At 43.0% G+C, this 116,929-nt stretch overlaps 5 protein-coding genes and 2 long non-coding RNA genes across 16 annotated transcripts; 3 read left to right on the forward strand and 4 right to left on the reverse strand.

Annotated features, from left to right (window-relative positions):
- Nucleotides 1-4,143: 4,143 nt before the first annotated feature.
- On the reverse strand, nt 4,144-15,259 carry tbrg1 (transforming growth factor beta regulator 1). 5 transcript variants are annotated; one of them, XM_028962950.1, is made up of 15 exons: nt 15,079-15,259; nt 14,648-14,848; nt 14,516-14,573; nt 13,993-14,075; nt 13,574-13,610; nt 12,941-13,003; nt 12,516-12,695; nt 11,416-11,486; nt 10,801-11,033; nt 9,189-9,328; nt 8,681-8,827; nt 7,352-7,449; nt 7,098-7,208; nt 5,332-5,477; nt 4,144-5,254 (listed from the first exon to the last, which is right to left on the reverse strand). In XM_028962950.1, exons 2-15 carry the CDS (start codon nt 14,773-14,775, stop codon nt 5,157-5,159), a joined length of 1,593 nt encoding a protein of 530 aa, XP_028818783.1. In that variant the 5' UTR covers nt 14,776-14,848; nt 15,079-15,259; the 3' UTR covers nt 4,144-5,156. The 5 variants fall into 5 exon arrangements, with proteins under 5 accessions (XP_028818783.1, XP_028818781.1, XP_028818782.1 ...); XM_028962948.1 differs by having other exon boundaries at nt 14,648-14,909; XM_028962949.1 differs by having other exon boundaries at nt 15,049-15,259.
- A 1,105-nt stretch (nt 15,260-16,364) lies between these two features.
- On the reverse strand, nt 16,365-51,230 carry LOC114769763 (galaxin). 3 transcript variants are annotated; one of them, XM_028963086.1, is made up of 8 exons: nt 51,106-51,230; nt 32,511-32,574; nt 29,135-29,206; nt 28,823-29,026; nt 21,995-22,066; nt 21,663-21,866; nt 18,384-18,428; nt 16,365-18,267 (listed from the first exon to the last, which is right to left on the reverse strand). In XM_028963086.1, exons 2-8 carry the CDS (start codon nt 32,551-32,553, stop codon nt 17,948-17,950), a joined length of 960 nt encoding a protein of 319 aa, XP_028818919.1. In that variant the 5' UTR covers nt 32,554-32,574; nt 51,106-51,230; the 3' UTR covers nt 16,365-17,947. The 3 variants fall into 3 exon arrangements, with proteins under 3 accessions (XP_028818919.1, XP_028818918.1, XP_028818917.1); XM_028963085.1 differs by lacking the exon at nt 51,106-51,230 and adding an exon at nt 33,398-33,540; XM_028963084.1 differs by lacking the exon at nt 51,106-51,230 and adding an exon at nt 33,335-33,540.
- An 8,250-nt stretch (nt 51,231-59,480) lies between these two features.
- Nucleotides 59,481-83,281, reverse strand: cfap45 (cilia and flagella associated protein 45). The gene is made up of 13 exons (XM_028961714.1): nt 82,911-83,281; nt 81,194-81,307; nt 65,866-66,108; nt 65,715-65,797; nt 64,961-65,105; nt 64,587-64,757; nt 64,023-64,201; nt 63,702-63,831; nt 62,383-62,529; nt 61,760-61,873; nt 61,264-61,457; nt 60,243-60,467; nt 59,481-60,168 (listed from the first exon to the last, which is right to left on the reverse strand). Exons 3-13 carry the CDS (start codon nt 65,977-65,979, stop codon nt 60,111-60,113), a joined length of 1,560 nt encoding a protein of 519 aa, XP_028817547.1. The 5' UTR covers nt 65,980-66,108; nt 81,194-81,307; nt 82,911-83,281; the 3' UTR covers nt 59,481-60,110.
- LOC114769036 (uncharacterized) lies at nt 66,640-85,786 on the forward strand. 3 transcript variants are annotated; one of them, XR_003743180.1, is made up of 6 exons: nt 66,640-66,843; nt 75,321-76,252; nt 76,359-76,548; nt 78,274-78,435; nt 81,206-81,346; nt 85,328-85,786. It is a non-coding gene; the product is annotated as an uncharacterized LOC114769036 (long non-coding RNA). The 3 variants fall into 3 exon arrangements; XR_003743181.1 differs by lacking the exon at nt 85,328-85,786 and having other exon boundaries at nt 75,321-75,511; nt 75,662-76,252; nt 81,206-82,032; XR_003743179.1 differs by lacking the exon at nt 85,328-85,786 and having other exon boundaries at nt 81,206-82,032.
- On the forward strand, nt 82,144-83,419 carry gemin7 (gem (nuclear organelle) associated protein 7). 2 transcript variants are annotated; one of them, XM_028961715.1, is made up of 2 exons: nt 82,144-82,807; nt 82,949-83,419. In XM_028961715.1, the coding sequence occupies exon 2, from the start codon at nt 82,962-82,964 to the stop codon at nt 83,301-83,303; it is 342 nt and encodes a 113-aa protein (XP_028817548.1). In that variant the 5' UTR covers nt 82,144-82,807; nt 82,949-82,961; the 3' UTR covers nt 83,304-83,419. The 2 variants fall into 2 exon arrangements, with proteins under 2 accessions (XP_028817548.1, XP_028817549.1); XM_028961716.1 differs by having other exon boundaries at nt 82,792-82,859.
- Nucleotides 84,905-85,465, reverse strand: LOC114769037 (uncharacterized). The gene is made up of 2 exons (XR_003743182.1): nt 85,321-85,465; nt 84,905-85,205 (listed from the first exon to the last, which is right to left on the reverse strand). It is a non-coding gene; the product is annotated as an uncharacterized LOC114769037 (long non-coding RNA).
- A 9,650-nt stretch (nt 85,787-95,436) lies between the features above and the next one.
- On the forward strand, nt 95,437-102,725 carry bmp16 (bone morphogenetic protein 16). Its single transcript, XM_028962007.1, has 3 exons — nt 95,437-95,634; nt 99,809-100,125; nt 100,557-102,725. The coding sequence occupies exons 2-3, from the start codon at nt 99,816-99,818 to the stop codon at nt 101,519-101,521; spliced, it is 1,275 nt and encodes a 424-aa protein (XP_028817840.1). The 5' UTR covers nt 95,437-95,634; nt 99,809-99,815; the 3' UTR covers nt 101,522-102,725.
- Nucleotides 102,726-116,929: the final 14,204 nt, after the last annotated feature.

The following is a 116,929-nucleotide window of genomic DNA, read 5'->3' on the forward strand; positions in this document are numbered from 1 at the left end:
CTTGACCTGTTAGATCAAAACATCCATGGCCTTATATGACAGATTTTTTCAAAGTTGCAGAAAACTTTCAAATGACTTTTGTGCCTGCCTCAGCCTCCGATTTTGTCTTGCAAGAATTCATCGTCTAATCTAAGGAAACACGCTGAGGTACGTTTCTATTTCTGATTGTTAGTTTCTCAACAAAGTTAGCTAGACAGGTTGGGAAAACAGCCCTAACCATAATGGCAGTAGCAGGCTAAAGCTATTTTAACCATTTCAATTCAATGGCTGCCAGTTGTTTCAGCGTATTTTATAATGTGGCATGTTTTTAGTGTTTAGCCACATCCTAAATGCTGAAGTATGATGCCAGCAGCTTAAAATGGTCATAGTTTGAGAAAAAATATTGGAAGCATGCCATTTCCATTCTGATGTTGCTTAGAAAATCTGCTTCAACAGCAAATATTATCATCATAGTGTACCATAATGCAGCTTTTACCTCTGGAACACTACTACACTAACACTACTACAGTCAGTGTTGGGGAGTAACAGAATACATGTACCGGCGTTACGCATTTAGAATACAAAACATGAGTAACTGTGTTTCGTTACAGTTACCGTTTAAATGAGTGATAATCAGAATACAGTTACTTTGTTGAAATAAATGGATTACACGGCGGTCTGATCCGCGCTGCCCCGGGACATGCGTGTCCAGAGCAAGCACACTTGTGTGTAATAGTGCGCGTAATAGTGCCAAACGTTTCCGCAAAATGTTCCATTTTCTCCAAGTACAGTATGAGTGCGAGGAATAATTAATTCATGCATTTTAAAGTCATCTCATTAAAGTCATTCAAAGCTTCAATTCTGTGTGCGTGTTTTTTTTTTTTTTTTACCGGTTGCTGTGACATGGAGAGTTTCACTCTCAAGTCAACAGGGAGCAGCAATGTGCTTTGGGCTGTAAAATGTGTTGCCAGATATGTGCCATCTGTCCAAGAGGCTCATCCCCTCAACACAGAGCCTTCTAATGATACCAGTACCACTGGACATGCCTCAGTGGTAAATGAGCCAGAAGATGATGACGACAGGTGTCCACATGTGACCTGTTCTACAGCAGAGGATGAGGAACAGAGGTATCTCCAAAATTCAGATAAGACATTGGCCTCATAAAAGGCATATCCAGTGATCAGAGCCCTCTTCTTAAAATTCTATACGACTCTGCCGTCAAGTCCTCCTGTCGAACGTCTCTTTAGCCACGGAGGACTTGTTTTCAGCCCACACTGTAACCGCATGACAGACAAACACTTTGAACAGGTGCTCTTGCTGCGTTACAACCGCCTTTACTGGACTGTAGACTAAGTGGAATAGATGTAGATAGGTTGCTGAAAATATATTGCTATTGTTCAATGATAGTTAGATTGTAACCTCATTCTTTTGTGAACTTAGTGTTTGTTTTTTGCAAGCATTAGAAAAGCAGCACCTCATATGTTTATGCCGATTGTTAGCCAATTATTGCATTTTTCGGGGGGGATTTAAGTTTTACAAACAAACAGTTCAGCACTGACACCTTAGATGGTTCACCTAGATGGTTGCATGCGTTTGTTAAATGGCCATGAAGTAATGTTGCTGGGTTGCATTAAATCATATATTGTCTTGTTTAAAATTATGGTGGCAAGGTGTAAAGTGCATTTTGTCATTGTCACATCAAGTTTGAATATCTGATTTGTATTGAAGGATCTTTAAATTATTTGTGGAAGAATAATATTGACAGTAAATGCCAAAAAAGTATATTTTTAATTTTTGAGAATTGTTTTACCTTTTTTGACCTAATCAGGAAGAGGGTCATTGAAAATGCAGATTTTTTTTCCTTGCACAGGGGTGGTAGTAGCCTAGTGGGTAACACACTCGCCTATGAACCAGAAGACGCAGGTTCGAATCCCCCTTACTACCATTGTGTCCCTGAGCAAGACACTTAACCCTAAGTTGCTCCAGGGGGACTGTCCCTATAACTACTGATTGTAAGTCACTCTGGATAAGGGCGTCTGATAAATGCTGTAAATGTAAATGTAAAATGTACTTTTTAACTAAGTGATGGAATATGTTGGTGACCATAACAGTAAGTACTTTTCAATGGCATATTTTATGTTTGTCTAATACTCTTCCACTTTTCAGCTTTATAAATAAAGAAATGGTTAAGCAAAAACAGGGCTTTTTTATTATCTGTGATTACTACATTCATGTAGTTGTAAAAAACAAGACAATATATTAAGTAATCCAAAGTATTCAGAATATGTTTGGAATACATTTACGTGGAATACATTTTAAAAGTAACCTTCCCAACACTGTCTACAGCAAATCAGTTTTTCCACATTTTATGTCACAGCCTTATTCTTAAGTGGATTAACCCTTTGAGGTTCACACCAAGAAAACTGCATTTAAAAAAAGTTCAGATTTATTTATTTCAAACATCTCCATAGTTTTTTAAACACAAGCCTCTACCAAACGGTTGAGATTTCCATTCATAGTAAAACTCTGAATACTAAAAATATGTTAAAAAACTTAATAAAACAGTTATAAACTTCTGTAACTTAGCAGCAGAATAGACTGAACAGGTACAAGAGAGTTGTAGTGCTACAGAACCAACTACATCTGCAATTTAGAGGCATTACCATTTCTGGTGATATGCAACAAAGCACTGCTGGTGGGCATTCAGACACAAACACTTTGCTCTTCTCACATTTCCACCTTGACACTCCCGTTGGACAGAGGTTACATCGGCCTTGGTTGTCAGAGTGAAGTGGCAGGTGTCCCAAGTTGTCATAACACACATCTTGTTGTGGATGTGAAGGTCTTTGGGTGTAGCGTCTCTGCTGAGGCAACACTTGAGGTGGAGAAGAAGATGATGGTCGACCAACCTTTGATACAAGCTTGTTCACCTGATTCAAACTGTTTGCAACTGCGAGATGAAACCTTTTGAGAGAGAGTGGTTTCTCATTCAGTGGAGCACAGTCCCTCTTGTGAACAAGCCAGGCATTTGAGATGCACAGGTCGAGGATGTAGCCAAACAGCGGAAAATACCATCGTCTTGTACATGTGGACCAGCATGTCTGATAGATCAATGCCTCCCATATGGTGATTGTAAGCTTGAATCAGTGATGGGCATGGGACATCGATCTTTGTGCTCCTCAGAATTCTATACACGACATCCCATAATGATAATTTTAGCAAATTTATTAAAAATTGTAAATTGTAATCCTTTGCCATGAAGCTCAAAATTGATCGTGGGTGCCTCCTATTTCCTCTGATCATCCTTGAGATGTTTCTGCAGCTTAATTTGAGTCAAGCTGTGAAAAAAAGTGTATTGGACCTGATTTGGAAGAACACTCACCTGTCCATATAATGTCCACAGTTGACAGTTCATGTCAGAGCACAAACCAAGTATGAAGTCAAATAAATTGTTTGTAGGCCTCAGAGATAGGATTGTCTAAAAGCATAGATCTGGGGAAGTTTACAAACATTTTTAAAGGGCCACAGTGGCTCCATCATTTGTGAGTGGAATTTCAAAACCACTAGAACTCTTCCTAGTTCTGGCCAGCCACCTAAACTGAGCGATCGGGGGAGAAGGGCTTTAGTCAGGGAGGTGACCAAGAACTTGATGGTTAGAGCTCCAGAGGTCCTCTGTGGACAGAGGAGAACCTTCTAGAAGGACAGCCATCTCTGCTGCAATCCACCAATCAGGCCTGTATGTTAAAAGACACATGGTAACTCACCTGGAGTTTGCCAAAAGTCACATGAAGGACTCTCAGACCATGAGAAAGAAAACTCATTTGTCTGAAAAGACAAAGATTGAATCAAAAGATTGAATGCCAGGCATCATGTTTGGAGGAAACCAGGCACCGCTTATCACCAGGCCAATACCATCCCTACAGCTGGCAGCATCATGCTGTGGGGATGTTTCTCAGCTGTAGGAACTGGGAGACTAGTCAGGATAGAGGAAAAGATGACTGCAGCAATGTACAGAGACATCCTGGATGAAAACCTGCTCCATAGCGCGCTTGACTGGGGCGACGCTAACGACCCTAAGCACACAGCCAAGATACCAAATAGACTTGAGGCTGTAATTGCTGCCAAACGTGCAAAAGTATTGAGCAAAGGCTGTGAATACTTACGTACATGTGTTATTTTTTACATTTATTTTAATGAATTTGCTAAAACCTGTAACATAAAATGTGGAAAAAGTGAACACTTCCTGATGCACTGTATATAATAAGCACTATATACATTTATACATGTTGTATTACACAACTTGTACAGTGTAGTTATTGAAATGTATTATGAATTGACCATCATTGTACACCTTTGAGCACCTAGGCAAATACATGCACACAGATAAGACAGGGCCTGTCCTTGAGGCATTCAGAAGTGTTTCCACTCTTTTATCAGTTAGTTGGCTTTACATGGATCCTGGGAGTGGACATAAATCTTAAGACACGTGTCTAAGACATTTTAATTAACCTTACATGCAGAAAGGGCGATAAGCGCCTAGGAGTCAACCTCAGTCAGACATTAAGTATATTGGGGGCCAGCTCAATGAGGGTTGGACTGATGATCTAGGACAAATCAATTGGTAGAGATATTGGGGGAATGCCCTCTGGAGGATGTTTCTGTGTTAATAGACGTTTTCAGGTCCATCAGGACGAGCGGGGCCAATGGGCCACGTTTTCAGACTTGGTCTTTTTTTTTTTTTCTGAAGAAAATTTTGACTTGGATTCTTCATGACAGTGTGTGTAGGAATTTGTAAGATTTGTTGTTCCAAAGAGCATGTCTTTTGATCCTGCACTCATGTTCCCATGATGCTGCAGAGCCTTAACACTGGGAAATGTGATATTATATCTGACAAGTGACTGATTAAAGTAATGCAGCAAAGGTAAGACTAATCTTACATTAACTATATACATTATATTTGCACTAATATACACAATTAATTCATACTTTAACAAGACATTTTACATCCAAGATTTTTTAAATGCACAATAACAGAGGACAGGCAATCATATCTAAACAATGGATATAATATTTCAGCAGCCAGTACAAGCATACACACCACTTCCTACACTTTTATGAATATTTTGTGATTGTGACTGTCTTGCCACCAAGACAGAGAGAAACTGAACCGAGAGAAACTACATGCTGAGGTGAGAGTTTGAAGTTGTTGCCAACTGAACAGCTGAACTGAGGTGGTGTTGGTGGGCTGAATTGGCTGGAGGAAGTGGGGGGCGGCCTACAGAACAAACACATTTATTATTATACATTTTGTCTAAAATATGTAATAGAATTCCTGTTAACTGCCTGCCTCACCTGAAACTTGGTCTGAAGACATGGCCTCTTTAAAACCCAGCTGCCGCTGAAAGGCTTCAAAGTTCACTGATGCATCATCTTCTGACAGAGTGTGGGACACCATTGCATCAGGTTGACGGCACACCTCAAATCGCACCCAGCGATAGCTGCAGAGATGGGCCAGAACAGGACATCTAGATTTACACACGTGCTTCATGAATGATTATTTAATAAGTCGGGTGTATATTAATTGATCACAATGAGAATTGCTTCACTTAAAAATATCAGAATTAGTATTTTTGCTGTGGCATATCTACAAAAATGCTATAACATCTACAATCAAGTCACATATTTGTGGATTGTCCTCTGTGGGTTGCACATACAGTGGCTACGGAAAGTATTCAGACCCTCTTAAATTTTTCACTCTTTGTTATTCTGCAGCCATTTGCTTAAATCATTAAGTTCATTTTTTTTCCTCATTAATGTACAAACAGCACCACATGTCGACAGAAAAACACAGAATTGTTGCCCTTTTTGGAGATTTATTAACAAAGAAAAATTGAAATATCACATGGTCCTAAGTATTCAGACCCTTTGCTCAGTATTTAGTAGATCTGTTCTTTTGATGTAATACAGCCAGGAGTCTCTTTACACCAAGATTTGGGGATTCTTTGAAATTCCTCCTTGCAGATCCTCTTCAGTTCTTGCAGGATGGAAGGTGAACGTTGGTGGACAGCCATTTTTAGGTCTCTACAGAGATGTTCAATTGGGTTTAAGTCAGGGTTCTGGTTGGGCCATTCAAGAACAGTCACAGAGTTGCTGTGAAGCCACTTCTTCAGTATTTTAGCTGTGTGCTTAACCACCATGCTTCACTGTTGGAACTGTATTGGACAGCTGATGCCTGGTTTTCTCCACACATACCGCTTATAACTTTATGGCCTTAATTCTATCTTGGTCTCATCAGAACAGAGAATCTTATTTCTCCACATCTTTGTGTCCTTAGGTGTTTTTAGCAAACTTTTCATCTGTCTTGCACTGAGGAGAGGCTTCCATCTGACCACTCTGCCATAAAGCCCAGACTGGTAGAGGACTGCAGTGATGGTTGACTTTCTACAACTTTCTGCCATCTCAAGAATGCATCTTCCATTTCAGGATTATGGAGGCAACTGTGCTCTTTTTGTAACCTTGGCCAGATCTGTGCTTTGCCACAATTCTGTCTCTTCAAGCAGTTCCTTTTATGTCTTGATTCTCATTTGCTCTGACCTGCACTCTGAGCTGTAAGGTCTTATATAGACATGGGTGTGGAATTTCCTAACCAAGTCCAGTCAGTATAACCAAACACAGCTGGACTCAAATGAAGGTGTAGAACCATCTCAAGGATGATCAGAAGAAACAGCACCTGAGTTAAATATATGAGTGTCACAAAAAAGGGTCTGAATACTTATACCATGTGATTTCAGTTTTTCTAATAAATGAATAAATCTCCAAAAATGTCCACAATTCTGTGTTTTTCTGTCAATATGTGGTGCTGTGTGTACATTAATGAGGAAAAAATGGTCTTAAATTATTTAAGGGGTTCTGAATAATTTCCACACCCATTGTAAATCCAATTAAATCGTTTTTCACACAACCACACTGAAATTACACCCTATCATTTTGGGCCAGCCACTGGAATAACACTCAGATTCTGGTATTGTACAAAACACACAGTATAGTACGTTTAGTATGTACATTCTCTAACAACAGAATCACCCAACCATTAAGGAAAGACACAGAAAACTGCCTACTTGCTGCACTTTCGAGCCCCAGGACAACTCTGGATCAGGTTTTGTATAGTGGGGTGAAAGAATCCAAAAAAATCTGCTCCTGAGGGTATAATGAGGGACTGTGGTTTACCACTGAAACAGAAGAAATTCACAGATTAAAAAAAATAAAAAGACAGATCTGGTATGTTCTTTGATTTGTATGTTCTGTTTATGAACATCTAAATTGTAATCACAGTACTCAAAAATATATGTGTCCTCCATGCTGTGGGTTATACCTCATAGCTGCAATTGCTGTCAGAAGGTTTGTGTGGCAGGCCATGGCAGAGGAACCTATAATGGCATTCTGGGGATCGTCTTCCGGAACAATCTCAAACTAAAGAAAAAAGAAACTGTAAGGTCACTCTGATAGCTATTTCTATATTTGACTCATTGAACTGAATGGAATGTATTATTAGAACTAAATGTACATTTGTGTGTTTGTATATATATAAAATTTAAAAAATAAATATTATTCATTTTTGAAAATAGGAACAAAACTTGATCAACAGGAGAGAATTTGGACAATTCTGTACGTGATGCAAGGGACATTTTGATAACACAAGTCACTTTATCCCCATAACTAGTGGTCAGAACTATGAACATGTATGTAGTATTTGTGCTTTACTACTGGGTAATTCAATATAAAGTTATGACAAAAGCCATACAAGCAGTTTGAAAACTTGCAATGTGATGCACGGGACACACAGGAAAACTAGTCTCACTATTATGATTGAAGGCTTGTCTTATTTTATTTATTGGGTTTTTAATGATATTGCGCAAGAGCTGCAACTGTCACTTTCGCAAGGAGCAGATATTTCTGCAGTAGGTAGGTACAGATATGGGCACAGATATATAAAAAGCTTGTGTATAACCTGTGTGTGGATCGATCCTAATTATCAATGCTGTCGATACCAAAGTTGGTATCAGTATTAAATTGATCACAATGGTAATTAATATTTTCACTCTTCTATTTCTGTACCATGTTGCAACTGAAAGCAAATGTGCCTCAGCATGGGATAGGCATCACACTGCGACTGCGCATTAATCTGAAAGAAATCTATGTAAAAACGCAGGACCACCAGGCTGCACCAACTGCTGTAGATCGCTCGCTGACCCCAAGGAGATGCATCACTACCGACTCAGGCATAAGATACATCCTATGTCGCACTGGCCGAGTGTCTTAAGAGAATGCCTGGCTCCACGAGTGCATACCAACTTTGAAAATGGGATAATTTCCAACTTTTTTTGCAGCTGTGCCCTTGTATTTTGTCGACTATCAGCCACACAAAAGTGTAAAATTATAGTATTACAAAAAAGAATGAAATAAAATGTTTAATGGATGTTTTATTAAAAATATATAATGAATTTATCAGAAGGGGTAAGAGTGTCTTCTGGGGTAAGAGTGTCTTCTGGTTCAGGACAAGTTTAGAGGGTAAGAAAATAAAAGCAAACTAAAAATGTTACAAACAAGCAGTTTGGAAAATATGTGAAAACCCCCTGAAACATCACTGTATTTGGATGAAGCAGTGGTACTGATGCATGGCGAGTCCGATGTGTGTGTTTACCTGAGGACCATCACCCCCATCTTTGATCTGGCATGTGTATAGGCACTGTTGATTAGGATTCTTCATACTAGCAAACACTCGTGTGCTGCAGAAGCCCACTGGGTATATAGCGGCCTCATCATGGAAGCGTGCTCGGTCCGTGATGATCTGACACAAAACAAAGGTTAGATTCCAAAGGCCCAGTGTGCTGCTTTCCTCCTGCTGCGTTCAGTACTAATCGAATGTAACCTAGCTGAACTAAATTCAGTAATAATCAAATGTAACCTAATGGCTGAACCAAGCGTTTATACAATGGCCTATGCTCCAGTTTGAGTGTGCAGACAGAACACCATTTAATTCTAATAAAAGGCTAAAAAAAGGTAAGAAAGAAAACATAAAAGTGTACAAATGAACTCTTTTTGCTAGGGGTGTGCAGAGTATTGCTGTTCAGCTTTCAGTTTTTTTTTTTTTTAATGTGTACTTAGCATTATCAGCATGATGAAATAAGCCAACGGGGAACAGTTCCAACCTCGCCTAAGCTGTAGACTGTCAGACCTCCCAACACAATGGGGAAGACGGGACGGCCAGAAGAATCCAGAGGTATGGGCTGAACCAGTTTCCGTGCTCCCCCCTCCGCAACCCTCCTTTTCTTAGACATTTTTCTGGGAACTATATGCAGTGTGGTTATAGTATCACAATCGTTGATCAATCATGAATCATCAAAACGATATATATAATTAAACATGGGTTTCCAGTAGCTGGAAATGTTGGTCAATGATGGAATATGTGCATACATGTAGAGAGGAGCTATCAGTTTCATCGGAATATGAATCTCCTACACTGTCTAGACTCCATCTTTATGGAGGGATTGTCTCTGGCTAGGATGAATCCATGTCAGAGTTTAGACCCACGCAAAGCACGCAAACAGCTGTATTAATAGTGCTACTTAATTTTAACACTTTAAATACCTTTAGATTAATGACAGTAAATAACATTGATAATTAACATTAATTAGCATGATTGGGTTATGATGGCCTAAAAAAAAAAGTGGACTCATAATCGGAAGGTTGAAGCTTTGAATCCTGAATGTTGGGAATGGGCGGGCCAGGTGGGCCATAGCATAACCCAGGTCTGTCACTTTAAAAGTTTCATTATTTATTACTTTCAATTATATTTATTGAAGTTCCAGTGGAGTTCAGACAATTTGATTTCAAAGAAGTGTAACTGGCTTGGAGTTACGTTGTGTTGTTTAAGTGTTCTCTTTTTTTTTTTTTTTTTTTCCCCCAGCAGTGTACTTCAAAACTTTACTAGAGTTTAGACCCACGCAAAGCACGCAAACAGCTGTATTAATAGTGCTACTTAATTTTAACACTTTAAATACCTTTAGATTAATGACAGTAAATAACATTGATAATTAACATTAATTAGCATGATTGGGTTATGATGGCCTAAAAAAAAAAGTGGACTCATAATCGGAAGGTTGAAGCTTTGAATCCTGAATGTTGGGAATGGGCGGGCCAGGTGGGCCATAGCATAACCCAGGTCTGTCACTTTAAAAGTTTCATTATTTATTACTTTCAATTATATTTATTGAAGTTCCAGTGGAGTTCAGACAATTTGATTTCAAAGAAGTGTAACTGGCTTGGAGTTACGTTGTGTTGTTTAAGTGTTCTCTTTTTTTTTTTTTTTTTTCCCCCAGCAGTGTACTTCAAAACTTTACTTTACTTTACATTGCAGACGCTTTTATCCAAAGCGACTTACAAGAGGAAGACACCAGCAATTCTCATTCGGTTTCTATAGATTGTGAGTTACAAAACTGAGAGCCCTGATAAGGCCTAACTTGCTAGACAATATATATATATATATATGTGTGTGTGTCATTCTCAAAACTTTTGACCACAATTGTACATAAAATGGGACAAAACTTCAGTCCAGTAGCTGGAAATGTTGGTCAATGATGGAATAACAGCATACATGTAGAGAGGAACAATCATTTCCAGTGCAGTACTGTGTTTGAGTGGAATGCAGACTTTGTTAACCCAAGTCTGTCACTTTAAAAGCTTCATTTATTATTTTGAATTCTTTTAAAAGAGCTGTTTTTCATGGAATGCTTGTTTTGTGTAGATGATTGTTTCACCGACCTTCTTCTTTTCCATTCTCTTTCCCACGCTCTTTCCGCTCTTTCTTGGGTTTCTTCGGCAGGTTGTCTTCAGTGGCTGAAGTCCCGGGTGCCTGGCTGTGGCCGCCAGTGACAGAGGGGGTGCCAGCAGAACTTGGATTAAAGACTGCAGGGTTGTGGGTATTGGTTGTAGGGGTGCTGAGCAGCTCCCCTTCTGATAAAGACTGATACTGCAGAAGCGACTTCAGCAAGAACCTGGACAAATGATGCAAATGTGTGTCCAATCAATCACATAATCAATCCATCATGGACAACTTTGAAGATATTGAAGACAAATCCAATATTATCTAAAAAAAAAAAAAAAAAAGAAAAGAAAAAAAAAAAAAAAACAGCAGCGCTTTTGATCTACTGTGATAGAATTAAAAGTTGCCAAAAAGCTAAATAAATTAACAAAACACATCTGTTCTCTATTCAGAAAAACACATTTGCCTAAACTTCCCAAAGGTGTATTATAAACCTAGAGTTAAAATGCAAAGAACAAAAACCCTCCAGAGGTTAGTTCGGTAAGCACATGAATGGTCTAACTTCCTCTTCCATCTACACAGCCTCATCCTGATACAGATCAAACAGCACTTACCTTCTCTCCTCTTTGGCTCGGACAAACTTTTCCTCGAGGTGGGCTATTTCATCACAAAGGGCTGCATTCTCCTATACGAATGAAGTGGATTGTTATACACCCCCCCAACACACCAAACAAGAAGAAGGGCCAATATGGGGCCAATTTGGGTGAATACGGGACTACAGGAGTGCCTGGGCTGCTTCCTGTATCAGCGCAGTAACGTATTTGCATTGTTTTTCTGTGTGGACATTTCGTAAAGGGTGCGTCTTTGTCACCAATCCTGTTCTTGGTTTGGACAGGATATCAAGATGCGGCCGAGGAACATCTTTGCAGATGATTGTCCTCATGGCCCCAACTGACAATCAGTGGGTATGCAAATGATTTTAGCCTGTTCAAATAAGAGTAGATTTAGCTATGGCATGAACACCATGCTTAAACCAGCCTTCTCACATGTACAGCATCCCCACCCAAACCCACTACTTACACCCAAAAATAACAAACAGTGACAATATAAACCAGTGTTCAACTGTGGTGGTAGTAGCCTAGTGGGTAACACACTCGCCTATGAACCGGAAGACCCAGGTTCAAATCCCACTTACTACCATTGTGTCCCTGAGCAAGACACTTAACCCCGAGTGTCTCCAGGGGGGGACTGTCCCTGTAACTACTGATTGTAAGTTGCTCTGGATAAGGTCACCTGATAAATTCTGTAATTGTAGTGTCAGTGAGCTGAGACGCTAGCATGGTAGTCTTGTGGGACCAAAAAGTCACAGGTTCAAACCCCACTTACTACCATGAGAAAGGGTATCCGTCCCTGTAACGACCAATTGTAAGGTGCTCTGGATAAAGGTGTCGGCTATGGAAAGCCATAAATGTACATATGCAAACAAAGGCACATGCCTTGCACCCTATTATCATTAGACGAAAAAAAAAAAATTTTATATCAAGCCAAAAAGTCACAGGCAGTCCAGGCAGCAAATCAGGTCCAAACCTTTTCACTACCTCCACCATGTTCTACAAATGAACACTTTAGATTGCTATAGTCCCTTATTTTTTTGCTATAGTCCCTTATTAAGTGTTTATCTGAACACAAAAAAAAAAAAAAAAAAAAAACTTACAAAGATCATGGTTCGCGCTGCCTTGCGTAGGCGCAGGTACTTGTGTCTGTACTTCTCATTCTGGTTCTTGCGGACATTTTTCCTGACTTTGCACCGTGACTCAGGTAGTCCAGATGATGAGGAGTTGGTTTTAGAGGAGTTTAATCCAGTCTGCAGAGATAGCCGTCTTTCATCATCTGTCTGGGAGACCAAGCAGAAGTATCATTTAAAAGTATCATTTTTTAAAAATCAGTAAAGCATCATGAAATGTACAAAACACAGGTCACTTGAACAAACAATGACAGTGACAATGTTTAGAATATGCAATAAATGTTGAAAGAAGTAAAAATAAAAAAAAAATGAACCAACTACTCTCTTTGGATAAGAAAATCTCTCTGAGCGCAATTCTGTGGTCCTGAATCATCCTGTAGGCAATCAAAACTTACCAATAGGGCAAAGACTCCATTTCTGTTCTCAATCCTCTTGAAGCGCCTGCTCCCTTTCTGAGTCTGTAACACAGTGGGAGACTGAAGCCCAGGCTCCGTGGTGCGGGTACATCATGCCAGCCTGAGGGATGCTGTAGCAGCATCTGGGGCACCTCAGCTCTAACTCTACAAGCTCTCCACAAACCCGCTCTGCTGTGATTTATACTTAAGGAAACAGTTCCAACTTCCAAGATGATGGTTATCTTCCTTTTTTTTTTTAGTGCTTCCCTATTTTTAAAACAGAACTATTCCATTTATGCACATTACCGGCATGTCATTTACTTGCATGGATCTGGTACAGATGTGCATTAAAGGCTATGAATGATCACTATGACTTGAATAAAAAAAAAAAAAAAAAAAAAAAGTCTGGGGAAAATATAAAACATTTCAACTGAATTGAACAAAGGTAATGAAATTGACAAAAAAACAAGACAGACACTGATATCATTAAAAAATGTAAACAAATAAATTAAACGACATTTTGTATGCAATTTCCCACTTGTGGGACTAATAAAGGATTAGCTCCAAAAACAGGCAAAAAGTATAAATAATGCACAGGAAACTGTACTACGTGTGTCCGTGTGCAGCCCTTACCTCACGATACATTACAGCTTCAAGGCTTGACTTTGCACTGTAAAAAACAAACTAATATTTATGCTGATTGATGTTACAATGACCACTTACCACCCACCACATGCATATACACACACAGTCAGACATTGGGGGTTGTGTGTGATTCCAGGGAACATGCTTAAAGTTGGCAGTGAGTTCTGTATTCGACAGACATTAATAGAACTTTGCTGGATTTTCTCTCACACATTAAACAAAAACTTCTCCACTTTCACAAGTGTGAACACACACACACACTTTTCAAAATAAAAGTTCCAAATGGAAAGACAGGGATTATTTAGAATTTGGTGCCGACCTGCTTGGGGTCAAACTACATGTGTAAAAAAATCATGCACTTAGGAAATATTGACTTCTTCACTTCTCTAGACGGTAAATTCACATACTTTGACTGCACTAATCCCCGGTCTATGATCCTCTGTTTAATCTCCTTGATGTGCATTGGCCTCCCAGCTTCTTCGAGTACAATCTTCAAACATAAAAAAACAAAAAAAAAAAAAAAACAAGTCAAAACAACTACAAATAGCAATAGCACTTTCAATCACTCTGGACTCAACCCCCCCCCCCAGAATTTATGCACAAACTCTTTACTTCTTTTTTTTTCTTTTTACTCTTGCACTTTTTCACTTTATACTTTGACTTCACTCATTTGGACACCTCCACCCTACCTGTTACACATATTTTATGTTAAAGACATAAAAGTAATATTTGGTTGTGTTTGCAATATTTGCATATTGGTTCATTGTATACTTGGTTGTATTTGCAATACTGTGGTCTGTAGCAGTCACTAAAGCATTTCACTGCATATCATACAGTTTATGACTATATATGTGACAAATAAAATTTGAATTTGAACAATACACAGAATCAAGTGCAATACTGCGGTACTACTATACTGTACAGCGTTACCTGAGCTGCATCCAGCCAGGTGAGGTTGGGTTTCTCTGCAACCTCACTGGGAGTTTCACTGGAAAAAAGGACAGGACCAGGATCAGAAGATCAACTTCAAGAAGAGCAGCTTCAGGATCCATTCCCTAATACCTTTCCAGAGTCTCGGAGGTCCCAGACAAGCTTGCCATGTTGTCCAGGGCCGGGAATAAGGAATAGCTGCTCTGTCCGTCTGGCTCCATCTCCGATTCGAAGTTGCGCAGAGCGTTCAGATGATCCATCGCGCTTTTCAGGGGGACTTCGGGGCGCAGCGCCGGTCAGGAAGGACTTGCGAGCCGACGCGCATCTGTCTTACTATCAAAATGCACACAGACGTCCAGGTCGTTTCCCGGTGCCTCGCGATGTTCTCCGTTAACTAGGCAGTAGGACATTTATGAAGAACTTTGAGCCAGCCGCGACGAAAAATAAATAAAGGAAATTCCGAACTTTTACAGACCCGCGTATGCACCCGATCAAGTATTTGTCAGTCTCACAATGACGAAAACATGTCCCACCTTATCACGAGGGACCTCAATAACGTGTACCTTGGCATAAGCGCCGCAGCCATCTTAATATTCCCTGGTGGTATTATTTATCAGCGAATACTGGTCACGCTCGGGAGTTTCAGCGATTTGTACGAATCCACCCACATTTACCACGCAGTTAATATATGTACATGTTCCAGATTAGCGGTAGCCTGCTGCTACTGCTTCTTCTTGCCTTGTGGGCAGGTGGAGGACACGGCGTGGGCGCGCATTAGCGCCACCTACTGTTGTGGAGCTGTGGGAATGTAGTATTACATTTTTTAAATAACTGGTCACTACGGAGGTAGTGACCAGTTTCAGGTAAAGCAAACATAACGTAAGGTGATGTACAATTTACAATTACTGCATATACCAGAATTACATATTCAGTCCTCGGTGCATTTTATAAATCAGGGTACAGGGACCTAGGGAGCCCTCTAGGAGTCATGTAGTAGGAAAGTATTTATGTTGAAAAGTGGTAGAAAAACAATTGTTGAGGTGGTAGACAAAAAATAAATAATGAAAAAGGTGGTGGAAAAAATGTAACAATACACCTGCTGGATGCGAAGCATGAGGAAGTAGACCTTATACTATACTGTATAATTAGGTCTGAGATGGGGCAGTGGTGATCTAGCGGTTAAGGAAGCGGCCCCGTAATCAGAAGGTTGCTGGTTCAAATCTTGATCCACCAAGGTGCCACTGAGATGCCACTGAGCAAAGCGCCGTCCCCACACACTGCTCCCTAGGCGCCTGTCATGGATGCCCACTGCTCACCCTGGGTGATTGGTTAAATGCAGAGGACAAATTTCACTGTGTGCACCGTGTGCTCTGCTGCTGTGTATCACATGTGACAATCACTTCACTTTAACTTAAAAAGGAGATGGTTTTGTTTCCCTACCACATTGCCTGTTTTTTTCTTCTACTACTTTTCAACCTAAATATTTTCATACTACATGACTCCTAGAGGGCTCCCTAGGTCCCTGTACCCTGATTTATAAAATGTACCGAGGACTGAATACGTAATTCTGGTATATGCAGTAATTGTAAATTGGACATAACCTTACATTAAGTTTGCTTTGCCTGAATCCTAGAAGCCTAAAACATCTTTTTTTTAGTACATGATCCCTAGACCTGAATTCTTGTAAACTTTGGCAACGTTACCTGACATTATAAAAATGTTGATATTTTTAAAATACAAAAATAATGCAGAAAAGTGCAACAAATTATTAAATAAAACAATGCATTTAATGTTTATTTACAGTACAGAGCCCCAGCAATTTGAAATGAATCCATTGACAGCCTGCACAACAATGCACAATATAAAAACATACAAATTTTCTTTCTAATCTTGCAATCACTTGGACTTTAACAGTAATAACCATTTTTTTTAAGAACAATCATAATTTAATAGAACATTTTAATAAAAGGCTTCCTGAGAAAATAGCTTTTACTTCTAGCTAATATAAAATTGAAGAAGTTCATATCTGACACATTTGTATCAAGTATGGACAGGGGATGTCTTCATTACGCTTATAATGGTGAGCTTCTGAGATAAATTATGAGAACAATAATAATAATAATACCAACAACAATAATAAAACAATCTAAATACATTCATTATTGAAGGGTAAACTATTGTCATATTTAGCCCCAGCATTTTAATATAAGAATAGACAAACATTTAAAAGGACCATTAAAAAAAAAAGATTCTAGGTAAGCCTGTCGAGAAATGCCATGGCACATTTTACATGCACCTTCCACATTTTAATTTAGATTTTTAGTTTTGGCTTCTTCACAGTGCCCCATGATGACTGGCCCATTTTTGCATATTAGTTTTGTTTAAATAATAAAATGATTTCAGGCTTGTCTTTTTGGTTAATTGCTCGCACCTGAGCTATTTTCATTGACCTTTCCTGACATGACCTGACCTCCAATCTCTCAAAGGTATCTCACCTGATCCTCATTTCACATTATATGGTCATTTAACAACACACTTCAAAGCCTTAAATGTGATACTAGTTCTAGCTGGCAGCATATTCTGTACCATTATCATTCCGTACAAGTGTGTGTGTGTGTGTGTGTGTGTGTGTGAACGGTGCTCTTCTTTTTCCTCTTTGTGAATGGGTGGGTTGATAGGAGCTTGTAACCTGAGCAACCTGCTGTCATTGTCTCCCTCCCTCCCATGGAAGTGACCTCACCAAAACCATACCCCAACAGCCACTCTTTATCAGCCATTGCTAGCACCCCAACTGGGAGGAGCACCCTGGTTTTACAGTATTAATAGTATTTTTTAATGAAAAAAAAAAAAAAAGATTTATATATAATTTGAGGGAGAGAGAATAGCATTTGGGTGACTAATTGAGCTTATAGTAGAGCAAGGCATCTTTCCAACCCTAAGAGAGAGATGGTTTCAGAAGTGTGGTGAGGTGAGACTGGATAGAGGGAGAGCAACAGGCAGAGAGACAGAGAAAGGTGGATACAGAGCAGCTGAAGTGTTTATTGAGCATGCTACAGAGGTAAAGAAGCAGAGTACAAGAGAAGAGAGAGAAAAAGAGAGAGAGAGAGAAAAAACCCACTAAATCCACAAACCTGCATAGAGATGGAATGGAAGAGAGGGGATGAGGAAGAACAAAAATAAACTGCACTATTGGCAGTGTGAAGTTTCCCATTTATCCAAGCCTTGCACCATCAGAAATCAAACACACTCATGTGCCCATATCTCTCCGCCACTTAGTTGGGAGCCTTGTATTGCCTAAAATTAATAAGGCTTCAGAGTTTTGAATGTTTAAATATATTCCTTAAGAGAACTGTTATTAAATACTTAAGTTAAAGCAAACTGTACTGTTTGTACTGTAAGCCACTGAATAAAAGTTGATTATATAATGCTTGGTTAATTTGGATCAATAGTGGCTGGGCGAAGAACTTGCTGAGTGTCATAAAATTTGGCAAACACGTCCCGGCAAAGAAACAGCACCGAGTAAACTGGTGAGGGCATGCTGCTGAGATCAGATATAAGCAGGAGATGACCGTTAGACATGGCCCAGAGGTAGGTCTGGTTCTGCTTCATCAGATGGAGGCTGCAGTTGCCCAGAGGCTGGTGAAAGTTAGGCTTGGGTATGATGGTCCATCCTTGAATCAGCAGGACACTCTTGATTTCCGCAGAGCACTGGCCCTGACTCTGAGACACATTAGCCACTGTTCCCAGGACCACTGAGCACACACACACACACAGTCATACTCATTAGCAACAATGTTTTTTGAAGTGTAACTGGTATATAATTTGACTAATTATGTGCCTACATTATTTAATAAATGTGTGGTTGTACCGTTTTTGTGGCATATTTTAGCAGTCAAGTTCTTCAAATGGAAACCTGGATGAAAAAAAAAAACAGATTTTAGTCAGATAATAATACATGTACAGCCAGACTGCCAGTTGTTCCTCTGAAACCAGTTATACACTGTCTGGCTCTTTCGACTTATGTCTGGAATTCCTGAAGACAATTACTTAAAGGAATTCCTTATGACTTATTAATCCCATAACCACAAAAACATCCTATTCTCACTGTACACGGTCAGGAAACAGACCCGCCAGCACCTGATCAGACAGCTCAGTGTTCCAGTGGCTACAGACATTTCTCCCATTAATCTCAATGTTGCGGTTTTAGGTTGTCAAAGGAAACAAATTACTCAATGACTGGGTATAGAAAAAAATAAAATCTGTCTAGTTTAGTGGATGGCGATACAGTGGATACAGCCTGTCCCCCACACCCCTATACAAGCTCCCACCACAGCAGCTGAGCCAAGCATCAGCAGCAAAAAAGGAGAGCAGAGTAATGTCACTATCTATTGTAGGGAACATAGCTGCATGGAGATAATGACACTGGACTTGGTTAGCATAGTTTCCAAGAATTAGTTTCCGGAATCCCACCTTTGGTCCTCTTCCCCATATTGAGCTACAATTAACAAAAATATAATGCTGTACATACACAAAAGACCCTCAAATGATACTCTCAAATACTGTTCACAAATCTGTAATAGTGAGTTCCCTGTTCACAGTTGTGGCATATCAAGGTGCTGAATAGACAGCATGAATATTGTGTGCTTTAGACTGGCCACAATAAATGGCCACTCTGAAATGTGCAGTTTGAACACACAGCACACTGCCACAGATGTCATACCTTTTGAGGGAGCGCGCAATTGCCATGCTGACTACCAGAACTGTTGCCCGTGAAATGGGCATTTCATTTCTCTAACATAAGACGTCTACAAAAGCGTTTCAGAGAATTTGCCAGTATATCCAAATGACAAAACTCTACATCCAATGTAGACCTAAAGATCTTCAAAAGCTAGACATCATGCCGAGATCCAAAGCAATTCAGAAACAAATGAGAATTTGGCATTTATCAGTCTGGAAAAGGTTCTAAACCTGTTTTGAAGCTTTGGGACTCCAGGGAACCACCGTGAGAGCCATTATCAGAATCAGAATCGTGTTTATTGGCCAAGAATGTGCAAGCACATACAAGGAATTAGATTCCGGTAGATGGTGTCTCTCAAGTACAGGGTAAAACAAACAGCAACATTGTGTAAGGATACAATGGCAACCATCTTCCTTCTTTTTTACCAAGTCAGCCGGCCCGGCCCACAGACTGCTCAATAATGCCTGCCTCTCTAACCAGAACCCATGTTTATGGGAGATGCCTCCCATTTGTACCTTCAGTTCCTGGCCTCCCCAGCAATGGCTCCAGTTCTCCGGTTACAGTTCGCAGGCGTGCCCCTGCCAGTCCTGGGGTTCCCGGTAGCAACCCCCCCCCAGGCAAATGTTATCTTACTGTGTACTTGTACAGTGACAGCATCTATCTATCCTTATTAGTCTAGCAAGGCTAAAAGTGAATGCAAATATTAACACTGTAATACTTTTTTATGTTTATGTATGCATCTGGTGCTTGCCCAGTCCTGTCTATCAGTTCCAAGCCTGAAAAGCGTTAATAGTTATTAAGACTGAATGTGTGTGAGTGTGAAAGAGAAGTCGTTATGTCGTTATGTTGAAGTCGTTATGTTCGGATGTTGTACTGTTAGATTTCTGAGTAATAAAATTCATAAAGGGTCATTTCATGCATAGTCTAAAAAAAACATTGTTTTGACTGATTAATAAACGCAAACCATATCGGGGACGCTTTTTTTAGTTGTTTATTATTACAACATTTAATTAAAAGAACTGCTTCCCTGTATGTTTAGCAAGGTTAACGAAAACGAACGATAAAACTAAAACTAGAATTGAAAAAGCATTTTCGTTAACTGAAATAAAGAGTTAAAAAAAAACCGAAAACTAACTGAAACTGTTTTGTGTGTATACAAAACGAACTTAAACAAACTAATATTATAGCAAAAACGTCTTTCGTTTTCGTCTTTGTAATAAATCTTTTGGGTTGAATTAAAATCTATTTACTTCACGCTGCCAGTTTTAAGCCAGGTTTTTGACCATTATGGTAACACGTGGTCTGTGACGTCACGTGTCCATAGTCTGTCCGTGACCCCGCCGGCTAGCGTGATGGCTGCAGCGAAAGTCGGAAGAAAGCGGAAGAAAGTCCTATTTGGGATTTCTTTGATTATGACAGTGGCAAAAATAAAAGTAAGTGCCTTGTTGTAGAAGCAGGTGATACAATATGTGGAATACTTCTCAAGGGGAAAAACCCCACAAATCTGAAAGTGCATTTGAAAAGCTCACACGAAAAGGCGAACCAAGAGTACCTGAACAAGCTAGCCTCTCGCCCACCCTCCCCCGCAAGAGAAGCGGTAGCCAGGCCAGGTAACATGGGAAAGGAACGTGATACTACAGCATCCATAATGGACCAAGTAGCTGCTGGCTAGTAAATACGCAGGAACACCACAAATGAGAAGAAGCATTGGTAAATATGTTTATTAAGACTGGAATGTCTACACGACTGTGTGACTCGATTACCTTCAAAAAGTTCACCACTTCACTCGAACCAAAATTCAAAACACCCGGAGCTGCAAGAGTCAATAACCTCATCGGAGCTAAGATGGATAAGGCTATTCTGGTGATTTTGATTCATGCACCTGACAAATATCCTAATTTACAAAAAAAAAACTAAAACTAACACTGTAACTAATAAAAACTAAACTAAAACTAAGCAATTTCAAAATATCAAAACTAATAAAAACTAGTAAATCTGCCTCTAAAAACTAATTAAAAATAACTGAATTTGAAAAAAAAAAATCTAAACGAAATAAAAACTAATGAAAAATCCAAAACTATTATAACTGTGATGTTTAGGCTACCTGAGGGTGACTCACCCAGTGTAGACTGTAACATTACGGCAAAAAGGGGTTACATACATGCATGTGCGTGCGTGAGCGTGCATGGGCGTGCATGTGTGGCGTATAGCCCTCCACATTTACAACTAGTAATGGCATATGCCCAGGAAGAGCCCTACTGATTACATTTATTCTTTTCTTACGGCTTAATGGCACGGGCAGGTTTACCTGACTGCACAGACAGATTCAGCTTTGGTCACTTTGAGTTCGTTCAGACATACTTATTCTTTTAATCCATGGCTATGGCAGTCAGTGTTAAAAGCACTCACCTTGAACCGTCAGGGCATCCTGCTTGCAGCAATCGCTGTCCAGTTCCCGGGGTTTGACTTCCAGACGGTCTCCAGAGCTGCAGCAACATTCGTGGATTCGATCATAGGAGGTGTTTCCACAACAAGCACCATTGTGCATCTTTTCCGATTTCACTTTATGCCCGTGCCTTCCACAGCATAGATGAGTAGTAGTGTTAATGACCACTGTGAACAAATTACGGCCAGCAATTAGCATAAAAAAGCATTATTAAAGCTTGTGAGTAGTCAAATTAAGCTGAATTAAAACTAATGAACAGAATGAAAACACAATGTATATGTGGATATTAACTTACCACCACCACAGCACTTGAGAACAGGGTCAGGGCCATCGTTGCAGCTCTTGCTAGATACTGGATATGTAGAGTCTGTTCAATAAACAACCATCAACCACAGAATTAAAACCACTCAAACATGAATGCAAATTAAATTGTTATATTTTCTGCTAAATCGTTACAGGTCAAGTTTATATTAGATATCTTTTGGCCATTTATTTGAATATGGAATATGTGTTTTTTGCCTGCTTGTGCTTTGCGAAAGTAAAAAGCAGCCCGTCCCTGACATCGGACTTGAGTTCGGATGTTGGAACTAGACCGTCCATGTCCTGCACCTGTACAATTTGCCAGTAAAGGATGATTTCAACTGCATTCCTGTCGTGTGATCCACAGCGGCGTCAGTACGTCCTTACGACTGCGCGGTAAGCCCAGTTAAAATCGGCCAAGCAGAAGCAGCAAGAGACACACGACAATATACAGACGCGATATAAAACGAGCTGGTGCTGGACACTCGTATCGAAACAACTCCACCAACGTTGTTCATTGGATTTTATTCAGCGCTTCGCGTTTCACTTGGGAGACTGAAATTGGCGAATCTGCTGCCGTTTACATCTGCAGGAAAACGAGGTAAAAGCCAAACACGTGCACGTGCAAGTCACCGGTTGCTCGGTAACGGCAGATCCACCCTCTCCTCCCCTCCGAACAGATAAAACATTAAAAAAATGTACTTATTATAAAATAGACTGTAATAAATGATATAGCAGCTTTAAATGACAACAAACCGCGTCCGTGCTGTGTATTGAGGTGAAAGCAGAGACCACAGCGTGACTTTCGCGCCTGTCGTGGCTCCCCACTGCTCACTAAGGGTGATGGTTAAAAGCAGAGGGCACATTTCATTGTGTCACCGTGTGCTGTGCTGTGTATCACAATGACAATCACTATACGTTAAAACCTGTGAAGCTGTGGATGCCGCCTGTGTTAATTGCTCATGTCTGTGTATGTGCCACGTTTTGTACATTTTTGTGGTGGTGCCGTGCCCAATTTTGTGTTGCTGTTTTGCGTCAGGTAGACACTCCCGATTCGGAAGTTGTCTTGTCACGCCCTCACAAGGGGAACAGTTTTAAATGTAGTGATGCATGTACTGATTGACAGATGTTAATTAGGACTATAAAATGTTAAAGGTGGTAAATAATGTTATAGGTACAGAGGGAGGCTGTTTTTCTTGTAATTTGGTGGGCTTCTAATGTTACGTCCTGGTCTAAGTCAGGAACGTGAACAATTAGAAAGAGGGAGGGGAAACGTCAAAACCGTTTGAACAAGGTCATTTTTAATAAAACGAAACAGTACAAGTCACGCCTTGAAACACAGTCAGGCCACGAAAAAGCACTGGGTAGACTACTGTAAACATGGCATCTGTCTGGCGGATTTTCCCATTCTCCCTTTCCTTCCCTCTCTCCTCTTTTCTCCTTAGCAACAGACCCCCACCATCTTTAACGGCCTCACTCCGACAGGGGCACAAATCAGAGTCAGGTCTGGGAGGAGTTCCATAAATTACAGGCTCCTCCTACAAAAAGGAAACCACAAACAGGACCGAGAACACAGACAAAACATCACATGACCACGGGACGTAACACCCCCACCACCAAGAATCAACATCCCATGTTGATTAACACCACTTTCAAACTCAAAAGGCCCGTGATATGGTGTCCGCTAAAACATTGTCCCTGTACTTAATCTCTAGGTTAAAACCTTGTAGTACCAAAGACCAGCACATAATAAGCTGGTTTGTGTTCTTCATACGGGCTAAAAACACCAGAGGATTGTGATCAGAAAAAACAAGGACAGGAAGTGTCGTGGACCCAACATACACCTCAAAGTGCTGCAGTGCTAAAATCAGGGCTAGAGCTTCTTTCTCTATAGTACTATAGTTCAATTGGTGCTTTAAGAACTTTTTAGAGAAAAATGAAACCGGATGATCAACCCCATACTCATCCTCCTGTAGAAGCACAGATCCTGCTCCAACAGCACTGGCATCCACGTCCAACTTAAAGGGGCGCTGGAAATCTGGGGCAGCGAGGACTGGAGAACTGCAAAGAAGAGACCTCACAGCCTTAAACGCACGTTGGCAGTCTGCAGACCAAACAAAGGATGCGCTGCCACGAAGCAGCTTGGTTAACAGGCAGACCACGTCAGAGAAGTTCTTACAAAACCCCTGATAAAATCCAGCCATCCCTAAAAACGTGGGGACAGGAAAAGACATCACTTTGGCCTCCAAAGGCCGAACTTGATCCTGACCTAATCGCTTTCCTGATCGCTTTCCCAAATTCACATTTTGCGAGGTTAAGGGTTAGTGACACTTGTTGAAGGCACTTAAAAACAGACTCTAGTGTCTCAAGGTGCTGGGTCCACGTGGCTGAGTAGATTATAATATCGTATAGATAAGCTTCACAGCAAGGGACTCCAGCAAGCACTTTACATATTAAGTGCTGGAAGGTAGTAGCGCATTGTGTAACCCAAATGGCATCACTGAGTTCTGCAGAAAGTAATCAGGTGAAACAAAAGCAGAGATCTCAGCAGCACGTGGAGTCAACGGAACCTGCCAATAACCCCGCAACAGGTCTAATTTCATGACAACTCTGGCAGAACCAACCTTGTCTACACAGTCTTCAACACCCGGTAATGGAAAAGAATCCGGTTTAGTGATCATATTATCCTTTCTGTAGTCAGTACAGAACCGAAAGGTCCTGTCTGGTTTAGGAACCAGTAGTCATGGACTACTCCATGCACTGCAACTCGGCAGAGCCAGCTTGTTCTCCAACAAGTACATCACTCCAGACTGCATCACTGCTCGCTTAGTTGGATTCAGCCGATACGGGTTCTGCCTGATGGGAGAATGACCACCAACGTCAACATCATGTTGCATGACATACGTACCTACAGGATGTCAGAGAACAAAGCAGCATGTAACTGAATTAACCTACTAACTTGTCTACAGTCTGCTGCAGGCAAATGAGACAAATAAGCTTCTAAATCCTGCAGAATTGTACTATTCTGCAGCCGGGGTGAAGCTACAGGGACATCACGCAAATACAGTCCATCCTCAGCCAGAGAGTAAGTAACAGGGACAGAAACTGATGCTGCAGCGATAACAGGTTTTCCAAGCAGTAAGCACGAAGCATGGTTTTCAGAGTTTGGTGAAACCTCTCTAGCGCCCCCTGTGACTGAGGGTGATAGGCACTACTTTACTTTACTTTACTTTATTTAGCAGACGCTTTTATCCAAAGCGACTTACAAGAGGAAGACACCAGCAATTCTCGTTCGATTTCTATAGAATATTGAGTTTACAGACTAAGAGCCCTGATAAGGCTCAGACTTGTCAGTGAAGAGCATGCTCAGAGATTGTTAGGTGCTAGACGAAGAAAAATTATTCCATTAAAACTGGTACAGGGTAAAGTGGCGCCGGTGGTATTGTCAGGGTCTGTCAGCCAACTGACAGACACGGCATGAACGAACGTGCTTTGCTCCATCTGCTTTTAAACCAGGCCAAAAGAAGTACCGCAGAATCCAATTGTAGGTTTTCATTACTCCCAGGTGACCCGCAAAGACATTATCGTACCCCAATGTTAAAACCTGCGACCTGAATTTAAGCAGAACCACTAGTTGGAAAAGAGAATTCCAAACGAAATCCTCAGCGATCGGAGGAGTCCACTTCCTCATCAAAACTCCATCTTCCCAGAAATATGCCACGACTTCCTCGTTAGATCCTCCTTACGAACAACCACAGAACGACACTTAACCAGGGTCAAATATTTCTTTACTGACTGTCAGCAACAGCGTCACCTGTCACGGGGCTCTGAGGTGGCTGTGCTGCGGACAAAAATGCTAAACCCAGCGCAGAAATAAAAGTGCCTAATCAATATCACTTCTCATATGCGACCGAGCTCGCATATGAGAAGTGTTGCAAACTGTTGCAAACTCAGCATCCATGTCGACCGGACTGGGTCACTCGGTGGAAGTGTCTATCACTAGAAGTACTATAAGTACCCCCCCCTTCACGATGCCCAACTCAATCCCCTGCACTAAAATATTAAACCCAAAGAATGAATCCCCAGAGAACAGTAAAAGACCCTCTGAAATGAAAGACATGGCTGCTCCGGTACCACGTAAAATGCGGACTGGGGTCTCATCTCCGCCCTCCGGTGAGAGAGACGGTACCTCGTAACACGAACGGTTCAAAAGACGCATCTAAGTTAGAAGGCGAGTTCACAGCACAAATAAAACCAACCCCTTTTGATGCAGGTCCTCTTTGCGCATTTTTCTTTTCTAATGTTGGACAATCTGCGATGAAATGGCCAGTCTCATGGCAGTAAAAACACGCCCGAGATCCTCGCGGCGCAGTTGGTGGAGATCTGGAAAATATTCTGCCGCCCCACACACCTTCTCCACAGCCCTTTTTCTGTGATTGTGAAAACACGATTTTATGTGTAAGCGACTACTCGTCCGCACACACAGCAGCCTGTGCTAACGTGGAAACCTTCTGGTCGTTTAAATGGGTTGCCACTGCTTCAGGAATACAATTCTTATATTCCTCAAGTAACATCAACTCCCGCAGCTGATCCCATGTGGTTACCTTACTGGACGCACACCATCAGTCAAATAAAGTTTCTTTTTCTCTGGTGAATTCCACAAATGTAAGCTGATCGGTTTTTCTACATTTTCTGAACTTTTGCCTGTACACTTCAGGCACGAGGGTGAAGAATGTGCATATTTAGAATACGTTTCAATTCTAGTTAGTGTCGACGTTCCCGTTCTTCCCCTTCCCACATTTTAAGCTGGAGATCATGTTCCAACTTCTTCATCTGGAGCTGATGTTCCAGCTCCCGTTCACAAAGCGCCCAAACTTCCCGTTCTGCACGTAATTTGGCACCGTCAAGCTGCATTTGTTTCTCCTGCAGTGACATTTCCTTTAACTGCATCTCGGTCTCTACACTGCCAGCACTGTACACTGTAATGATTCCTCCACTGGAGGGGGGCTACTAGGCTTACAACTGGATCCAATGACACCCTACTGTACCAGTCCAATTTTTACAGCTTTTAACACTGTATCTATTAACCGTTTATCCCCACCAGTTAATGAAATTTGGTACAATTCCGACACCCCCACTAACTGGTCATTGGAAAAACTGTCCAATAATTCGTATGACAGACTCTTGGAAAACCCCAGGAATTCTGAAGCCATGTTGATCAACTTAGTCGTAACGTCAACTTAAGTGAGGATGACATGGATTTTCGTTGGGTGGTCGGTGCCGGGATGGCTCTGCGCAGCGCACGTGTCCGAGATCGTCGCGACGTCCGTGAAGACCCACGTGACTTCCGAGGGTACGAGGTCGTCATGGACTACGACGAGGATGACGCCGGTTGGGCGGTCGGTGCCGGGATGGCTCTGCCCATCGTGCACATCCAGGATTGTCACAAGGTCAGTGGAGACCCACGTCAATCTCAGAGGTGCGACAACAGTGAGGAGGAAGACGGCAATGTAGGGGTAAGCTGGTGGAACAGGGCGACGGGAGGTCGCCAGCCAGCAACTGCACTGCTGGAACTGCCTCGCGAGCAGTGTTGGGGCTAGTTACTCAAAAAAGTAATATATTACATATTACTCTCAAAAATAGTAATGCCTTACTTTACTTTATTAATCCCTGGAGAAAGTAACTAGTTATATTACTAGTTACATTTTTTTCTCTAGGTACATTGTGAAGGTTTTCTTGTCGGAAAACGGCTAGTCTGTCCCTGATATCGGTATTTTGCAGATTATCTTTCGAAGTAGATTCGACAGTAGAAAGAGGTAACATTTCTTCTAGTACGTACGAGGCAACAAGCTTATTTATCTCGGATTTTGATGTTGGCAGTACTTTATGTTCAAATGAAAGTTTTTGCTGCTTGTGGGGCTGCTCGTTCATGTCACTCTGTCGCTTCGCAACGAGCTTGATGTGTCCGTGCTGTCGCTGCAGGTGCTTCTTCAAGTTGGAGGTAGAGATACAAGTGGTGGAGAGCAGCTTTCTCCCCGGGCAGAGTGTGCACTTCACCGTCAAGTTATTTTCCATCCGTTGAACATATTCAAAATGACTGAATCTCCACCCGTCGAAACTAGCTTTCTGTTGCTGGGAACCTTCCTCTGAAAAAGAGCTTGCCGTTGTTGACGCTTCCATTTTCCCCATCTGTCTTTGCGGGTGCCGCTCTGCTGCCGGGTGTCAACCAATCGGTGATGGTAAATGATCCCTCGTGCCAAACCCAGACCAATCACTGTTCCGTTCACGCCCCCCTCCCCTCCCCTTCCCTTCTGTTCTCTGTGTTGTGTGCGATGAAGGTGCTACTGGCAAATGTAACGCAAGTAACTAGCTCGGGAAAACTGTAATAATATTACAATTTTCAGACGAGTAATGCCTTACACTACTAGTTACTGAAAAAAGTAATATTATTACACACTACTAGTTACTGATAAAAGTAATATTATTACACCCAACACTGCTCGCAAGGAAGACTCTTTCCCACCTCCGGTCACCGAGCCGCCTTCCCTCTGCCTGGACGTGCCCCAGCCGAAGACGTCCAGCAGGCGGGGGAACTGGAGAAAAGGACGTGCAGCGAAGGGGGCTGCAAGGTCCCAGAAGGCACCAGCCTGGGGTGCCTGGAACAGCCGCTGGAGGCTCCGGGACCACCTCCCTGCACAGTGCAGGGAAGGACGCAAGACGCGTCAGAGGGGATGTGCGGAGACAGGGCGTAGCCCTTGGAGGGGGGGCTCTGTCAGGATTGACTGCAGGACTGACTATGGCAGTCAGTGTTAAAAGCACTCACCTTGAACCGTCAGGACATCCTGCTTGCAGCAATCGCTGTCCAGTTCCCGGGGTTTGACTTCCAGACGGTCTCCAGAGCTGCAGCAACATTCCTGGATTCGATCATAGGAGGTGTTTCCACAACAAGCACCATTGTGCATCTTTTCCGATTTCACTTTATGCCCGTGCCTTCCACAGCATAGATGAGTAGTTGTGTTAATGACCACTGTGAACAAATTACGGCCAGCAATTAGCATAAAGCTTGTGAGTAGTCAAATTAATTAAAACTAATGAACAGAATGAAAACACAATGTATATGTGGATATTAACTTACCACCACCACAGCACTTGAGAACAGGGTCAGGGCCATCGTTGCAGCTCTTGCTAGATACTGGATATGTAGAGTCTGTTCAATAAACAACCATCAACCACAGAATTAAAACCACTCACACATGAATGCAAATTAAATTGTTATATTTTCTGCTAAATCGTTACAGTTCAAGTTTATATTAGATATCTTTTGGCCATTTATTTGAATATGGAATATGTGACATAAAATCAAATAGCCACTGTGGGGTTTTCTGACTGCTTGTGCTTTGTGTTTCTAAAAAATCACAGCGAAAGTGGAAGGCACCACAGATATCCTGACAAGACATGATAACTATATAAATGGCCAAGTTAATTTGAAATCAGAAATATAAATCATGAAATCCCTGATAACTGTGAGAAAAACACTTTTTCAGAATTATGTGTGCCTTGTCGAATGGAATCCGCCTAATGCGGATCTTTCTCTCTTACCCTATGACGTTTTGAACATTTACTAAAATCATATGCAAACATTTCCTTAAAAGCAAGCCACTAAGGTTTTAAATTCAGTTTTTTTTTTACTTTTTAACAGAGAAACCTTGCTCTCAGAGGACATGGTATGGATACTAATAGTATAATGTCTCTCCAAGAGATTATTGAGATTATTATTGTTTTTGAGGGATATGAAAGGGTTGATAAAAAAGCAGTTTACTTACTGCTTTCTGTATTTTGACTACATGAGACTTGATCAATTTGTGTTATTAATTGGAGGGGGGGGGTATGTATGGAGATTCCAATAACCAAGCATACAGAAAAATATTAATGTCTACAAAAACTGTCATGTTTGTGAAATATATACATTTTTATTGACTCAAACTTGAATCATCATAAAGTTCCTCATCATAAACAGAACATTTAATTCAGGGAAACCTTAGCTGTTCATCACAAAAGCACACCACATGCTCTGAGGATGGGAAAACCTGTTTAAAAGCAGTGAAATGTTATACCACACCCACACTAAATGTGTCAGTGTTATTGTACGATTATATTTGACTGGATACCGATAAAGACAAGCCGCAGAACTTTATGCACTGTGAATACAATCCAAAAGTGGAACTTTTAGTGCCCTAGTCCCATGAATCCAACCCAATTTGACCAATTTCAAAATGAGAATCAATTTTCAGATCAACATCAGAACAAATTGTGCATATTGGAAAGTTATGTATGGTTGTTATCTTGTAAAAAAAAAATTATTACAGATCCCACATGCTGGAGGTTTTACTGGCACGTTTGGTGACACCTCCCAATCTGGTCCAACCCACTAAATGGCCTTAAAACGTTATGCACTGGTTCAAAATGGTTGGTGTAGTATGACAGCACTGAGTTGTGTGTGTGTGTGTGTGTGTGTGGGGGGGGGGGGGGGGGGGGGGGGGGTTAGCTGCATCACACTTGATAGGTGTGGTAGTAGCCTAGTGGGTTAGACTCGCCTATGACCTGGAATTCCCAGGTTAAAACCCACTGACTACCATTGTGTCCCTGAGTCGTCCCCCCCCCCCCCCCCCCCCCCCCCCCCCCCCCCCCCCATCCCATCCCAAACACCACCTTGCAAAGATAGATAGATCGATTTAAATGCAGTGATTTGTTTTTGTGTGAGAAAAATGAATGCGCATGCGCGATTCATTTGCAGCCTGGACGCGGAGGGGGCGTGTCTCCTCTCTGCTCTGACTGACCGCCTGTGAGGGCTTTAGGACGGGAGAGGGGCTCACGGCAGCACCCGCTGCTCGTTGAAAATTTGACACTGATTTCATATGACAGTTCAACAAACAAGTTAATAATAATAAGTCACTTACGTTTTTGATGAAATAATGACTGTTTTGGTTTATTCAGCGAAAATAGATCCGATGAATCCAAACAAAGATCACCAAAAAATATTTTTTTCCTCCCATCCTGTAGCCTACTCGCGCCCACCGGTTGAGAACCACTGTTTTAACAAATCAAATTGTATGACGTGATACAGAAGACATAAATTCCTGCCCTATACCTGTATTATTAACACTTACTTTAAGCGAAATTATATGTATGTAAAGTTATGATCACATTTGAAAGCCAAAAGATTGCAATGGTATTGTTTTCAGTAATATGTATGGCATTTTACAGTTCAAGTGTAAGAAAATGTACTCATTATAAAATAGACTGTAATCAATGATATAGCCGAAACTGCTTTAAATTATAACAAATCGCGTCCGTGCTGTGAATTGAGGTGAAAGCAGAGACCACAGCGTGTTTTTTGGCCAGAACGCTTACGAGGCGTCATGAAGACTTTTATATGCTATTTATATGCGTGTCGTCATCTATGTGTCTCACGCAGTCGGTGGTACGATTCATCGTGTTTTACCTTGTTTTCTGCAGATTCGTCAGATTCCGAGATCGACTATCAAGTGAGGCACGAAAAGCTGGATATCCGTCAAATAAAACTTTGTGTCCGTTGTTAAATAACGTAGTTTGTTTAGCACATTTCCTGATTTAGGCAAACGTCGATGGAAATAAACAAAGTGGAGTCCACCAGCGGGATTCGACTTCAACACACAAGGTATCGGGCAAATCTGCGTCTCGTGGATCGGAACACGCCCGGAACAGTTCCGGAGAAGCGGATGTGTTTTTTTATTGTGACAAGTCGCCGGACTTGAGTCCGATGTCAGAACGGGGTGTACTGCACCCCGTACAATTTGCCAGTAAAGGCTAAATTCAACCGCATTCCTGTCGGCAGAAGCAGCATTACAAGTAAAAGAGACACATGACAATATACAGACGCGATATAAAATGAGCTGGTGCTGGAGATTCGTATCGGAACAACTCCACCAACGTTTTATTCAGCGCTTCGCGCTTCACTTGGGAGTCTGAAATTGGCGAATCTGCTGCCGTTTACATCTGCAGGAAAACGAGGTAAAAGCCAAACACGTCACCGGTTGCTCGGTAACGGCAGATCCGCCCTCTCCTCCCCTCCAAACAGATAAAACTTGAAAATAATGTATTTATTGTAAAATTGACTGTAATAAATGCTGCTTTAAACTGCTTTAAATGACAACAAACCGCGTCCGTGCTGTGTATTGGGGTGAAAGCAGAGACCACAGCGTGATTTTTTTCTACATGCATGCATCTACACAGCAGAGTGCAACAGCCTTCATCATTATTACATTTTATTCTTATACAAATCAGTTGGCACGTTTTCAGATACGCTAGCTGTGGTGTGTCAGTGGTTCACACATCGGCTTATTAAACATATATTACTTAATAAAAGTTCCTAAAAAAATCTGGTCTAACAGATAAATGTATTACTCAACACAAACAATAACTGCGGCCTATTATATATAATGCTGATCATACATGGGTACTTAACTACTCACCACAGAGCATGATAATGAAGGTGAATACCACATACAGGTTCATGATGAGGTGGGTGATGATGGCCTGAAATGTAAATAAGATGGGAAGCCTGGTTCAGTCAGCATCCCAGAACTTTGAAGTGGCCATCTGTATTTATAGTCACTGTCCTCCACCTCCTTCACACCCCTCATCCAATAAACAAGAGGTAAATCCCATTCCATCACATGACAGATTTTTTTTTCTTTCCTTAATGTGTGTGTGTGTGTGTTTGTGTCAGTGTGTGATGTACCAGAATCCTCAGTGAGAAGCATATTGCAGTGTTAATAGGCAACAGCTACTCTATTGTGTAAAACTGGTAACACGGGTGAACGAGACGTGTCTGGACCACAGCAGGTTTCCACTTCGAAGTTCTACTGTGTGTGTGCTCGGTTCACACTCTGCATGGAACATGGTCCTCCAGTTGGAGGGTTGGGAAATTACTGGATTTACTAGATAAAAGATCAAGCCACCTGTTGAACGTGCTTCATTCTGGCTCTGACGTGTGGGGGCAGTATTGGGTTGTGGATTATGTGAATTATATTAAAGCAAAAACAATGTGTTACATGTTAATACATTTTATGGTAAGAAATATTAATACAACTAGCTTGTAATATTTATAGTGTGTTTTTGCCGTTCATTTTGTTCTGTTGATCATTGTGTTATGTTATTTTACATCATTTTTACAGTCTTAGACCACAGGCCATACATTTGTAACCCCTCCCGGAATTTCAGAAATGCTGCAAGTAACCAACATTTGCTGTTGACAGAAAAGACTGCCATAGCTTTCCATTATACCCCAACCTACCTGCGAGGCTTTACTGAAGGAGGAGTGGCACTTTAAAACCTGCTGCACAGAAATACATTTTACCGCGTTCTATCGTAAGTCACGTTTCTGCCAAAAAACAAGAATTCTTCTCAAGGACTGTTAGATTGAAAAGAAGCTTTTATCGAGGCTGCTGGTGAACTGGCTCTATTAATAAAATAGAGACAGGCTATTCAGTTACACGCCAAAGTGAGGGACCGGCTGGACGCTACTACTTCAACATTTTAGGGGTGGCTTTAGGGGGCAGGATACAGTGCGCGGGCAGTCCAGCTCCGGACATATCGGCAAGGTTTTGTGCACAATATTAAAATGTAATTAATCAAGAATCTTTCAACAAGTAACTGTAATTGAATTACACCTTTTCCTACAGTAAAGCAATGAATTACATGTAACTTGTTCAATTCTTTGATTGAAGTGATTGTCACATGTGATACACAGCACGGTGCACACAGTGAAATGTGTCCTCTGCATTTAACCCATCACCCTGAGTGAGCAGTGGGCAAATGTTATTTCTGTGTTGTCCACCACTACTGGCGTCAGAAGTCTGGCCTGTAGAGGTCAGTAGTGCTACTCCTGGTGTCGTTGGTGTCTGTTTTTTTGTGGACATTTTTGGCTTCAACTGTACATCAAAATGTTTTTTTTTTCTGATGAAACCTAATGGTACACCAAACCGGCAGTAGTGGTTTGATAATCATAGCTTTTCAAACAGCAGATATAAATAGATTCTGCTTTCCATTCTGCTTTGCCGTTCTCAGTTGGCCAGATCAGGAATTTTGCCTGTTATGTCTTCACAAGGGCATTAATGTTTTTCTGGATAAAGAAAAGAGACTTCAGATACAGTATTTGGGGACACTAAGACAATATAAAAAAAAAAACGTCAGGGACTTTTCTGGAAGGGTTAGAAGAGTTTAGAGAAAGAAAAGAAAAAACAAACATAGCTAATTTGCCAAAACTGTACATTCAAATGGAGAATGGCACAATAGAGTGGCGAATTTAAGCGGATTAATACAGCATTATAAAATCCTGTATTGGTTTCCTTACTGGGCTGCAGCCTGCCAGGTAATTTCAAGGCGTGGGATGGAAAGTGGAAAGTGGAAAGTGAGTGGGAGTGACATTTGTCAACACAAAATATAAATTGTACTTGCATTATAGCCCCACTTGCTATTATTATCATTTGCACTTTCTGTTCTGATTTAAAAGTTCAGGGGCACTGAGAATTCAGTGTATATATGTATCTGTCTGATTTCAAGTATTGTTTCCAGTAAATTCTTTTTTTTTTAAAGCTTTATCCCCATTGCATCACCAGTGACAACTGATGATGCAAGAACACCAGGCCAAGAAGCAACTTTTTTTTTTTGTGGCTCAACATGCTGGAGCACATGCTGCCTCATACAGAATTGCAGTTTGTGGTTTGACTTAATTGTTTGAATCTTTGACCTTCCTCTGTTTTCTTTAGGGAATTTATGATGAAATCAGTCTTAAATTAAGTATTGCACCACATCTGCAAACAATACTCTGTTTACAAATTTTTATCACTTATTAAAAAGCTGCACCACAAACTGTTTTCATGCATAATGAAAATGTTTTCTGTTTAGTTGCCCTATAAGTTCAGATGTATGAACTATTTAAAGCTGTAAGAACCTGCCCATCGATGGAAACTGATATGACTGTAAAGGACTTAGCATGTATGACGGTTCTTGACGGCAAATGAAACAACGATTAACAACAACAACAACAACATTTATTTCTTATATAGCCCAAAATCACATACAGTATGTCTCAATGGGCTTTGACAGGCCCTACAGTTGACACCCCCCACACTTGACCCTTCTGCACACAAGGAAAAACTCCACACAAAACAAAACTCTAGGAGAGAGAAAAAAAGAAAGGAAGAAACCTTGGGAAGGAGTGATACAGAGAGGGACCCCCTTCCAGGGTAGAGTGAGCCTGCAAATGGTGTCAGTGCAGGGTTGGGGATGATATAATAATAAGATGATATAATAATAAGGGGATATATAATAATAATACAGTTGTAGGGTTGGAGAAGTCCAGGATGTAGTCAGTGTCATGGTCTAGATTACGTGTCCATAATGGTCCATTTGAAGATCCCTATAGCTGTAGTTGGAACGGTGGTGGTGGCTGTGGTGACCCTCTGGTTTGTTTCATGGTATGTCCTCGTTTAGCAGTTGTCAGGAACCAGAATTTATTTGCTGGTCTCTTCACTGGGGTCTGCCAGTAGTCTGTACGCTTGATTCCGTGTCTCGGAGAAAAACAAACAGAAGCAGCGGCAGACGGTTGCACTGTACGACCGATACTGAAATATGTGGTTATAGCGGTATATTGGTGCTACAGTGGCCCGGTACCCTAACTAGGACAGCCTAACTAGAGTGAATTTAACTTTGTCTGTGTCTAACAGGGGGACTCTGTGATAAACTGGACTTTATAATTGACACTGCATCAAGATGAAGTGAAATGAGGGTCTAGGACTTTAACAAAAAGCCAGAGAAAACAGATTGGATTTAAACACTGAGACTGTGTCTGAGTCCCGGACACTGACAGGCAAGCTGTTCCACAACTGCGGAGCTCTATAGGAGAAGGATCTGCTCCCAGCTGTGACCTTCTGCACCTTTGGTACCAGTAGTGACCCCACACCCATTGATCGAAGGGGGCGTGCCGGTTCGTAAAGAACCAAAAGTTCACTCAGGTACGTTGGGGCGCGACCATTTAGAGCTTTATAGGTTAAAAGTAGGATTTTGTAGTCAATCCTAAATTTGATGGGTAACCAGTGCAGTGATTGTAAGACTGGGGTGATGTGGTCAAATTTCCTGATTCTAGTTAGAACTCTGGCTGCAGCATTCTGTACTAGCTGGAGTTTACTCATGCACCTACTAGAGCATCCAGACAATAACGCATTGCAGTAATCTAACCTTTTTTTATCTGCCTCCAATATAGATACCTGGGTTATTCATTTACATAGACAGTCGGAATGAAGAGGACAATAGGAAAGAACTTGGGGAAAATGGAGAACTTTAGAGAGGTTATGGGGAACCAAAGACTGTAGATTTGCACCGACTTTAATAAGTCTTGATCAGCGAACAGTGGGCGGTTAATAAATCAAATAGAATTAATAAACTTTCCTCTCCTTCCTCTAGTCCTGTCCCGTCCTATATTGTACCCTAACGCGAACGACAACATAAGTGTGGTGTTGCGGCTGTTACGGCGGTTCGCATTCGCAGATTAAGTCGGAGGGAACTTACCTGCCTCCTTGCGTTCCACCGCACCGAGGTTCCTCGTCTCCTCCTATACATGCTCACGTTCTGATTCCGGTGACTGTGACAAATACAGTGACTCCCCGAGTGGCACGTTACCTTCCCTTTTGTATTTTCGACCCGGATCATTTTGGGGGATGACCCCCATAATGGTTAGGGACCTTTGATCTTGCTATGGTTTGGGTTTCTGGCTTTTATGGCCCAATGTGAGAGAACATCCTCTTCCTATAGCAGGAATGTGTTAAACGCTGAAATATTTTTAAAAGTTTTGATCTGTCAATCTTATGTGCCAGAAGCCATTGAGTTAATGAGAGTGAGACCAAACATGCTCATATGTGTTGTCATTATACATTCATACATACTAGTAGAATTACTCGCTCATGCTATATATTCCAAAACATAATTTAAGTATTCTACTGGCGGTTAAGGAAGCGGCCCCGTAATCAGAAGGTTGCCGGTACAAATCCTGGTCCGCCAAGGTACCACTGAGGTGCCACTGAGCAAAGCACCGTCCCCACACACTGCTCCGCGGGCGCCTGTCATGGCTGCCCACTGCTCACCAAGGGTGATGGTTAAATGCAGGTTCAAATCTCACTTACTACCATTGTGTACCTGAGCAAGACTCTTAACCCTAAATTGCTCCAGGGGGGGACTGTCCCTTACTGATTGTAAGTCGCTCTGGATAAGGGCGTCTGATAAATGCTGTAAATATAAATGTAGGACACATTTCACTGTGTGCACCGTGTGCACAATTTATTGTGTATCACAATAACAATCACTTCACTTTAACTTTCACTTTATGAAGGTCAGAACTTCAAATTTGTTCCAACCGGTCATTGCTATCCTTACCTCCCAAAACACATGCATTTGTTCAGCAACTCTGATGTCAGAGTTGCTGTTGGCATTGATTGGCAGAAAAACAGTATTACACTTTGTTTTGCAATCCTACATATTTACTTGCAAGAGGCAGTAAAAGGAAAACCACAGAAACCAAGAGAGGCTGTTTATTTTGCGTCACCAGGTGCAGAAATGGGCGTGTCAGGTGCAGAAATGGGACCCACATCAAGGCCCAGTGGCTAATGCTGCGTCACGCCCCCAAGGTTGGGGGCTCAAATCTGGGTCCTGGCTTTATCTGTGCAGAGATGGCAATCCCATTTTTGGATTGGGGTTCCTCCAGGTTTGCCGGTTTCCTCTCACCATCCAAAGGCATGCACATCAGGTGGATTGGTGCCTTTCTATTGGTATGAGGGAATTTTGTGAGTGTCCAGTGATTGCCTGTACAGGGGGAGTCCCCGTTCCCAGTGATCTGGGAGAGGCTCTGGAGCCGATTACCAGAATTAATCCTTGGATTGCAGACTTGCAGGAAATCTACAATGATTACAGGCATATATGCTTGCAGATGTGAAAAGTTATTTCACCGATCTTTTTCCAGTAGACGTGCCAAAATCGGGTGGGGAATGGCATTTGGCAGCTGTGGAATGCTTGAGAAAATGGAAAATTGTTGTCTGGGTCAAGACAAATATGTGCAGGCAAGTAAAAGTGTTTCCTTTGTTCCCAGCTGGGACTCCAGGCGCAGTTGGGAGAGTAAATGGTGAGTGACTGCTCAAATCACTGATGCAAAAAATAATATCATATAATATATATAATGTCAAGTCACAATTCATTGTCACTGAATATTTTCAGAGTAAGTTGGTCAATTAAATAAGTGGCTTAATTAAATAATAACAAAACACTGCAGGGAAAAAGTCCTGCAGCGTCTCTACTTTCTGCGGAGGCTGCCGGTCCGGAACAGTTAACTGGTCAGTTAACAGTTAGCTGGTGTCAGTTTAATCTGCTGGTAAACTTCGAGAGAATGACATGCCTCCTGCCTCCCTCAATGACTACCGCCCTGTAGCCCTCACCTCAGTAGTGATTAAGTGCTTTGAATGGCTGGTCAGAGACTTCATCATTTCTTCACTACCGGACACACTCGACCCACTACAGTTTGTGTACCGTCCCAATCGATCCACAGATGACGCCATCTCATATCGCCTCCACACAGCACTCACCCACCTGGACACTCAGAAGGGAAATTATGTTAAAATGCTTTTCATTGACTACAGTTCAGCATTTAACACTATAATCCCTTCCACACTCACCACCAAGCTGGAACACCTGGGACTCAGCTCATCTCTCTGTCAGTGGATCTCCAACTTCCTAACCGGGAGACCACAGGCAGTAAGGATGGGTGGACATGTCCCAGCCACAATCACTCTCAGCACTGGAGCCCCCCAGGGCTGCGTTTTGAGCCCCCTGCTGTACTCCTTGTACACATACGACTGTACAGCCACTACAAACTCCACCACCACCATCAAGTTTGCTGACGACACTGTCGTGGTGGACCTGATCTCTGACAACGACGAGATGGCCTACCTGGAAGAGGTTGGAAATCTGGTGAACTGGTGCTAGAGGAACAATCTCCACCTGAACACCAGCAAGACAAAGCAGTTAATAGTGGACTTCAGTACAAAGCAGGAGAGGAACTACCAAACCCCTGTTATCAACAGGAGCCCAGTGGAGAGAGTGGACAGCTTCCGTTACCTCGGTGTTAACATCACGCAGGACCTGTCATGGTCCTGTCACATCAACACCGTGGTGAAAAAGGCCCGACAGCGTCTCTACCACCTCTGGCGCCTGAGAGACTTCAGACTGCCCTCCAAGGTGCTCGGGAACTTCTACTCCTGCACCATAGAGAGCATCCTGACGGGAAATATCTCAACCTGTTTCGGGAACAGCACCATGAAGGACAGGCGAGCCCTACAGTGGGTGGTTCGATCAGCTGAACGAATCATCCGTACCATGCTCCCTGACCTTCAATCTATCTACAGCAAACAGTGCTGTACCAGGGCCAGGAAGATAGTGAAGGACCTATGCCACCCCAACAATGGACTTCTCTCTGCTGCGATCAGGGAAAAGCTTCCGCTCCCTGAAGTCCAACACAGAGAGAATGAGGAGGAGCTTCTTCCTACAGGCTGTCCGAGCTCTCAACAACAACAGTACATAGAACTCCAGCACTTTCACCTTCAAGCACTCTGGACTCTTTCACTCATTCGCACACCTTCACCCTTCTTGTCACACATATTTTATGTTAAAAGACGTAAAAGTGTCATATTTGGTTATGTTTGCATTATTTGCATATTGGTTTTCATTGTATACTTGCAACATTTGCAATACTGTGATCTGTAGTAGTCGCAAAATGCATTTCACTGCATATCATACCATGTATGACTATGTATGTGACAAATAAAATTTGAATTCAAATTTAAATAACATATTGTCGCTTCAGTCCAAGTACTCATAATTGAAACAAATCCCATCATAGTACAGAGTACTGGGTCAGTGGTGGAAAGCGGCCCAGTAATCAGAAGTTTGCCGGTTCAAATCCCGGTCTGCCAAGGTGCCACTGAGCAAAGTACCGTCCCCTTTCATGACTGCCCACTGCTCACTAAGGGTGTTGGTTAAATGCAGAGAACACAATTCATTGTGTGCACCGTGTGCTGTGCTGCTATGTATCACAATCACTTCACTTCCACTTTTCACTAAAGAGAATTGGCTCTGTTAAGAGTCCTTAATGACATTCTCTTTTCAAATTATTCTGTGCTACTTGTGCTTCTCGATTTAACCGCAGCTTTCAATACAGGTGATCCTGATATTCTTACTTCAAGGCGGGATCATTGGGTAGGTATTAGGAGTGCGACCATCAAATGGTTTGAATCTTATCTCTCTGATAGAAGCCTCTGAGGACTCTTTTTTTTTTCAGCTTCACTTGGGGGGTGCCAAAAGGCTCCCTCTTTTATTTCCGTTTTATGTTCTCGACTGTTTAACTGATGTCAAGAGGTGGGTGGCCTTAAATTTCCTGGACCTAAATGAGAGTAAGGCATGTAAAATGCGTCTGAAAAGGGAGAATTCCAACTTGGCCAATGAAGAAGGGCATCAGAGAATTTGATCTTGCTTATCTGACTGCCATCAGAGTTAGCGATTTTGTGTGAAGTTTCACTTGAGTTGATGTATTATCAACTGTACTGTGTTTCCTGGGGGAACCGTTTTCAGGAGCACACTTCTCATTTCATGTGCATTAAGCAGAGTGTGCATGCTCTGCTGAAAGATTAATCTTATGAAGATCTCTTCCCATTTTCTCCCCTTGAGCTAACATGGCCAATGAGGTATGAGAAACTGCGTTATTATGCGTGTAAAATTGCCGGACGTGGGTGTACGATAGCGAATACCAGCGTGCTGATTGCTGTCCATTTGTCTTAGTTCTCACGGCATACCTAAGATGCCATAAATGCCAAAAGGAACTCCTTGTGTCTCGTGATTAATTATTAGCAATGTATTCAGATGTTAGCTGGACATTCAGAGGCATGGCATAATAGAATTATCAAGAGAGAAAGGCCCAGAAGCTGGGGCAGAACCCCCGAGTCTCCGATGGAGGAGGAAAAGAAGAGACCGCAGCCTTCAAGAGAACCTATTTTGTACTCTTTTAAAATGGACTCAATTCTAAAACTAGATGCACAGGTTAACAATATTGTAAAATAATGCTTTTTACAGTTGAGGCGCCTGTCCAAACTCAAACCAGTTCTTTCCAAACAAAATCTGGAAACAGTGATTTCAAGCTTTCATTACAACCATCCTTGACTTCTGTAATTCATTGCTTTGTGGCATCAGCCAGACATCTCTGGCTCACCTACAATTAGGTCAAAGTGCAACTGCACATTTTCTCATGGAGACAGACAGGCGAGATCTCATAACCCCGATCTTAGCCTCACTACACTGGCTCCCTGTTTCAATGAATGGCTCGGCTCCAGCCTATTTGGCAGACCTAACTCATTCTTTCACTCTACTCTGTTCTCTCAGGTCCTCGGACCAGAGACTACTGTCTGTTCCTATCTGGTCAACAATCTGGTTTTTGTTGGTCCTTATTAAAAATCCCTTCCAGAGATGTCTCATCTCTGGGCCTTCTTCAACCCTTGGGCGTGACCAAGATAGACAAAACATTAGTAAGGTTTTTGCAATGTATATGTAGTGCGCTCAGACCAATGCTTAATACAAACATATATGACAGCATAATAAACAAGTCAATATGAAAAGCTGTTAGAGACAGTAACACCAAGGCCAGAGTGCGTTCTCAGGCCCAGCTGGTTTGTGAATATAAACCAGCTAACAAAACGTTCTGCACACACATTAACAAGAACACTGAAAGCATGATCAATACACAGCTCAAATTTTGTTATGTGCATTGTGTGCTGTGCTGTTTCAAACTGACAAATAATCAATTTTAACTTTAAATTGAGCCATGGTTCCCGTGGAACAAGTCATGGGCAAGTCATTTGTATTTACAGCATTTGGCAGATGCCCTTATCCAGAGCAACTTACATATTTTAAGCCACTTGTTTACATATTTTGAGCCACTCATTGAAATCCCACCTTTGGTTCTCTAGGACCTGGTCTATAAATGCCATTAGTTTTAAGGTCCCCTGACATGGACATTTTATTTTGCTTTTATTTCACGTGACCCAGGTAACACGTAAACGGGTGACGCGAATTTAAACACGCAACAGGCGCACGCCGTTGCTCGGTCATTGATTGGCATTCGTCATCTCCACGCAGCTCTGGATCATCTCAGTTCATTCCTTCTTCTCGTCCTGTTTTATCTACGCGAGTGTCAACATCCGTGTGTGTGTCACTGGGTCTACTGATCCGCGCTCGCAGAGTAGAACGGTGGCGAATCACCTGCCTGTTTTGGATACGCGAGGAGGAGAGCGGCCTGTAGAAGTTGAGCAGGCATTCACGGAAATGGCGTCAACACACCATTCACCAACTGCAATGCTCGGCGCAGACAGGAATTTGTGTCACATTTTTACCCCCCTTGTGCCAAATTTCAGATCCGGTCGTCTGAGCTGCCGCTCTCTGAACGGCGAAGCAAAATGTCCAAATCTCTCTTTATACCTACACCATGTCCAGCCCCTGCTAGACCACAGACAGGCGCGGGGACTCCTTGCTGTATGGAAGAGGCCAGGACCCTGATTTAGCGGGTCGGAAACCCGGTTTCGTCCTCTTGGACATATGTCATGGACAGTGAGAGTTATGTGGGCTTGGCCCACAGAATGTTTTAATCTTTTTTATTAACAACGTTAGAAATGTTAGAAATATTTAATTTGCGTGCGCATATTCTTATAATAATCTATATTATTTATAGGTGCAGGAAGGAGAGACACATGATTTTGTGACCGTATGGTTTGCTTTCTGTGCAGGTATGCGATTTTGTACATTGTATATATATATATATGTTATTATTGCATTCCTCTTGGACACGCCATGGACAGTGAGAGGTGCAGGAAAGAGAAATACGCGATTTTGTGACCGTATGGTTTGCTTTCTGTGCAGTGAGAGCAATACAGCGATCTCATGGTACCGTCTCATAATTTGTTGTGCAACAGAAAAAAACACAACGCAGAAGGAAAAACGCTACATTAGCAATGATATATTAAATAAAACAGCTAAACAATAACGCAGGGAATTGGACATTAGAAATATGTGGGACACTGATATGGGATATGTGAGATATGTGAGGGGGCTGACTGGGAGACAAACCAGGACAGAAGTACCAGAACATCACATCTAGGGTCCTCTGACTCACAGTATTTTCCTAACCCTTGCTCAGAGGCTAGTTCAGATGGAAATGAATATGGCGAATTGCAGTTTATGGACAAGGTGAAACATTAAGTGTCACCAGTCCCGTCTGCGGTCCCCTTCGGTCGTGCCTCAACTTGTCTGCTTTCCACCTACATCCTATGTCAGCTCATGTATGCATTATTGTCTGCATTACCCCGCACCACCAGAGTGTTTTTAAGGACTTGGCTTTGTTCATGTCAATGCTATTTGTTATATGTATGTGTATCTGTGCCAAGTATTCATACTCGGTCCCTTTTTGTTTTTCCTGGAATAAATTCTTGAACAAATTCAGTGAACCTGTCTAGCCACTACTGCCTCTGTCTAAGAACGTGTCAGAGCACAGCTCTTCACTGTTTCTGTTTTTGACACTGCCAGTGACCTTCCTCTGTTTCCATCCCTGTCAGTGCCTGAACTCGTCTTGCCGCGACCTTATCTGCCCCTGTCCCTGTGTCTCGGCCAACCTTGCCTAGTCAAATTAATTGTATGTATTACTTCCGTATTGATTTTACATATTTCTTTTGATATTTATGTCCTTATTTATTATCTTGTGTTTTATGTGACCTCATGTGTATTTATTTGCTTGATGTAAACCCAGCATTTGATGATGCATGACAGTGTATTTCTTGGTGCCGGTCCAGGCGCGGGTAAATGTGGATTGTTGCTTAAGGAAAGGAATTCGTAAAAAGACTGTTGCCTGGTGAATTGTGCTGACCAGACCGGTTGATCCGCTATGGCGACCTCTAACGTGAGAAGCCGAGAGAAGATGACGACTATTTTCTTGATGGAGAAGCTACAGCTTTTGCACAGCACATTATTTTCATGACCATTTACGTTGGTAGATTCTCACTGAAGGCATCAAAACTATGAATGAACACATGTGGAGTTATGTACTTAATAAAAGAAGGTGAAATAACTGAAAACATGTTTTATATTCTAGTTTCTTTGCTCTGATTACTGCTTTGCACACTCTTGGCATTCTCTCGATGAGCTGAATGCTTTTCCAACAGTCTTGAAGGAGTTCCCAGAGGTGTTTAGCACTTGTTGGCGCCTTTGCCTTCACTCTGCGGTCCAGCTCACCCCAAACCATCTGGATTGGGTTCAGATCCGGTGACTGTGGAGGCCAGGTCTCCACTTTTTGTTAAGTACAGAACTCCACATGTGTTGACCTGGTAGTGTACAATGATTCGAAACATTCTGAAAAGCCACTTTTATTTTGCAGTCCATTCTTAATTGAGATCTGTAACTATGCAGCAAGAAACATGTAGCCTAGCTAAGAATTTGACTGTACATAATTATTATAATTAATATTAAATATGGATATTAATGTAACAAAAACTTTCAGAAGATTCATCGACTAACTAATGAAACTACAGGTTGTTATGCAGGATGTGACTGAAAATATAATGCAGTACAATGCAAAGTGGGGTACTTGCCAAAAATATTTGATCTATGTGAATGGCTTTTGAATAAGAAAAAAGATAACATTCTACTGTCCTCAAAGCTTTTGTTTCATCACCTCAATAACATCAAAAGTGCAGTTAACTGTAGTTTCATTGGGTCCAACATTACAGAAACATATTGTGGCTTCTTATGTTTCTTTTTCTTCCTTTTACCATTGAGTCCATGCTTTATCCTTTTTGATGTGTTTGCAAAACCTGATCAACAACTGTCTTCTGTCTTTTCTGTGGCCACATCCTCTTTGGTTTTGAAATGTTTGAAGCTTTCAAACATTTGTTGTTAGTCTCAGCCATAGGTACTACTTTACAATAGATATAACTTTACTGCTCTGCTAAGACCCACACAGAGGTGTGTGTGCTTGTATATCAACTAGAGATGATGTAAATACTATTACCTTGCTATGTAGTTTTTTTAAGGGTGACATGTCGACCTTTCTTTCTGCTGAGGGAATTTCCAGTAATTTACATCATAGCTGGTTCAAGGCAGTGGGGCAGTGGTGGCCTAGCGGTTAAGGAATCAAGAAAATCTCTCATTTTCAAACCAAGCCACAGGCCTCCCACCTCTGTGGAAGTAATAAAGAGTCAAAAGTATTTGAAATTTTTTTAAAAAACATACTGAATTCCTGCAACTGAATAAAAAAATTTGTAATTGAATATGAAATGTAGGCCCTTGGACGAACGGAATGAGGTGGAACCTGGTAATAAGGAAGAATACGTTTACAAGACCACAGGGAACAAAATGCTGTTTATCCCTTATTAAAATTACTTGCATTCCATGCATGCATTCCACATGACAATGAGATAGGATCGGAGGATTTGTTTTTCTTCTATGACGCTAAACTCATTTAGGGAGATTCCATTAAACGTTCAGGTGGCTGTGTCCATGGAATTTTCTCAGCTAAAAATAAAGTTTAAAAAAAAGGAAAGTAAGTAGGTTTCCACACCCATAGGTGAACCCACATTTTTTCAGGCTGATGTAGTGATTCCTTGAACTGGTGCCAGTTTTCTTTTTTTTTTGAGGAGGGTGAAGTCGTCACTCTTCCTGTCAACAAATCCCAAATGATGCAAACCTATGATTTTTTTTCTGAATATGTCACGCCCCCATCTAGGGGTTGGGAAACATGACAACGAAGGAGAGGGATGTGTGAGGCGAGAATACACAAGTGCCAGGCCCAAGTGAAATATTGTGCTTTTATTTACAGTGAGAAGTGGACAACCAACCAAAACGTGCTGTACAAAACAACTACAACCCACAGGAGGACAACACACCATGAAAGGAGAGACTCTACACATGTTGAGGCCAAGTTCTGGAATACACAATAACATTGCCAAAATAAGCTTCACAGTTCAACACATTGGCTAAAACTTCATTAAATGTGGGAACTTCATTAAATGTGGGAATGTAGCAGGCGCGTTCCTCAGGCCACATCAGTGTCATGAGACAGCACATTGGAACGAGAAGGAACATCAGAGAATAATGCAGGAAATGAATGTTATAACGCCTGTACCTCTGTCTCTTGATCGTCTGCCAAGCCTGATCTACTGTGGTCTTAAGGCACATAGGCACTCCACCTAGGCTTAGACCATCCTCCTCAGAAGAATACAGAGATGGTGTTACAGGCCATGGATACAACATTATTAGGCGGCGGCTCTTTCGAAACATATGCTGTAAACATATTCACATGGCATACACACGTTTTCTGTCTCCTATCAGGAGTATGAATTACATAATCAGTGTCATTGAGTTTCGAGTCCAGTTGAGTTTCGAACCAATGTATTTGGCCTAAATGGCAGAGCCAATGGTAGGTAATAAAACTAAAACCCGATCTCCCTGTTGGAATGATTGCGGCATGGATTTGCGATCATAACGGTTATTCATTTTGTTCTGAGCTGAGGACAGTGCGCTACGGGCAGCATCCCATGCACTGTGCAGGCATTCTCAAAAAGTACTAACGTAATCCAATATATTGTTAGACTGAGATTTTCCTGACTCCCAATGCTCACGCAACACCTTCAGAGGTCCCCAAATCAAGTCTCCAAAAAGGAGATCATCAGGACTAAACCCATGCGATTCTTGCATGGTCTCATGAACAGCAAAAAGCAGCAACAGAACAGCTTCATCCCACTCCTTCTCTGTCTCTACACAATACACCCGGAACATGGACTGTATTTGGTGAAAGCGCTCCAGAGTTACTCTTCCTGGATGATGAAGTTACGTGCTTAATGGAGAGTTCTGAGAGGACCTGCTCAAACAATCGTGACACAAAATTAGAACCTTGGTCTGTTTGTACCACTTTAGATAAACCAAAAATAGAAAAGAACCGAATCAGTGCTTTAATGATCAGTTTTGTTTTCAATGAACGAAGAGGAATAGCAGCACATATGATTGTCAGTAAAAACCTAGACCTATACAGTCTAATATGACACGCTCAAATGGTTCTCCAATCACTGGAATAGGCTGAAGTGCAGCTGGTGGAATGGCCTGATTTGGCTTCCCTGCCATACTGTATGTGATTTTGGGCTATAAATGCATATATAAAAAGAAAATGGAAAGATCTGTCCCCTGGCCAAATCGTTACCGAGAATAAACTACTCCTTTCATTGGTAAATAAGGACGGGTAGCGACCCGAAAATAAAATGCTCTCAATATGGACGCAGTGCAAGGGAACAGTTATAAGCGCCATATCCATAAAAGTGTCACGCAATAATTTAATTGGCACACAGTCTTTTCCAGACTCACCCACAGAGACAAACGTGTCAAAAATGAACAAAAATGAGCTCAGGTTGGTGGCCACAGCGGTTGTGAGGCTATTTTTAAATTCTTCCAGCAGAACTAACTCACGTAATTGGTCTACCTATATGTACCATCTAACCCCTATAACTAATACAAAATGCAGCAGCACAACTGATCTTCAACCTTCCCAAATTCTCCCACACCACCCCTCTGCTACGTTCCTTCCACTGGCTCCCAGTAGCTGCACTCATCAGCTTCAAAGTAAAGATAAAGAGGAAGACACTCATTTAGACTCTTCTTGGCCCATCGGTGGTGGAATGAACTTCCCCTTGAGGTCAGAACAGCTCAGTCACTGAGCACATTCAAACGACAGCTCATCTTTAGAGAACATTTAGAGTAACATATTATTGTCTGACTTATGTATAGAATCTACAACATAGTGAATAAAGAGATTGTATTCATAGTTGGGTGTCCTAATGAACCAGAATTGATCACTTCATTGAGTGTAATATGGAAGCATGTTGTAAGTCGCTCTAGATAGTCGCTGCCAAATGCCTTAAATGTAAATGTAATTGCTCCTTCGTGGTAACCTGCAAGAAAAAACACCAGCGACCGAAAGACTTCTCACGTGCAAATTCAACAAACATGACCTATTTGTCTATTCGAAGGCTCCGGAAACGCTGTCTGTATGCTTCGTTTCTCCACTAGACCCATTTTCACAGCACGAAACAAGGTATCTTTCATCTTCCTATCGTCGCTGGACAACAGAATCTCAGAAGGACCGACAGGTTATCTTCCATACTGACTAGTACACAACTCCCTCACTTAGTCACACAAAGCACAAGCTTCACACTAACGCACACACCCAAAACGTTGGAACGGCACTCACCCAAAACTTCTAGTCCCTACTTACCCCAACCAACCCCTCTAACTCACCTAGTCTTCAAAGCTTAGCAGTTGCAGGGCTGACGTTGCACTTTAACCCATCTGTTATGTTGCGGGTCAAATTTCAAATATCTAAAAAAAATAGTTAAAAGTATTTTTTCAGTATGAAACTACTTGTGCTTGGCTTAATAAGAGTAATCAACATATAAAATAAAAATGGTTCATTTCACATATGTGCAACCCCCCCCTACATGTTACTATTACACAGATACTGTTCGGGTCAATTTGACCCGGCAGTCAAAGTGGAGGTTAAAGTGACCTCATCTGTAAGTGCAAGAATGCAGGTGTTATGACTTTTGACGGGAACCTTTTCTGTTCCCGTGGGTAAACTCCGCCCACACTCAATAGAGTTTGCCCACGGGAACAGAAAAAGTTCCCGTAGGCAAACTCCACCCACACTGAGTGGGCACTTAGTAGGGGAAGAGCCAAACATATAAAGATTCTCTGCAAGGGGGTCCTACAACATTACACTCTGAAGCTACATATGATCTAGTCTCTGTCAGAGCTTTAGAAAATGAGCAGCATAAATAAACAGATGACAGCACAGGAGGCTCTGGAACTAATCTTTGATCACGACAGTGAAATAGAGGAGGATGTGTCTGAAGATGAAGACCATCTTGAGGTCAATTCTGAGTCTGATGATTCTGATTATGAGCCAACTGAGGAAGCTTCTATTCATATTCCTCCTAGCAAGGAATTTACATCAAAAAATGGTGAAATACAGTGGTCTTCATCCCCAAATATGCGTCAGGCAAAACTGTCTGCAGAAAACATAATAAAGACAGTGCCAGGGCCCACTAGGATGGCAGTGACTCGTGTAACAGACATCAAGTCAGCTTTTGAGCTTGTCATGACCAACTCAATACAGAAAATCATTCTTGAAATGACAAATTTAGAAGGCAGGCGTGTTTTGGGGGAGAAGTGCATACATGCATATTTGGGAGTCCTCATCCTGGCTGGGGTCTACAAATCAAAGGATGAATCAACAGCCAGTCTGTGGGATGCAGAGATAGGCAGGGCTATATTTCGTGCCACAATGTCTCTGGAGACTTTTCACATTTTCTCCAGAGTAATCTGATTCGATAATCGAGAGACAAGGACTGTCAGAGGGGAGAGAGACAAGCTGGCAGCTTTTAGAACAGTGTGGGACAAGTGGGTAGAGCAACTTCCTCTACTCTATAACCCAGGCCCTAATGTCACTGTGGATGAAAGGCTAGTGGCATTCAGAGGTCGCTGCCCTTTTAGGCAATATATGCCTTCCAAACCAGCCAAATATGGCATAAAAATATGGGCAGCATGTGATGCAAACACCAGCTATGCATTAAACATGCATAAAAATAAAAATTTTAAATCATCAATGTCATGTAAAACTTTTGTTTTATATGTAGGTATTTCCAACATACATTTAAAGTTTAAAAATGCAGTTTTTATGAAAAACAAGTGAATTATCCTCATTGAACCATGATCTGTGAGAGATAAAAAAAAACACGATTACACCAAATATTGATTGAAATGGTTAGTAATGGGGTTAATAATGAAATATAAACGATGTTTATTGGGATTTTTTGGTTTCTGACACTTTTGGATAAGTAAACATGTCCCGGGTCAAATTGACCCAGGAACATTATTGGTGTTTCTAAGAAACGAACATAACAGGAGGGTTAAGCTGCGTACTTCTGACAAAGGCAGCAGCCTGACCGCATATCTACCCCCGAACTAAAAAAAACCCCACAACAAACAGTGCCACGAAGAAGGTCTGCAAGCAAACCAGCTGCAGCACTCTACTGACTAGAGTTTGGGTTACGACTGCATGTCCACAAACACCACCACAGGTCAGACAACAACAGAAAATGAAGAATGGCGACAATCCCAAACAGGTCCCCACTTGTCACGTCCCCATCTAGGGGTTGGGAAACATGACAACAAAGGAGAAATGAGAGACTATACAGTCACACAACAAAGCCACAATTAACAACACTAACCACTTCAACACACAACCAAGGTTTTTCTCTAACTCTGCAACAATTTTCTCCGGCTCCACAACAATGGGCCTCGACTGGTGGCTGGAGTGTTCCTTAAGTGCTCCTGTTTGCTGTGTTGATTGGCTGCCTGATGATGAGGGATTTTTTTAGATTAGATTAGATTAGATTAGATTCAACTTTATTGTCATTACACATATAGAAGTACAGGGCAACGAAATGCAACGAAATCAGTGGGCGGAGCCATAATCCCAATCTCCACCTAGCAGACAGACTAAAAGGGAAAGACGCACCAACAGAGCACCCCAAACCATTCCACGGCCCAAAGGACGTAACAAATAATTCATCATGTCTGACATTTCATTACAGGTGCCATGCTACTTATATTTTCATTGGAAGAAATAGGCATGACATGCGATTCGGAAAAGAAACGTTTGGAAACCATTTGGTTAAACATGTTTAGATTTCCAGTCATTTTAATATCTCTATAAGTTGTACTAATACATGATTTTAGCTACTTTGTCTCTATGGCTGTGGCATTTCAATAAGAAGCTGCATATAATTAATTTTGTCATTAGGCATCCAAATGCATTCCACAAAACCGACACAAATTTTGTATTGTTTCACATTTTAGTATTCTGGTTTCACCTAAGCTTACCTGTGTCCATTTGAAAAGGTGTCTTCTTTGGAGTGGTAGGTGTGTTGCCCACAACAATGCTGGCTTGGTATGTGATGCCCATAGAACTGGCACTTTTTGCAAAATAAAGAAACTGGTGTCCTACATTTGTTCTATCCATCCAGTTAGTCCAGTGCGTCCACAGCACTACTACAGCGTTTTCTCTGTGAGAGAGCAGACAGAGAGAGCGAGAGAGTGAGAGCTAAGAGAGGTGCATAATGACGTAAAAGCATTGACAGGCTCTTACTGGCTCTTTACATACATAGTTTACATACTTGTATTTGTTAAAATAGTGTATTAGTGTACTTTTATTGCAATAGCCCAGCAGTTAATGCAAAATGTAATATTTATATTTATACACATGCTTTCCCTGGTAGTCAGTGTTCCACCGGATGTCACTAAAATACAAAAGCATGCATTAGAAATAGCTAAATCAGGCACTTAAGGCCACAACAATCTATAAAATAAGGATGCATGTAAAACTGCCCCGTCAAAATGACTTAATCATGTCCTTAATACTGTTTCCTTAATCCTTAATACTCATAAACAGCTAACTAGTTCATTTACATAGACCTTATCAGTGGGCTTTCTGATTGACCTTTGACTTTTGTAGTATATGACCCTTTGTGCTTATGACAATTTAAATGTAAAGAAATAAGAAATAGCCAGGATTTAATTATGATTAGTGAGTGAATTTTTACTGTGTCCAGGAGGAGGTGCACATTACTCCTGTGTTTCAGAGCGTCAGCAGCCATGTGGCTCCATATCACAATAATGTAATTGCACACACAAAAGATTAGTCATCTGATTTCCCACAGGATGTAAAAAAAATACAGCTTTTTAAATGTGTTAAATATTCATCAATTAATGATGATAATTTTGACAGCCCTACAAAAATATAATGTGCACAGCACATCTGTAGAGGGGCCTGTGCCCAGTTTTCAGGCCAGCCATGATGAATAAGCAGTTACAGAAAGGGCCTGTACAGGCCTCACCTTAAACATATGCCATGCTGTGGCACATCTCCTGGTTCTCATGACCATTTGTTAATAATAGTCTATGAGAAAGATTACACCTCCTGGTTCTGATGGCCATTCGGAGAAGACAGAATTGATCCTTTTAAAGTCAGGTGGTACAAGCAAAGTAGTTGTCTCATTTCGGCTGCTCACGTTAGGAGTTGCCAGAGCAAATATGCAGATCTGGAACCTGATCCAAAAGCCTCCCCATTTACCCGGGCATGGGACTGGCACCAAGAAATAGAAAGTCACCTGCATCCCATGACTGAGGGCTGACTGAGGAAGCAGGAGGGTCACATCTTGCTCAAAGGATTTTATTAACAATACAAACAAATTATTAGGTGCCTCAGCCCCGGCTGTGACTGTCACAATTTTCCAGTGGCTGGAACAGGTGCTACAAGCAAAGTGAAAATTTGTCACATTATATTTAATAATGGCTACCATGACGTTTCTGCGCTTTTGTTTTGCATGGAGATTCAACACCCCCGTTTTCCATATGTTTGTCAAATGGCAAGAGGTGTGAAATGCCAGCCACAGGTTCTTGTGATACCCCGCCCTGCCTTTGTCTGCCCCAGACGGGAGACCACAGGGGCAGGACAAGACAGAAACAACACATTCTGATTGGTCGGTGACAACTTCCCCTGGGCCAAATGTATAAAGAATTGTTCACATGTCTTTGGAGATCTTTCATTTTCTTTTCTATTTTACCTATTTTTCTCATGGCTTCTCTCTCTTTCTCTCTCTCTCCCTTTACTCTTTCTTTTCATCTTGGTTTTCTCTGTAACATTGGCACAAACTGTGGAAATCCCCATCAGATAGCTGTCCAGAAAAGGCAAGGTCAGAGACAGCACAGGAAAAAGGGTGTGGAAGGGAATCTCAGCACATTCACTCTGTTTGCCAAAATGGGGTTGTATTCACATATGCACACAATTTCACCAGCACCATCACACAACACCCCAAAACCCCATAGTGTCCAAAGTCCAAAAGGTCCAGCAAATAAATCTAAATGAAAAAACGAAATCCTCCTCTGGGATGGATCCATCCTCTGGCGTAGGCGAGTGGAGAGGTGCCATCACTCCAGTTTTGGCATCTTGCCTCGACAGCAGCACATCACTCAGTCCTCAGTATGTTGAGGATACTTCCTCAGGACAAAGAGGACAAATTATTCCTTACCAGTGTTACGTCCTCTGACGTATTTATTTTATGTTTATTGTATTGTAAACATGAATCGTCATGCTACAGTATGTTGTGTTTCTCTCTCTCTCATCTTTTTCCCTTTTTTTTCTTCCTCTCGACTACCACACTGCCGGCTTGGTGGAGCTCAGCTGTGCTTAATTGCACCAATCACCGCTGGATCCACATTGGCTAACGAGGGGAGCTCTGTGGAGTTAAAGGCTGCCGACACCTGAAGGACGGGGGAGGGTGTTTTGTGAACAGGCAGAGTAGAGTAGAGTAGAGTAGAGTAGAGTAGAGTAGAGTAGAGTAGAGTAGAGTAGAGTAGAGTAGAGTAGAGTAGAGTAGAGTAGAGTAGAGTAGAGTAGAGCAGAGCAGAGCAGAGCAGAGCAGAGCAGAGCAGAGCAGAGCAGAGCAGAGCAGAGCAGAGCAGAGCAGAGCAGAGCAGAGCAGAGCAGAGCAGAGCAGAGCAGCTTAGGAGAAGGTGCCCTCCTGCTTTCTGACCCACTCACTAGAGAAGATTGTGTTTTCTCCTGCCTTAGACATTAGCTTGTGTGCTATTGTTTGTGTTATGTGTTAGCTTGTTATTTGTGCTAAGGTGCTAGCCTTAACTTCAACTTCACCCGTTGTCATCTTATGAGTCATTACTACAACCCCATTCCTACTCTTTTCCGAAACTGGAGTTCTTTGTTTTTGTTTACTTACTTATTTTAAGAAGGAGCGGTAGGGAGGAGGACGCCATTTACTTTTGGTCATCTTTTCTCATGTGTTAAGTTAGTAAGGGAGCCAGGTAAGACTTCTGTCGTTTATTTGATATTTTCTTTTGTGAGGTTACCTGAGTTTCTTTAACACTAAGTTAGAACTGTTATGTTTGTTATTTTGGCCTTGTTCCCTCCTGAAGTTTGTTTTGCTCCCTGTTTTGGATATTTGAGTTTGTAAATAAAATCTTTTTTGTTTGGCATTTAAGAATAGTGTGATCTTTTCGGAGTGTTGGGACAGGGGAAAAGCAAATTAGACATGGTATTCAGGTTAGTAGATAAAAAGCTGCTATCTTAATTCGTTTTGTTACTTCTCTTCCACCCCTAGACACGAGGAGAACGTATCACCAGGAAGAAAAAACAAGGAATATCTAACCAAAGGTTCCCAGCAGGACCAGGTCTGTCACAGCAGGAGACATCCTGACACCTCAAAAGATCCACGAGAACCAGAAAATGTAATCAGTCCCACAGATTATTATTACCAGAAGGTCGCAAGAACAAAAAACAGGTTACTGACCCCCACAGACCATTATTACCAAATGGCCACAAGAACAAGAGGATGAGATCTCTCCCACAGACTCTTCACCATGAGAATAGTGGGAAGGCTTTTTAATTTGAGTACTATATATGGATGTATCATGACAATACATGCGTGTTTAGATTTATTCTCATTGGATCAATGTCCCCTGTGACATAAACAGATCTAAGATTTAACAAGTTTGTTAGTGCTAAAACCAAACCATAGCAACATCAAAGGTCTCCAACACTTGCGGGGGTCGTCTTGTGACCCCCCCAAAGTGATCCAGATCGGTTTTAAGAACTCTGCTACCTGTCTTATCCAGTGCTGTGTGTAACATCTGTTGGGTATGTTGGATTGATTTTCATTCTATCTTGTTTTTGGACAACTAAGGAACCATACTTAGTATCTCTGTAACGCTGTGATGATTATGTATCATAATAAATGTGAATATTGATATCTTTAATCTCCAGTCTTATTATAGAATATTTTGTCAACTAAAGTTGTTGGTTATAGGGGGGATCATATGGCAACAAGCCAGATTTATGTACTTCTTGATCCTATAGCACGTAAGCAGGTATTTTGTGTGAACCATGGACTGTTCCTTCCATTCTGCCCCTGGTGTGATCAACCTATACGTCGGTGCAAATCTGCATGGTAGAAAGTTATTTTAATAATTGTACCAACTGGCCACTGTTTTGCTGATCAAGACTCAATAAGTCGGTGCAAATTTGCAGAGTCTTAGTTCCTCCTAACCTTCTAAATTATTCAGTCCCTATTGTCCCTATTGTACCGAGTGAATAATCTTGGTAGCTACATTGGAGTCAGATCATACAGGTTTAAAACCATCATACACGCTAAAACCTTTGCCGTCCTATCAGATTCCGTTATTTGGCTGATAGGCGAGTTTTACAAAGGAAAACTAAATAAAAAAAAAAAAAAAACCCACCTGCCCCATTCCAGGTACATGGCATCAGCAATGTCTACTTAACAAAAAAGGTAAACATACAAGGCCAAGTGTGGAATATACAAACAACGGAGCTTACGTGTGGGTTCCTCTGACTGTGCCCAGAGTTTTTAGCATTCGCCACCTGTTTACACAGCCCTGCTTGTTACTCTATTTGCTGGATCCCATTTGCACCTCACCACGCACACCTAAGATCCATATAGAATGAGGTAGAGGGAGGAAGTAATTTAGTGGGTAAACACACTCGCCTATGAACCAGAAGACCCAGGTTCAAACCCCACTCTCTCTCTCTTTCTCTCACTGTGTCTTGCCTAGTAGGTAAAACATATGCTTTACTTACATCCCACTTACTACCATTGTGCCCCTGAACAAGACACTTAACCCTGAGTGTATCCAGGGGGGACTGTCCCCGTCACTGATTATTTTAAGTCACTCTGGATAAGGGCATCTGATAAATGCCATAAATGTATTAAATGTAGAGTCACTAATCCACCTAGTGGATTGGTGGGAGGAAACCAGAGAACCCGGAGGAAAGCCGCCCTTTCTCAGGACAAACAGGACAAATAAAAAAAAACACACCCCGAATAATGCTTTTATCTTACACTTAGAGCTGTCAAATGTATTTTGTGTATCACACCAACATATTTTATGCTGTTTATCAAACCTGCTGCTACCACGAAGTATCACAGGAGACCCAACCTACCCTGCACACAGAATCTCTGACAAAAAAAGGTCTGTGGGAAGTTTTGGATCAAATATCAAAGATTGCAGGGTGTAAGATGAATGTTGGCAGCCACAGAAATTGGACACTCCTCACAGTCCCTAAGTATACATGGGCCTGGTTGTGTTAAAAGTTCACCCTTCCTGGATCTCACAGACAATAATATTTAATTTACTTCTGCTGGATGCTTTTTCGAATAGTTATCTTTTTCCAAAAGGGGTTCCGTACTCTTGCTTCCCTGTTTTATGTTCACTTGGCATGATAACAACTAAATAACAATTACCAACAGCCTGTATTTATCTTGGAATGACTGCTAGAAATAACTTAATATATAGAACTGATTTCATCCTAGTGAAGCACATTGAGTGAGCTGTGGTTTTATTTTGCATAACAGTGTAAAAAGACCATGGGAGAGAACAGAGTGTAGAAAAACTCTTTCTCCCTAAACTCAAAAGCACTGTATTCAACCACTCCAACTTGATGTCACCTGGCAGAAAGAGGCATGGCACAATAGAGGTTAAAAATTAACAGTTTATAATTTATTAATACCGATAAATAATTATTGTAGTTACATGTGAATATTGAATTTAAAAAGGTTCCAAGGTTACAGAGAAAACAAAAATGAAAAGAAAGAGTAAAGGGGGAGAGAGAGAGAGAAAGAGGCAGAGCCATGAGAAAAAATGAGATGATAGAGCAGGCTCGAAAACCGGAAAATCCGGTTTCGACTGAAAGACAGCTGGGAAAGAAAAGAAAAGAAAAAGGTCCCTTCCCCACGTGTGAGCAGACCTTTATACCCCTGGCCTACAGGAAGTTGTCACTGGCCTACAGGAAGTTGTCACAGACCAATCAGAACCTGTTGTTTCTGATGTCACGCCCCCCGGTGCCTCCCATATGGGGAAGACAAAGAGAGTGGGCGGTCCTGACGGCCGACACCTCACACGTTGAATCCTCATGCAAAACAATTGGCACAGGAATGTCACATTTCTTCAACAAAAGCATGGTCCTGCGATGCCCAATCTTACAACAGTGAATATATTGTTTAAGAATTTTGAAATGGCCTTACAATGTCATTTACAAGGCTTATTACTATGCTGTTTCCAATATAATTCTTTAAGAAATTAAAAGTTATAATCCCTTGGATATATACACTACTCACAATAAGTGAGAGATATTGTTATTTACGTGAGCGATTTTCTTATTTGCTCTGAATTTTAATGAAATAAGTAAAAGTTCCCTTTGATATTACTAGTAATGTATGAGAAACACCATTTTCATTAGTTTAATATTTATTACCCCCCAAAATTAGACAATAGCAGGGATTATAACAAATAACAAAAATTTACAATATCCGTAGCTATTGTTTCCACCATTTGCCACAATGACAGTTTGACAGAGACGTGTCATGCTCCTCACTAGCCTCATGGTTTTGTTGTGAGGCAATGCTTTCCATACAAGTGCTACATGTGGTCACGTGGAGGTGGGGTACGATCATTCAGCTTCAACTGGTCCCAGATGGGGTTCAGGTCAGGGGACATTGATGGCCTTACCATATGAGGCACTCCATCTTCCTGAAGCTGAGCTGTAACAATTCTGCCACGATGTGGTGGATCATTATCATCCATGAACAGAAAGTTGGGGGTGTGCTAGCGGAATTGGGGGGTGATGATGGGTTCTATTGTCTCTCACAACAGGCTACGCAGCTCCTCGTCCAGGCAATGGTCATCTCCAAACTCGACTACTGTAACTCTCTCCTGGCTGGAGCCTCTGCAGTCACCATAAAACCACTCCAGATGGTCCAAAATATGGCAGCCCGCCTCATCTTCAATCAGCCAAAATACACCCATGTTACACCTCTCCTTACCTCCCTCCACTGGCTCCCGGTAGCTGCTCGCATTGAGTTCAAATCCTTGATGCTTGCCTACAGGGCTGTAAATGGAACTGCGCCCTCCTACATCAACACACTACTACCTAGATACACTCCTACACGCTCTCTCAGATCGGCAAACGAAAGGAGACTAAAAATTCCTTCTTCACGGGGTCTCCGATTCCAATCATGTCTGTTCTCCGTTGTTGTCCCTGGCTGGTGGAACAACCTACCCTCCTCCACACGACTAGCCGAGACTATCACCACTTTTAAGAAGAAGGTGAAAACCTTCTTATTCCAAAAATATTACAGACAAATTTAACACATACACATGCATACACATTTAACAAATAAATACAAAATGTATAAATACATTATAATTTTTCTTAGTCTAGCACCCAACACTCTCCGAGCATGTTCTTCAATGACAAGTCTAAGCCTTATCAGGGCTCTTAGTTTGTATACTTGATATTCTATAGAAATCGAACGAGAATTGCTGGTGTCTTCCCATTGTAAGTCGCTTTGGATAAAAGCGTCTGCCAAATAAAGTAAAGTAAAGTAAAGTAAAGTAAAGAACGTGCAGTGACTGAGCCATGTACAATAACCAAATCCGTTTTGCGGTGACTGGTGATGCCTGCCCAGACTGTTGCAACTTTTCCACCAAAGCAAACCCTGGGGACCATGTTGACCTCAGCGTATCACTCACCTCACCTTCTCCAGCAACGCTGACATCCATCTTTTCTGTGCAAGGTGACCCAACACCATACAGTAGACCAATGCGGTAGACTAAAGGGATGGTAGTAGCCTAGTGGGTAACACACTCGCCTATGAACCAGAAGACCCAAGTTCAAATCCCACTGACTACCCTGAGCAAGACACTTTACCCTAAGTTGCTCCAGGGGGGGGGACTGTCCCTGTAACTAATGATTGTAAGTCGTTGATAAGGGCGTCTGGTAAATGCTGTAAATGCAACGGTCATCTGGCATTCAAGCCAACGCGGTAGAGTCGGTTGTGAATCATTTGTCTGGAAACCCTGGTACTTCTCGCATCTCGTAAATGGACCTGCAGCTGTGTGGCAGTAGCATAATGATGTCTGAGTGCATAGGTCATTACATACTGGTCACTCGTGGGGCTCCACTCCTGGGTGCCATGAACTCTGCCAATAGTTCTGTGTCTTGATGCAAGTCTGCTGATGACACGTTGAGACACTTTCTGCCACTGACCCGAAGTTGCGCCATGGCCAGGTGACGCTGCTCGTCCGTTAAGTGACGTTGTGTTTTCATGGCTGTTTGAATGATGAACTGGGAATGACTTACTGACAATACCAGCTTTTTATACCCACAGAATGTTGAAATTGATGCCACATTGAGAAAGGTTTTCTCTTGGTATTGGCCTCAATATAAGTCACACCTGTTCACAATGAGACCATTACATGAAAAACACAAAGTGAGGTGTGTCTATCACCTTAATACAATTGCCTATCCCAAAAATGTCTGAAGTGAAACAAACACCGTATGTATGACATCCACCTAGATCGTCTGGATCTGGGATCGGCAACCTTTAACACTCAGAAAGCCATTTGGACCCGTTTTCCACAAAAGAGAAAGCACCGAGAGCCACAACATTTTTTTTGACATATAAAATGAATATAACACTGCATGCATCCTTTTTTACCATGTATTAAAGAACTGGGCTAATGTGTTGCTTGTGAAATTTATTTATACTAAGAAAATAGTTGGGGGCTTCACAAAGATCGCCCATGTGTGGATGGGTTGAAAGGGGGTGGGTGTGAATGGGTAAACATGTTCTGAATGCCTTGTATTGAAACAGTAAAAAATGACCTGAAAATACCACCAAAAAGTGAAGTGGAATGAAATGAGAATATCAACATTTTACACTCCATTTGACATTTTGATATAAAGCAAGGTTTAAAGTGGAACATCGGAATAAAAGCCTTGACAGTGACTGTTGTTAGATGGGAACCTTGCGTTCCACATAACTGCAGTACTTCTCAGGAAGCCCAGCCGCCCTGTGATGAAGAACAGATCCGATAAGAGCTTCTAGCAATGTTACCAGGACATGCGTTACTTCTTCTCTACTCACTTTAGCTCCCTCAGCTTCTTTGCCTTGATCTCGTTCAGGCGGATGCGACGATTGTGCGCCTCCTCAAGCAAACTGTTGCCCTCATGGAAAAGCTCTTTACGCTGGGCAATGGCCTGTAGCTCACGTGCCCTCATCTGCTGCCGGACACCTTCAGCATGCCGTAGCAGTCGCTGCCGGTGGTTCTCTTCTAGCTCCTTCTCACGGGTTATGGCCTCCTGTTGCACCCTGACAAGCCCAACCAAAGGCAATTGAACAACCAAACAGCCGACACTGAGTTAACCTGATTCAGAATGTAGCGTTATGGGCCCAGTAATGACTATTGGGGAAATATTGTAGAATTATGTAAAAACCAGAGGTTTTGAGAATCATACCCTGTGGTAAAATGGGCCCAATCATGTTCTGGTATAAATCAGCTGTAATTTACATGACTTTTAAAAGGAGACATGTAGCTGCAGGGGTGCTGGAACAGGCAACGTGATGTGATTCACTACGTAAAGCTGGCAAAGTTACTATAGACCTACGCTAGTTTTAAACATAGTAGATGTAACCATAGAAAAAGCGTTTCCTGGGCAGCCTAACAGAACTATACGTTCAAGTGTCAATCACTTTTCCATAACTTTATATGTTTATTTCATATTCCATAACTTTTCAAGTCCTGGAATATTCTCTTTTCAAATTCCATGACTTTTCCAGGTTTTTGAACCTGGTTGTTGGATGAGTGAATGCAGTGTGTATCAAAGTCAACTTTATTGTAATCTCAAGACATTGTACACCGACCCATAATATAGTGCAGGTTGAGTCAAACGAGGCCTACAAGTAGCAGCAATATGACAATGTATCAGTGTATGGATATATTTAGTATATAGTGTATATGGTATATCATATACTATGATAATAATAATAGTAGAAGTGATGTGACAGTATGATGGTATGATTATGATAATAATAAAAACACAGAAGCACAGTGTGAGGTAGTGAGAGAGACATATACATATGTATATGTATAGAGCAAAGACCATACCTGATGACCCTCTCAAACTCCGCTCTCTCACGCCCAGCCTCAATGGCGAGGAGATGCTCTTTGTGTGTGACCTGCTCCAATCGTGAAACCTTCAGCTTTCCCTCCTCTTCCACTTTCTTTTTGTGTCGCTCTTTTTCTTTTTTCCTCCACTCTCTGTCAGTAGCTTCCTGGTTCCTGCGTGCCCGGATCTCGTCCTGGCATCCATCAAAAAAAGCAACTGAAGTTGAGCAATACATAATGATACGATCAGCATAGAATTTGAAAAGCCAGGAAGAGTTCTGAGTTCCGAGGGCTGTATCTGAAGGGGATACCCATTATTAAACAGTAAAACAGCAATGGGTGTGATCAATGATTGATTACAGTGATTGAATAAATATTGTATATTGCTTCACCGGCCTATTGATAGTGGGGTTTGGGATGTTCAAAATGAAGACATCTGCAGGTGCATCAGATCTGGGATAGCCATCCCTGCCTGCGGCATATGTTCTTCGCTCACCTGTTCAGCTTTGTGGTCCCGTTCCCTCTCCTGCAGGGCTCTGAGTCGAGCCACTTCTTTCTCCTTCTCTTTCTTGATCCGCTGCAGCTCTGCCTCGTACTCTGCCTCTTGCTCCTAAGGGATACAATTTCGTAAGTCAACCACAGTTCAGGAAATGGACCAAATACAGGATGTTGACTCTCATGTAACAACAATTAGGTCAAAAATTATGACAGAATACATATAATTAATTTGCTTTGGTGCTTTGTGTTGGAACAGATGTTCTGTATAAATCTAAAATTTCACACAAAAGTATATAAAGACAAGCCAACGAAACAACTCAAACAAAGTATTTCTATAAGCTTGACGGTTATGCGTCTGTGCCCTGTTTTATTAAAAGGAGGATTTCTGAGCGGTTACAGCTCGTCTGGCTGGAATAGTTTGCATTTCCACATGCAGCATCTGGGCCAGGATGCCTTACCATCCTCCAGATTAAACACTGGATTCTGATTCATTTCAGTTTATCAGGAGGTTTTTGGAAACATTTTGTGGCTCCTGAATACTTTGTATTCATGTATGTAACAATGCTGAAAATCTGATGGTGTTAGGCTCACTGACCGGGTCAGGCTGAGAAATTTCCCCACCATTTTTTTGCGGGTGTACGCCACAGCTCGCACGTCAGCGAGCCGCTCGTCCTCCTTCATCCGCTCCTTGGAGAGCAGGCTCTCCTCATTAATCCGCAGGATCTCCAGCTGCAGCCTCCGCTGCTCCTCCCTCTTTTGGTCTAGTGCCTGAAAACACAGACGTCTTTCAGAAAGTCAAATAAAAATAAACGTTTGCTCTGGCAGAGTTTTAACTTCTGTTTCTTATGAATTCAACATGTAGTGAGCACAAGAGCTTTACACATTCCAATTACTGATTGGCTTTCTGTCCTTTTTGATTTGTTAAAATGTAGAACGTTTACTGAAATGTATTAGTTTAGGTTTTAGTCTATTAAGTCTATTTAAGGGGGGAATTTATTACAAACAGAGAACAAAACATGGGACAGAACATGTAGAACACACAATGACCCAACGAAGACATGATGCACCCAGGGACGTTTTTAAACCAAAAACAGCGCGTGCAGACACTCGGGGAATTAAGGGGACACAGTCCACAGTAATCTTGAAGTGAAAAGTGAAAATGATTAGTTGTCACACAACAGCACCGCACGCTGTGAAATGTGGTCTCCTCATTTAACCCATTCCCTGTGTGTGGCACCTTTGCTGTCCGGGATTCATCCATGACATGCAGGCATATGTTCCTCTTCCCAAAGTTATTGTGAAGCACAGAGAAGATTGATGCAACATTGTTAACACTGATGTGGACTCCAGTCTTTTGGTGGTCTTCCATTTTAAAACTGCCACATGATCATGATTTAATGCACCATACAATGGTAATCTTTTATTTGCCCTGGTGTCAAGTCTGACGAAGTAAAACATTGCCACCACCCTAACCAGGTTTCCCACTCCCTCCAATTCCTGTTTTTGGAGAGCCGGTCCAGCGTCTCATCTTTGATTGTGTAGGGCCTTCAGCATCAGTTCCTTTTTCAGAATAAGAAGATGTTCTGCTGCACTGGCTAAAGGAGACGCCTGGAGGGGCCATGTGGAGGTTTTTCTTTCTTTACTTATGATTCTTCCTTCTTGTTACAAAATCAATGTCACCTTCAGCTTTTTGCTTATGTCCTTCATATCATACTATAGAATTGAAGAAAACACATGAGTGTGCATGAATTCTGTACTTAAAACCTTGGTCAAACTGAGCCTTAAAGTATAATACAAACAAAGGTATTTGCAATTATGATTATTGTAAGCTTGTGTTGTTGTTATATTGAAAATGAAAGTGGATTAGAGTATTAAACTCCGCATGTTGGTGTGTATCGGAGTGTGTAATAAGCATGTAGAGGGGCGTGTGAGAGGAGTACCTGAAGTTCCTCCTCCTGCATCCTCTCCAGGTTCTCCAGCATCTGCTGGCCTTCCTGCTCCCTCAGCTCCTCCTCCACGTGACGCGCCTCATTATGCTCCTCTATCTGCTTCAGAATGTACGTCTTCCCCCTGATACAGTGGTAAAGCAGCACTGTGAAGTAGTAATGCAGCATGGGGTGTGTACATGTTAAGGTGTGTTTATTAATGCTAAATGCTGACAGACAGATAATTAAAAAAAAAGTCTTAAGGAGATGGAACTTGGACAATCATTCCAGTAGCTTTTATGGCATGTGTAACTGCAGTATCCAAAAGTCCCTCACTGGATCCTCTGCTGTTTTCGCAGTTGTTCAATCTGATCATGGGACTCAACCGCACGGCACCGCTCCAGCTCCATCATGGCATCTAACCGCTTGTCCTCTTCCACCAGCTCTGTCTGGATCTGCTCTTTCTCCAAAATCTGGGCATCGCGCACAGCATGACACTGAGCACCCAGGATTAGCTGGTGGCGCACGCACACACACACACACACACACACACACACACAAACAGAAAAGTCCGGGCTCATTGTTTGTGAATGAATAATGAACGTTGAAGGATAATGAGTGTTCAATGTATTTATGAACGCATTGCAGTGAAGAATGTTGCATACAAATTATCTGCCAATTATCATAGACCAGAACATGAATATTTCTGCATGAAGGGACATTTTGGTTTAAGTCACCACCGTGGAATGGAATTAAGAGTAATTTGAATCACAAAACATGTTTTATGGAGTGATGCACATCAGACTAGACCATGCATTTCCCAACTTGACAGCCTGCTTATAGGCTTTATGGCGATCTTGTTATAATATAAGTTGTTAAAAGCTCCCAAGGGTCATGTACCTCATTTAGTTTCTTGACCTCATCCTCCTGCTCCATCCTCATGAGGTTGGCTCTCTCCAGAAGGTACTGGGCACGCTCCTTCGCCTCGGCCTCAAGTTCACTCAGGGTCTGGTTTTTGTTCCGTGACAGGTCTGCCTGTCGCATGCGGGCCTTCCTTTGCTCTGCTGCATCCTGGCACATGCACAGCAGCACAGACAATAAAGTTCACAAGATCTGATCCAGGTTCCCAGAAGCAAGGCAGCTAAGGTTTTGGAAAATACTGATTATATATTTTTTTATAGTTGAGTGCAGGAAAATCGCGATATTTGCATTTCATCTGAAATCCAAAGACTAGGAGAAAGAAGAACAAGTGACATCCTGTGCCATGGCCTCACCCGGATTGCTTCCTTTTCACTTTGCTGGGCTTCCAGTTGCCTTTCTTTCTCCTCTTTGGTAGGAAATAGTGACTCAGCTGTAATTCGCTCAATTTCAGATGCACACAGTATGATGGACAGGCCCGATGGGTCCTTGCATGGGACACTGGTGGAAAGGAGACCGTTATAAAATACAAGAATTTAATTTACTGTATCACTGGCAATCAATACATTCGGTGCAACAAAATGAAGTCAACCTGCGCCTTGTATTTTGTTCCCAGAAATCAAAAGCAATATACGTGCTGTGCACTGAATTTAACGTCAGCTTGCCTTCATATGTTAAATATTTATTGACAGAGTCATTTCTGAACAACTCGTCCATTGACAGCTTATATTCAGTTGACATTCTGTTGTCACCTCAGTGCATATCGTGGACAAAATGACAACTAAACGACATTTTTCCTTTATACAGTACAGCCTGCTGTGTACATTTACATTTACAGCATTTATCAGACACCCTTATACAGAGCGACTTACAATCAGTAGTTACAGGGACAGTCCCCCCCTGGAGCAACTTAGGGTTAAATGTCTTGCTCAGGGACACGATGGTAGTAAGCAGGACTTGAACCTGGGTCTTCTGGTTCATAGGTGTGTGTTACCCCTAGGCTACTACCACCCCTATTATTACTGTGAATAAAATATCTTGCTTTTGTGGGCAAAATGCAACAACTTGCAAGTTGACTTTGAAGAGAACTGAGATGAAATGAGAACTTGCTTCAGGTCGCGTATCATGTCGTGGGAGATGACGCGCACCGTGTCGCGTCTGGACGACGGGGACCCGGCTCCGCAGGCTGCTTTCTGCAAGAGAAGCGCCGTTTTACCGCTGAAGACCGGACCCTCCCGACCCGATCCGAGCCCCCCGTTACCTGCGGCGTTCCGAACAGCGTCTCGTCCACCTGTGACGTCACCGCGCGGGTTCGGTACCGGCGAGAGCGCGCGCTGCCACCGGAGAGTCGCGCGGACGACGACGACGACGACATCGGGACAGTGATGCTGTGTCTGGGTTCTGTGTGGTGCCGAGGGAGCGTGTTGTTTTCGCGTTTCCATGGCAGCGGGACGTCGCTTTGGAGACGCCGACGCGCGCAGGGTGTCGCTGTGTCGCTGTCACGCTGCCGAAAATGACAAGAAAAATGGTGTAACAGAATTGTTTCTAAATGCAAAATGGCATTTAACTGCATGAACAAAGTATAAATAGTGACAATACAATGTGGGTGATGCCTCCGTCCAGCTGGTCAGTATCTACAGGAGCTGGAACAGGAATTCATGCAAAATTCACATATTAATGCAACAATTTCACATGCACTGATTAAGGTTGACCTTTTGAATGAGTCCTGCTTTTTTATTACATGGAGGTGCCCTGGTTTATATACCTCAATTAATGATCAGCATTAAAACCATTCGCTTAATGATCTTCTGCTGTCAGGTGATAAGAAAAACCTTAAAACCTAAACTTTGGATATCAATTAAAAGTGAAAACAGTCCTTATCATTTGGTTAAACCTTACTGGGAGGATGAGTGTGAAAAAGTCTGTGCATATTACACATAATAAAAGAACACGCCATAGAGGCCCCAAAATGCGACCTCTGTGACCTGTCACTAATGTCACTATTGTCATGTATTAACATTACAGGAGGTTGTAAGCCAATAAGAGCCTGTCTGGTAGTGAGGCTTTTGCTTCCGCATGCACGTCGCACTCTCTCTCTCCGGCTGTGTTCTACCCTCTTCTACTTCTTCCCTCGCAGAGTGAGTGCTAGTGCAGCGCTGCAGACGTACTACCCTGTCGGGACGGATACAACGTGTGTGGGACCAGCTCAACGCATCTACATGTTTTCACATGGACACAGGTAAGCGTAGGTAAATTCAGAGTACTAAAACTTGTGTCAAGGTATGCAAAATCTCTTTTTCTACTCTCAAAACATGTAGAAGTGAGAGAAATAGTTTAGGATGGAAATTTTGCTTGTAATAGCTATATGATTGATCTCACAGTGGTTGGGTGGTCTCATTTGTGCTTGGAAAATAGAAATAGAAAAAATTGCAGCTTTTTTTTGCACAAAGGAAAAACTAGAAGCTACAGGTGAATAGCACAGATGCTGTATATTACACATATTTCTATGTAAATGACAGTTATATTGCTTTTTCTGGTATCGTGTTGCAAGCGACATTTCTTTCATTTAGGGTGGTAGTAGCCTAGTGGGGGTGAACCGCCTGTGAACCAGAAGACCCAGGTTCAAATCCCACTTACTATCATTGTGTCCCTGAGCAAGACAAATAACCCTGAGTTGCTCCAGGGGGGGACTGTCCCTGTAACTACTGATTGAAAGTCACTCTGGATAAGGGCGTCTGGTAAATGCTGTAAATGTTTAATTATTAAATTCAGTGTTCCTGGTTAATTGTTTGTGTCCAACCTTCAAATGCATCCATACCAATCAAACTCTGCCAACTATTACAATGTCAAGAAAGTATTTGAAATCATGGCAAATAAGAGTTAGGGGATTTTTCTTTTGTGACAAACACACACACACTATTTTTCTTTGTCTATGCAGTCAGGAAATGCTTTGAGGATTCCGTAGTGGGTTTTCCCTGTATCCTGACGAAATATAAAACAGCAGGCATGTCTGTCATCAGATAGTTTAGTTCAGACAGTTTATTGCTGTCTGTGTAATTTTTTGCCGTTTGAGATCACTTCCATAGCAACATGCCTTTAGTCTCATTTTTTGAGCGGAATAGTCTGTGATGGCCTGGCGCCCCACCCTGGGTGTGGCTGCACTCTTATGAACAGTGGGCTTATGGACACGTTCTGAGATTTTTAACTGAGCTTCCTCAAATTTCCTGTCTGCAATCAACCTCCCAAATAAGCTTAGTAGAATTGAATTAAACATAGCATATAAAATTAATCTGATTATAAATATGGGGTGGTAGTAGCCTAGTGGGTAACACACTCGCCTGTGAACCAGAAGACCCAGGTTCAAATCCCACTTACTACCATTGTGTCCCTGAGCAAGACACTTAACCTTAAGTGTCTCCGGGGGGGGCTGTTCCTGTAATTACTTATTGTAAGTCGCTCTGGGTATCTGGCATCTGATAAATGCCGTAAATAGGGTTGCAAAGGGGCGGAAAATTTCCAGTAAATTTCCGAAAAGTTTCCGGTAAATTTCCATGGTAAGTTAAGCTTGGGAATTTTGAAAATTAATGGGAATTAAGGAGAACTAACTGGGAATATATTATTTCCAAGCATAAATATAAACAGAAATCATAAGAAAACCTCCATGCAAAATGTTTTCAACAGATATTTCTGCTCAGATGTGTGCCTTCAATGCTCTTTGTCCTTCAGGCTCAAAAGTGTGGTCCATGTGTACATGTGATGGAGGCATGCACAGTGCCAGTAGGTGGTCTCAACAGCCATGCAGCAAGCATGTGCTCTGTACATGTGATTAAGGAATGGCATGGATATTCAAGTGTATTTGAATTGCATTTGTTTGTTTTTGTCAATATTATGCTAAAATATACTTTGCTCAACTATATTTAAGTTCCCTAAGAAGAGCCAACCTTCAATTTTGAAAATTCCCAGTTTATTCCCATAAATTCCCGTTTATTCCCATTAATTTCCGTTAATTCCCATGGAAAGTTTCCATCTTTGAAAATTCTGGGAATTTTGCAACCCTAGCCGTAAATGTAAATGTAAATATGGGATATCAAGGCTTTCAAGATTGAAATTGGTTTCAAGACTCTCTGAGTAAAAGTAAAAAGTAAACGTGTTCATACCAAAAGTTTGACCAGGTAACGTAATTAACTGAAAATCGTGATAAGTGGTATTACCTGCAGCAGATGACTGAAGGAGAGAGTGCACTAGCATATTGAAGACCTTTGCTTGCAGGGGCTTGCAGGGGAAACTGGAATTGATGCAAAAGGAGAAATGGTAGAGAGGTGGGCGGGGTGGATGGCACGGCAAGTGCAGCCCCGAAAAAAGGAAACTGAGGCTCCTTTTATTCTGGCTATCCCCAGGCACCTGCCCCAAAAATACCAGGACGTAACAATATCAAATTTGAGAGTAACATGAACCCCGATGTAAGTAAAGAAACTTTAAACCTGTTAATGTTCCTAAACCCTAAATGTTCCTATATTTCTGCAAGGCCAATTATATTTATCATTACAAAAGGTAACACCAGAGAACACAGACCAAAAGTGAAAAATGCAATAGCTGCCTAAAAAAACTCCAATCAAAAGTATTGCAAAAAGTATTGCCAAAAAGGAAACAGTGAGATATTAGAAGACAAATATCTTGGTGGACTCTCCAAACTATCCATTTTGGCAGAATTTGAGATTTATCAGGACCTGATCTATAAAGCTCCTTTGTTGAAGTTTATATGACTTCATCACATCTGTAGTGGTTGTGGTGGTGGCCTAGTGGGTAACACACAATACCCATATGTTACCCACTAGGCCACCACCACAACCACTACAGATGTGATGAAGTCATATAAACTTCAACAAAGGAGCTTTAAAGGTTGAAACAATGAGGCAATTGTTATCACATGATATTTCTAATTCATATTTACTTCCAGCAAGCAACATTCTCTGTCAAAACACCACAGGTCGGCCTACTGCATCCGACAGATGTTATTTACATTTACATTTATGGCATTTATCAGACGCCCTTATCCAGAGCGACTTACAATCAGTAGTTACAGGGACAGTCCCCCTGGAGCAACTTAGGGTTAAGTGTCTTGCTCAGGGACACAATGGTAGTAAGTGGGATTTGAACCTGTGACTCTGTAGTCTTCTGGTTCATAGGCAAGTGTGTTACCTACTAGGCTACTACCATCCCTTTTTTTGGGTGTGTTTCTGTTCTGTGTTGTTTGCAGGTGCCTGGTGATTGTAAATTGAGCCCACCTGTACCTGCTGTGGGACAGACAGAATAAAAGGAGCCTCAGTCTCCTTCTTCGGGGGGCTGCGCTTGCCGTGCCATCCACCCACCCGCCTTCCTACCCTTTCCCTTTGACATCACTTCCGGTTTCCCCTGCGCTTCCCCTAGGAGGCGACGCAACTTGTTGTGTCGGCCTGCTTCGGTGTTTGTTTGTTTTTCTCTGTTTTCCTGTCTTGTTTGCCGTTATTCGTTGTAATTCGTTTTGTATGTATTTCATCTTTATTTATATATTTAGTTGTTAATAAAATACTTGTTAGAATTATCCGTTTCGTCTTAGTAGGTTTACGTTTGTGTCCTTTCTTTTGTTATGGGCCGGAGCCCCTAGACCGGCTCGTAACAAAGGCCAGTCAGGAACGTTTGAGTCTTCAGAGCCAGAAGAACTGAGAGGCGTCCCAGAATAGATGTAAAAAGCAACACGGCGCCATCTGGAGGACCAGTGGCACCATCCTGTTACAAACAGCTGTTGCAGGACATATCCTTCCCCCAAGCAGTCAGAGCTCTCAATGCACTGCCATCACCAAAACTCAACACTTCCAGCCTTATGCATCTCCTAACCTCCTGCCTGTTTTGCACATGTTTGTCTTGTCTTGTGTGTCCTGTTTGAAACATCCAACATATCCACTTACATATTCTACATGATGTCCTGTTTGTCCTGTTCATTGTACAGAAAGATATGTAAAGCATTTACGTTTTAGTTAGTATAGGTTAGTGTATACTATAGTGTGCATATAAAAAAAAAAAATATGATTGAATTATGGGCAGTGGTGGCCTAGCGGTTAAGAAAGCGGCCCCGTAATCAGGAGGTTGCCAGTTTGAATCCCGATCCGCCAAGGAGCCACTGAGGTGTCCCCACACCGTCCCCACACACTGCTCCCCGGGCACCTATCATGGCTGCCCACTGCTCACTCAGGGTGATGGGATAAATGCAGAGGACAAATTTCACTGTGTGCACCATGTGCTGTGCATCACATGTGACAAATCACTTCACTTTAAAGTTTATGGGGGGTCTGTGTGAAACATTATTTCAATACACGGTATACTGACAACCAATCTTGAATCAGATAATCAAATAATCAGATGACATTAGACAGTGCTTGTGTGTGTCATTGTTAGCATTATCTTGAAAATAGATTAAGAAGATTTACAAAAAATATATATATTTCAAACAGTCAACTTGTTAATAAATTCTAGGTAATGCCATAAACAATTTAATCTGCATCATCGGTTTGCCCTAATTTGCCCCCAGCCTTAACATGAACATGTGTAATTATATAGGCTGGCTGGATAACATTCAGAGGTAGATCTGATAGAATGAGATACAGTAATCCAGTCGTGAGATTACTAGGGACTGGACAAGTGTCCTATGTTGTAGAGAAGGAATCTACAATCAAGGAATGAGCGGGAAAGATTGGTTATGTGAGTCGAGAGGGAGAGTTGGTGGTCTATATTTACTCCGTGGTTGTGGGCAGTTGTAGAAGGAGAAATCTGAGGGTTGTTCAGGAAGATAGCAAGATCCTGATGAGGTGTGAAATCTGCTGGAATGAATATTAATTCAGTTTTAATATTAGTTCAGAGTTCCTGTAGATTGTCAGTCAGAGGCTGTGTATTCCTTTCACACTCACATAAATGATTTGTTCTATACTTCTATCCTTGGGTTTTTAGAAAGGTGCTATATACATTGAAGTTGTTAATAATTAGAGGTGGGCATAGATTAATTTTCTTAATCTAGATTAATCTCACTGTAATCTTGGAATTAATCTAGAGTAAGCAAAATTAGTCTAGATTAATCTAGATTCTAGGGTTGTTTAATCTAGATTAAAATGGCTCATTTGAATTCTGCCGAAGGAATTCAGAATATGTGTGCTACCCAAATAATGACTAAAAGTAAGTTTGAGAACGGGTTTCTCAAACCAGGTGGCGCACAGGGGCTCATCTCCTGTTTCCAAAATGCATCACTAACTGCTTGAGAAAGCTGTTCTACTATGATAATTGGTGATGAAAATAAATTATGTTCAATAAGATGTACTTGTGTTTACCAACTGTTTATTCAGTTAAATAGCTGCATCCATGTTACCACGTCACGTTTGATGTGGTAATTTCACAGTTCGAAGACTCGTTCTCGCCCCCTACAGTGCAATTTGGCTAGATATACATCCACGCTAAAATATCAAGGTGAAAGTCATCATAGTGTAGCGGTTCTTCTTCTGCGTTGTGTAACTTTTTGATTTAGTTTCTTGAACCACAAATGATGAGCTGACACCCAAGAGATTGTATTCTGTACAAAAAGCAAGGTCGCGTCAGAACATCGCGTCTTTCTGCACCTCTCTCTACAATATACAGTATTAAAAGAACATAAAAAAAATATTCACAAAATAACACACATGCAAAATATTCCTAATATGTACATAAATTAAAATGAAAGAAATAACTTTTTGCACACAAACCCCACGCACCTCTCACAGCTCACGCCATGTGTCCAAGAGACCTGAACTGGGTCTCAAAAACAAAATAAAAGTCTTTAGGAAATAAGAAACTAAAAGACACAAGAAAGAAGAAATATACTTAAAAATCTAGTGTAACCATTTAACTCCGGCACAATAGCTTGCGTAGTATAGACCCAGCTCCCAACTTTGTGAATAGATTAACAGCGATATTTTTTTTATCGCCTGATAAGAGTCTCACGTTAATGCAGTACGTTAACGCCGATAACGGCCCACCACTAATTAATAATATTACTAATTATGATAATATTTATAATAAAAGTAGACTGAGCAGGTTGATTGCAGCTCTGATTCTTGCTGATTGGTGTATATGCTCACCCGAGTCGTTCTGTCGAGGCACGGGGGGTGGCTGTGATGAGGATGTTTGTATGAATTTATTCAAATTCAAAGTTTGTCACATACACAGTCATACATGATATGATATGCCATGGCGGTTCAGTGCATTGCTTATAGTTTTCTTTGAAACAACAGTACCTGCTGATGCAAGGTCTTCCTGAAGTTCTGCCCGTGTGGTTCTTGGCTTTTTCTGCCCGTGTGGTTCTGGATTATTCTTTGGACTCCTCAGAAAGGGATCTTACCTGATCGTGGCCGGTTTATGGTGAACTGATGCTCTTTCCATTTCCGGATAATGGCCCCCACAGGAACATTCAGCATTCTGGAAATGCACCTATAACCATTCCCATCAGAATGCTTTTCAATGATAAGGTTGCGAAGATCTTGGGAGAGTTCTTTGCTTTTACCCATCATGAAGTCTTTCCTGTGTGCTTGAGGGCAACATCTGGTGAAATTTTGTGTCAATAGCCCACTTAGAAATGACCTTACTGATAAATAAATGTGTCAAATACTTATTTTCCCCGCTGTATGTCATCTTACTCAAAGGAAGCAAACCCTAACCCTGTCATCTATGTCCTAAGGCTCCTGAAATTACTATTATCCTTTGTAAATGATGCCTTTGCACAGGGATGGATTATGGGCCGTGTGGGCCCCTGGGCAAAATGTTTCGCAAAAAAACGCCAGCATTGTCTGGGATGGCTAGTTGCTACGTCACCATGCCACTTGTGGGTCCAAACCAGTGCGGTGTATCGTGTTGTAAAAGCAGAATGATGTTGACAAAATCTTTTGCCGCTTTTTACCTCGGAAGAAGTGAAAAGAAGGTGGCTTAAGTTGATACAGTAAGTTGGATCTCAAATTATAATCAGTACAGCCTAATGCCATTACCTCACATTAATGTTAGCACCAGGTTACCCATCTCTGTTTATAGAGACAGGTAGCAACGTAGCACAACCAGATCATACCATAACACACATTATTTGAATGTCATACAATTCATGCTCTAAATCAAAGCACTTTTGCTAATCATCCTATTTCTATTCAGCAGCCTGGTTATTACCATGGGAAAAGAGAGGTCTCTCCCCATGATTTACGCATTGCAAGTTCTCCAATGTGAAAAAAAAACTGTTTGCGTTGCAAATTGTTTTGGGCTAGGGGCCCCACGGGCCCCCTGCACCCCAAGGGCCCCTGGGCAGTGGCCCCGCTGGCCTGGTCCGTAATCCGTCCCTGCCTTTGCAGCTGAAGACTAAACATATACGCCCCCTGCTGAACTTGACCTCGTCTTATCAAGACTGGGTTTGTAAGAGGCTGACATTAACCCCTGGCCGACCCCACTCTAAATGGTTCTTATATTCTGACAACTTCCCATTAAATAGAAGAATAACTGGTCGGTCCTACAGCTTGTCTCTACGTGTATCTTAATGGAAAAAAAAAATTTTGCTAAATAAACTGAATTAATGTGTAATGAATGTGTCTGGCCTGCTTGTCAGCATGTCCTATGTTCCACGTCTTCCACAGCAGATGTGATTTTACAGCTTTTTCAAGAAAACGTTGTGTCCATTGTTGGATAATAAACCTTATGATGTTGATTTCATACCTCACCATCTTGATTAATCCTCTTATGTTTTTGATTCATCCATTCATAATAGTCTTATGCTCAGTGTTTGCCCCAGCAAAATATATACTTTGTATTATGTTATGTGAGGAATATAATACATACAATATAAAAGACTCAAAGGACAGTACGAAGAAGAAATAATTCTGTTCCCTTATCTATCAGGACAGATAACAGGGCACTATAAAATAGTGGGAGGTAGTAGCCTAGTGGGTAACACACTCGCCTATGTAAGTATACCTCGAGTTAACAAAAACTCTGCGTTATCGGTTTCACAAAGCCAGTTTAGATTAATTCTGAGTTACAATGACGACACACTCCGTGAAGCGGAAACCTGACTGGCAAGATCGGCATATGCTGCCATTATAATCTCTACCTCAAGCGTTTCCCTCTGTCTCCATGGCCTAATCTGATCCACTACTTTATCCACTGCTTTATGTATCCTGGTGCGCTTGCTTAACTTGGGGTTAGAGCGACTCCGTGTTGAGGGAACTATTTGTTACCAGCCGTTCTGAAACCGAATACTCCGAGTTGGACAGCTCAGGGTTATCGGTTTTAATTCTGACCTGACCTGCTTTAACCTGCTTTTCGAAACACGGCCACCGACTACCACGGTAAAGATCTCTTTGGTTGTAGTACACCTCTGTGACTGGACTTGGCATATTGTTTGATATGATCAGCCTTTTAGACCAACTACTGTGACGAGATGTTAATCAGGAAACAGTCATCACAGCAGCCCACATGAGGTGATAACATCCACCAGCAAATAGCAAAGTTGAGATTTCCCTATCTCGTCTGTATTTGCGGTTAACAGCCTGAAGTCATAGATTCTGTTCCAAATAAGAAAACAGAATAATATGTTTTTTAAAAAGAAATAATGTTCTGATTATCTGGCCACCATACTTCACAATGAGCTGCACAGCCAAACAAATTGTACCATTGATTTCTCAGAAATGGATCAACCAGAAATGGACCATAGGTTGAGGGAGGAAGGACGCACACAGATGGGACATCAGGAATAATGGGATTTATTACTGAAACACAAAATAAACAGCACGAGGGCCAAAACTGGGGAAAGGAAAGAAACCAACATAAAGGAACCCACGGGCATGTGGTTATTGCCAGAACTGAAAACTACACTGGTAAGTTAATGTAACCTCCTCCTCCCGTGGCTTCTCTTCTCTTTATGGACTGATCAGGCCGGATTATGCTCATCTGTGATCAACCAGGGATCCCCAATCAGGTGGGGGGATCCCCACCACCTGGTGGCGTAACAGTTTTCCCCTCTCAAGGGCGCCACTCCGAGGCAACCCAGCTCCATCATCGAGAGGGGGGCGTTAACCAAAGGGCTCTGGCACTGCTGTTGCTGGTGGTCCTCCTTGACACCGGAAAGCCCAGACCCTCTGGTTGACCCCCAGACGTTGCCTGCCACAACGACGCCTTCCTTGCTGGCCTTCCTCACTTCCTACCTGAGGTGGCAGCCCTGTTTCTTCCCTGCCCTCCCGCCGAAGTAGACCTCCCCCAAAAAACTAGCATCCTCCGTGGCTGGACTCTGGGGCCTCTTGTGGCCCCACCACCATGCCTGGGGCTCATGGACCTCCTCCTCTGGGATATGAGTGTTGGCAGGGGCAACATACGGACTCCACTCATTCGCTCACACACAGCCGACCAGCGCTGTCACCACTCTCGCTGGCTTCAGCGGTGGGTGGCATCTTGAACTGCGTGATGGCGTCTGCCTGGTGCGCCTGTGTTCTCCTGCATCGTACTGGCTGCTCCATTGCTGCAGGCTGTGGCGTGAGTGTGGTGGACACCCAGAAACAGCTCTACCGGCCCGCTTGAAGAGTGGTTGAAGTCCGGGGAGCGGGAATGGGAGGCTGCAGATGGTGAGGCACGACCACCGAGACCGGCAGACAGCAGGATGCAGGAAGGGGCTAGAGTGCTGATACAGCTCTGATACAGTTCCTTGGTGATGTTCTCCTCTGCTTACAGCTTCTTCGTCTGTGTGCCTTGGAGAGGCGGTTACATTCTGTCACGACCACGAGCTGAAGGAGGAATGTAATGCACAGACGTCGGGAATAATGGGATTTATTAGGAAATCACAAAATAAACAGCAAAGGAACCAACATAAAGGAACCCGCAGGTGTGTGGCGATTGGCAGGAACTGACCACAACTACACAGGTTAGTTCAAGTCCACATTAATGTAACTCTCTTTCTGGAGCCCTGACCGATCGGGCCGGGTTATGATCAGCTATGATCAATCAGGTGCCTAGAGTCCTGCAGGCCTCAGGGAGTTACACTCTGCCATTACCTGCTTCATGAATTTCCCCAAATATGGATTTTCTGGCAGCTGCATTTTTTTGACAATTTGGATAAGTGTATTTTATACCAAAGTGACAATTTTCTGTCACCGTATTTTATACCAAATTTTATGCAGGAAGACTGAATTAGGCATGAACAGGGGGTGAACTTACATGCTAATGCAGAAAAATGTTATGAGGACAAAGACTTACTTTCCCTTCACTTTGATAAAAACTCAATTAAATAGCTGTCAGTAGCTCAACTAAATAGCTAATACTTTCTGTGTCCCTAATGTGACATTCAACCCCACTCTGTCTAAATAAACTGGCCTGTAGAAATGAGTAGCAATGAAATGAAGAAGCAAATGGTGTTCATTAGTGGGAATTTGCACAGCTGCAGATGAACACGTAGGCGTTTCTCTAGACATTCCTAAGCTTTGGCCTACACTGTGGAGCTTCTTTGTTACTGACGTCTGGGAAATGACTGAGCTCTGTTACACACACACATTTACATACATATATGTACAGTCAGGTCCATAAATATTGGGACATCGACACAATGTTAACATTTATGGCTCTATACACCACCACAATGGATATCAAATGAATTGACCAAGATGTGCTTTAACTGCAGACTGTCAGCTTTTATTTGAGGGTAAATCAGGTGAACGGTGTAGGAATTACAACAGTTTGCATATGTGCCTCCCACTTGTAGTCAGGCATAAGCTGGCTGACTACACCATAACCCTGGATAGCCTTTCTATTTCACCAAGTATTGAAGTAAAGGATTTAGGTGTCATCATTGATGCAGGTCTCTCATTCAATTCGCACATAGATAATGTCACTAGGATAGCATTCTTTCACCTTAGAAATATTGCAAAGACAAGAAACATAATCTCAATGCACGATGCAGAAAAGTAGGTCCATGCATTTATTACATCAAGATTAGATTACTGCAATGAATTACTGTCTGGATGCTCTAGTAGGTGCATGAGTAAACTCCAGCTAGTACAGAATGCTGCAGCCAGAGTTCTAACCAGAACCAGGAAATTTGACCACATCACCCCAGTCTTACAATCACTGCACTGGCTACCCATCAAATTTAGGATTGACTACAAAATCCTACTTTTAACCTATAACGCTCTAAATGGTCTTGCCCCACAGTACCTGAGTGAACTTTTAGTTCTTTACGACCTGCCACGCCCCCTTTGATCAATGGGTGCGGGGTCACTACTGGTACCAAAAGTACAGAAGGTCACAGCTGGGAGCAGATCCTTCTCCTATAGAGCTCCGCAATTGTGGAACGGCTTGCCTGTCAGTGTCCGGGACTCAGACACAGTCTCAGTGTTTAAATCCAATCTGTTTTCTCTGGCTTTTTGTTAAAGTCCTAGACCCTCATTTCACTTCACTTTGACACAGTGTCAATTATAAAGTCCAGTTTATCAGAGTACCCCTGTTAGACACAGACAAAGTTAAATTCACCCTAGTAAGGCTGTCCTAGTTAGGGTACCGGGCCACTGTAGCACCAATATTCTACTATTACCACATATTTCAGTATCGGTCGTACAGTGCAACCGTCTGCCACTGCTTCTGTTTGTTTTCTCAGAGACACTGAATCAGGCGCCCAGACTACTGGCAGACCCCAGTGAAGAGACCAGCAGATAAATCCTGGTTCCTGACAACTGCTAAATGAGGACATAGTATGAAACGAACCATCAAAAGAATGAAGTCCAAGGAATTGTCTAGACACCTCTGAGGACGGATTGTGGTAAGGCACAAATCTGGGGGAAGGATACAAAAAAGTTCATTTTGCCTTGGGTAATGTTATGAATGGGATTAGCTGTCTCGACATTAGGGTGGAGACCTTTTCCACTGCTCAGTAGGTCAGCATGAGATCTCACTGTTCTGTGTCGTTAAAGTCACTTCACTGGTATGGATTCGGCTTTGTGTTGTAAAGAAATAAACTGCAAGCACTGTCTTTAAACACTCACTCATCTGATGTTACCTGGCAGAAAGAGGCATGGCACAATAGAGGTTACAAGAATGAACAGTTTCTAATTTATTAACACCAGTAGATTATGTAAAAACAAATGACAAATGTTACAGAAAAAAAAACCCAAAAAAGAGAGGAGAGTGGGGTAGAGGAAGAGAGAGAGACGCCACTTGGCCCTTGAGAAACAGGGAGAGCCAGCAAGACTCAGAAACTGGGGGTGAAAAAAAAAACAGTTCCAGATGGAAAAGGAACGTGAAGAAAGTTCCCACAAACCAATCAGAGAGAGAAAGCGAGAGAGAGATCTGAAAAATAAAGGCAAATTTTTATAAAGCTATGAAAAATAGTCTTTTGAGCGAATTGAGAATTTATGCTTAAAGTTACCATAATCAAGAACAATAAGACTGCTCACAGCAATGACTTACAGACATGTTGAATACTGCAAGTATTTGCTGGAGGAACAGGAGGACTGGATAACAAGGATGGGCATGGAAAGTTTCAGGACAACAACCCACATTGACAAAATGTTAGCAAAATTCTGTGGGGAATTGAAAGTGATTGGTGCAGGAGTAGAAGTTCCTGAGCACCTTGGAGGGCAGTCTAAAGTCTCTCAGGCGTCTGAGGTGGTAGAGACGCTGTCGGGCCTTTTTCACCACGGTGTTGATGTGACAGGACCATGACAGGTCCTGCGTGATGTAGACACCGAGGTAACGGAAGCTGTCCACTCTCTCCACTGGGCTCCTGTTGATGACAGGGGTCTGGTAGTTCCTCTCCTGCTTGGTACTAAAGTCCACCATCAACTCCTTTGTCTTGATGACGTTCACATGGAGATTGTTCCTCTGGCACCAATTCTCCTGATTTCTCCAGGTAGGCCGCCTCGTCGTTGTCAGAGATGAGGTCCACCATGACAGTGTCGTCATTTCTATTTACACTATTCTCTTAGGTCACAAAAAAGCAGCATTCTCTTTCTAACCCATTTTGCATATAGGCATTAATACGTTTTAAACGTTTATTACCCTGACTATTCTTTTTCATTAAAAGAATATATATTATTTTCTTCATAAAGTTGTACTTTAGCCTGTATAAACAGGTGGAAGTTTGTTTAATGCTTGTGTTCTGTAAGGACCAGGGTGAGAGTCAGCTGGGAGCGATTACCGGTCCCTTGGCAATGAGTTCACGCCACACCCCTCCAGATTCCCTATACCCCTACCCTCCATTAAAACGAATGCCTGCGCCAGTGTTCTAGGTCTAGCTTCTTTTCAGCATGTTCCATGTCTGCTCGTCTCTGTCAGTATGGTCCGTGTCTGTGTTTCTCTTTCAGGTTGGTCATCTCCCGAGTTCAGTTCTCCTGTCTGCGTGTGCCTCATGTGTCCCCGAATGTTTGATCATGTCACTGTTTTTATCATCATGTCTACAGTAAACCAACCTTGAATCAAACCTGTGCCTGGATCCTAACCCTCTTGTAATGTGTCTCTGCGCTGTGTCTACCCTAATTTAGTTAGGCTTTATTTACATGCGCGCATGGGCAGACTCGCTGGGAATCTCCGAAGGTCTGAACACAGTGACGTGTATATATAGCCAGTGAAGCACTGATGATTATCTTTGTGCCTGTTGGTACCAGCATAGAACAGGATCTCACACATTCCTCAGAAATAAAGCAGTCACAGATGAGAAACACATAAAAGAAACAATTTTCTTTTACATTAAAACACTTTGCTTTCAAATTTCCCTCACAAATTAATCCTGAGTGTCTTCAGGGGGACTGTCCCTGTAACTACTGATTGTAAGTTGCTCTGGTTAAATGTGTCTGGTAAATGCCAGAAATGTAAATGAATAGTTATCCAAATCCGCCATAAGATGGTGGAAAATAGGGCACAACAACAGTCACCAGTTTCACATATCTGAAATTATTGACTTCATGCCTTGCTTCCTACTCCTACAAACTTCCGCCCAGCTGTTGGCAATGACAGTAGGAGTTACAGCAATGCCTTGAAATTCCCACATAAAAAGGCACTCAAGTAATCAGCACCTCCCTGTCCGGGCTGAATAAACACAGGAACAACTGTACACAAGACCACAAATTCCAGACTGGGGTGTTACAGGCCATAATAAAATTGTCTCATGCTCCCATATACACTCGTACACAATTAGAGACTGATCAGGAAAGAAGAAAAATCCATTCAGAACATTCAGAGGTAGTTAAGTCAAGTCCGGTTAAGACAGTGATGAAAGGGCAAATGGCACACGCAAGGCTCCGGTGACATGCCTGGAATATTACCAGCTGGATATGCTGTCGATAGTTTACAAGTTACTCTGTTTACAAGTTACTCTGCAGCGTGAAAAATGGAATTCTTCAGGCTAATTGCCTGGATCACACTGCACTGTTCTCAGAGTCTGCTTCTCGAAGAGAGGGATCGTGTTCCTTTTCCGCTTTTCTCGATATAGAGTGGCGTGACATTTTGAGACATGTGTGCACATGGAGGCTCTCCCTTCGTCCTGCTGTGACTCGTCTCCTAGAAACCTGGCCTGCTCTCACCTCTTATTTCAGGTCCCTTGGGGAGAACTGTCCGGTGGCGCTGAGGAGAATTTCCGACGGTGTCCATGAAACATATGCGTTGGGATGGCAACAGTGAGACAGCAAAGACACAGACTAAGGATACAAACAGAGACACAGGACCAGACGATAACAGTAAGAAGCAAAAGAAACAGGTCAGGAGAGCAACGCCAATAAAATGTATGAGAGACAAACATCTGATCAGATGGACAAAAAAAAGTTCAACACCCCTTAAAAGACATGTTTAAAAATTAAATATCGATGTTAAAAGAAATTGTGACTCAGACAGCTGAGGATAACAACAGAGACATTGGCAATATAATAGTAAGAAACAACAGAAAAAGGTCAGAAGCGCAACCAGGCCTTTGTATGAGACAGATGACCAATAACAAAAAGTTCTACACTCTTAGACATGTAAACTTCAAGTGAACTTTCTTCATGAGGGGAAAATTAATTGAATCAATTTTGGAATAAGGCTGTAACATAAGAAACCACTTTCTTATGTGGGAAAAGTGATGTGAATAATTTCCAGCGATGGTCATGGTGTATGTCTCACTCACTCACTCACTCACTTTTCAAAACCACTTAGTCCTACCCTGGCTGCCATATCCCATGCTGGGACACTGGGGACATGAAAGCGAATAAAAAAAATTTCCAGTTCAGGCTTGCAGAGGACTGGGGTCTATTCCAGCAAACAACGACCACAGACATGAAAAGTTAAAGTAAAGTTTAAAGTGAAGTGATTGTCACATGTGATACACAGCAGCACAGCACACGGTGCACACAGTGAAATTTGTCCTCTGCATTTAACCCATCACCCTGAGTGAGCAGTGGGCAGCCATGACAGGCGCCCGGGGAGCAGTGTGTGGGGACAGTGCTTTGCTCAGTGGCACCTCAGTGGTACCTTGGCGGGTCGGGATTCGAACCGGCAACCTTCTGATTACGGGGTCGCTTCCTTAACCGCTAGGCCACCACTGCCCTCCCTCCATGCATGAAACCCATACTGCAAAGCAGCAGCGCTAACGACTGAAAACTCATTATTGAGTTTCTCATTATTGGTGGTTATAGGTGTGGTAGTAGCCTAGTGGGTAACACACTCGCCTATGAACCAGAAGACCCAGGTTCAAATCCCACTTACTACCATCGTGTCCCTGAGCAAGACACTTAACCCTAAGTTGCTCCAGGGGGGGACTGTTCCTGTAACTACTGATTGTAAGTCGCTCTGGATAAGGGCGTCTGATAAATGCTGTAAATGTAAATGTTATTGTAAATTGGGAGATATAATTGCAAAATACATCAAAAAACAGGTTTGCAATGCAACACCGTGACACGAGACCTAGGCCGCCTCTACAGGGGGCCACCAGAGCCACCAGGGGCCACCAGAGCCGATCAGTTGCACTTCTTAATAAATCCCACAAGTAGTCGTTTAACAGCTTAATGGAGAATAGTTCCTACCACACTGTGAAGTAGTCCCCAGTTTTTTCCAGCAGGTGGCGCATTTCACGCAAACATTGAAAATAAAAAATAAAAGAAACGCGGAACGTCGTGTGTCTGGCCGATGTGCTACCCGGTGAACTTTTGGTGAAACGCCGTGAGGTATTTGACGCCTTTTTTTTTTTTGACAAATATAAATTCGAAGAGTGCTTAGGTAATTAAATGGCGTTAATGAATTAGGAGTTGTATAAAAGTGTCAACTTACATTTCATTGATAAGTGAAGCGTCCTTCTCCTTTATAAGCTGTGGCGTCGCAATGAAAACCGTGGCCGTGTTGCGCCTGCCTCGAGGACCGGAGCCGAACAGCCGCGGCTTCGACCCGACCTCCCCGCGGTACGCCGCCCTCTGCCCGGCCGCGGAGGGCGAGCAGCGCGCCCGCAGCGAGCTGAGGGAGCGCTTCCTCCGGACCCTCGCGGCCGCGGCCCACAAGGCGGCCCGCTTCACCATGTACGAGCGGGTCCAGGTGCAGGCCCGGTTCGGCGCCTCGGACGTGGACGTGCTCAACTTCCACGTTGCGGACCTGCAGACTCCCATCGGCGTGCAGAGGGACGCGCTGCTCAGGGCGCAGGACGTCATCTCATTTTCTTTCGACCTGTGATCATTCGGTGCGGGACAGACGTCGAGTTTTGAGGGGAAAGAGTTGGCTGTAAAAGTGTTTAATTTTTGTCTAATCACATTGTCATATTTGGCTAATAAAATTGTTCAAATTATACACCCCACTGGTTGCATAAATTGGAGCAGCATTCTTAGTGTTTATGTCTGTGTGTGTGTGTCTAAATACATACAGTACAGGCCAAAAGTTTGGGGACACCTTCTCATTCAATGTGTTTTCTTAATTTTCATGACCATTTACGTTTGTAGATTCTCACTGAAGGCATCAAAACTATGAATAAACACATGTGGAGTTATGTACTTAACAAAAAGTGGAGACCTGGACTCCACAGTCACCCGACCTGAACCCAATCCAGATGGTTTGGGGTGAGCTGGACCCCAACAAGTGCTAAACACCTCTGGGAACTCCTTCAAGACTGTTGGAGAAGCATTTCAGGTGACGACCTCCTGAAGCTCATCGAGAGAATGCCAAGAGTGTGCAAAGCAGTAATCAGAGAAAAGAAACTAGAATATAAAACATGTTTTCAGTTATTTCACCTTTTTTTGTTAAGTACATAACTCCACATGTGTTCATTCATAGTTTTGATGCCTTCAGTGAGAATCTACCAATTAAATAAAACCTTGAATGAGAAGGTGTGTCCAAACTTGGCCTGGCGTGTGAGAGAGAGAGAGAGAGAGAGAGAGAGAGAGAGAGAGAGAGAGAGAGAGAGAGAGAGAGAGATATATATATATATATATATATATATATATATATATATATATATATATATATATATATATATATTAGTTAGCCTGTAAGGTGGTCAATTGAACACCTTAATTACATTAATAAAGTTTACATCAATTGTCTTAATCCTTATTTTGTTTTATTTGATCTTCATCTTTAAAAGAGTTTCTAAGCACCTACGTCTGTGCTTTTCTTGGAGAATTCTCTGCACGTAATTGGATTAGTTCAGGAATATTCAGGCCTGTGACTACAGGTTGATGCAATGCTGAGACTTGTTTTCGAGTCCCCAGATGGAGAGTGTTTCAGTCACACACACTCCTGTAAGCCTTTTAGCTCCTTCATCGGTGGTCAGCATCTGAGCGAAGGTGCTGATGGGATATTCGGACGCTTCTTGCATGCTGGTGTGCTATGGATGTACTCTGAAAACAGAATCCTCCCTTTCACAATCATGCATTAAAAAGGACCTGCTGGCTGAGAAACTTAACTGCTGATGAAGGGCTGTGGCTTTAAGGACCCGAAGGGTGTTGTTGCTTCTATGAAATCTTTCATGGAACCAGTAAACCTGTTTGCTGTCTTCAAGCTGTCCAGTCTGGGGAAAATCCCAAGTTCGTGGGGAGGGATGCTGAGAATTTGGAGGCATCTTGCCTTCATTTGCCATTGAAACCTTGCTGTGTTAAGTTTTTGCTAGAATATGAACGTATTAACTAATGTTTCAGCCCTAATGTCAGCATTTTAAATAGGTTTGAAATGATTTTTAACATGGGTGCAGTGACTCATTCTTTTGGAAAAAAAAAACTGTCTCCAGCCATTTGTGTTTCACTGCGGCCAGGAGAGCATTTAATCTTCCTAAAAGGTACAGGTTGTTTACCAATGACTCTTTTTATTGGAATATCATTAAAACGGCGTACAATGACTTTCCCTTTGTACGAGCTCCATGATTTTCTGGCCAGATTTCAGGTATATCCATCAATGAGCGTGTGACTCATCCCGAAGCCTTGTGACGTACGAGAGAAATCCTATTTCATCATCGGGACAGTGATTGAATCAGGAAGCTCGCAAGGGCATGCAATGTTAATTTCATATCCTAAGTAACTGTTGCTGTTCGGTGGCAAGTCCTGCCTTGACCACGAACTTAGGAGACCTGGGGAACCACTTGGGTGCCTGCAGCAGAAGGGACAGCGAATACAATCGATTGGTGGCGAAGCCATATTTAGTCAGTCGGTGTAATATAAACATCTTTAACGTGAAATTCTGTCTCGACATTGTTCTCTCTTACATTACAGGACTTTCTGGCTATCTGGTCCTTATCTCCCCCTCCAGTTCCCCCCGGCCTGGTACTCTCCGATTCCAGTGGAAAAACATCCACGCGGGGTAGGAGGCGAGTGCAGCCGACGATGGTACGAAGGAATCTGCCCTGTCCAGCACCATCAGCCAACAGGAAGCACATTCCTCTCCTTCCTGTTTGTGGCTCTCTCTCTCTTCCTGTCAAACGCAAGAACGGGGCTGTGATAACCCACAAAAATGCATGGGCACGTTAACTTAATCGCTCCCTGCCGCCGACCAGAATCCCCGACCTGAAGCCTCTCCAGTCCCCCAGTGTCCTTCTTTGTTAAAAACGTTCAACTTCATTCACCCCTCAGCACTGCTTCTGATTGCCAAATGTATAGTAAAGGTATTATAGTCATGAGAGCAATAGCAAGCAATGGGTGTTATGCTTTAGGTCTGTTGAATTGAATTAAAATATACACTTTTTCTGGACACTTCCACCATGAAAGTGATTTCTTAGCAAACCATCTCATCTTAAACTACTCCATCTTTTTTTTTTTGTAGTTTTCTAAGCGCAGCACTACATGCTAAGTAAAGGGCTTGTTTGCTGGTTAATTGCGTTAAATTAAGAAACATTACCTTTAATTATGTTTCCAAATGACACACATTGACAGCATGAGGCATCTGTGTGATATATGAGTTCAGGTGCTGAACTCGATGGATTCAGTTTGGACCGGTTGAGACTGCTGGGGTGGTTGTGCATCGAGCATCTTTAACATTGCAGGTTGAGAGACTATAATCCTGGAAGATTCCTCCCCATATTGAAATCTTGGAATAACCTTCAATACTGTGTTACGTAATATTTGATGTATGCATACTTTTTATTCAAACCAGGGCTTGGAAATGTGTACTAAAGGGCATTTGTACAAATAAAAAAACAAACCGCAAAGTGTCCTGTCTTGAGAATATTCTAATTATTAACAATTTACTGCACCAGAGCACCAACAACTTTTTTCAAAATGTAACCATAAGAACGTTCCAAGCAGCTGAAAGGCTGAGTAGATTCAACTATGGCATGAACACCATGCTTAAACCAGCCTTCTCACATGTACAGCCTTCCCACCCAAACCCACTACTTACACCCAAAAATAACAAACAGTGAGAATATAAACCAGTGTTCAACTGTGGGGGTAGTAGCCTAGTGGGTAACACACTCGCCTATGAACCGGAAGACCCAGGTTCAAATCCCACATATTACCATTGTGTCCCTGAGCAAGACACTTAACCCCAAGTGTCTCCAGGGGGGACTGTTCTCAGGACAAGCCACTTCAGGGCCAAATGACAAATTTGCCGGACACGGAGTCGTTGGAGGCCTTTAACAACGAGTGTGCAGCCAAGGGCTCTGGCTGTGTTTAGATTAGCTTGCAGAAGGTGGCTCCTTTCAGCTGGGGATGTTTACTGGAATGTGCCCATTGTGGCGGCCATCGGTGCACTGAGTCATCGTCTGCCTGAAGGTTTGTTTTACTTGCCTTCAGGGAATGTTGGCCGTGCTCCAGCGATTGTGAAGTCACTGGAGCTAATGTGACCCATGCACTTCCCTTCTTCAAGTGGCCCGGGGAGATAAAGAGAGTGCCAAGCCTGTGCCAGCCACCAACTGTGCCCCAACAGCTTCGGAGTCAGGCCCATCCTAATGTGGCATCGTTCTGAAGATCTCTAGGAAAGCTGGTCACAAAGCCAACATAAGACCTTGTCTATCTCAAAACTTCACTGAATTTGGCATTTCAGCCCTACAGTAACTTGTATTAGTCTTATAAGTCAGTCCATTAGCTATGTTAGTAGGATCTTGGAAATGTAATCCACAGATATTTCTGAAAAATTCACAAATATGTCATTGGGATCTACTCCATTTGACCTTCAAACAAAGTGATTTTTTTTAGGTTTAACTCAACGCTTGTTTTGTGCACATTAACCCAGAAAGGGAAGTATCACAGTATTCCATAATGGCAAGAATTACAAGAATCATAATTCCCATGTGAGTTAGCATATAGCCTGACAGAAAGTAGGAAAATGCCAGGCCACACACAGGGGCTATCCTTACAGAGCCCTGATGAATTCTGGTGTTAAGGTTCTGCTCCCTCTCTGGATTCTTCAACTGTAGAGCTGCTTTGCGATGACCTGGATCATCAGGCAATGGACCCTTACTCAGTGGCACCTCGGTTTCCTTACCTGCTAAGGCACCACTGCCCCATAATGTCCTTTAGTTTCATCGGCAGTTTTGTGTACTTTTCTCATAAATGAAGATGACATATCTGATGCCTCAAGAGCATCATGGTATAGCAGGGTGGAGCATTAGGGCCATTGTGCAGATGTGTGGGTGGGTGGGACACTCTGTCTAGACAGGAAGCAATGGACAAGCGAGGAGATTTTAATTAAAGTCTGAGAATCTCCGCTTATCTGCATCGGTGCAGAGTGACTCTCCCTCTTCTCCAGAGAATAAACAGGAAAATGTGCCCAACAAGAGAACGCTGGGATCTTTGTCTGTCCGAGCCCTCCACTGACTGGCTGATTATGCAATCTCCCATTATTTCAGCCAATGAAAGTGGACACTGGGCTGAGTGATTATGGGTGGGAGTTATTGCTTTGATCTTGCATAGCTTCCTAGTCACAAATAATGCACTGTGACTGCTAAAATACAATAAGAACATGTGGATTGCTTGTTGCAATATTTCACTGATCAAAAATGAGAAGGCGAAGCCATTTTTTGTGTAGGTGATGGGTCAGACATTCATGAATGCACTGAATGCGTCCAAATGAAATAAAATGTTTGAATATTTATTTCCATTTTTATTCCTATTTTCATAATTAATGTCACATTGAATTAATTAATTATGTTTTATTAAATTATTGATTATGACACTTGTAGCATTCCATAAAACCTTGAGAAACCTTGAGAGAGTCCTTCAGAATCTTCAGAGAGGAGACACGTGTTTTGAAGGAGATCTGTAGAGGATCTCTAGAGGATTTTCTTTCCCGGCCTAAATGTCTTTTTCCTGTCCGCACCACTCTTCTTCCCTTCTTTTCTCCTATGCTCATGATGTTCTTTTCCTCGACATCATCCGGGCATGCAGAGAGGCCTAATTGCTCGTAATTTAGCTCCCACACGCGATTGTGGGCCATTCTCTCGACAGACACACACCCGAACTTCATTCTCTGCCCCCTTCCATTCCGCGGGTCGCCTGCCTCCTTCATTCGTTGTCTTTGCCCCCTCGCTCCGTCTCTTTTTCTCGGTCTTTCCATCGCTTGTCGCTTGTTTTACTTGAGTCGGGACAAGGACACATGCCCATTAACCATGCGGCTGACGTCGGTGCCTCCTCCTCCTCCTCCCCCGCCCGTTCTCTCCGCCTTGCAAATTGGGGTCGCCGACCTTCATCACGCAAGCGAGTGACTCATCAGCTGGGCTCCGGCTGGCCCCGGTGAGGCTTGGACACCACACTTCCGTCCCCTCTGAAATTACCGGGCTCACCTGACATTGTCTGCTCTACACTGTCCTGTCGCTCTGCGGCAAAAGGAAGACGGGGAGAAGAGGAGGAGCGGGACGATGCGGAGAGATGAATAGAGGCTTGAAACCGGGGGAGGAGAATAGGTAGAGTGGAGGAGAAAGTCCAAGCGCAACACTTAGTGCTGATTTATGGCCGCTACAGGAGCTGCTTTGTTTGGGAGGTCAGTGGGTGTGGACGCAGTGGGGTGGTGGAGCGACAGAAGGGCGTTTGAAGCGGTGTAGGCGGGTGGCCAGGCCTGGGAGATGTACATTTTGGCAGGTTCCCAGTGCACGTCCTCTGTCCCAGCTTATTTACAGATGATATCTGTGTCTGGATCTGTAAAATGCTGTGGCATGAAGATAGCCGGCAGAAGACATCTTCCTCCCCTTCATCTAGAGTTAGTCCCAGCGGACCGCCCACCCCTCCTTGGCCCTCTCGGCTGGGCCGCTGGACCACAGGCCTGGAGAAGGGCTGGGAAACAGCTATGAGTCAACACTCCAGCTAGAGGTGGCCTGGGAGTTATGTGCTTTCATCCCATTTCACACAAGCTCACACATGGTGACCCCACCACCTCCAGAGAAAGCTGGGGACGGAGGCAGGAACAGGTGGTGCAACCGGACGTGTGGCACCTGTATTCACACACGGACTCTCACACCCTGGCCCGGTAACCTCTGCACATCTGGCGTGGAACGTCAGGCCTCTGTGCTGATACATAAATAATTTCCCCCGTTATGTGTAGCTGCTCTGTCCTTGCTCTGACGACTCTCTCACGCTTCTTCTCTCCATTCCCTTTTTCTTATAGCTCACCTAACATCTGACCCCATAGACCTTCATCATCAAATCCTTTTTAACTCCAGATCATGATGCATGGTAGTAACAAACTTACTTTCATGATGTTAAATTTAAAGATATGTTTGTGTTTTTTTGAGAAATACATAATTATTCAGTAGATATTTGCTCCCCGTAGGAAAATATATAAGCATGAATGTCTGTTGTCCTCACAGAACCTTCACAATTATGAAGGAAAATGAAATTGAAAAGTAGACGTTGTAAATGTAATGAACAGGTTGTCAGGTGAGTGCAATAAAAATGAACTGAAATAATGCTCAACTAAATGATTTATAATATTAAATAATGTATTGATATTAATATTCACCTGTTTATTCAGTTTATCTTAAACACAATTGTAAACGTGAACAAAAGAATGGTCACATGATTTGGATATGCTGTATATGGTAGTCCATATGAGAGTCGACCTTTAAAACCACAGTGCATGCAGTTTACACTCACATTTATTCTTTAAACGGGTATTTTATTAAAAAGTGATTTAGACACATCAGGAAATCAAGGCTCATGAGGTACAAAACAGGGACTATGTTTTATATAATTATATAATGCCGCTTTTTGTATGGACCAAACCCATCTAACAGCACACCATCTGTGCCTCTGACCTTAAACTGCCAAGAAAACATACACACATGCACGCTCATGTATACACAATCTTCCCCAATCTGAGCCTCTTAAAGTGCTGTGCACAACATGTTTACTGGGTCTTTCCAATCCCCCCATCACTCCTGACCACCCTTTCTGCTCCCCATATCTCTCACTGCATCCTCCCTTGCACTTCTCATGCCCCACGTTCTACTAAAAGCTATTTACATACTTCCCGGGTTGTCACCGTGGTAACGGAGGCAACTTTGGGGCTGAGCTGCAGGTGCTGCTGTTTAGATTTTTGTGGGAATTTCTTTTTTTTTTTTTTTTAAGAGAAGGTTTTTGGGCCCCCGGCCTTATTTATGCATTTATGGTCAGTGACCCAGACAGGTTTATATGAACGGCAGTGCACACTTCCTGTTATTTTTTACTCCTCCCCTCCTTCCCCCAGTCACTCCGAATCCCCCCCCTCGGCCATCCAATTTCATGAGACCACCAGTTCTGTCAGGACTTTTTTTTTTTGCAGTGTGCAGTTTGCATCCTTGTTGCTCTTATTGAAGATAAACGGTCGATTAGACAGTTTGTGGGAGCAGACAGAGGAAGTTACACGGATGCTAAAAACAGCCAACCGGTGCCTGTGGGAGAGCGACAATCAGCAAAGAGCACGCCGTTTTCAGATTGTGCGCTCCAACACTGTCAAGGCTAAAAGTCCACAACACTGTGTCAAAATGAAAGAGATGTCTGGCTTCTTGTGAGTTCAACCTCACCTTCAGTCCTCTTTCAAACATTTTGTTAGATTTCAGGTAGTAATGATCGTCTACAGCCTGCAGTCCTTCCGTAGAGGCGCTTACACACGTTACACGGTGCATTGTGGTTCTTGCTCTAGGTTCTAAAAATGCTATAAAACCATGTGTCTCCCAGTGTGTTTACAGGAGCAGCAGGACAGTCGCCATGTCAACTGAGATGTCTGTGCGTGATGGGGCATTGGGGAGAAGGGGTGCAGCCTTCTTCTCTCTGTATTTCAGGAGCTATCTGTTATTTCAATGTTCCATGAAACCACCAATAAAACCCCTTTTTTTTTGTGCTGCTCGTGTGCGGAGAAACCTGACAAGAAACCAGGAGCAGAGGGAAATTAAGAGAGGAAGAGAAGGAGTCCTGAGAGACGCTTCTTTAACCTGTCCAAACCGCTCAGTCATACAACTCTCTTGTTTTATTTCCTTCATCCCAACCTGCCACTCGCCTCCTCAGACATGCCAGCAAGGCACAGCTGTGTGTGTGTGTGTGTGTGTGTGTGTGTGTGTGTGTGTGTTTGTGTGTGTGTGTGTGTGTGTGTGTGTGTGTGTGTGAATGGTGCTCCTCTTTTTCCTCTTTGTGAATGGGTGGGTTGATAGGAGCTTGTAACCTGAGCAGCCTGCTGTCATTGTCTCCCTCCCTCCCAAGGAGGTGACCTCACCAAAACCATACCCCAACAGCCACTCTTTATCAGCCATTGCCAGCACCCCAACTGGGAGGAGAGCCCTGTTTTTACGTGCAGTGTAACTACAAGACAAAGTCAAGATCAAGGGTATCATTTTATGCACACCTTCATTCATTGCTGGTCATAGATTTGATATAATATTTCACGTGCAACGATCCAGTCTGAGACTGACATTGATCACAGCATCGGTCATTCCAAGTCAACCGGTTCCACCTCTCCCTACACCTCTCCCTACGTTCCTGTGTTAGCTGTATGCAATTTACGTATGCTGGGTAGGTCACAGAGACGTCATCGGCTCATTAGGTTACCCTGACCCCTGAGGGACCAGAACGTGACCCTATGACGAGTGTTTATGGTGGACGCCCGCAAAAAAATGTATCAAGGCTTCAACCCCTTCACTCTTTTACAAAATGATTGTCACAATAGCAAGGACAAACTCCCAGACGCACATCCTGGTCCACATCTGCCCGAGCTGCAACCTTGTCTTTAAAATTTGTACAAATGATATCACTGGAATTTGATGGCAGAGAGCGTGGGGACAGAGTGCGGCGTTGTGAGTGCCTGTGCGGCACATGGCATTTCAGTGAAAGTAGGAACATTTAGATCTAAAAAGAATCAGATGACATATTTATAATGGTCATTTTCATAAAACAGCCGCATGTGTGTGTTTCTTGAATTATCTGGCAACCCAGAGGGATGCCATGTGGCAAGCGTGCACTGCAGGGTGTTGGATTAACAGAGCACTTAGTGGAAACTTGTTGCCCATCAATGTCTCTCTCGCTCTCGCTCTCTTTCGCTTACTTGCGCTCTCAGTGTCTGTAATACACTGTTTTAAAAAAAACAGTGAGGTCAGAAGAAAGGAATCTTATCTTAGAAATGCACTTTGGAATTCCTATCAAATGCAAAGTCTGTCCCTGTTTCAGCAAGAGTCTGTTTGTGTTGTGTTATGCTGTGTGTGTGTGTTCAAGTGAACTGAAAAACCTCAGAACATCAATTAATCATCCATTAAAACAATGACGTCTCTCTTATGCTGTTTCCATTCCTCTCCTTCTTCCATTTTTCTTATCTTCTCATGTGCTTTTGGCAGCTCACCTACATCTGACCCCATAGACCTTCGCCATCAGGAGAGTCCAGATCATGATGCACAGCGGTAACAAATGGATCTCAGTGGATAGTCTACCTCCACCAACCTGTGGACCACCGTTGCTTTCCGAACCATCTCTTGACAAACACGAAAAGGAGGAAGTTACCTGAACCAATGACGGATCCTGACGCGGAGATAAGGAAGGTTTTCACACGGCCTCTCCCGTGTGCTGCAGCACACAGATAATAGTAAACCTACTCTTGGAGAGGCCACGAGGCGATGGCTGCTACTTTGAGGAAATTGAATTTTCTTGAAATGCTACAGGAAATGAATGAGTGAATAATTGAATGATTGACCGTTTGACTTTTTATTACGTATGCAATATCTTTTAACCTCATAAAAGGCCGGAGTTCACTGGCAGTGGTATGCTCGGAGGCTTAGCCTAGTTTGTTTTTGTCATGGGGGAACACTCTGTATAAAGTCCTCTGATCTGTTCTGTGATCTGTTGAACAGACTCGACCATTTCCTGACATTATAAGCGTCTGCCATCATTACATCTGTTCTGTGTACGTCTTTACGGTGTGGGGTTAATAAAAGTAAAAGTATTTAACCATTAACCAGACACATCTCATCATGGTGAGGACAGTGTCCTCCACTTGCTTCCGGTCTTTCACCAGAGCTGGAGAAATTGATTTTTCCTCAGCTTGCCACCAGCCATTCTGAATTTTTATGAATATTTTGAAAGAAGTTGGCATGTGTGTGTGTTTGTCACTCTCCAAAACTCCAAATAAGCCTATAAGAATTCTTAAAATTCACAGATTGGTGGAATTCTGTAATATATGTTATGGTGTGTGTGTGTGTGTGGGTGAAGTGAGGTGGGAAAATGCTGAAGGCCAGTTAAGACCGCAGAGTTATTACTTTTAAAGATCCTCCACCCCCGTCGGAATGTAAAGGGCCCTCTGGCCTGTAGAGTGGGAAACGTGGAGGCAGACATCTCTCTTTTACCTCAATATGGAGGAATCCCTCCCCTTCCAAATTCAACAAAAAGCCGTCCAGATCGATGTCCACACTACATCCATGCAAAATTTTACTGTAATACCCTAATGGCACTAAAGCATACAGGAAGCACAACACCATTGGCCAATAGCGTGAGAGCCGTAGACTCTACCACACACTTTCTGATATCTCGGGCTAGGGTACAACCTCAGGACTTTGGTCTGAGTGAATATTCACTTCTGATTGGCGGTTAGGTGTGCACTGTACATGTTCATTGCATTTCTAAATAAATAAGATACATCATCATTTAAATTTTTGCCATGATGATGGTAAGAATATTTTTCATATTTATCAAATCCCACATGTTGAAATGTACAGCACAGGTATTCCGAGTCCTCTCATCCAATCACCATGTGAGGTGGTTGCATTTCTTTTTTATGGATTCCGTGACTTTGTTTCATTACCATTTACTGTGGGGGAGTCCATGCTTGTAACAGCTGTGTGAAGGTGAGCTATGTCACGTTTGTTACGGCTTTATGACGTGACATTAAGCGAAGTGGCCCAGATTACACTTATCCTTATCGAAAGAGTGCAAGTGTTTGGAAATGTGTCATCAGGCCCTTTCCCCGAAGCCAGATATTATTTACCTGACTGTAGAGAAGCCTGTGTTGTTGGCTTTGTGCACTTCTGTGAGTGTTTGTGTGTTTGTGCTCTGAAGGGGTGGGGGTGTGAGGTGCATGATGAGGAAAGTAGAGTAATTCTCCAAATGCAGTCCAGTCTGTCAGACAACTCATCCGGAGAGACGTTTGCTCAGAGCGCCGCCTGATCCATACCAATTCGTTTGGAGGAAGCTGGAAGGACGACTGCACCTTGGTCCCTTGCAGAAGCCAAAAAAAAAAAAAAAAAGAGCTGCAATTTTATTGGCTGGCCCTGCCCATTCATCTGCCGGAGTGACTTCATCCCATCCCCTCGCTCGCTCATTCACCGCTTCGCTGCGTGTCTCTGCCGTTTTTTTTTTTTTTTTTAAGACGACTATCATATGAGTTGTGCTATTGCTGCCGATGCGTCCAGTTTCCTCAAAGACACAAGGAGACAAGAGCGCAGGAGGCCTGTGGAGAGTCTGTCTGTTAGCCCTGACCTTATCTGCGTGTGTGGAGGGGTGGAGAGAGAGGAATCTGCCTCGGTGACATCACTATCAGGGAGGGTCCGAATGGACAGGAAAGTCAATTAGAGTTTAACTGAGTTTACCAGCTGGAGAGAGAGAGGGAGAGAGAGGGTGGAAAAGGGGGAGGAGAAAGAAAGAAAGAGAGAAGGAGAGACGAACTGAGAGAGGAGGGGAGAGAGTGACAGTTAGGAAGCAGAGGAGGATCAGGAGGCATTTGCACTGGTTAATGAAAAAGCCCGCCTCGTTTCCTTCTTTCCTCTTAGTTTCTTTCTTCTTGCTTCCTTTGTTCTGTGTTATTATTCTTTTGCTTTTCTTCTGCGTAACTCGCCCGGCAGTGGACGGGGCAAACGTGGCTGGACTAAGGCACAGGGGAGCTGAGGAGAGCTTATCTGAGAGTGACAACAGGATGGCAGGGTGGTCAGGGTAAGGGGGGACGGGGTGGGGGAGTGTCAGACATCCCAGAAGCCCCGTGGAGGCGAGTCTGGCTTCTGCCCTCCAGTGTGGCCGCGGGGGGCCAGACCGGTGGTGCGAGAGATCGGGAGGCGGCCGTCAGAGAGCAAGAGGCAAGGGTGTGTAACACTGGAGCTGAAGAACAAGCCATGGATTCTGAACAGTACCTACTGCATCCGGACGTGAGTACCGCGCACACACACACACACACACACACACACACAGAAACAGGAAAACAAAACCTGCTGAAGCGAGGCTTATTAAGCACACACACACACACACACACACACACACACACACACATCCTGACCACAGGGAACTTTGCTGCTCAAACCATTACGCACTTTGAAGGAAACACGCGGGGAGAGCTGATCCTCTTGCACGTAGACACACGCGCGTCCCCACAAACGGCAGGCCGCGGTCCTCCCGTTCACATTTCTGTGGCGTGGGTGGGGCAGGTTGGATCTGGAGAGGAACGGATAACCGCCGCCGCGCACTTCATTACATGATGTGTGTCTACCGCGACGAAATATCCCGGCGGCCACCGAGCCAACGCATACCATCACTGTAAAGCCGGGGCAAGGCTGGGCTCAGTGATGAATTCTGTGTGCTTTACACACTGGTGTGAGTGTGAGTGTGTGTGTGTGTGTTGATTAGGCCGATTATGGTACTTAGCGTGCAATTGTCGTGCTGGGAATATGGACATTTTTCTGTGTGTGTGAGAGAGACACCAAGATCTGTTATGGCTGAAATATGTACAGTGCAGGTGCACATGCCGTCCTATCCCACTGAAGCAGCCAGCGCACAATTAGGAGAAACAGACTTCACTCCACCCCAGGGTGAGGTCAGATAAGATGATCCTTCATTAGTCCCACAAGTGGGAAATTGACATCGTCATCAGGCTGTGGGAAAAGGCATTTGATGATTTCTTTTCGATGACACTTTATATCTTTACAATGGCAACAAGTAATAACCTGAACACAGACTTTAATCTTTACACACTGAAATCGTGTCCCGGGAACAATTTAAGCCCACAATGACGTTTGGCTGCAGCCCAAAGTAAAGACATGAATGAAAGTCTACAGCACATCGCTGTCCACTAGACCACTGAGAGCGCTGCCTGGGAGCCCTCATCCTCAAGGATGTAATATATATATATATATATTGTGTGTGTGTGTGTGTGTGTGTGTGTGTGTGCGAGTGTCCGTGTTTTTGAGGTCCGAGGAATTTTGTATGTTTTTCATGCAGTTGACCTTACAGTGCTGGACTAACATTATTCTCACAGTCTCCACACGGAACTTTCCTTCTCTCTTTCTTGCCTGCACAATCTGCTTCATCTTGGGGTTTTTTTGTGAAGGTAGCAGAGGAAGAGAGGGGAGAAAAGGGGAGAGTGAGGAGTCACTCCGGGGAAAAGAAAGTGGAGAGCCACAGCGGCGCGGGATAAATCGGCCTCCTGCGTTGACCTGCACTCCCTTCCCTACAGCCACCTCCGAGGGTCCGAGAGGCGAGCAGAATCTCTGTAGCTGTACAATACTGGAAAAAATACCACCTAAATCTAGAAAAGGGAAGGAGTCGGTGTCATAAAGCCAGGGAGATAAAGTTGAAGGGACGGATAAAGAGAGAGACAGAGAGAGACCCAATGAAGAATAGAAGGAAATAGCAGACACAGCTCCCTGTCTAATTTTATGATGTACAGCTCGCGTGTGGCACATGTCCTGCCGAGGGGTCACAGAATATCTAATAACACACGCGCACACGCTTGATTAGTACCCTTCCTCGCAGAGCGGAGGGAGGATGTAGGAGGAGCGAGAGAGTAATTGCAAGGATGACAGCCGCCGCGATAAATAAAACCGCCCAGGGCGTGGCCGAGAAGGTGACAGCTAAAAACAGCCAAATTAAGTTTGACTCGGGGGCTGGGGGGTGTCCTGGGACACAATTACAGAGTCAAGGTGGTTGTGTCTGTGTGTGTGTGTTGTCCTTAATTTATTTTACGAGCAAATGAAAGAATTGGTTAAGGGTCAGTGGGCATTGGGTAAGAATGCACACACACACACACACACACACACACACTCCTGTCAGGTATCGCTGCTTCTCTTCTGCATGTTGCTCTGTTAGTACCGAGCTGAGAGGAGGTAGAGCAAGTAAAGCAGCGTTTTGTAGTTTCATACCTGGGCAGGATTATTAAACTAGGTAATAAAGATCTGTCTGTGCCACTGATTCCTGAGGGGATATAGAGTTAAGTAAGTGGGGGTCACGAATATAAAATTGTTGCAGTAGTCTGGCAATATGAACGGACAATGAATGTGGGTGTGTCACTGCTCACTTTCAACTAAATTTCCTTACCCGCCATGCAGGGGTGGCCTGGCGGGTAAGGAAACAGACCCGTAATCGGAAGGTTGCGGGTTCAAATCCCGAACCACCAAGGTGCCACCTGAGGTGCCCTTGATCAAGGTACCGTCCCCACACACTGCTCCCTGGGCGCCTTTCATGGCTTCACAATGACAATCACTTCATACTTTCCACTGACATTTTCAACATTTACCTTGCTATATTTTCATTTCTGTCCCCATGTTAAACTGGATGTTGGTCATTGTGATGAAACTGTTCAGTTTTTGGACCTGGGTCTCCTGTCTGCAAACCTTCCTTTTAAGGAAATGCTCCTACATATAACAAATTAGGTTTTCACCTGAAAAATAAACTTATTAAACTGTGTAAAAATGTTTTATTTTTGCTGCTGTTTCGGGACTTAATTCACAGTCAAACATGGTTACCTAAAGAAGACAGGTTAAATAATTCTGTGCAAATATAATGACGACATGGTCCTTTAGTGTTTATGCTTAAGACAGCGTTCTGGCATAATTGGTCATTCAAAGAAATGACCTGTTAGTAAACTCTAGGAAAGGAAGAAAGACTTTGGTAGTTACACTTCACCTGTCAAGAGACTTTTAACCTTTAGCTCCTCACCTTTGACCCCGAGGCCATCAGCCCAGCAGGGATCTTCCCAGGGTTTTTGTATGTGCATGTGTGTTACCATAACTAGACTTGTTAGGCCTGTTCCTCTGGGAGCATCACCGCCCTGCTGGAGATAAGATCACAGAGGCAGACACACACTTAAATATTGCCACACACACACAAAAACCACACCCACACCGCACCGAAACAGAGATGATCAAGAGGGAGTTAGGAGCTCTCTCTCTCACACACACACACACACACACACACACGCACACAATTACACACTCACTCAGTCACCCTGACAGCGATATGATCACAGTGTTGAGTTCACACACCCTGACAGAGATAAGATCATAAAGTTGAGTTTATGAAAGCCTGTAATCTGCCAATCTATCAGAGGGAAAGACAGAGCCTCAGGCCACCCATTACACAAGCGGGAGTGTTAACCGCACACGCTGCCGGGGCCTAAACCACCTCAAACGGCATGGATAAGTGACATCCTCAGACGTCATTACAGGTCTGTGCTGGAAATTTGTCCTGTCATTATCTGTGTTTAGAGAGACGATTACGAAACTCCTCGTAAGTGTCTGTTCGTAGCTGTCACCTGCGTTTTAAAGGTTTCTCTCGGCACACTGCTGATTACCGGTAAAGTATACTGCCAATTGAAGTATTTCTAAGTAAAGCGTGTCACACACTTAGATTTCAAAACCGTTAAAATCACGCACCACAGTCATGGGAAGGAATGCGAGGCAGACCTCACCGCCTGTCTCACCGCCTGACACCAGATCTGTCACACTATCACAGAAAACTGTGACAAACGACACGCAGAGGCGCAGTTCAGACACACGGCCTCTCCAGGGCAGCGGAGGAAATGAGAAAGAAGGGAGGCCGAGGCTGTTTTCAGCACATCTGTCACATTTGTCATTAGGACCAGTGCGCAGGACAGCCGCGTGGGGCTAACGAATGGCCCCCCAGAGCGCGGCTATTAATCACCGATGCACACAACCTTGTCCCCAGAGCTCCCAGCGCCGTGATGACATGGTGCGCTAAATTAACAATAAAATCCTAACAACAGGGACGACTTGCTAGCCAAGTACAGGGGCGGCTGTAAAAACAGGGGTCACGCCTGACCGCCAGACAATCATTAAATCATTAAATAAGACGTAGGAAAGGACCTTGAAGAGAAGTCCAAATGAAAGCCATAATTGCTTTTTTCATAACTAGCTTTTGCATCAGGTGTAGTACAAAAACAAGCTTTACAATCATGGAATTCATGGCCTTTAAACACTTTTTAATGACGTTTTATGAGGCAAAATGAGTCGTTTTATCACACAAAACACTGATAGGTAGCAAATGTGCTGATAAGCCTCAGCATGACATGGGTGTTGTTTACTTTTCCAGGTCCACCATGTTCCCTGCTAGCCTCCTGGTCCTGATGACCCTGTTGCTGTCTCAAGTCTTCTCGAGTGGCCCGGGGAACGCCAACCCCTACTCTTCTTTGGACCCCTCATTGGCCCATTCCATCCAGAACCTCCTGCTGACGAGGCTGGGACTGCAGTCTCACCCCAGCCCCCGGCCTGGCGTCCCCGTCCCTCAGTACCTGCTGGACCTCTACCGCTTCCATGTTCAGCAGCACCACCTGATCCAGGACCCACTCTTCAGCTACCCTGGCCAGCACGTGCAAGGGGCCAACACCGTGCGCAGCTTCCATCACATTGGTGAGAAGAGGCCTTCTGTGTAGGCATTACTTGGCCACATTCTAGGGATGGTTTCCTTGCAAATTCCTAACTTTCCCCCCAAAGACCAGAAAGAACTTAATTAAAAATCTACTCGGTAGATGTGTAGATATACAGAGAAGGTTCTTTTACAGCATTTATCTGACGCCCTTATCCAGAGTGACCGTAACAGTGACAGTCCCCCTGGAGACATTAAGGGTTCAGTGTCCTGCTCAGGTAGTAAGTGGGATTTGAACCTGTGTGAATAAGGGGCAACCACACAGTTTTTCCAAATCACAGCCTTACATGTAACTGAGGCTGATCTTGCTGGGTCTTGCAGTATGTATTTCAAACTAGGTATTCTCCATTACGTCCTAAAAAGTGAAACGTAAAGCCAATTTTATTAAGATGTTAATACATTCTCTTTCCTTCAGAGGCAACAGAGGACCCTCTTGACCATGAGAAGGGCCCAGCAGGAGCAGACAGGGTCCTTCTGTCCTTCAATGTCTCATCCATTCCTCTGGATGAGAGGCTGGTCTCAGCAGAGTTGCGTTTTTTGCGGTGTGGATCAGGATCTCAGTCAGTCAGCCTGTACCTCTCCGACACACAATCCGACCCCAGACCCTACCTGGTGGAGTCTCGCCACCTCAGGTCCAACCGCAAGAGCACAGCATCATGGGAAACATTTAGTCTTGCCAAAGACTTTCTCCTAGATGCAGTGAAAGCAAGAATGGGCAGAGTCACCTTCCTTCTGGAAGTGATGCCAGAGAATCAGACGTTTCAGGATCAGAGGGCGGGAGAGGACGGGCATTTGCGCATTCGCAGATCGGCAGGGCAGGATGAGCCAAGTTGGGCGCATCAGAGACCCCTGTTAGTGACTTACAGCCACGATGGGCGCAGTGAACCCCTGGTCCCACTAGACAAAAGGACCCCTATTTGGTCACGGCGAAGGCGAGGAAGGAAGAGCAGCAGCAGGTCCACTAGGCAGGAGTGGGTGTCCAAGTCGGCTTGGCGTGGTGGCTGGTGGGGTGACAGGAGGGTGAAGAGGAACGGTGGACGGGCTGCGAAGCTGAAACGCCTCTCCCGGGCGCGATGCCGCCGCCAGCCGCTCTACGTGGACTTCAAGGACGTCGGCTGGAACAAATGGATTGTGGCGCCCAGCGGCTACGAGGCCTTCTTCTGCCTGGGCGAGTGCCGCTTCCCGCTGGCTGAGCACATGAACTCATCCAGTCATGCCATGGTTCAGACCCTGGTGAACTCGGTCAACGGTGCCGTGCCCAAAGCCTGTTGCGTCCCTACTGCCCTCAGCCCTATCGCCATGCTGTACCTGGATCAGAACGACCACGTAGTACTGAAGAACTACCAGGACATGGTGGTGGAAGGCTGTGGCTGCCGATAGCAGGGAGGAGAAAGTAGGAAACAAAGGGAAAAATAGAGACAAAAACATGAAGAAAAATGGGACAGAGAGAGAAAGTATCAAATGACCAAAAGAATATAGGACCAAAATATCTAGAGAGGGAGTTAGATGACAAAAAAGAGCTCTGGCAAAAACACAAACATCTCCCACCATCCATATCTACTAAAAAAAATTCAGCATGTGTCCTCCCTTCACTGTGTTGTCTCATGGTGACGGTCATCACCTATCTCGGTGTCAGTGTCAGTGCCCTGGCCTCCTGTACAGCCCAGTATATTCTATGTACAGCTGCTCCCTGCCTAATTCTCCTTCTTCAGCATGTGGAGGGGGGACAAAATACAAAAAAAAAAAAAAAACCTGACAACCCAAGGACCCCCCCCCCGTCTCGCAACACATTTCCGTAGCACGGTTAACACGTACCTTCTTGATGCAAGGCAAAAAAAAAAGCAATTGACTTTTTTCACTGTCAAATATTTAAAACCATGGCAATAATGCAGAGAATTTACTATGCTATAGTTTGAATGTTATTATTTAAAGAGATATTTTTCATTACTATTCACATTGCTTAAACAGATAATGCTTGGTGTTTGGTCATAAAGTAAATATAATTTAAAAGATTCATTTATATATTTAAATATAAAAAAATGTATGGTGTATTTAATCCTGCCAAAAAATATTGAAGGACTTTTCAAAAATATACATACACAAAAACAAAAGACAGAAACATTTGACCGATCCATAAAATTGTGGTGGCTTTTCCTTGACCCTAATTGACTCACTATGAGTGTGCATGTACTTGTACTGTTTTTTGTCCATTTTGTGTATGCTGATCTTGTGAGCTACTGCCTACCATTTAAGAATAACATGTCGTTGATTCCACTGAGCCATCTTACATTTCAGCATATGCTTCAAAACTGTACTCTACGCTACCATGGTGGCATTGTCATTGCAGGAACTGTGTACAACATTTTGCCAATTCAAAAACAAAGCAATCATAAGAAAGTAACATTACAGCTTGTGGCATAAGGCCATTTGTGTGGTAGTCTGTGAGTTGAATATATGTCATGAATATGATTTTTTTGTTTTGATTTTTGTCACCACAGAAATGTGCATTTAAAGCACAGTCTATAAAACATTGTGTCTGAAATCTTTGTGAAATGTGTAATAAATCTGTACTGCTTTCCCTGAATTTCTCCTGAATCATAATTTGTTGGTTTTATTTGAGTAGTTCTGGTTTTGTCTTTTTATAGTAAAACAATCACAATGATCACAATATATGTGATGGTCCATCAGAGCTACAGTCCAGGCACAGAAGAAAACCCAAAAGGCACAAATCTTGTTGTAAGGGCAAATAAGCACATCTAACGCATGGATCTCTACTGTCCCCATGTGTCCCCTGTGTACTGTGCCACAATGTGTCCCCTGAATGCACCTTCTTAAAAACAATCCAAAACCAGTGGAATCTTGATATCTGAACTACTTGCATTAGATCATTCACTGATCAGATCTGAATGTACATTTGATCCTCTTCTGTTTGTGTCCCATGCTTTCACCTGCCCCCACCCCTGCCCCCACAGAAGTCCGAATACTTGCTGCATCCCATTACAGACCAGAATTTTGTTCATAGCACTAAATCAGTGGGTGGAAGCTGATCCAATGGAGGTTCTGGAGGATTTAGGTTTTGGGGAGAAGGGGGGGGGGTGCTTGCAGCTCCAACAGTTTGAGCACCAGCAGTTTCCGCCAGCCATAGATGGAATTTTCTAGTAATGGGGTGCGTATGGGGTACACTACCGGTCAGCAGCTCATGGCCAAAATTTGGTGTGCTTGTTAGAGGTGAGAGGGAAAGAGAAACTACACAAATCCCTGTGTGTGTTTAATATTAACCCTGTAACTACTGATTCTAAGTCGCTCTGAATAAGGACGTCTGATAAATGCTGTAAATGTAAATGTAAATAATTTCAAAATAAATTCTAAAATGTATGGGTAGCCAGTGGAGCATGGATACAACAGGAAATGAGTTCATATTTCTGTATCAATGCATGCAGCAGCATTTTGTACCTTTTGAAGGTGAGTTATACCAGAAACACTACATAAATTCAGTTACAGTAATCATGCATTGGATGGATTGCTGTCAGAAAAGTCTGCTTGGAAAGAATTGGCCTTATTTTAGCCAACTGCCTCAACTGGAAGAAGCTAGATTTAACCACAGCTCTGATTTGGCGGTCAAGTTTAAGGTTAGCAGATTCCTAACAACTGGCTTAACATATTGTGCCAGGAGCCTAAATCCAAATGACCTTTGTCTTATCCTCATTACATTCAGACAACCAGGCCTTAATGTCTTCGAGACACTCCAGTAGTAGTACTACAGAAAGGGCATACAGAAGGTTCACTCCACCAAATAAGACTTAAACCACTAAAACCAGAGCTACACACCTGATGTCCAGCCACTGTTTCAAATAGGAGAGTAAAATTACATGATCCACTGTGTAAAAAAGCAGCAGTCAAGTCTTCAAAGGACAGGGCTGATAGAGCTCCAGAGATTGTGGCTGAAACAATGTATATAATTATTAGAATTATTAAGAACTGGGTCAAGTGCAGATTTTTTAATAGGCGGCGGTAATACTGTATGTTTAAAGCCTTTAGGGACCACACCAGAGGACCATTGCCAATTTAAGAACACAAGGCCCCACAGTGGAAAAGACATCTTTAAGAATTCATGAGGGAACAACATCTTTAGGAGAACCTGAAGATTTTAAATGGTAAAGAAATCAAAGTTACAGCCTCAAACCTGTCCCTCGTGCATTTTACAAATAACAAATATATAGTTAAGAAAATTAAAATAACCCAAAGATTTAACTTCTGTTTCTGAGTTTATAGGTTGGTTTAGATTTAAGTCTGGTCTGGTTACATGTATAATACACGAAAATACAGCTATAAAAAACTTTTTTTTAAATATTTGTTTTATATATTTTTTATATTTTTTACAACTTGCAAGAAGGTGACATTCCTTTTCTTTCTTACTTACTTCTTCCTCTTACAGATGTCAGGGCTGGGTAGGGTTGAGGTCACTGCATTGGAGATGTTCAGGGAATGAAGGTTTTATAACCACCCTCCCCACCTTTCGTCATGTTGGGTATCGCTGGTCTTGACCCAGTCAGACTCCCCCACCCATAAATCACAGTTCCCACCTGACCTGAGCCGTCCACAGAGCAGGTGCCTGGTGTCACTTCGCAGGTCTGTAGTGCAACTCAACGCTAACCTGTAAATCACTGAACACCTGATGCAATAATGATGTGCGATTCAGGAAAAATCTGCAACACACCTGAGCAAATACATGAGTGAATTACGTAATGGAACACATCATATAACGTTAACGTGTCTATTAAAAAAAAGTCTTCATGCCCACGCTACATTCTCCATCGCACAAAGACCGAGCTAAATTCCAAATAGCGATATTATAAAGAGTGCATTGAGACCGGATACTAAAATATCTGTCTTTTGTAGGTGTACATGATTTATATCCTGGAAAAACAATCCTCCCTTCTCCACGGGATCAGGCCACTGTAAAACAGAGCTAGACAGTAAAGCAATAATTTAGGCCCAGTAGCTGTAAACGTAAAAACAAATGTCCAGACATCTGGACAGGCTGGACACTGGACCATGCCACATTCAAGCAAAGCTGACATAAATTCGATTTATGAATGGAACTTTCCTCTGGATGTCTTTTTCTGTTGTTTCAAAGCTGACCTTACACTTACATTTATGAAGGATGATACCAGGTGGCACAGCACCTCCGTCCCATGATGCAACGGGACTTTTATTTCCAGACAGCCCAGAAACAACTGAAATATACATACAGGTACATAGTGTACTGTTTTTTAAAACGTTCCAATTTTTTAGACACTGGTACATCTCAGTATATCTCAGCACCTACCAATCAGCACCTATCAATTACGAGTGTCGTGACCCCCACAAAAATCTGATCCAACCCCCCCCCAGAAAAATAATCACATCAATAAATATATAAATTAAACGGCACCAAAAAATACAGTTCTGGCAGCTCGAATGGCACCTTTTATGTCAATTTATACTTTTAAAAATTTCACTGATTTAGAAAACACACTTTATAAGTGGTGAATTGTCATTTCGTACCGCAACCCCCTATCATGCACATAAGATATTCAATTGCACCTCCTTGTAAGATTTCAGATCTAAGTGTAGAGAGTTTCCAACGTCCACAGATGGCCCCTTTTCCTTTGTTGCGGACCTTTCTTCACCATATTCCCCATCATGTATGTATTATACACTATGTTTAATGTACAGAGATATTAGTTCTGGAGTTGATGGAGTCAAGTGATTTTGTGGGGAAAGAAAGCTACAGTGGCTGAGATGAGACACCACACTCCCTGTCTCTCCCACAACTGCTGTCTCTGGAGGCATTAGAGAGGAATAGCAACTGAGTTTCAGAAAGTGAGGAAGAAACGGAGAGAGCCAAACAGTGGTCCCAGACCCCCCAGCCGATCATTGCAGCACTGCTAAAGAACTCACCACAACTCACCACTTCTGTTTGCTCTCATAAACTGGCTATACGCAATTCCCAAGTCAAGAGGCTTGTGCTCAGGGTGGTCATCACTTTATTAGCAACCGTTCAAACACATCTTCCAAACAGCAACTTTGACAATCATTTACATTTCATGTGCTGATATACTGTATGCTGCAGTCTTAGAGCTGATGTTTTCACACATGGTTTGTTTCACAAAACTATGATTGATTAGTGAATATACCCTATATACATACTGTACATGACCTCTACAACTCATTCAAAATGCAGCAGCACGACTGATCTTTAACCTTCCCAAGTTCTCCCACACCAACCCTCTGCTACGTTCCCTCCACTGGCTCCCAGTAGCTGCACGCATCAGGTTCAAAATACTGATGCTGGCCTACAAAGCCAAACATGGAGTAGCACCATCCTACCTCACAGCCCTTATTACACCTCACACTGCACCTCGTTTACTCCGAGCCTCCAGTACTGCTCGCCTGGTCCCTCCATCTCTGAAAGTTAAAAGGAAGACACTCATCTAGAATCTTCTCTGTCTTGGCCTCTCGGTGGTGTCAGAACAGCTCAGTCACTGAGTATTTTCAAACGTCAGCTCAAGACCTTCCTCTTTAGAGAATATTTAGATGAACTTTCTTATTGTCTAACTTGTGTACAGAATCTACAACAAGAGTGAATAAAAAGATTGTAATCATGTCCTAGTGAACCAGAACTGCTCACTTCATCGATGGTAACTTGAAAGAACGTTGTAAGTCGCTCTGGATAAGGGCATCTGCCAAATGCCTTAAATGTAAATGTAAATGTACATGTGAACATACCAAACAAACTTAGAACCCTTTGAAACAAACTGAACTGAGACCATATGGTGAGTGTGGCCAAGGTGGATACTACTGTAATTCTTGCCATATGGAAAAAAGAAGACATAAAATATCTAGTTTCATTGGAACTAAAGAATGAAAAGAAATAGGACTGAGGCCTGTTCTGAGCTGAAGGGGACCAGAAACAGGACTGAGTCCCCTTTTAAACAAAAACATTAGCTAAAAAACATTAGCTGAAAGTCCACTTCTAGTGGACTGATTGTACAGTGAGCTCACTTGGACGTTGCATTAAACCCAAATCAAAGATGGCGAACCAAAGCAATGCGCTTGTTCATCAAAGACGTGGGGGGACTTCAATGTAAAAGGAAGCCATTCTGTAATTGTATACTTTACACTTGAGCTATGAGTGTTATAAGAGTTACCTTAGCACAGGGGGGAAGTGGGCAGGGTAGCAGTGTTTCCGTATTGCGAGTGGACGTGAAAATGGGTGTGTAGGATGGGATGCCCATGACGTGACAAATGGGCAACTGTAAAAGCCTTGCTGGTGTTGCAGGTTACTTTTGGCTGTCTGTATAATATATGACTGTTCTGGGACGCACTCGCAGACATAAGTCGTCTCACTGGAAGAGCTTGGGAGGATGGCCGGAGGCACTTGGCCTGATGGGGGGGGGGCAGAAGGCGAGTGGGAACGGGAGTGGGACAGAGGACGCTCCGCCGTGGGGCAGGAGGGGAACTCTGGCAGCGCGTGGAGCGGCAGGAAAGGAGGCTGGTGTGGACCGGGAAACAAAACACACACACAAAGCAGTTCTGGTCAGTTGAGTTATGATTCAAGTCTATGTTATATTCTTGTCTTCTGGTCACAATCCTTCACACCAACACCCTTCTCTTGTGCCAAAGCAGACACCATTTTGATCCCTCTGTCCTATCACAGCCCACTAATCATGACAGGAAGGGGGAGGAGTCCAATCATGGGCTGATGTAACACTACAGAGAGAGAGAGAGAGAGAGAGAGAGAGAGAGAGACACACACACAAACGTCTAAAATTTGCCTGGCCACCTGGATCCTGACCCCCTTCACTTCCGCTCCCGGGTCGCGGTATCCCCGGCTGATCTTGCTCCCTCTGGTGGGCTGGAGGTGGTATGTTGGCCGTGACAATGAAATATATCTTCCTTTAATATTCACAAATTGACAAAATGATCCTTTTATGATGGTGGCCACCTGTTGTAAAATGCACCTTTAGTTGATCAGATAAGTTGATAAATAAGATCACAAGTCATTTTTTTAGTTCACTTTTAAGTGTTTTTGTGTTTCCTGATAAAACTGTTCTCCAATATTTTTACCATGAATTCCTACTTGAATTGTATTCTGTAATTTTGAGTTTAAGAGAAATAAACATGTTAAGAATTTTAAGAAATTGGTGTTTTTTTAAATTAGAACAATAATCAAGAATCAAGTTGAAAAAGGAATCATTCGATTGATCATGAAAAATATTTGCCAAATTAATCGTTTTGCCCAGCCCTAATCTTTACCTGTCCTGACTCCACCCCTTTCCCTAACCAACGTTTTTTCAAGGAAGAATGGCAATATGGGGATATCAGATCATCCGATCCACAAACATATCAACACAATCTCACAGATCACCTTACACATGCTACTTAGTCTGCTTTGGTCATTTCACTCCATTTTAGAAAATGCCTCAATGGGCAAGACGTTGATGGTTTCAAATTGAAAGTGTCACTGGAACTGAAAGAAATGCGGATCGGTTGATCCCTGTGTTGGTCACTTCCGCAGAAAACAGAGGGAAAACTTTGCCAGGATGTGGGGAAGACAAGGCACTTTTTCATTGCTCTACATCTCAATCTCTGTCTCAGAATCTCCTTGATCACTATCAGTGTTTCTCTGTGTTCTCTCTTCCTCTTCTTCTCTCCTTCTATCTCCTTCTCTCGCTCCAATCTCAGCCCCCGGATGAATAATGATGTTTTTACAGGTGCCTTGTGATGCGGATGCTGTCCCTGCTCGACTGGAAATCACATTGGTCTGTTCCATCTCCTGGTCTCTTCTTCTCTCATTTTCTCTCTCTCTCTCTCTCTGCTTTCGACACCCCATGGCCGTTCTCTCTGTGAGGCTGTAGGACGGGAGAGATATATTACCGCTGCATGGGAGGAGGAGGTGAGCTCTTTAGCAGCTTTGTAATGATCGGTCGGGGGGTCTGGGACGAACCGTTGACTTTCTTAGGTTCTCGCTCGCTCTCTCCGTAAAAGCCCCGGAAGACAGCAGTTGTGGGAGAGTGGCTGAGACAGTGAGGGGTGTCTCGTCTCCATCCGAGTCTCTCTGGAGACCCGCCTCGCCCAGTCAGCCAGTATGACCTCCTTGCTCTTGCTACAGACACACCTCACTTCCATTACAGTCCAGAGAAACAGCGTGCATGATATGACATTTTATCAGCAAGCGATGAAATGGAGGGGGAAACGAGGAGAGACGAGAGGGAGAGCAAATGAGAGCAGGCTAGAGCGGAAGGCACATATGGACAGCTGTTTACTCCATGGATGTCGCTCTTCTCCAGATGTTATGAAGCCCACAGAGGAAAAGGACTGAGGTGGAGGGGAGGATCATTGCCCTCGTGGAGTGTATTATGGCTCTGCATTCAAAGTGCTCTGTGGCCAGAGACTGGGAGGTCAATAGCGGCGGTGGCCAGTGTATAACCTCCGGCAAGCAACATCGCAGCGGGGAAAAACTACCAAAACAATTCTCATTCCAGCAGAGCTGCTCCCTAACAACGGCAGGCTGCCACCTTCAAAGCACCCCTACCCCCTAAATATTTTTGCCATTACTACCCGAGCATCGTGCCAGATGAGCTTCTCACGTGTAATTTAATGTGTGTGTCTGGTTCATGTTCCTTCCAACGTTTTCACTTTTCCATGAAGTTGTAGGTGGTCGTGTAAAAAATAGCCTTAAACCACAGGAAGAGGCTCTTGTGTTGGGTTAAACCGGTAATGATTGTCCCTGAGCATACACATCTACTACGTCTGCCAGAGTTGTCATGATGTCAAGGTGGCTTCTGTAAGATGGAAAAGAGAAAAACGAAGGAAAAAAGACAGAGGGAGGCTGGGTGAGTCAAGGAAGCTTTCCAATGAAGTTAGAATTCAAATTACACCATCAGAAATATACCTGTCATCATATTGTCTCTGTATTTTTGTTAGTTAAATGTAAAAACGTAATGTGGGTGGTAGTAGCAGATGGGGAGGTAGTGGGTAAATCCCACTTTCTTCCATTGTGTCCCTGAGCAAGACACTTAACACTGAGTGTCTCCAGGGGGGACTGTCCCTGTAACTACCGATTGTAAGTTGCTCTGGATAAGGGCGTCTGATAAATGCTGTAAATGTAAAATGTAAAATGAACCTGAAGACCCAGGTTCAAACCCCACTTGCTGCCATTGTTTCCCTGAGCAAGACACTTAACCCTGAGTGTCTCCAGGGACATTGTCCTTTGTGGTCAGTGTCATGTTCTTCTGTGGTTCTTCTGAAGCAGAAATATACATGAATATAGTATGGATGGTCATAATGTTTTCAACAAAAGAAATATGCTTTGGTCTTTCTATTTGACTCATAACCAGGCCATAATATTTTAATGGTGTCCAACATACGAAATATGTAAAACAAAATAACTGCAGTAATGAAAGATGAGAGTACATTGAACATGATGAATGGTCACCAAGGCACCTTCCAGCCAAGGGCCCAACCTCCCAGCCATACATTTCATTTAGCCACCTGTGTGTTTTATGTTCATTTTTTTTCTTAATTTACCCGCATGTCTTGCCTCCATTTCTCGGCGGAGAAGCAAACTCATTACATTTGCACATGTCTTTGTCCACCAGAAGCGGCTTGATAACTAGAGGGCCATGGTTCATCAATGTCAGTCGCTCTGCATGCTACATATGCTCCTGAGAAACATTAAATTACATTTCATCTGTCCCAAAAATAAAAAAAAGGAAGAGGAAGTAAAACAAGAAAGAAAACAGGACGAAGGGAAACACTAAGGGGAAGGAGGGAAGAGTGCCTGGCATAAAGATTAGAATAGCACGTCAAAAATCAGCAAATTAATCCAGCCCATGCTTCCACTTCTCACCAGACCGCAGCCTGATTTCACCAATTTATTATATTTTGGCATTTACTTTCATCGACACCATGTGAAAGGTATCTCCCTGAGCTTTTAAATTCAGATTCTTTGCGCCTCGTGTCACGGTAAGTTTGTGTTTGGGCTGTAGGTCTGATTATAGCGTGCAGACATGAGTGTGTAATCATGGCCTACTGAGACGTCATGATGGCCTCGTCACTGATTCACAGATCTCGGAGCTGGATTATTGGCTCTTTAGTCTAATTAAGCAACATGCTGACTTCTAGTCGATTTATACATGTAGTTTATTAAGGCAAGTTGATCAGAGAAACCACCAGAAATCCAGCAATCACAAAAACAAAGCATGATGATTGACTAAATTCATCAGTGTATAAACGCGTGTGGCTGCTGCACCAGCTCCATAGGACTCTCTCTTCGTGGGTTCGCTGGCGCTTGGGCCTGCTTGCTGGTTTGATTTATGAATGTTGAAAACAAGCTGCTAATTACCAGCCCTCAGTGCCAACGACACCTCAGGGTTTCCTAATGGGGTAATGAAGTAAAAGACAACACCCTATACACATGTCACACGTGGATGAAGAAGAAACTGAGAAGGAATTGCGAGACGACGCCAACCCTCGACCCAACACGAGCCATAGTCTCTTCGCTGTGATCCAGAAGGTATGCAGATCCAGTAAAGCTGAAGCTGGTCTGTCCTGGTTGACTGTTGTGCTGATGTGTGGAAGAGGTGCTGATCTGTGATCTTTCGTCCAGACCGTGCCGTTGGGCCAGATGTTTGGACTTCACTGGTCACTCTAAGAGTCTCCATCTGGCTCTTTTTTCATTGTCCTTGCCAAGCTCTGGTCATTTAAGAAGAATCAGTGTCAGCACAGCTTATGTTGTAGCAATCTCAGTATATTTTAAAAGATAACCACTGTGCCCCATGCACTTCACTGAAATGAAAGTACTACTGAAAATTCAGAACTACTCAAGTTGTAACTATTTAGCAATTACATTGTATTAAATTCAAACACAGCGCACTGGAAAAGGCCAAATAACTTGATAAGAACTGTTAAAAATTCAAAACAAACACGCAGCCAGCAGTCATCAGCCTGACAACGGAGCCCTGAGACACAGACGGCCTGACTAACCCGGGCTCTATAAAAGAGAGAAGATGGTGATACTGACGCTCACATTGGTGTTGGTTAGTTTTGGTTCCTGACGCTCTTAGGAATTCTTTTTGTTTTTTCGGCTCTCCCGTGCATGTGTCTGAAGCATTTACATTTAAATTTGCAGTATTTATCAGTGGGGCCTAGCGGTTAAGGAATCGGCCCCGTAATCAGAAGGTTGCCGGTTCGAATCCCGATCCGCCAACGTGCCACTGAGGTGCCACTGAGCAAAGCACCGTCCCCACACACTGCTGACAGGCGCCCGGGGAGCAGCTGCCCACTGCTCACTCAGGGTGATGGGTTAAATGCAGAGGGCAAATTTCACTGTGTGCACCGTGCACACTTCAATCAGTAGTTACAGGGACAGTCCCCCTGGAGCAACTTAGGGTTAAGTGTCTTGCTCAGGGACACAATGGAGGTAGGTGGGGTTTGAACCTGGGTCTTCTGGTTCATAGGTGAGTGTGTTACCCACTAGGCTACCACCAGCGATTATGTTGTAAAGAAACTGTTATATGCTGAGGTTTTTGGTTAAATGTCTATTTCTACTGTATGGATATTTAATACAACCTTATTAATTATAAATATTAATTTTCTGTCTCACCGTTCAATAAACCCACAATTAAAAATATAGAGTGATCATTTCTTTGTAAGTGGGCAAACGTACAAAATCAGCAGGGAATCAAAGAATAATTTCACCCACTATATAGCCCAATGTAATGAAGTAGATGGACCTGAGTTGGAGTAAAATGTATCCTGCAAACAAGCTACTCTCAGCAGGGAGCACCGTGCACCACTCACTATTCAGACCCGATCATTTTATTTGACCTTGTGGGTCATCCGCCATCCCAGACAATCACTGAGCAGTCACTGTCTGTCAACGCCGGCCATCCCCACCCCAACAGTGCTGGCTCCACGAACAACACAATAACATAAATCACAGACACTTCATTGCCAAAATGAGAAAACCAAGCCTACAAAAATATCAAACAGATGATGTGGTCCAAGCACACATACATACAGCCTTGGTCTGTCAGCAGAGATCCCAACGTCCTCCTGCCGTTTATTTTTAGCTACAGTGACCGGCGGGGACATAAAAACGGAACACTGTGGAGTCCAGCAGAGACATGACTTTTTCCTCTCCTACTGCATCCTGGGAGGTAGGGTGGAAAGCGACCACAGCACCAAATCAGTTGTGCAGACGTTCCTTCTTCCTTTTCTGCCCATCCCTGATTTCTTCTTGACGTTCTCCTCATGTGTATCATCCAAACCACCTCTGTTAGGCCAGAGGCCACACTTGCCTTTGTGACAAGGCTCCTTGATGCTTTTTTTATGCATTTTCCAAAGGGCAGACAAGACAGAATATTGTTCTCAGGCTCAGCCCAGAGGTCTTGGACAGGTCATTCGGCGCTGACAGCAGTAACATCTCATTCCAGAGAACAGGACGAAAATAGGCTTTTAATAAACCTGTGTTTACTCAGCAATCTGTAACATGGTTCCCTTTTTTGTTACAAACTAATGTAGAAGTAATAGCTGCATTTATGGTTGTATTCTTTATATATGTTTTTATATATATATTTATGGTGAAGTGATTGTCACTTGTGATTCACAGCAGCACAGCACACGGTGCACACAGTGAAATTTGTGGTCTGCATTTAACCCATCCATGACAGGCGCCCAGGGAGCATCGTGTGTGGGGATTGTGCTTTGCTCAGTGGCACATTGGCGGATTGGGATTTGAACCAGCAACCTTCTGATTATGGGGCTGCTTCCTTAACCGCGAGGCCACCACTGCCCCAAGCAGATCCAGGCAGAAAAGAGACATATTGTATTTCATAATTCAACATTCAACTGTCCTTAATACACATTGTACTTTGTTCACACTATAGGAGAGCTCATCACCAGGGAGTAGTGTGTGGGGACGGTACCTTGCTCAAGGGGACCTCAGTGCCACCGTGACAGTTTGGGATTTGAACCCATTTATTGGCTCCCGCAATAGCTGCCATTTTGGAGATACTATGAGCAGCCATTTCTCAGCTCAAACTCTCATACAATTCAGTTTAGCAAGAAGGTCAAAGGGTCGCAACTATGGAAAAACATAAACTCTTCCACCATGCACTGGAACAAAGGCTTTGACCTTCTTGACAAGTCATTACCACAAAAATAATCATCTGCCATGCAACATAGGACATAATAACAGGTTCTCTCTCTCTCTTTCACCATGTCTGTCTATCATTCTGTTCAGAAAAGAAATTTCCCAAACCACCTTTATGGATGCACCAAGCGCAGCACAGCACCAGGGCTTCCAGAAGTTTCTCATGAGAAGCTCGCTTGCCAGGGTGGTTGTCTGAGAGTGAGAGAGAGACAGAGAGAGAGAGAGAGAGAGAGAGAGAGAGAGAGTGAGAGAGAGAGAGAAGTAGAAGCAGCGGAATTGGAATGTGGAATTGATATTTCAAAGAAACAGAGGGCTGAGAGCAGCAGTTTCGGTATGGAGAAGCCAATATGTGGCGCCGATGGCTAGAACCAGTGATCAAAGGGAGGGTTGGAGACGGACTGGAAGACACGGCTCTGCCTCTCGTCCTTGCTCGTCCCTCTGTTCCCCGTCTGTCCTCACACGCAGGTGCTCAGTGACAGGCCAGATCCTGCCCTGCTTTTACATTTCCCCGGCCGCGCGCTGTGTTTGTGTTTGCTCTGTGTATTGCGGAGAGCAGTGGCAGCAGAAGGAGCGTTTGATTGGAAAACCGTGTGGACATATGGTAGCTATCAGAAACGCAGGCCCGGGACAGGAGGGCTGGGAATGCCAGCTCCCCACGCAAGCCAGGACTCTCAGGCTCAGTGTGTGTGTGTCCCAATTTTTACGGAGTTTCTTTGTTCGTTCTGTCATTGTTTTGTGTGCAGCGGTCACCCTGGTCTGGAATGCAGAGGTTCTGGAAGGGACAAAACTGTCAACCTGTTTCACAGCGTCTTCACAGATCCGGAATTCCGGTCCTGTGTACTAAACCGAAAACCTTTCTTTAAATATGTTTCTTGCATTCTTTCAAAAGTCAGGCATAAAACTGAATTATTATTCCTTCTGCCGCATCATTTTCTCTGTCTTGTTGTTGAACATGGTGCATTTTGTTTAAAACTCGTCCAAAGAAAGGTTAATGCGGCATGCTGTGACGCTGCAGGGATGCTCCAGCAGAAAGGTTCAGGGTCAGCGTTTAAGGAGGTTCTTGATAGAGGAGGTCCGGTCACTCGGCTCCACTCTGTTTTTCCCCAAAATCCCTTCCCCATGTGTGTGAAAAACATCACAGATCAACTCTTGGATTTGGTTTATTTAGAAGATTAATTTCTTCCCCCGATCCCTGGATAATCCCAAGTCGTCACCTGACATCTCTATAAAACATGGCAGGGAAAAAGTAGCAGTAAAAATCCTCTTACTTGCTACATTTTCAGATTTATGGACGTTAAAGGTCTCTGTAACCAGACAAAATGCTGAAGCCCTCACTGTTCCACAGCACCTGCTGAAGACTCGACAGATGTTAGGAACGTGATAGGACCCACCTCGCCTCCTCCAGATCTTCCTCAAAACCCAGAGCTCACCCAAACACGCCACTGTATCAAGCCAGAAGTGTTATTATTTCTCTGACTGGCCCATCGGGCGCAGCCCACGCTACAGGCCAGTGGCAGTCTGGTGTTTTGGATGGAGAGACAGCTGCATGTGCCATTGCGGGGTGGTGCTGGGAAACCGCTGGGGTAAAGTGACGGGTGGGAAATGACGCTTGTGCTCTTCCTGAGATTTCAAATGATCTACCAGATCCATTGTAAATGGTGGCGAGGGGGATGAGGGTCGTCGCTGTTTGGCCTCAGCGTGATTCCTGATCCCAAATGTGAGATCCTTGCTTAGGTTGCTCAGGTAAAATGTTAAACCAAGATCCAGTTCTCCATGGGAGGGCAGAGCATCCTGCGGGGTGCCTTGAAATGTGAGGTTGCAGAATTTTTTACGGCAAATTCCTGAATATCTTTCATTTCGGCCCAAACTCCCATGTTTCATTCCACCTTCAGGTGAATAAATTCCACCACTTGTCAACAGCATGGACCTCCTGAGATGCATATTTAAGATCCAACCCTTCTATGAGACAGCCATTGAAATGATGGAGACTGTGGTAAGAGCATTTCTTTTTCGATTCTCACAGAGTGCAGGTAAATCATTTATTGGAGCCAGATTAATGTCTGCGCTTCGAGGCTCTCAGCCGTCCTTATTCAGCAGGAAGCGGAGAGATAAGCGTTGCGTCGCCGTGACTCCATCTCAACTGTGTCAGCGCCTTCTGGAGCACACGATTGAAAACCAGGTCTGCGCATGTCCACAAGTGACTGCCGACAGGTCCCCTGCTTAATGTGTCTTCCTGTGGTGTCCTGAGCAAGTTTCTTCATTTCTCTTCTTTTGAATTCCAGGGAAATCTACAAAGGTTTTCTTTAAACTGGGCAGCCAAAAACATGGAGTGACAAAGCAGGCAGTTAAATCCAGCACAGTTGTGCCTGTGATTCCAGTGTGATATTAAAATATTGAATTTTATCGACCTCTGGGAGAACTCTGTTTCCTGTTAGAGCCACATTGTTGTAAATCACAGGACTTCCATTATCCATTTTATTTTTGTCATCAGAATCGCGTTTATTGGCCAAGTAAGTGAGCGAACACATACAAGGAATTCCTGTCAATGGAGTCTGTCAAGCATGGGAAATTGACCTTGACAGAAA

Source organism: Denticeps clupeoides, chromosome 19, assembly GCF_900700375.1.
Source record: "Denticeps clupeoides chromosome 19, fDenClu1.1, whole genome shotgun sequence".
Taxonomy (NCBI): Eukaryota; Metazoa; Chordata; class Actinopteri; order Clupeiformes; family Denticipitidae; genus Denticeps; species Denticeps clupeoides.

Excerpts from the sequence above, each read along its gene's own strand:
- tbrg1 (XM_028962950.1), bottom strand. The coding sequence starts at position 14,775 with ATGGATCATCTGAACGCTCTGCGCAACTTCGAATCGGAGATGGAGCCA. Across the intron at positions 12,696-12,940 it reads ATGGAGTCTTTGCCCTATTG|ACAGATGATGAAAGACGGCT; the intron begins GTAAGTTTTGAT and ends TTGGTCTCCCAG. Across the intron at positions 11,034-11,415 it reads CGAGCCAAAGAGGAGAGAAG|GTTCTTGCTGAAGTCGCTTC; the intron begins GTAAGTGCTGTT and ends TCATTTGTCCAG.
- LOC114769763 (XM_028963086.1), bottom strand. The coding sequence starts at position 32,553 with ATGAACCTGTATGTGGTATTCACCTTCATTATCATGCTCTGTG. Across the intron at positions 29,207-32,510 it reads CTTCATTATCATGCTCTGTG|ACTCTACATATCCAGTATCT; the intron begins GTGAGTAGTTAA and ends TTTATTGAACAG. Across the intron at positions 18,268-18,383 it reads TAAAATATGCCACAAAAACG|TGGTCCTGGGAACAGTGGCT; the intron begins GTACAACCACAC and ends GTGTGTGCTCAG.
- cfap45 (XM_028961714.1), bottom strand. The coding sequence starts at position 65,979 with ATGTCGTCGTCGTCGTCGTCCGCGCGACTCTCCGGTGGCAGCGCGCGC. Across the intron at positions 64,202-64,586 it reads AGGTCAAGAAACTAAATGAG|CTAATCCTGGGTGCTCAGTG; the intron begins GTACATGACCCT and ends GTGCGCCACCAG. Across the intron at positions 61,458-61,759 it reads GGGACCACAAAGCTGAACAG|GACGAGATCCGGGCACGCAG; the intron begins GTGAGCGAAGAA and ends GATGGATGCCAG.
- gemin7 (XM_028961715.1), top strand. The coding sequence starts at position 82,962 with ATGAAAACCGTGGCCGTGTTGCGCCTGCCTCGAGGACCGGAGCCGAAC.
- bmp16 (XM_028962007.1), top strand. The coding sequence starts at position 99,816 with ATGTTCCCTGCTAGCCTCCTGGTCCTGATGACCCTGTTGCTGTCTCAA. Across the intron at positions 100,126-100,556 it reads GCGCAGCTTCCATCACATTG|AGGCAACAGAGGACCCTCTT; the intron begins GTGAGAAGAGGC and ends TCTTTCCTTCAG.